This window comes from Ascidiella aspersa, chromosome 4 (genome assembly GCF_963924565.1).
Source record: "Ascidiella aspersa chromosome 4, kaAscAspe10.2, whole genome shotgun sequence".
Lineage (NCBI taxonomy): Eukaryota > Metazoa > Chordata > Ascidiacea > Phlebobranchia > Ascidiidae > Ascidiella > Ascidiella aspersa.
Window position 1 is genome coordinate 16452744 of NC_139450.1, and position 140277 is coordinate 16593020.

General features: G+C 36.5%; 10 protein-coding genes across 13 annotated transcripts; 6 read left to right on the forward strand and 4 right to left on the reverse strand.

Annotated features, from left to right (window-relative positions):
• The first annotated feature begins 2342 nt into the window (after positions 1 to 2342).
• Positions 2343 to 21673, forward strand: LOC146148389 (SUN domain-containing ossification factor-like). Of its 2 annotated transcripts, none has more exons than XM_083386755.1 (21): positions 2343 to 2553; positions 3711 to 4116; positions 9870 to 9953; positions 11942 to 12028; positions 12223 to 12309; positions 12574 to 12637; positions 12802 to 12930; positions 13355 to 13443; positions 13963 to 14091; positions 14506 to 14604; positions 14878 to 15066; positions 15936 to 16088; positions 16312 to 16445; positions 16557 to 16655; positions 16935 to 17120; positions 17310 to 18033; positions 18224 to 18340; positions 18608 to 18735; positions 19152 to 19302; positions 19604 to 19845; positions 20115 to 21673. In XM_083386755.1, exons 1-21 carry the CDS (start codon positions 2501 to 2503, stop codon positions 20623 to 20625), a joined length of 3861 nt encoding a protein of 1286 aa, XP_083242881.1. In that variant the 5' UTR covers positions 2343 to 2500; the 3' UTR covers positions 20626 to 21673. The 2 variants fall into 2 exon arrangements, with proteins under 2 accessions (XP_083242881.1, XP_083242882.1); XM_083386756.1 differs by having other exon boundaries at positions 13358 to 13443.
• Positions 21674 to 30301: 8628 nt separating this feature from the next.
• On the forward strand, positions 30302 to 35033 carry LOC146148390 (protoporphyrinogen oxidase-like). The gene is made up of 8 exons (XM_083387487.1): positions 30302 to 30471; positions 30656 to 30771; positions 31431 to 31583; positions 32342 to 32512; positions 32692 to 32947; positions 33173 to 33506; positions 34255 to 34452; positions 34722 to 35033. The coding sequence occupies exons 1-8, from the start codon at positions 30303 to 30305 to the stop codon at positions 34882 to 34884; spliced, it is 1560 nt and encodes a 519-aa protein (XP_083243613.1). The 5' UTR covers position 30302; the 3' UTR covers positions 34885 to 35033.
• Positions 35034 to 39981: 4948 nt separating this feature from the next.
• LOC146148391 (uncharacterized) lies at positions 39982 to 63240 on the forward strand. 2 transcript variants are annotated; one of them, XM_083387476.1, is made up of 2 exons: positions 39982 to 42210; positions 53079 to 53891. In XM_083387476.1, exons 1-2 carry the CDS (start codon positions 40687 to 40689, stop codon positions 53166 to 53168), a joined length of 1614 nt encoding a protein of 537 aa, XP_083243602.1. In that variant the 5' UTR covers positions 39982 to 40686; the 3' UTR covers positions 53169 to 53891. The 2 variants fall into 2 exon arrangements, with proteins under 2 accessions (XP_083243602.1, XP_083243601.1); XM_083387475.1 differs by lacking the exon at positions 53079 to 53891 and adding an exon at positions 61775 to 63240 and having other exon boundaries at positions 39986 to 42210.
• Positions 63241 to 66626: 3386 nt separating this feature from the next.
• Positions 66627 to 79219, reverse strand: LOC146148392 (uncharacterized). Its single transcript, XM_083388030.1, has 16 exons — positions 79042 to 79219; positions 78875 to 78973; positions 78017 to 78138; positions 77794 to 77940; positions 76145 to 76208; positions 73698 to 73794; positions 72764 to 72818; positions 71459 to 71586; positions 71245 to 71369; positions 70990 to 71020; positions 70863 to 70918; positions 69961 to 70025; positions 69147 to 69768; positions 68829 to 68980; positions 67275 to 67405; positions 66627 to 66889 (listed from the first exon to the last, which is right to left on the reverse strand). Exons 1-16 carry the CDS (start codon positions 79139 to 79141, stop codon positions 66838 to 66840), a joined length of 2046 nt encoding a protein of 681 aa, XP_083244156.1. The 5' UTR covers positions 79142 to 79219; the 3' UTR covers positions 66627 to 66837.
• Positions 79220 to 80024: 805 nt separating this feature from the next.
• Positions 80025 to 90652, forward strand: LOC146148393 (uncharacterized). Its single transcript, XM_083388031.1, has 8 exons — positions 80025 to 80178; positions 84032 to 84126; positions 84199 to 84354; positions 84508 to 84634; positions 85181 to 85390; positions 86026 to 86195; positions 87836 to 87947; positions 88392 to 90652. The coding sequence occupies exons 1-8, from the start codon at positions 80025 to 80027 to the stop codon at positions 90107 to 90109; spliced, it is 2742 nt and encodes a 913-aa protein (XP_083244157.1). The 3' UTR covers positions 90110 to 90652.
• A 79-nt stretch (positions 90653 to 90731) lies between these two features.
• LOC146148394 (dual specificity protein phosphatase 23-like) lies at positions 90732 to 94259 on the reverse strand. Its single transcript, XM_083386976.1, has 4 exons — positions 94102 to 94259; positions 93936 to 94028; positions 93327 to 93526; positions 90732 to 91042 (listed from the first exon to the last, which is right to left on the reverse strand). The coding sequence occupies exons 1-4, from the start codon at positions 94253 to 94255 to the stop codon at positions 90845 to 90847; spliced, it is 645 nt and encodes a 214-aa protein (XP_083243102.1). The 5' UTR covers positions 94256 to 94259; the 3' UTR covers positions 90732 to 90844.
• Positions 94260 to 94504: 245 nt separating this feature from the next.
• Positions 94505 to 95842, reverse strand: LOC146148395 (COP9 signalosome complex subunit 4-like). The gene has a single exon (XM_083386975.1). It carries the CDS (start codon positions 95751 to 95753, stop codon positions 94518 to 94520), a length of 1236 nt encoding a protein of 411 aa, XP_083243101.1. The 5' UTR covers positions 95754 to 95842; the 3' UTR covers positions 94505 to 94517.
• A 328-nt stretch (positions 95843 to 96170) lies between these two features.
• On the forward strand, positions 96171 to 102864 carry LOC146148396 (protein STPG3-like). 2 transcript variants are annotated; one of them, XM_083387706.1, is made up of 10 exons: positions 96171 to 96193; positions 97136 to 97315; positions 97398 to 97495; positions 97565 to 97644; positions 97820 to 97876; positions 97997 to 98055; positions 98300 to 98443; positions 98707 to 98874; positions 101360 to 101515; positions 102155 to 102864. In XM_083387706.1, exons 2-10 carry the CDS (start codon positions 97138 to 97140, stop codon positions 102286 to 102288), a joined length of 1074 nt encoding a protein of 357 aa, XP_083243832.1. In that variant the 5' UTR covers positions 96171 to 96193; positions 97136 to 97137; the 3' UTR covers positions 102289 to 102864. The 2 variants fall into 2 exon arrangements, with proteins under 2 accessions (XP_083243832.1, XP_083243833.1); XM_083387707.1 differs by lacking the exon at positions 96171 to 96193 and adding an exon at positions 96522 to 96697.
• A 1379-nt stretch (positions 102865 to 104243) lies between these two features.
• LOC146148397 (uncharacterized) lies at positions 104244 to 119821 on the reverse strand. The gene is made up of 6 exons (XM_083387743.1): positions 119718 to 119821; positions 114168 to 114278; positions 113971 to 114105; positions 113123 to 113179; positions 109033 to 109089; positions 104244 to 105979 (listed from the first exon to the last, which is right to left on the reverse strand). Exons 1-6 carry the CDS (start codon positions 119767 to 119769, stop codon positions 105945 to 105947), a joined length of 447 nt encoding a protein of 148 aa, XP_083243869.1. The 5' UTR covers positions 119770 to 119821; the 3' UTR covers positions 104244 to 105944.
• Positions 119822 to 128370: 8549 nt separating this feature from the next.
• LOC146148398 (BRCA2 and CDKN1A-interacting protein-like) lies at positions 128371 to 137048 on the forward strand. Its single transcript, XM_083387415.1, has 9 exons — positions 128371 to 128537; positions 129027 to 129082; positions 129155 to 129273; positions 130251 to 130370; positions 130677 to 130822; positions 130911 to 131090; positions 131302 to 131397; positions 131708 to 131845; positions 136528 to 137048. Exons 4-9 carry the CDS (start codon positions 130262 to 130264, stop codon positions 136720 to 136722), a joined length of 864 nt encoding a protein of 287 aa, XP_083243541.1. The 5' UTR covers positions 128371 to 128537; positions 129027 to 129082; positions 129155 to 129273; positions 130251 to 130261; the 3' UTR covers positions 136723 to 137048.
• Positions 137049 to 140277: the final 3229 nt, after the last annotated feature.

Consider the following 140277-nt stretch of genomic DNA (forward strand, 5'->3'; position numbering starts at 1 on the left):
AAAAACAAAAATTCTCTGTGTAAACACAATATGACGAAGTGGCTACTATAAATCCATTGTAACTCGTAACAGAAACACTAAATAACGAAGGATACCGAATGGTACAGAATGGCACCGAACGGAACCCAATAGTATCGAACGGAACCCAATATAACCCATTGTAACACGTAATAGAAACACTAAATACCGAATGGTACCGAATGGTACCGAATGGTACCGAATGGTACCGAATGGTACCGAATGGTACCGAATGGTACCGAATGGTACCGAATGGTACCGAATGGCACCGAACGGAACCCAATAGAACCGAACGGAACCCAATAGAACCCATTGTAAATCGTAATAGTAACACTAAATACCGAATGGTACCGAATGGTACCGAATGGTACCGAATGGTACCGAATGGCACCGAATGCAACCGAATGGCACCGTATTGAACCCAATAAAACCCATTGTAACTCGTAATAGAAACACTAAACACCGAATGGTACAGAATGGCACCGAACGGAACCCAATAGTACCGAACGGAACCCAATATAACCCATTGTAACACGTAATAGAAACACTAAATACCGAATGGTACCGAATGGCACCGAACGGAACCCAATAGAACCGAACGGAACTTCTATTACGAGTTACAATGGGTTCTATTGGGTTCCGTTCGGTTCTATTGGGTTCCGTTCGGTGCCATTCGGTACCTTTCGGTATTTAGTGTTTCTATTACGAGTTACAATGGGTTCTATTGGGTTCAATACGGTACCATTCGGTACCATTCGGTACCATTCGGTACCATTCGGTACCATTCGGTACCATTCGTTACCATTCGGAATTTAGTGTTTCTATTACGAGTTACAATGGGTTCTATTGGGTTCAATACGGTACCATTCGGTACCATTCGGTACCATTCGGTATTTAGTGTTTTTATTACGAGTTACAATGGGTTCTATTGGGTTTAATACGGTACCATTCGGTTCCATTCGGTACCATTCGGTACCATTCGGTATTTAGTGTTTCTATTACGAGTTACAATGGGTTCTATTGGGTTCAATACGGTACCATTCGGTTCCATTCGGTACCATTCGGTATTGAGTGATTCTCCTATGAGTTGTATTGGGTTCCATTGGATTCCATTGGGTTCCACTCGTTACCATTCGATACCATTCGGTACCATTCGGTATTTAGTACGGTAATTCTCCTACGAGTTTCATTGGGTCGAACGAGCTACATTAGGTCCTATTGGAATGTTTTGGGCTCCATTGGAGTCCATTCGGTATTTCGTGTTACAATAGGTTTCATTGGGTTTCATTCGGTACTATGTTCATTGCAACCCTCCTTAGGTCTCATACGTTTCAAAATACTCTCATGCGACAAGATATGCTTCAGTGTAAAATTAAATCAGATTTAGGAGTAAAACAGACGTTTAGTTTGGTTGGCATTCGTTAGCATTCGATCCCATGTGGTACCATTCGGTGCCATTCGGTACCATTCGGTACCATTCGGTACCATTCGGTACCATTCGGTACCATTCGGTACCATTCGGTACCATTCGGTACCATTCGGTACCATTCGGTATTTAGTACCAGCCCTAGGAAAGTAGGCTACCAATATCTACCTGATGTTGATATTTTGATTGATAGCTGATTTATCCCCTAAAGCGAATTTATCCAAGGTTAAGAAAGGCTGATCTAGATCTGGGTGTTTTGATATGATTCTAGGTGAACACACAATAAAACCTAAAAAGCAACAATATCTAAATCCCACCCAAAAATAATTTGCATGGATTTTGGAATAGGATTTTAGACCAGCAGCCAGCTCATTGTAAACCGTTGTTCTTGTTGCCTCAAACGTTTTGAAAAATGCAATTTCGTCTTTACAGATGTTTCTAACTTAAATAACACCCTTAACTTAGACTAACGCCAACTTTAAACATGGTAACACCAACTTTTCAAGAAATCTGGGGAGGCCATGGCCTTACAGTTTTGTAATTGTTTTGATAAATGCCACTTTATCCAGCAATGTGTGCATCTTTCTGTAACCCGAATGTGACATGTCACATCTCGTCTAAAAAGTATGGCAGATATCGAAGAGATCTAGTGGGTGCAAAGCCGAAAAAATGGGGTGATACAGTGTACCCCAATTAGAAACTTTGGATTTTAAAGAGAGGACGACTATTTTGCAGCTTAAAATTGCTTGCCTTTAATAAAGATATTGCTTAAAGTTATTGCTTAAATCTATCTGGCTGTAGTATAGTTACTTCTGATATTTGCATGGCTGTAAATTAAGCCCTGCCGAAAAGTAACTGCGCTTAATGTTTATTTTATATGAAATGCGTAGCTATGGCAACAGCTGAAAGTATAACTTGGTCAAACTTTCTAATCTGGTGTTTGTGGAAACCCTGTATTTAAAAGGCAGTTACTAATATATAGCTTTAATATTATTTTAGAAACAATGACTAAGTTTAAAATCTTCTATACAACATAATCTGTTGAACGATTTGGATATGATCAGTTACTCTCTTTTAATACTTATTTTACTTTATTTTATTCCAACCAGGTAAGGTTACTATATATAATATTTTATTAATAATATTTTAAAAGCTTATAATTCTGTTAAAACATATAATGTTATAAGTTCTATATTGACTATATTTTCATTATTTTTTTGTTAGTAACCTTATATATATTTGTGTGCACTGATGTAGTAAATAGTTTTATTTAATGGCAACAAGAGGAGAGTATTTTTATTCATGGGCCGGGGCATATCAAGAAATTCCAAAAAGGGGGGGGGGGCGAACTTTTAGGGAGAACGGAACCACTTAGTGTGTAATCGTTAGCTTTAGTTGAAATCTAAACCAAGTCCGTGAAATATGTGTTTTTGATTTTGGTATGTTCATATTTCCACTATTAGGACTACGTTAAATTATAAATGTCTTTTACCATCTGCAATACAAAACTAAGATATTTTTCGTAAGATACAAAATGCGTTTGAGGGAAAATAAATTGCGTTACCGTAATCGCCTGCTGATCAAATAGTCTTAAAATATTTTTGTAGAGAATAATTTTGTCGTAACTATTATTACATAAAATGGAAAACTATAAACCATGTACAACTGTTATATCACTTTCTAAAAAAACATTCAAAATTATTTCTACTTATGTAAGGGCTTTGATATTCTTACTATGTCTTACAACTCCAACCATTATGCTCCAACCTCCAAGCATTATGCTCCACTGTGTATTTTGTTTAATGATGTGATTCAGGACCCAATTTCCAAATAATTTCAGCAACTATTAGGCATTTTTCCTTATGATCCGCGATCGCAATAGCATATAAATAATGCTTTAATTAGTTTGGGGTTACTAAAACAAACATTTACAGTTATATCATAAAGACCGTTATTTTTTAAAGCGCAAAGTATTAGACCATTAATAGGCATTCCCTAAAATGTAAATACAAAAAAGAAGTATTGAATGTCAAAATTATTTATCCTGCTCCACATATAAATTCATCTTTTTAGCACACACTTAGTGACATCATTTTTAGCAGAACATTTTGAGCACCCCTGTAAAAAACGAAAGTCTACATTGTTGACTGAACTTATGTATTGGCATTCATTGCAAATTAGTTTTTTAAACCCTTTTTTAGTTTACTGCAATTTTATATCTGGTAAACTCTGTTTTTAATTCAACTTATACTTTTCTACTTTTTAGCCAATCGGACAAGGTAAAACAACTAGTTGATAAAGCATCTTCTTTAAACCCCTTGGACCAAAATTACCCCCATCAATCAAAGGTGCAATCTCCTCCAAAGTCCAAGCAAATTACTTTGCTATCAATTGCAAAAGACCTTTCAAAGAATCAATGCGAAGCTATTGAAATTGATAGTAAAAAACAAGGCCAACTTGCATCCGGAAACCATATAGGTCTAGCTGATGTTAAATCATCTCCCAGCATTTCTGTTGAGCCTGTAAAAGTGGTTTCCCACAACATACAGGCATTAGAATCACATGATCAAACCCTTCAAGATACTATTCATATGCACGAACCTGTTCAAACTCAGGATATTCCGGATTTAGTTGTTCAAATCAACCCTAAAGAAGATGAAGTAAAGCTTGCAGTAAGTTTAGTTGATTATTTTGGTGCCCTGTTACCTCTCTATAACATTGTTTTTTTATGGAATATCTATCTGATCATTATGCATGGTTCACCCATTATGCAAGTCACACCCAGCAAAAACATCTATTGCTTTACGCTAACTCAAAGTAATTTGATTTTTCCTTGTTATAAAATATGTTGATTCTTTGTTATACTGCATGCTTCCAATAGTTAATTTGAATGTCTAAGTGGATTATTTTGTCAACACAAAAAAACAAAAATTATGAATGCAGATCATACTTTGCTAATGCCTTTCTAAATTATAAAAATCATCAAAATACAAATAATCTTTTGCAATCCAATACATTATAGTATGATAATAATATCTTGACAGAGGAGGCATCCTTGCAGACTTCTGTAGTAGTAAATGACAAAAAAATAATGACCTAGCTAATATTAGTAATATCATATCAGAAAATCTTTGAAAGTGCGACCATGTTATAGCCAAACCTGTAAACAAATATAAATTATTTTGGTTTGTGAACTTTGTACTGCAAGTTGGCAACTTTATTTGCATTACAAAACCAAAGTCCATTCTCCATTTACATTTTATTTATCTCTTAAGCAGGACTGTATTTTAATTCAAAACAAAACAAGTCAGTGTTAAGAAAGTGAAAAAAATGCAAAAATAACTATATACAATTATATATATATTTAAAAAGTTAAAACTGCCAATCTATAAAGTTTTTGTTACACCTGTTTCCTGTGTGAGAACCAATTTGAAAAGCATAAACAGTAACAAGGTTTCAAATGGTAAATTGTATTTTATTAGAGTTACTAAAGTGTCCTACTAGTCTTAATTGTATATAATGAAACAATATATTTTTCCATATTTTGAGTTAATCTGTCTTTGTTTCTATCCAACAAACAACAAATCAGATTAGTTCTGCAAAGTTTGAAGAATGGCCTAGTTATTTATTTGTAGGTTGATGATAGCTTGTTTCTAGATATGAGTAAATCACCAACATGAATCATGTTTTTCGGTCAAATTGTCTGCGTTTCTTTTCAAATAGCATATTTGTTACCTGATGTTACAGCGACATAATGCAGTTCTCAAACTTGTATGTAATTTCTATTTAGTATTAGGTAACTTAAAGTTTGTTGACTGCTAGTAAAAATATGAGATTTTGAAATTGTTTGCGCTGGGAGAAATATTTGAAACGGTTGATCTGGTAATATATTGTTTAGTTTAATTGCAATTTGTAAAGTTTCAATCATGTTAGCTTTTTGTATGAATTATTAGCTTATAGTGTATGCTATATTCAGGTATTTGTCTATTTTATACTTAACTGTATGAGTTAAAAACTGTTTTCGGGTATTTTTCACACATTTGTATTTAATAGTGTTAGAAATCGAACACAGCTTTTGTGAGTGATAAGTAATGGAACCATGGCAACAATTATTTTGCTTAGTTTACTGCTAATTTCTTTCTGCTTTTTCTTGAAGGTTGGTTTGTTTGATTGTTACATATTACATTTGTAAATCATAAGTTTGTTAATTGCTTCTTAGGTAGTGTACTTCATATTTACTTTAACTACATTTAGTGCTATGTTTTTCTTGGTTCTTAAATGTATTTTTTTGGAAAATTTTATGAGAAATAAAGTAAACCCCAATGAAGTAATTAGGTAGTAAAAAAAATGTTGTCAAGGTGGCTGTGAACATTTATGTTTCAATAACGAGTAGTACCTCTAAGACTTGATTAATATATCCAGCGTTTCTTAAGCAGTGCGCCATGGAAGGTGGCCAGGTGCGCCGCACAGAATAAAAAACATTACAAAAATTCTGTATTATTTAATTAGAATTAGCAAAATTGAAAGTGAATTCCAGCAACAAGATCAAAATTTGAATAACATCAAAGTTGGAATAAAACACTTGAAATAGGACCAATAGCTAAAAGTCGGAATAAGACCCAAACAGTCAAAATAAAACTTTACCACTTACTCCCTCAATAATCCTACTCTGAACCCAAGTTCTACCAATACCTATTCCCTACCAAGACCCCTATCAAGGGCAAACATTTCGGTGTCAAAACAGTTTCCCCAAACGACACCAGTCCCGATGTCATGGTGACTAGGGTTGCAAAATTCCCGTGAATTTTCAGAGCCGAAACTTTCCATGGAAATTTTGGGAATTAACGGGAATTTTGGGGAATTTTCGGAAACTTTTAAAACAATCTTAGTTTGATATTGAAACAGGAAAATAATGGCCTTATCCTGTTTAGATTAAAAGTACTATGTATAACTAAAATACTTAAGAACATACAAACACATGGTTTAGTTTATTAACTGCAAAAATTAATCATCACTAGGGCCCGCAAAAGTCAATAAAGTCAACATTTTCAATAAAGTCAAAATTTGTAACATTATGGCTTTTAAAAAAGTTTTTGTGTTTTGTGAGAGTAATTTTTGTAAAAAATGTTGTGGAGGCATTGTAAATCAGGAACTGTGACACAATTAAACCATATTAACCCATAAAAGCAAGAAATACTTGGATCAGTGGTAACTTTTATCGCAAATTGTCTATTTTTTTATTTATTGTTACGTATTTATATAATTCTTATAAAACACTTCCTATTCATAAACGTGGTCTTTTCGAAGATCAACAGTTTGAGATTTTAGGAATAGCCTACAGACATTCTGTAATACAAAAAGGCCTAAGCAAGCTAAATCTATCGTCAAAAACATGACGCACTTTTATAATCCATAAAACAATGACTTTTTTGACAAAATATTTCGTTTCGGTCTGAAATTGACAAAATATTATGTTTGGATAACTGGCATCAGTTCAAGGAAGAACTGTTGCCTCTACAAATAAGCAATTTCGTTAAGTCAAAATAAAGACAAAATTGGCCCTAATCATCACCAATCTGTTTTTTTATAAACAAAAACAACACTGATCGGTCTGGGCCAAAATATCCCCAGCTTACGGTAGCTAAATCTTTAACATTTGTTGTTTTGTGAGTTACAAAATCGTTGTACTAGTTGCTGCCGGTTAGCATCTCCACCTGCTCGTCTAGAAATGCTCAAGATAGATTTTTAATATTTTTTTGGTTGATGAAATATTAAACAAAGGTTTTAAACATAATAAATGCCAAATTTGAAAATTCCCAATATTCCCATTATTCCCGGGTCCTTCAAAATTCCTGGGAAGTTTCCAGGAAAGTTTCCAAAATTCACGGAAACTTTCCACCCCTTTACAACCCTAATGGTGACAGTGCCTAATTGCCCCATACCCATTACCTGCGGATTTGGATGTTATTTAGGCGAAAATGTATTGGGTTTTATTATTGCGATGGTCTTATTTATATGTATGATTTAGAGATAGACCCATATATATCGATTTACCAATAATATCGGCTGATATTCCACTCCTACCGATATATCGGTATCAGATAATTTGAGCCAATCTTGTTTGCCGATATTTCGTTATAAAAACATAGTATAGCTTGTTCTGAAAAACAAACAAATTTACTATTTTTTGCCAAAAAAATTCGTTCAGCATCGATCATCCAATGTTAATATGCAAAAAATGGTTAAATAAATATAGGAACGCTAGATAAACTGAAATGCTATTTTGATTTTAATTTTTATTAATTTAATTTATTACCATATCCCAGGTATATAAAAAATCTGTATCGGTATCAAGTATCGGTTGGCAAAAACAAAAAAATATCGGTTATCGGTATCGGTCTGAAAAAGTGTTATCGGTCGATCTCTACATGATTTAACCCTAGCAAAATTGTAATATTCAAATGAAATATTTCAACACTTGAATAGTTTAAAATTGTCAATGAGGAATAAAAATGTTTTTTCATTTTTTCATCCACACTATAAAATTATTTTTTTTTTTAAATATAGTGATTTGGAAAATTATAGTTGAGTTAGGATGTTTAGAGATGATTCTTCAATTAAAAATGGCCACTCAGGTTTATATTTTTAATTAGGGAGCATGTCTGGAAATAAACTTGAGTCACTATTTTCTATCAATAAACACTGAACAATATGACCAACGTTCAAATCAAATAAGACATAAATTTGGTAAGAATAAGACCTAATTTCCAGTATAAGGTATTTACATCCTTTTAAATAACCCCAAACCCTAATAATTTCAACCCTAGTCCCTAACCTAAATTAGAAATCTACCCATTTCCCATGCATAACCCCAAAGAGAGGCAAACAATCCGGTGCCAAAAAAGGGCACCCCAACAGCGCCCTTTAAATCAAGGCGCCCAAATGTCAACACCTAAACGGCTGATATCAAAAACTTGTCCCAAACCATCCCCATGTCCCTACAGTTTTGTGCATTTTTTTCTCCATTTGATCTTATTTTTTATTTCGGATCTTATTTCACTGAATTTAGGATTTCTTTCGACATAACTCTCATTCAGACGATTTTAGATATTATTCTGTCGTAGTTACTACTGCATATTTATTTTTATTATGTTGTGGGTTTTAATGCTATGGTAATATAGAATATTCTGATTTATATATTTTTGCTTTTTGGGTCTTATTGTGTGTTTCCATCCAGCTCTAAATAACATGGTGTGTGTTTTCATAATTTAGAATATTAAAGGCCTATTTTAATCTTTTCTTTCTCTTCGACATATCTATAGAGCTTACCGCACTTTATAGATAATAAAATTAGGAGGCCTATGTAATAAAAAACTTCCTAGCAATCAAAGAGATATTATAAAACACCCAAACAAATTTTCGCTCGGCAGGTGCGCCACCCCGTTTTTAAATGTTTACAAGTGCGCCCAGAGGTACAAAAGGTTAAGAAACACTGCATAAAGCTGTTGTCATTTTTGTATTATTTTGTTGTGTTTTTCCAAAAACCTGTTTAAATGCATAAATTTGCTGAGATAATTGATATCAAAATTACTAAAAAAATCAAGCATTTATTGAATTCCCTTAATTAATATGGTAAACAGAACTCAAAAACGACTCAATCGTCTTTGCAAAATGGCCTTGAACTTCAAATTTATTTTAAACTCGAATATATAAATGACTTGATTTTGTCTTGGGTCATTTGCGCAAATAAATTGAGTAAAATTGATTTCTAAAACTTGATAGGTCAATAAATTTAAGCAAAAAACATTCCAGTGAATTTCATTTTAAATCGTTCAGATTTTATAATTATTGTTAAACAGATGTTGCATTTTTGGAATTCCCTTAGCTAACGTGGTAAACAGAACTCAACAGCGACTTTTGTCTTTGCAAAATGGCCTTGAACTTTAAATTCCTTTGAAACTTGATTATACAAATGACTTGATTTTGTCTTAGGTCATTTACGCAAATAAATTGAATAAAATTGAGGTCTAAAATTGGATATGTTAATAAATTTAATCAAAAAACATTCCAGTGAATTTCATTTTAAATCCTTTAGATTTTATAATTATTGTTAAACAGATATAATTATTTGTTAAACAGATTTTTTAGAGATAATGATAAGGTATAAACTGTTGCTACCAGGCATAGTAATACAACTAAAACGTTATTGCTAATTGTTTTATTTTCGTTTTGTTGCTTGCTTTTTTTTTCTGCTTTTTTCTTTGTGTGTTTTCCGTTTATTTGACAAGCGTTTAGTGTCATTCACCCTGACGAAGGTGGCTTGCATAGGTTGCCGCAACATTGGTCAAGAATTAAAATTACCTGAGGAGCTGTTTTTTTATTTGTATAATAATAAGGTATTTAACAAATTGTCATGTTTTATTAGGCTGATAAAACTTCAAACATTAAAGATGCCACAACCGATGTTTCTTTCAAAAAAGAACCTGCTGTTCCAGATAAAATAGTGCCAGTAAGTATTTTTTGTTGACAAACGTTTTTTTTTTTTTTTTATATTTAAAGAACATGAATTTATACACATTTTATGCAAAGTCTTATTGTATGAGTTAAATACATATTTTGATAAGGAATAGTATTACTAGCTTTTTATAACAAAAAAGGAAATTCTTGTTTATAACAAGAAAAATTTCTTATTCACTTTTAATTTAAAATGTAAAAGAATATTTTGTTTACATTTAAAATTAAAAGTAGTGAAATTTAGCAAAAAATTAATTTTATTTTGCCCATAATTTGTGAAAATATTGCTGTTTAATAAATTACTCTTTAGCAGAAAATTTGCTACTAGATATAATACCAAGTCCATCTGCACAGGCAAGGTAACATTTTTAATAATTTCTAAGCTAGCTGTCAGTTGAATTTTACTCATGTTTATGATTGATTTAGTTTGTGTTGTGCCAGGGAATTCTATTTGGGAAAATGAAATTTATATTTATTTACTTGTTATAAAAAATTGTTGTTTTGAAAGGTGCTATTATGCTATTTTATTGTGGTATCATACTGTCATAGTTTATTTATTTAAATTGCTTAACATGGAAATAAGGAATGCCAGTTTATATGTGTTTCCTGACAATGAGTTTTGCAAAACCATGTTCCATTTTCATCTTTGTTTAATAAATGTGAACAGCTTCCTGTTTTGCGGTGGATAGCTGTTTAGCCCCCCCTTACCATATGCTATCTAAGTGCTATACAGCAGAAGCAACAAGTGAATTAAGAATGTAATTAGCGATACACTATACAAACCAGCAAAGTTAACAGATGACGTTTTGTTCAGTATTATTCAAGGAAATGTTTTTTAGTTGAATGCTTTTGTCATTCAAAGAGCTTTTGGTTTAGGGTAGTCCATAAGTACATAATGAATTTAGTACTTTTAGGTACTGTGTATAGTTTAGCGATTTTAGTAAAGTTCAGGCTGCTATTTATGAAAAAAGTCAGTTGATGTCCTCAGAAGTGTGTGATGAGAAGCAGAGCTTTGCAGGCCACAGTTGCACTCAGCACTTTGCTCTTATTTAACTGCTTTGGCAAAGAGGTTTGTTTTGTCTGACTGTAAATCAGTATTTATTTGCTATACATATAACAACATTCAGAACATAATGGTTGAAGGTTTTACTTAGATGTATTAGAAATAACAAAGCCCATATAAATGTAGTTAACATTTTGAACGTTTCAAATAACTATTTTTGTTCATTTTCAACATGTGATATTTGTAAGGGCTTTGAAAAATTTTTTTTTTTCACAACGACAACTTTTGTTATTAAATAGATCAAACTACATAATTAACCTTATGTTTTTGTACTTACATTATTTAAAATAAACCGTAATATTGCTCCACTTCCTCAGAATATGTCGTCTTTTACTAATATTTCTGGGAATCATTAGTTTTATTTAAGAATGAAGAATAGGCATATTAAAAAAAACAATTTGACAGTTATATTTGATAATTAAAACTGGTATAGTTTTTAAAACTTATTTTCACATATTAGATATTACCCATTTTACAGTATATATATGTATTGAAGGCACACATTGTTTGAGACGTGGGGGTTTCCTGTAGTTCTGTGAGAAAATTTTTCAGATTATCCTTAGAGATTAAAAAATGCTAACCCTTACTTAAAACACTCAATTGTTTAATTATTTCGAAATTAACATTAAAAAAGTCATTTATATAAAAGCTATTTAAAATCAACCTGATATCTCACTTGTCATTTACTAGAAAATGTAAGACAGGAAAATTACATTTTACAGAATAAACTGTTCTTTGCTTTTCTTGCTTAACTGAGAACTTTTGCAACAAGTTTGTTTGTAAAAGGGTTTGGCATCTTATAATCTTATTCAATCCAAGTACCTTCACACAAATTTCTAGTTAAGTTTTACTGAGCTTCTCAATCACCTAACCTGTATTAATAGACATTAAAAGACAGAATGTTTAATTGATGTTCTTAGATAAAAGATTCTACATTGGACATCGATGACAATGATAAACAACATTTATTTAATGAGAACAAAAGTTCAGAACAGTTAAGCAAAGAGGTATTTTTTTAATTTACTGCAACTGTAGCATTATGTTTCTTTTTTGATTATCTGTTGACTGTTTAAATGTACTGCACTGTGTGAAATAATTAGTTGCATCTGATAAAAGCGTCTGAAGAAACCTGTCAATTTCAAATCTATTCTTATGATTTTTTTTTAAAATAGCACATTGTTAACTTTTTTTGCGCTTTCAGACTTTTGAGGACACAGACAGTAATGGCACAGTCACTAATAAACTGCCAACCGAGGAAGAAATAAGTATTCCGGACAAAACACTAACAGTAAGTCTTTATACAAACTGCATTATACAGACATTTTTTTTTGTCAAAAGTATTTTATCTGTAAAATGAATTCCATTTCAGGGCACAAGTTTTTTCAAAAACAGCATTTGTTTTTAAGACTACTAAAATTATGACTTCACATTTTGCTTAGTGACAGCATTCATGAAAATTATAATCTTGTTTTTTTCCCAAGCTAAAATTAACATAAACAGAAATACATAAATGTTTAAAAAATAATTACTTGGATAACTATTTTTTATTCAGACTGAAAGTACTAATTTAAAAGAAGAAACTTCCAATGAAGAATTTAAACTTGGAGAAGAGCAAGGTGTAATGTTTGTTTTGTTTTTAGTTTTTATTTTATGAGCTTATTTTGGTTTTCTTAACCATGTTTTTAATTTGCCCAGCACCAAGAAGATTGACATTTATGCATGTTAAAACTATGTTTTCTGTTGACCAGTGGTAACAATATTTATTTTACCCATTTCGTAGCTGGTAGTTCTGATGAACCTTTAACAGAGACAAAACTTTACAATGTGACTCAAGACCATAATGCAACTGAAGAAGATATTAAACCAGATCCCAAAACTGGGACTATAGAGGACAAGCAATCCTTGGAAGGTTAGTGCTTTTTATTATCCTATACAAGTATTAGAAGGAATTCCAAAAAGTTGCCTCTTAGGCCTACTGTTTAATAGATGATTTAAATTGCTGCCTTAATTCAACAAGTATATATCTATATATATATAAATGTTTACAGAATGCATAATATATCAAAAGTCGACTTTAAATTTAAACTTCTCCAAAATTTAAATAATAAAGAATCTAGTGGTTTACAACTTACTTTGTTTTTAATTTAACTTACATTCAAGTATGACTAAATTAAATGAATAACCTATACTAATATATGTGGGGTACCAATACCATTACTTGCAATGAGGTATTGGCTAAAATCTATTAGTGTCAAACATCCCTACATGTAAACTTCCATTAAGACAATAACTTACAAATTGTGAAATGAGCTATTTAAAGATATTTTGTTCAGCAGAAAAACATTCTGATGAGCATGTTAAACTGGAGGTTGATACAATTCAGTCCTTTGAGGAATGGAAGAAAAAGCAGCTACAAGATAGAGTAAGTTCAATCTATTGGTATTTTTAATTTAGCAGAGCATCAGCTAGCTTGTAAACATATCTGGTATTATTTTATATCAATAAGTTTCTCAGTGGTATAATGTTTCTGCATAAAAAATGTACTACATACTACAAACAATATTAACAATGAAGAAAAATTTAAGATAGGTAAGAAAATGTAGTAGTTAAATTTAAAAAAAAAAAACTTTATATTTTTTTGTAGTTCATATAAAAGATCCTTTTATAAAGGAACCTTTTAGTGAGATAATGTAGAAATATTTACTTGGTAATTGTGCTACTTTTTGAAAAAAAGTATTGGCATTTTTTAATTTTTTTTGTAAAAAAATTCAACACCTCAAAGATACAAGTTCAAAGGTAGTTCATATGCTAGTTGTTCTTCAAATATAAATAGCTCTGTTTCAAGTTAAGAAGTAGTCTAACTTGAGTGACCATGGAGGTTCCTGATCCACCAAAAAAACAATTTTATTTGTCTGCCATTATAACTCAACTGTGATTTTAGGAGGAGGCAGCTGCCAATGTGGAAACAAACGTTACGCCCCAGAGAACAATCAGGACAAAGAAAACACAAGTCAATTATGCGTCCCAAGACTGTGGGGCAAAAATCTTAGCCAAGAATCCAGAGTCAAAGGTAAGTAAATGCAGATAATTATAAATTTGACATTTAATAAACATTACCAATACTGAATGCTTACAGTTCTGGTGGTCTCTGTAAGTCTGTTAAGAATTTATTTATGATCCCTGATGTTTGCGCAATGCGCATGTCTAATCTATTTATGTGGTATTGATTTTTAGAAAAAGCAAGTCATCTAAAAATAAAATATCACGCTCTGGTTCAGTAAAAAAAATCGATTAAATTTATTTAGAACAATAGAGTTTGGCATGTGTTTAATAATATTGGCTGGCAAAACCTAAACATATATGTTTTATATTAAGTGCACTCTCCTATAACAGGTTACTGTCTGTCATCACTGTAAGTGGCAAGTCTCAAGCACTGTGTACCCCACTCCCTTTCAGTGTTTACTCTGTATTTTTCATTTTCTAGCATGTGTCGGCCATTTTAGATGAAAACAAGGATCTGTACATGTTGAACCCTTGCTCGGCCAACATATGGTTTGTTGTGGAGCTTTGTGAACCAATACAGGTGACAAACTTGTAATTCCCCTTAGCATTTCTGTATTTGTTTAAATTGTTTTTTTCTTTTCTTCTTAATTAATTTTTAGTTAGTTTGGTAATTTATTATAATCTGAACCAACTTACAAATGAAAGCATATGTATTAATGGCTCCAATTAACATACTAAAATAACAAACTTTATTTGTTAAAATTATGGTGTAGAAGTGAGTAAACAATACTTTGAGCTACGGGTAACCTGCTATTTAGCAATTACACATTTCCGAATTTACACCACCGTACAGATCCGTCAATTGCAATTGGCCAATCTCGAGCTTTTCTCATCTGCCCCTAAGCTATTTGAGGTATCAATCAGTGAAAGGTATCCTGCCAGAGAGTGGATTCAACTTGGCACCTTCGAAGCAAGAAATGACCGAACGCTGCAAACGTTTGCTCCTAATCGCGAAGATCTGATGTTTGCCAAATATATTAAGGTTTGCTTATGCAGATGTTGTGTTTATTGCACTGAATACCAATTGTCGATCAAAGGTTTTTATATTCAATGTTTTTAACCAAGCAGGTAACTTTCGAAATGTGTAGCTACAGTGCATAACCGCGTTCGCGTTTGACTAACAATATATTTGAGAAACATTTTACACATATAACGGCGAGAAATAAATGTTTTATGTATATAAGCAATAAACACACCAAAAACGTTTTAGTGCAAGTTTTAACGTTTTCTTTAAACAACAAAGATAAAACCCAGTGAAATTTATTCCATATGTACACTGTACAATGTTCCGAGAGATATTTTTATACCGGATATTGCCGATTGTTGACACAATGTGGGCGTACGTGCCCTTTTTAAGTGTCTCTTAAAACATAACAGAAAAGCCTGCTGAATTGCACGTAGCTTGTAATTGAAGCTTCTTCGAGAGTCCTTGACAATCATTACTGCCCAGACACTGTTACACGTTCACCAGTTTATAGTATATTTTTGTTTAATCATTGTGCAAATGCTGCCTGAAACTCTTACCTGCGTTTTCTAGTTAAATATGTTCGTCTAGTTAGCTAAGGGTTGTATCGCAACTAACTTTATAAGCTGGATGTTGTAAGTGTTTGTGTACTTCGATCTCAACTTTGATGTAAAAACCTTTGATTAATGACAAACAAGCACATAAGCAACAACTGAAATCGTGTACCACTTTGAACGAATCAGCATGGCATTACATTTGTTGCACATTTGTGTGTGATAAACGCTAACGATTATTTCGGAAATAAGTGATATCTGTCCTTGGAAGAAGACCTGAAAATGTTAAAAACTACTTTTAATTTGAATAAATCACGAAGTTTTTCTTTTTAGTTTGAAATGAAGAGTCACTTTGGTAGGGAGCATTTTTGCCCGCTGACAATCCTTCGCGTTCTGGGAGTGTCGATGGTGGAAGAATATGAGGAAACTGAAGAAACGAATCAAGATAATCCACTTGCCGAACATATTCAACAAGTTCAACCGAATGTAATTATTTTTGCTTTTTAGTAGTTATTTTCTTTAAACGCACTGCAGCAAACCTCCTGGATCGATCTGACGCCAAGGGGCGTGTTATTGGTAGCACCGAATAATCTTCGGTATTGTAATCATTATTTTCTTATTTACGGTTGTTTCCAAATGACATTGTAATTTTCGGATTAACTTTGTTTTTTATTCGCTGAACTAAATTAATTTCACCTATTTGCCGCAGGATAATTTGGCCTCAAGGAACGAGAATGTGGAAGAAAGCGGCTCTATCGGCAAAATGATCAACATAGTAAAAAATGCAGTGGATAACCTTTTAGGCAACGGTGCCTCTGCTACAGCTGACCAGAATTCAACAAGGTATCGGTTTCGCGCGATATCCTCAACCTCTCATACTATTTCATAAAATGGAAACAATCTGTTAATAAAAACTGGAATCAAACATTTTCATGAAAATGTATATTTAAACAGATCCGCTAATTCAACGGTCGAAATAGGAGACACGAATTCAACGGAGGAAGATACAATTGATCCGAATTGGGAGTCGCCTATCACCTTAGTGACAAACAGGTCTGCGCAACAAAAATGCTATCGTGTAACTGTAACTAACGTAATAATCACTTCGTGACAAACAGGTCTGCGCCCAGTCTCTGTCTTTGCTTTACAGTACCAAAGTTGTAACAATATTATAAGTAATTAATTAATAAAATTTTCAGTTCCTGAAATATATTTTCATGTGTCAAGATGATGTTAAAAATCACCAAGCTCTTTCAACAAGCCAGTTACCTGCCAATATTCCACACCTGACTTTAACTTTTCCTGTGCTAAACAGCCTTTTGTTTATCGCAGATCTGAAGTGGCAAGATCTGGATCCGTACCGGAAGCTCCAATTGTTCGACTGGTCGTCCCGGGCGACGGTCAGGAACTGTTTCAATTGAGGTGGGACCCACCACTAGCTGACTTGTCCTTTCTCGCCAAGTTCTCGCGTGAACACTTCGGCACCAGGATCTGCTGGTTTTTCGAATTCGTCTATCGGTAAGTGTACAAATAAGACCAAATTCTACTAAAGATTAAGATTTCTCTTGAGGACCTCGCCTGAATATTTGAAACATAAAGCCACCAAATTTTAAGTTTTAAGGATCCATATATTTGTCGTTATACTGTATCACGTGTTTTCAATAATTCAAAACTCCCTTTTAACTTATTTATTTATGTGTGTTATAGAGTTTCACTTTTGTCATGCGTCCTGCATCCGCACAGCAATTCAACATCCGCTTCGGCCTTCTTTATCAACTACCCTCCATTAAATAACATCTCGGCATCTACTGAGCAACAGTTGGAGAAAGATTCTCTTAAAAATATCGTCCCTGACACCAAGAAAACCGTGCAGCCCGACATTATAACAGTCGCTCACAAAACCGAAGAGACTCATAACAAACAACAAGTTGCGGAAGACAACTCGCAAAACGTTGAGTCAGAGAAACTTAAACCTGGTGGCATTGCTGCCAAAAAGGCGGATATTTCTATTCACAATTTGCCAGATACAGAAGAAAATTTGGCCGTTAAACCGCAAGACAACGCAGACAATGTCGACAGAGCTCACCCGGGCGGCGTGTTAAAAGCAGAATGTGGCTCCGCGTCTGAAGAAGGTCCTTCGAAACCGGAAACCAAACCGGACGCTGAAGACGACCATAGCAATGAGAAAAAAGACAATGACAACACAGCGCCAACAGAAGATAATAGTGATTCACCGAAACAACAACTCCGAGAAGATAATTTGTTAGATAACCCCGACATCGCCCAGCCCCCCGAGGATGAAATCCCTCCTGTAAACAAAGACACTGAGAAATCAGTGGAGTTGAATCCAACTGTGCACGAGTTAAAAGAGGATGACAATATCCAAGACTCCAAAGGCACATCGCAGGATGTTAAACCACCAATTAACCAAGTAAATTGTTTTTTTCATGCTAGGTTGTATTTTATTACTTGTTTAAATCCGAACAAATATTATTTAAACTTGTTAGTCATAAAAAAAAGTTTGGTGTTTTTATATTGTTTTAACTACTTCGCCACTGTGCCTTTTCTGGTTTTCAAGTAATTCGCCTTGTGGTATTTTGTTTATCTTTTTTTTAACGAAGGAGCTTGTTGACCTACCTCCCACTGCATCACCCCCTGTTGAACAGCCTGCCACAGCAATCCCTCCCTTGGAAGCCAATGACGGGAAAACAATTGAAGAGCAGGACAGCAGCATTGAGGTAACACCCTAGTGTTATTTAAAAACTATAAAATCATCGCGGAAAGCTTTATTTGGTTATCTTAAGAGCAGCATTGTTTTGGAAACAAATAATCCTGTATATTTAATTGTACTGGAAAAAAATACATTAGTAATAAAACCTCCACGTAAATTACCTTGAAAATTAGTTTTTTGTTTCAAGCAACGCATGTATAAATATTTAGTTGTTTTTTAATAAGATATTAGTGTCAACGTAAATTTTTATTTATGAATATTTTTAACAAATTAGGACCAAGTGGTGATAAACCCCGGAACGAACCAGAAGGAGTCGGTTTTAATGCGGCTGAGCAATCGCATTCGTGCTTTGGAGCAAAACATGTCGCTCAGCAGCGATTATTTGGAGGATCTTAGTCAAAGGTACGAAATTACTTTTGGCCACATGCGCATTTTGAAAACTATTAGTGAAACGTTAATGTTTGACTTACGAAGAATTGGTCCGATATCAGGGCGGTACACATAATAGGCTAAAAATAATACCTGATCATTTAAATTACATCTATTTTGCTTTTTCAGCATAGAAACGCCATTCGGTATTGGGCTGGATCGCAGAACTTTTTTTCAAAATTTAGGTTATATATTTCGCAACATAATGCCAAGATTTTATAATATAGAATTTGTTGCAAGATCAGGGTTATTTGTATAGACGAAAGCTTCTTTTTTTGTATAGACGAAAGAACCACTTTCTTTCTTGTTTCCGACAGAAATAAATGGTCGTGTAAACGTAATCTTTTATTCTTGTCCTTAAAAGACTTATCCTATTTCTTCCACCCTAGGTATCGTCGTCAGATGGACGAAATGCAAAAAGCATTCAATCGAACTAAAACCAAGCTGATCGAAGCTTCTAGAAAGGCGGAGGAAAATGAACAGAAACAGACAGAAGCGATTGTGATGGCTCAAAACGAAAATTCCATACTCAGTAAACAGGTTCGCGATGCACTCACTTTTCATCCCGGCTGACGGTTTTTAACTGTAGTACAGTATTCATTTTTTAGGTTTAAAAGAAGTAAAGAGATCACTGTAAGGTTAACCTATAACTATGTGTTTTTCCCTTAAGACTAAAGAATTAAATCAAGATTTTATTTGAGAATTGGCAGTAACGGCGAAATGTATTTTTTTAATTATTTTTTTACGATTTTGATTGAAATCTATAGGTTCGATTGCGGGACACAAAAGTCCGGCGAAAAAACAATGACATCGTTTTCAGTTTTCGTGTTTTTTTTGGCAGGTTGCGGACATGAACGCCTCTATGGCTTATCTCAACCGACAAATGGTGGCGCGTCACCTTTGTCTTATGGCGCTAGAGAGCGTCATACTGATCGTCATCACGGTGTCGTGTTTTGGAGCGCGTCAAATTAAGCTGGCCAGGCGGGTGGAGAGGGCTGAGCGTCTCGTGATGGAGTTGTACGACCAACAGCAAGTGAAGGTCGCTAACGGCCACGCGCTTCTAAACGGAACAGCAACCAAGAGGTAAACTTTAAATTTATTAGCGCGAGCTGCACTAGTCGATTAATTAGGGACTCTTTTAACCGAGACATAAAACGCCGAATAGCGTTTTTAGAGGCTCACACATGCGCGTTTCGCGTTAAAGTTTTAACGATTCCCAAATATTAGAAATGGATTAAAATAGAAATCTAATTTTTATGTTTTTGAGTGCTAAATCTGATTTTCTTCTAGTGCGGCTAGGTGACATTCTAAAAAAAGGTTTGCATTTTAACTAATTCCGATCTCGTCCACAGAAATTCAAACAAAGCTGCTAAAATGCCAAACAATGTCAAGAGTCTAGTTCGCCGCTCTTCGCTCCCGACTGCCGACACCCTTTCAGCTTGCTCATTCCCTTCCCAAGTTTCAAGTAGCACCCAGTCGTCCCCCACACTGCCGAGAAAAAGACCCTCAGCCAAGTCGGTTGGTAACAACGTGCACAAGAAGAGGAACATGAGCTCGCAAACTCAGCACAGCGGCAAGGCACGCAAGGGAAACATGGTCCAGCAGGCGCAGGAAAAGCGCTCCACCTCGTTTTCCGGCCTGCTCACATCCGAGATGATTCATGCGAAGCCCGCTAAGAACGGGGGAACGGAGGCAAAGCACGACAAGGTTGGGACCAAGGGCGGTCGGCAGACACGCGAACTTCCCACCACCGACTCCTTTCCCGGCAAGTTTGCCGCTGTTCCTGGCTGTCGCCTTGACAACGTTCCTTGGCATTCTTCCGCCGCCACCATTTCCAGCGCCCTGTCGGGCAAGGCCAGGTAGATATTGATGGTGCTATGCATTTAGCAATTTCGCTGCAATATTTCTTATGATTCCGTTCCCTGACGAAGTTTCTTGCACCTCTCTCCAATAATTTCTGCACTCGGTTGTAATGGCAGCTGTGTAGTTTATTTTGCTTTGTCTTTTGTTGGCTATGTGTACCTATTAGTAATTATTTACTTAGTTAGTCGGCATAATTAAAGATAATCGTATCACTTGTGGCGCTAGAATACATCATTGGTTAAGGTAATAATTGCATTAAGAACTTTACGTTTACAGTTTTAAGCTGCTCTACTCGTGGTGTTGGCCTGTTTTGTTCCACTCTGTGCGATCAATTTGTCGCTGTTAATTTTTTATTACTTAAAATATTTTCAAAGCTTTGTTAAAAAAATGTTTGTTCAACTTTTTTTGTGATCACCATTTTGTAAAACCTTTTTAACAGGGTAATTTCGTAAATCTAAAGTCATTGACGAACTGCTTTCATTACAGCGTTGTAACAAAGTTAACAGTGTTGTTGATAGAATCTCACCGATATGTTGTTAGCGCATTTTGTTAGTGGTTCAAGGTTCAATATATTATGAAAGTTAGTCCCACGCGAACGTTTATTGTTAGAATTGCACTGTGTATAAGCGTGCTTGGCGCACTGTGCAAAAGTATTAACACGTTGCTGAAAGCTTTGTTAAAACTAAATGTAATGTTTCGACATATATGATGCTGGTATCCCCTATTTATTTAAAAGCTGGTGCTTCGCCAATTATGCCAATTAAAGAAATATTCCGTGACGTAATATTTTGTGTTAAAAAATAATTTTAGGGTGTATTGATTTGGCATCGTTACGGTGCAGCTAAAACCGTTGTAATTTCGTGTGTTGCCGATGGGCATATATTTATTAGTTTTTTCTGCCTTTAATACTGAAACAATTATCTTTTGTAGCACACTTTGTTTTGTTTTTTTCAGCTTTTCTTCACATGTTGCTTTTCCATGTTTTCTTCTTCGCACGTCAATTATATACCACACCTCTTGTCAGCTATTGCAAATAAAGTATTAAGTAGTCCCTAAACTAGCGTGAACTAAGTTTTTTGGTTAATTTTGCTCGAGTTATACTGTCCAAGTCCAGAGTCCGTTGTGCGCTGTACCAATTTCGAGACTGTAAATTGTAGACATAAGTGGCATATATGGTAGAACATTTGCCAACCACACATTGTGTGTTGTTGGATTATACGACACCCGTCGGAGTGGTTTGCAGAGTATATACCTTAATCGACTCCGCAGCCCTGGTCAAAACAGAAAATAAGGTTTTGTGTCTATGTACGTTTAAAAGGCAAAAAAAAAAAAAATGATTTTTAACAGCTGTTGGTATACCAGATGTAAGTTCAAAATTAAGTAGTATATATTGCATTGGCTTTTAAAACGGGTGAGTGGTAATGTTGTAAAACAACGCTTTTTATGTTTTAAAACAATTACTACGTTTGACTTCTATCAATAAAAAGATTATAATAATTCTTCGAGCATGTGCGTTTGCTTAGCGGAAGTTCGCTTTTGTTTCCGATGATTTAGAGTACGACAAAACAAGGTTGAGTTTAAACCTTTAATGTTTATTTAAATTGCTCGCGCAAGACTATATACAATATTGGCAGTGGCGTAGCCAGCCGAAAATTTTGGAGGGGCCAAAAAGTCTGGACTTTAGTTTAGCTTTTGTCATTGTATTAACTCCTGTAACGACACAAAAACAAATGCTGGTAAACCTTTTCGAGCAGCAACTGAATGAGTGTTAAACGCAATACCCAAAACCTTTAAAAGAGCAAAAACTGTCTAAAAATAGTAAAACTACATTAATGTATAGCAAACGTAATATTAACTATATCGTTTGTGACGTAACAATGCATGACAATTAAAGGTGTTGTATGTCTGTGATCGAATGTTACGGTACTGCAAAATGCTAAAAAAACAAATTATTAAGAATAAATTTTTATAAATTTTTTGGGGGGCCATGGCCCCTCAGACCCTCCCCCCTTCCTGGCTACGCCTATGTACCCTATATAGACTATTTTTTGTACTTTAAAGTATATAAACCATAAAATATATCGCGCTGCTGTAAAATATTGTTTTACAGGTTTTCACTGTGACTTTAGGCTAACGCCCCGGCCCTTTCTAAGATGCAATTTGAGCCAAATTCATCTGGTAACCTTTTTGTGCGATAACATATTTGTAATTAAGCGATTGTGTAGTTTGCAACATATCTGTGTAGTTTGCAACATATCCAGTCATCTAAATTACAAGTTTTGTCAAATACGCAAATTTTTCGCGCTTTGTGCGCACCATTTTTTTCCAGCATTATAACACTCAATTTCATTTGCGCACAAGTTCGACGATAGCAGCAAGTTTTTGGAGCTTTTATGTATCTGACGATGCTTTGTGACGTCATTCTAACCATTTCATGCCCCGGCCAAACGAAAATCGTTGATCCGCTTCTGGTACGCATGTAGTCTACTTAATGTGGAATGCCAAATATATGCAAGAACTATTGTGACCCGCGATGCTGTCAACCTTTGGACCACCCTGGGCTACACAATGCAGTTATTTAAAAAATATGGTAATATCTAAAGCTCACTTTTATCATGTAAACAAGGTTAATTTGTTTGTCACCTCTACCATAGGCGTAGCCAGGGGGGGCCTGAGGGGCAATGGCCCCCCCAAAAAATTTATAAATATTTTACTCTTAATAATTTGTTTTGTAGCATTTATGAGCAGTACCACAACATTTGATCACCGGGATGCCACACCTTCAATTGTCATGCACTGTTACGTCACAAACGATGTAGTTAATATAACATTTACTATACATTAATGTACTTTTACTACTTTCAGACAGTTTTTTTTTTGTCGAAACGGTTTGCTAGCATTGTTATGTTCGTTACGGCAGTTAATACAATGGTAAAAGCTAAACAAAACATTCCAACTTTTTGGCCCCCCAAAAAATTTTCGGCGGCTACGCCACTGATAGGGTAGTACTTTTTTGTTTTCTTTTTTTTGTTTTCCAGGCAGGCCTAGGCTTGGACCACCCTGGTCTAGCCAACTATTCTTCGTTATGTCCAGATATTCATTTGAGCAGCGATGTGTTGACGTATTTCACTTGATGCCATTTTAATTAAAATTATATCTTTCACCTGACCACAGTAAGAAAAATTGACTAAATTAGTAGCCAATAATGCATAAGACACAATAACGCAACAATCAACAAATTCACGCCAGGTTTTAAATAGGCTTAGCAGTTTCAGTTACTCTTTAAAATTTGAAATAAACTTCGAAATGAACAGAAACAAGTAATAGGTTAGCATATTCATTTTTCAAAATTGCAATTCGGTTAACATTTACTAGTTAACAAATCAGTACGATTTGCCAAAAATTGGCGAAAAATCCCTAGATCATCAAAATCCCCAGATTTGTCCCTAAAAGGGGCTAAAAGTTCCAATTTGGAATTAAATCCCTAAAAGTGAGAGCACTGGTTGTAACGTTTGTAATTTTGTAAATTGCATTGAGTGTGACGTAACACATCCATTGGAATGTCACAAAAACAAATCGTAAAATAGAAGGCAGCATTATTACAGTTCACATGTAGTAAGCAGACTTGGACAACTAGATTTATTTAAGCTTTTTAAAATTAGATTAGAATTAAAATTAGAGCATTTTAGTTTTTCCAAATTAGATTAGAATTAGAATTAGATCGTTTTGAGTTTTCTCCAATTAGAGTAGAATTAGAATTACCGAATCGCTAAAAAATCAAATTTGAACTAGAATCACATTTAAATTTCTACAACCGATTTAATTTAATCGCAATTTATTCTTATCAGAACGTGAATGGGTAACTAACTATATGCGTGTGCTAATTTTTATGCTTTTTAGACTGTACAAATTGCATACAAGCAGGGAGTCAAACCGGAACTTTACGAGCCGGTTTTGGGTCAATTTTTTTCGAACCGTAACCGAACCTGAACCGTTTTTTAAACGATTTTAAGGAGCCGAACTGGAACTGAGCCGAATAATTTGAAAGAACATGAACCTTAACCGAACTTGTTAATAAAAGCGGTTCGCTCCAGCATGACGTCACAACTTGTATTTTAAAGACTCAAGTTATGCCGTGTTTAAATTTTTATGAAACAAAATTTGAATATTGATTAAAAAACGATGATTTTTTTTATTTTTAAGATATTTGAAAAATGAGTTGCTGTTTTTTTAATACCTCACGTAACTTTAATTGAATGACTTACCATTCAAAGGTTATTCTCTACATTTGTTGAGCCACATTTTTAGATTTAACGCAACTTATATTATATCAAAACCGGAACTTTATGAACCGGTTTTGAAATAACGATAGTCGAACCGGAGCTTAACCGGAACTTTTAAAATGCTCCGAACCGAAACCGGAACTGAACCGTATTCCGAAAAAATCTTTGAACCCGAACCTGAACCGAAAACGGTTCGACTCCCTGCATACAAGTCGTTCCAGCCCATAAAATTTAATTGAAATTCTGTGTTGGAGCTGAGAGACTAAAAATATCGTTGGACAAAGTAGCATTTTTGGTAAAATCCGAATTAGATTAGAACTAGAATTAGAGCACACAAGCAATTCACAAATTAGATTAGAATTAGGCGCTGGTGGTCTAGAATCCTACCACTTTTTTTTTTTTTAGAAATAAGGCTACCCCAAAACTCGACCAGAGTTTCTGTGCTGCCACCTAGTGACAAGTATTTTATAATATAGGGTACGCTAAGAGTTCCGCTAGGCGTCGCACCATGCATATAAGGGTTTCGTTTTGCTTTCGCTGTACAGAAAAAGGTTGGCTCTTTCTGACGGTGTGTTCATCATTAGGGTAGACCCATCACAACGACAACTACACAATTCTAAATTCGGGCAAAAAGCCGAAATATTGTGGTAGGATTGTAGACTTGCGCACGTCAATGCAATTTCGTATGCTAGGCGGCCGTAGATATTCCAGCAAAATTAACCTCAAAGAGTGGACTCCGTGAAGAAAGGCTAATGCCCTAAGCACTCATAGTTACGTTTTAGGAATAGAATAAGGCTACCCAAAGACTCGAACAGAGTTTCTGTGCTGCCACCTAGTGACAAGTATTTTATAATATAGGGTACGCTAAGAGTTCCGCTAGGCGTCGCACCATGCATATAGGGGTTTCATTTTGCTCTCGCTCTACAGAATAGGGATGACTCTTTCTGACGGTGTGTTCATCATTAGGGTAGAGTAGACCCAGCACAACGGCAACTACACAAATCTAAATTCGGGCAAAATGCAAACATAAATGACCGTGAACCTGCAATAAAATACGCCAGGTGTCGCCACTTGCAAGATTAATACCCCCTGTACAAATTTGTGGTAGGATTCTAGACCAGCGCCTTAGTCGCATTTTGCTCCAATTTAATGAATTAGAAAACTAGAATTATCTAGTCCAAGTCTGGTAGTAAGTACTGGATTTTGGTTTATGCTATCATTCGGAACTTGAGATGAAATGTGTCTAGCATTATCGAAAACACAACCACGCATTTCAAGACTTGCTTCGGAGATCTAGCAGGAGAAAACACATTAAAAAATCGGCGCTCTATCGATTTGGTATCTAGAAAGTAATGCTAAAAAACGCTCTACAAGTACCACAACGCATTTTATTTGAGTTAGGATGCGGATTAGCGTTTGGGATTAGGTGGGTCACGAATTATTATTAATAAATATAACAATACTTGACCCACCCACACCCTAACTCAGGGGTGTCCAACTCAAACATGCCGGCGTGCCAATTTTTATCTGATAACTTCTTCCCGTGCCAAAGTTTCGTAACCAAACCAATTCTTTTTAATCATAAAAGCGCTTTTTACCAAAACTAAGAACGTTTATTTAAACTTGAAATAAAAACTGTCTAGTAGAAATGCGCATCACCACATCAAAGTGTCTCTCGGGGAGTTGACTTATGTTTCTTCACACCAAGCTATATAATATTATGTGAATGCTAGCCTCCACACAGTATAATGTTACAAGTAATTGTTGGTTGTCGTGATTGCCGCCGCGATTGTTTTATATTGATTACCAAACAATGGAAATTGGCTGTATAACAAACTTAGTATTTTCTGACAATTGGCTGAATAACAAATTGAGCTTTTTTGGCAATTGGCTAAATAACAATTTTAGTATTTTTTGGGGAGGGCTTGCGTGCCATTTTTTATTAGGTCGCGTGCCACATTTGGCACGCGTGCCTCTTGTTGGACACCCCTGCCCTAACTCAAATAACGTTCGTTGCGGCATGCGGTATTTATAGACCGTTTTCTACGTTACTTTCTACGTACCAAATAAAAGTGATAAACTGGATTAATAAAAAGAACTCATCACAGATATTACACTAGAAAAACGTGAGTGGTCCGCGACTATTTGTAAGCAACAAAAGAGGGCCACGGGTAGAAAACGGTTGAGAACCACTGAATTAGGCTATATCGTCTAATCAGAGTCTACTGTGACAGATGCTATTAACAGTTTTGGCCTGTTGAGAAAAACAAACACATAATCCAGATTTCATGTTTTTGTAACCACTAACATTTACACTTTTCTAAAAAAACACAAACAGTCATAGCCGAAACAACTACTCGCAAAATATTTCAATGGCAAAACCCCGCTCAGACGCGGATTAAAAATTTCTACATGGGTGGAGCAAAGAGATTTTAACCAAAAATGTGATTTAAATAGTTTACGTAACAAAGTGGCGTCACAAAGTTAAGCCAAACGTGACCTCACAAAAGTGGATATACATGTGACGTCTTGGATATAATCTCAATACAAAAGCTAAATTTCAAAAAGTTTATTGATATCGCTTAAGGAGTGATAGCTTTCATTTTGGAGGTCACCATAAGCGGCACGACGCTTTGTAGGTAAACGAGTTTTTTTAAGGGCCAAGACTGGCGGGAACTAATAGGTCGCTCGAAAAACTTGCTTGAAATAAAAAAAAAATAAATTATGAAATTACACCGGGAATTTCCCAATTTAAAAATTTATTGTAGGAAATAAATATAAGGCTCACAATAAGTTTTTGAACTGTTACCCGTCCGCAAATGTTTAGGTTTAGACCTTCAGGAACCCTCTCGGCAACCTTTTCTAAATTTAGTTAAATTTGTTTTTCAAATTGCAGTATGTCTTTTCCATTTTTAAATTCTAAAGGTGCTTTTTGAGAAAAGACAAATTGTTTTAAAAATTTTATTTTATTCTGCATTAAACATTTCGATAAAAACCAAACATCAGCTAATTCAGCTTGTGACATGATGCATAAGCCACTGTAGAAAGAATGGCAAATGCACTTGCGAGTTTTTTTTGTTGTCAAACCAGCAGTAAAAACATGGAAATGCACCTAAGGCCTAAGGGCGCTCTTTCACTATTGTACGTAAAAATTAATAAAAAAAATTTTGGCGCTGGTCTAGAATCCTACCACAACGAAACACCATTTGGGTTAGGGCACAGGTTAGCGTTTGGGTTAAGGTGGGTCAAGTATTATTATTAAATTAGGAATATAATATTACTTGACCCACCCACACCCAAACGCTAACCCGCATCCTAACTCAAATTCTGTGCGTTGATTTTAGAACTGTGGTAGGATTCTAGACCAGCGCCAAAATTTTAAGCGGTATTATTATTTATTTTTTTTGCATAATTTTTCACGTACAATAGTGAAAGAGCGCCGGCCTAAGTACCTGGGCGAAGTTGGCGCGCTGGATTGGTTTTGGGCAATATCTCCAAATGTTGTGACGATGCAAGTTGAAATTTCTACACAATCCTTATATTGCTTACATCTTTCCAGCAATAACACTTTTAGCGAAAAATATTAATATTCAATTTTATTGGAGATATCGCCCAAAACCAATTCAGCGCGCCAACTTTGCCCAGGTGGCCAAAGTCTTATGTAAATTAAACAACCAGGATGCACAAATTTTGTCCTTTGGTGGCTCATTCATAATTATAAAAATGGATCGGTTACGGTAACGTACTTTGAATTTAAAAGTTAAGTAACGGGCCAGTCTGGAAAGTATGGCACATTTCGACGAGATCTCGCGTAGGGTTCCTCTTTTTCCCGGATGTTTTCACTCCTGGGAGACGGGATTGAAAAATGAAAATTCCCGGAAATCCCGGTAATCCTGATGAAATTTTCGTGTCCTAATTACGTCGTTATGATGTTTAAAATTACTTTATATTATCTCCATACATTTAATTAAGCTAATTTATGTTCTGTAGTATCGTTGCTGCAATCTTACAAGAACTACTCGTAATAAAGGCTGCACCCTTATTTGTTTTTAGTTATAAAACAAGCACATGCAGGGCGCATTTTTAATGGTAAAATAAATTTAATTAGGTTTTTTCTGCTGGTAAGCGCAAATGAAGCAACTCAGGCAACGACTTTCCTAGGTTTGGTATTTTTTTTCCTTTATATTAGTCAAAAATGACATTTTTTTGAAGTTTTGCTATGTTGCCAAATAACCGGAAAAAAAATTTCCTGGGATTCGGGATGGTAATTTTGTAGCAAATCCCGGGAATTTCCTGTCGAAACATTTCTGGAGAGCCCCCTAATCTCGCGGGTGAACGGATGAAAAAATCTGTGTGACCGGGTGCAACAAAGGTCAAAAACGTGCACCTCGGGGCACTTTTCAATTTCCGGGTGCACTTCATTTTGCTATGCATTCTGTATTGCATACATTGCACTGTAAGCGTATGGCGCACAAACGTTTTACATATTTTAGATGCAGTTCAGATTTTTTTCAGGGTGCACTTTAAAAAGGTTAAAAAAAACTCACAGGTGCACTTACCATACTTTCCACAGTGGGTAACGGGTTGCCAGGCAAATAGCCTCGAGGTTCCATCAAATCGAAATCTTCCATACTTTTTATCAGGGCTGCGGAGTGAGTTTGAAACAGCTGATTCTGATTCCATCTCCAACCAAATTTGCAGATTTCCGTTGAGATTTCATATAACTTATACACCCACAATAAGTGTTTGGAAAATATTCTATGTATACAACCAACTGTTTTATGCACAATTAGAGTCTTTTCACAACTTAACATCCAATATTAACTAATTTAAAATTTGTAGATATGCAATTAACAAAATAGGGTGTGTACACAAATTGTGTAAAAGTAAATCTCTGGTATGCACCTGGCATAGAAAGAAAACTCATCCTGTGTCCCCAAACATTTTGGTACCTATGTTCTTTAAATTAAATTAAATTATCAATGTTGTATTTTTTCATGATTCAATCCCCTTCATCCCCATCAGTTAATTGTATGGCTTAATAATCCTAAAAAAATCATAAGTACAAGTTACTAATTCAGCTACTGCAATGTCATATGGTAATTTCTCATTAAACCTATTATGTAACATATTGCAATATAAATTAGAATATTTACACTATCTTTCTTGTAAAAAAACTAAACAAAGTAAGTTAGTATCCTAAAAAGATTTTTGATTAAAATTTATTTTAAGAGCTAAATATTTCTGTTGACTTATATAACAGTTTCATTATGTTCCAATAGGGTGCTTGTACATGTATTGGAGATGCTATTTCCTTCCCAAAGTTTTTCTGTATAAAACGTTTCGTAAAAATGTATTTAAATGTATTCCAACATGTTTTCCAGGGTATTCATAATGAAACTTGTTGTGTGTGGTGGAGGTATAGGTGGTTTGTCAGCAGCATATTATGCCAGTACACTACTAGCCAGATGTTCATCAAAGAAGTGTAAAATCATTGTTATTGAAAGAAACAAAAATGTTGGTGGCTGGATGAAAACAAATGTTGAAAGTGCATCACGTTCTGGTTTGTACTTTGTGTTAAACATAATGTTTTAAAAGACAAAAAAGTGTTTCCTGTGTTAACCACAGCTTTAAACATTCTAAAAAAATTAATTTTTGAGTGATATACCAATGACTTTACTAATTTATTTTTTTCATGTTAAAAGATGAATGGCCCTTTGGCTGACCAATTTTAAAACTTAAAACAGATTACTTTGGGCCTGTGAATGAGCTAGGGCCAAGAAGTGTCAGAACTGCTGGCATTGTTGGCAACAACACTTTGCAACTTGTATCAGATCTTGGAATGGAAGACGAAATACTGCCGGTAAGCTTTTTTTGTTCCAATGTTTAATATGTATATTGCTTGTTCAGTTAAAGCAGGGTTCTTAATTTTTTTTACCGTGGACCTCTAAAATTTTTTTAGCTTCGCATGGACCAGTGTAGGCAACAATTTTTTAGAGATGATGTCATACATTTATGTCATAATACAAACAGGCATCAGAAATTTGCTGTTTCCGGCCCAAAAACTGGGAAATGAAATTAAGTCTAAGTATATAGTGAAACAACGTTTTATTTTTAACTATAGCCTACTCTTTTAAAAAATGTAGATTGCTTAAATTTATGCAATAATAGTTCAACTAGACCTTCATGGACCCCCTAAAACTAGTTCAAGTAACCCAAGGGGTCCATGGACCCCAGTTTAAGAACCCAAGGGGTCCATGGACCCCAGTTTAAGCATTTCCAAATAGGCCCTTACATAAATCACTGGACCGGAAAATAATATATAATCCCAAACAAAACAGTTTAAGACTAGTAGTCTATTATCTTTGATCCACACTTCTAACAACTTTTTGTACTGTTACTTGGTTCACTGGTAAAATCTAAATTACTTTCAATTCTTCTAGATTTGACAAGCTTAAACTGCTTTTATTTTAAATTACTGTTTTTATTAATGTCTAAACAAAATCTTGTATCTTGTTATAGATTTTCAGGTCACATTTGGTTGCCAAGAAAAGGCTTATCTTTGTAAACAAACAGCTACATGAGCTGCCAAGCAGTTTCTTATCTGCATGCAAAAGGCAAACTCCATTTTCTCAATCTCTTATGAAAAGTATTATTCCTGGATTGTTTACAAAAGTGCATATGTTTATTTTACAACTTTTTTATCCCTGTGTTCAAGTAACTATTTCTAACTTAATGATCCTAATGATTTTACCAAACATAATTTGAAGCTTAATTATTATTTTAAAAAGTTAGATTAATTTAAATTATTTGTAAGATTTAAAAAACACTGCTGTTATTTTTGTGGTTAAGCTGAAAAACAATTTGCAAATTACAGAAATTACAAAACCTAAAAGTGAGCTCAACAGAAATCTTCATTTGGTGTTCACTTTTATTCCACCTTCTAAAAATTAAGTCAAGCTGATCACATGGCTGCACTTTTCTTTTCTTTGACTTCAAAATAATTCACTTAATTTGCAAATGCTAAAAAAAGTTACCAGTCACAAAAAGTGGTCATTTTAAGTGTTGTGCTTATCTTGACCACCCCTTGTATGTTTTATCAGCTAGTAGATTGAATAAAACTAATTTGGACATTTTATATTGCATTTACACCAGATTTTTAATTATCTTTTGCAGGGGTCACCAAACTACCACCCATTGGTTAAATCCAGCCTATCCAAAATTTTAAAATACAGTACAATTTAATAAAGCTTACTATATGTTTGGATACTAATTTGTTAGGTTTCCTTTGTTTAATAGTAATTAAATCAAAAGGTCAATACAAAATTCAAATCCGGCCTGTGATCTTAAAACCTAACATGTATTCTCACTTTTATCAAAAAAGTTTGGCAAACCCTAATATATTGCAGAAATCTTGATTTTATTATATGCAGGTTCCTTCCAGTTATGAAACAATGCATGAAATAACAAGTGTGCGATTTGGTGATGAAGTGGCTGATTATCTGGTTGATGCTTTTACGAGAGGGGTGTTTGCTGCAGATGTCAGGCAACTCAGTATGAAAGCAGCTTTTCCCCCAGTTTGGAAACAACTTAGACCGAAAAATGTAATTATTTTCAATCCACAATAATTTAATATGGGTGTTTGCCCTTCAGATGTGACACATATGTTTTTTGCTGTTAATTTTATGTTTGCAAGTCATTGTGGAGAATAATTTTTTTGTAAATTTTTTTTAAGGCCTAGGATTAAGTACACTTTAACTGGTATATAGATTTTTTATTAAAGACAGAAATGCCAAGAAGGCCTACCCTAGAAAATGCCAGTGCGTTCAACAAAACCTTACTTGCCGATCCTTTATTAAAACGATCTAAAGAAGAAAAGTGGACTCAGTGGGCTATGAAGCAAGGTTTTTCCCACTTTACCAATCATATGGCAAGTAAATTGCAAGAACAACACAATGTCGAAATTCGTTGCAATTCGGAAGTGCAATCGTTCTCTGTACAAAAGGATGGAATGCTATCAGTGGAAACCATGTCAACAGGTTAGAAAGTTGCTTGATAGATATTCTTTTTGTTGCAACACTTAGACTTTTCTTTTCGCCTCTCCCGTAGTTGTAATAAATCAGTGTAGAAATTAATGTTTATCATTAAATCGTGATTCAATGGAAAAACCATTACTGTTGTAAATTGAAAATATTTTATTTAAAAAAAAAAGAATCGCTTCTCTTACAATTTCACCTGGATAAATTTATCGCCGTTCATTTCAGGTTGCCCGAAAAAAAGTTTAACCATTGACAGCGTCGATCACGTGATCTCCGCTCTCCCATCCCACGCGCTCAGTCGTGTCTTGCGAAAGACAAGCTCGACATCCGCGAAACCGTCAAACGACCCCCTCTCTGATAGCAGCTACCCTTACTTGATGCTCGGGCAAATGCTTAACCACATACGCTGGGTGGACGTGGCAGTTGCAAATCTCGAGTATGAGGGCAGTCCTGCCAACAACCTACCGCGCCTAGGATTCGGTCACCTGGTACCTTCCGTTGAACCGTCAAGAGTGCTCGGTGTTGTTTACGACTCGTGTGCATTTCCCCAACATGACAGGTGCGATATTATATACCTAAATATTACCTGTTTCCAGCCGGCTTGTAGAATCTTACCAGCCTTCTGGTGACAAGTATTTTCAGCTCAAATTCTTAGTTTTTTTTTTGGTCGCATCCATGAAGGTAAATGCTGTGTTCGCCCAATGAATTTATAAACCTTGCCATATTTAGGCGATAAACAAGGGAATAATAAAGCAAAAGCCATCCAACAAAAGTAAAATATTTTGAATAGGCGCAAAAGGAACATAACAGAGATTCGCATATTGCTAGAAAAAACGGTATTCATAGTCTACTCTAATTTAATAGAATTTATACTTTCCCGAGGTTTTATGAGTCACTTAGCGCAACATGACATAGTATGCAAATTATAGTTTAAACAATAAAATAACTTCTTTTCATGGTATGCATTGTGCGTTCGGGCTGAATAGATCAAAGTTTGCCCAGCGTGAATTTATTTCCATTAACGTTGGTAAATAAGAAACAAATATAATATAATATAGGGTAGAGGCCTGGTGCACCCTGGATCCGCCCCTGTCAATATCATACTTGTATTCGTTCTATTTAACTGGGATTGATTCCTATAACGGAATGTTCATATTATACATATACATATCCGTGCTATCAAAAATATATGAGATTGACCACGTGTGAAAACAATCACGAGATTGTCGCGGCACCCCGGTTGAGACTGCACTACTCTAACACTAGAACCTAACCAACTTATGCTGTATTGCTTACCCCTATATTAGACTGGGTTCGCCATCGACTCGACTCACCTGCATGATGGGAGGTTCTTGGTTCCGCGAACTGTTCGGGGACCCCGATTCTGTGCGCCATGAGAGCCTTGAAGAAGCCGCCGTCGAAAGCGTGGCGGAACAGCTGGGGATTTCCCGTCTCCCATCGTCGGTCGCAGTCAACGTACACCGAAAATGCATTCCGACCTACAGGTGGGCGATCACTGTCAAATCTTTGTTAAAATTTGTTTACCGGGCGTAAGCTTTTGGCGGGTCATTGCCCTGTTAATTTATTTATTTACTAGACATTTTGATTTCTTGGATAGCGATATTTTCCGAAAGCATTACAAGAATTCGTTTGTTCTCTAACCGTTTCGATTTTGTTTCTCTCATAAGAAATGAGTACCGCAGCACTGGATAAACATTGCACTTTGAAATATTTAATGTTCAATGTATACAAGTTTAGTGTGTTTATTTCCAAGGGTCGGTCACACAGATCTTGTTGAAAGCTGCGAGGATTTAATCGCTAAACACAAGATTCCAATCTCGCTAGTGGGCGCATCGTACTGGGGAGTCAGCATCAACGATTGCATCTTTAACAGTCGACTGGCAGTCAACAAGTTTTTGGACACTGTTGCGTCATAATTCGTTACCAAGAGGCTTTTTATGTTTTACAACACTGTGCAATTAACAAAACGAGAACTCATGTTATTACTCATAGTATTTATAAATATATATAATATAACATCATAATAATATTGATTAAAGACGCGTAATGTACTGATCGGCATGTATACTTAGTAGCACAATCCTTTTAAATTTTGAACGTTGAGATACATCGGACAACGCTTTCCCGATACATAATAACGTGAGACGATTTAAGGCAATTTTTTTAGTAAGCGGATCTGGTTTCTGTAGCAAAATTGAACAATAAAATCAGCATTTAATACTATTCGGATAAAGAGATAATTTTTCTAATTTAATGGGTTTAAAAAAATACATTTTAGGAAATATAAAATTGTATAAGACGTTTTCGAAAAACTAGTGTAAAATATACACTACGTAATCGAATAAATCTGGCATGTCAAAGGGTTACTAAACAGCCGGGTGCTAAGCTGTATGGAATAAATAAGTCCACTTCCAGTCCCTGCATGATCTTTGCAATAGAAATTATTTCCTAAAAATTGAGTTCAACCAACCCGTTTTTGTCTAATTTACAAAATGCAAATTAGCTTCCAACAAATATAGAACAGTAATGTGAAATAAACCCTGGAAATAAGTATACCGTACCACAGGATCAGCTAGTCCACTGTGTTCGGTCTGAGGATAACAGAAGATACGGCACGCCAGAGAAAAACAAAAAAGTAGAATCGTTAAACCCTGATATTTCAAATTATAACGTGTTAAGTAATAAAAGTAATCCTACATTGTACTGAAGCAGATGCTGGCCAGGGGTGCCCCCGAAAAACTATATTGTTTTACCAACTTTATTTTTACTGCCTTTTTGTTTGCTTTAAGGAAATCTATTCAGCCCAAACACTCCATGCATAGTATGGCACCTTGCGCCGTGTGAACTTATGCACTATAAAGTGCAATTTTTATTCAGATAAACTACAAAAGCTGTTATTTTGAGCAATATGCGAATCTCTTTTACGTACTTAATGCGTCACGTATCATTTTATATTGAAATTTTTCGAATTAAACAAAATAAACATTTTTCTACTGGATTTAGCTGCAATTTAGTATTTTGTTGATTGATAGTTTTGTGACGTAACTTTTTGACGTCATCCTTGAAAATTTCCTTGCCCGACCATACAAAAATCATTGATCCGCGGTGAAAATAAATTTAAACATGACGTCACAAACTTGGCGTAGCAAAATTACATGTAAACTTTATGTCATACAGAAGTAATCTTAAGACCATTAAACATTTCGTTTATTTCTTATATAATTAATATTGGTTAAGTTGCAAAACTGAGTGTGCGATGGGGCGTTTTTGGCCTAAAACGACTTCTTTGAAAAGTACAGTTTTGGGACATGACCAACTGACCCCCTTTATCTCCGACCTTTCTTCATACTGGTCAAATATGTGTTAAAAAAGTATATATCGTTTGTGATGAAATAAGTATTCTATGTAAGCCAGGATGTAGACTTTTTTAATTCTGGAGAAGACCTAAAAGAGAAAGATGTGGATTTCAAATTTCACAGAAAAAACCCAAACAATAAAAATTATTTTGTCAAACCACAGGTTTACGTTAACCACGCTGTGGAAAATTATTGTGTACCATTGGATGTCAAATGGCCGGTATAAAAATGCCCTATAAACGTATAAACGTAAAAATATACAACATTTTTCATGGTTTGTTTATAAATTAAAATCTTTGGACCCTAACTGTCGAAGACAACAAATTTATTACGTAAAGATGCGTTTTGACCTACGACGAAATCATAGCGGTTAAATTGGACTTGTAAAAGTTTAATAGCGCAATTAAGATGGTTGCTGCTCGGCCGTGTAAGTCAAGGCCATGATTAACGCGTTCTTCGTACTCTGGAATTACAAGTAGGCTAGTCTGTAAATCTCAAGTCGGTTTGCAAAACAAGTCTTCAACCAACAGGACCAAAAGTGTACGGTATTCTTGATGAAAAGCCGTTTTGTTTCAAATAAATCATAATCAAAGCATATTTTTTTGCAAATTAAATTTTATTTAAAGCAGAGGTGTCAAATTCAAATCCTACTAAGGGCTGCATGATAAAATTTGAGTGCATGAGCTGGCCGCGTCAACAAAGATGAGCAAACTGATTTATATAGATTTATTCTATCTGTATAATGGCTAATTTATAGTGTTAAAATAAATTAAAGACAGAATACCATAGGCGTGGTTTACTGTTGTGGTTGACTTATGTGAGTGTGTTGTAGGTAAAGGGCAGTCTGAATACCGCATGTTTCACACGCCTACTTATAGTGGTGTAATGACTTAAGTCAATGATTTGAGTTAAGTGTACTTACGTCACTGTTTTCAAATGACATAACTTGACTTGAATCGTTTCTGTACAATGTCGTAACTCGAATAAAGTACCGTATGTTAGACATATCACTTAACTTGGTCTTAAGTCGACTTGTTTACAACTCTAAAACTATAGGCTAAATCGAATTCCTCAACTAAAAAATACTTTTAGGTTTAATTGATGAAAGTTAAATTGTAGGCTAATCCCACAAATAGTGATGCGCGAACAGGTTATAGGCTCAAACTCTTGACAAACAATTGTTTACAAGCCTTGATACTATTGCCTTCCATTAAGCACAGAGTAGGACAACTTATCTATATGCCAAGTAGAAATAAGCCAAATATAAGCTATTTTATTAAAAAACTTTTGCAGTCAATTTTTAACCTAAAAAAATTCGTTTGATTAATGACGTAAAACTTGCAATAAATTACTGAGTAATAAACGTTGTCACCGGATTGATCGGTGTACAAACAATTTATTGTTAGGATATTTTATTTATGGTAGGTTTACTTTGTAACCTTTGATTAGGCCTACTTGTTTTCAGTGGTGCGCGGCTAAAAACACTACTTCAAAAGTTACAAAAATGGGTAAACCAGCTTGATTTAAATTTTATACCCGTGCCAGAATTATAACACCTACCTAGAATAAGCTACAAAGTTTAGTATTTCCGACAAAGAGTGCATTGCGTGAATTTCTAACCGAAGTGTAGGCCGAATTGCGCCATGCTTAAAACGTTTACATACATTTCTATAGCTTTTATTTTTTTACAGGCCTTGAAAATATATATAATAAACAAAAAAAATACTTTTTATGTTACTTCGTATTTTCAGGGCAAAATACACCGGCCATAACTATCGTGGAGCTCTTGGCGAAACAACCACGTGCCTTTGTTTATGTCTGACGTCACAGCAGACGACAACGCCAGCGGAGCGGAAACCAACTTTGTCTTTCGAAGGCCTTTTGCTGCTGTTCATGTCGTTTGCGATTTCATTGCGCCACAGCTTGCGTGGCTTTCCACGTACTCTTTGTTGACTTAGGAGTGCTGTTTATTAAGAGTGCCTGCGTTATGTTCTTACGCTCTCCTCGAACTATATTTACTACAGTTGCTAAGGTTGAAAAACAAAACACAGGCACTGCTGTTAAGCCTAATTGGCTCTTGGGTTGTATTGGGTTGTACCAAAGCATCTCTACCCTTTTGTCAATGAAAATTAAAACATTAATAAATACCAGTAGAGAGCAAAACTTGGAATATTTTGATAGGCTTTAGAACTTATTATTTCATTTTAAACCATGACAAAACAAAGTGACAGTTAAGTGGTATTAAGTCCATGTGTTCGTAGTCGACAACATTACAAATCCCAAGCATATTATTGTGGCTGCGGAAAAACAAAAGTGTATGGCTAAGCATCAGCTATTTTGCTTAATGCCCTTCAGGCGCTGGCGAAGCAATACACGGTCGCAATGGTAGCACCTCATCTGTCTTAAGATTAATGCTGATGCTGGACGAGTCAGTTCGATCGGCGATGGCTCCTGTCACATATGCGCTGCTGACGAAAACGTCGGTGGTGCAATTGTGGTGTTTGAGGCTGATGTCTCGCTGAGTTCGCGTTTTTGTTTGCGCTGCAGCTTATTATAATGCCACATGCTGCCGCGGCGAAGGATAAAGAAGAATTTGCATTTTATTGCGGCTAGTTGTTGTTTCGTCGCTCGGTTGGCGATCCCGTGGGTGCAGGCCTACCGTAGCAATCAAATTTCAAGCGGAAAGTAGGTCACGTTGATGTCGAGTATTTAAAAGGATTGGCAGCAAATGACGAAGCGCAAGCTCGGCATTTATCGAGCAGCTATATCAGGGTTGCAATGGAGGGAGTATCACGTATGTGACAATATATCTCAACGATAAAGCTGTGGGTTTTACTGGTGGTTTTCGTTAGTCGCTAATAACGTCGATTTAATAACGGTAGCTAAACAAAACAAATGCTTATCATGGCATAGAGACCGATTACCAGTTAAAAGGCTGACATTGTTTATTACTGCCTGGCTGAATGATGCAAACGCAATCACAACACAGTTCAGCTTACCTGTAAAGTAGTTTTTATGGAAGAGAATAGTTAAACTACTTTTCAATACTTAAAAGTTTGGTTAATTTTTATTGTCATGTGGTAAGTGTTTTTGTATTGTATTCAACAATAAACATAATAGAGTGATATTATTACGGCTAACTAATGAGGATTGAAGCTTGTTAAAAACAATAAATGACATATGCTTCCTAAGTCGTTTATTTACCATCAGCCTACGTATGATCGACCAGCATTTGCTTTATGTACACAAAGTTTTTAAAATATTTTTTGACGTAGTGATATTGTTGCTGTTCGCAAAAGGACTATTACAAACATATGGTGCCTCGCATGACATATGCTGTCCGTAAGTCCAGAAGCCTTCGATGCCACTATTATCTGTCGTTCTATCGAAAAAGCTCGCACTAACGCATTCAAAGAACCTGCGGGCAAGCTAGTGTGCAGCAATCGGCCAACAGGCATTTATCAGGTGGCCGATAGCAAACTGCCTCGGTGACCAGCTGATCGGGGAACCTTTCTCTCTCTCACCAAAGAGAGATAAAGCGAAAGGCCAAAGAGATAGAAAAGAAAAAAGGCAGCGGATGTGCGTGAGACGAGCCTCTACCCGTCTACCGCCACTTTCGTCATTTATAGTTTTCCCGTCGTAGACGATTCAGTTCAGTCGTGATTAAATGTGCTACAGTAGTGTTATGGTGTACTAGCATCTTTTGGTTGCGCATATATAGCTATATATCTTACATACATTTCAATTTAGTACCGACTAACAACAAATTGTTTTGCCAACCGCTCTGTTTGATAAGAATCAATGCTATTATTTGAGTAAATCTTAAAGGCCAATAGTTTATGTTTGGTAATGAATATTAACAGGTTACGTACGAAGGATTAGTTGTTGAAAGATGATATATACTCTCTGTCTCTGACTGATTTAAGTTAGTTTTTTACGATTCTCGATGGGCACAGCACATCATCAAACGTTTTAGTGTTTACGTTTTTAAGTAATAGGTTACTGCTACGCGGAAATTGGCTTCGTGATGTGTTTTAATTGTTGTCGATCTGACGGCAGGATGTTACAAATGTTTTGACGCAGGGCTTGCGCAGCGGTATACATATATTAGTAAGTTTATTCAGTAGACTTAAGATAACATACATGTATTATTGGTACACTGCTGTCGTTATGTGATCGCAAAGGCTTAGTCTGACGTAGGTTTCCTGTTTATACTCCACACTCTAAACAGGGCATTTATTCTGTTTCCAGCGTATATTGTGTATATGTCATAGTAACCGCCCGCATAAATCTGACATTTAAGCTTTCTCCAAGAATTGCCATTTGAAGCAACACAGCAAAGCACCAACCCACACACGAAGTATGTTAAGCCTAACGAGCGCGAGTACGTCGAGTGCCGAACCGATGTCCGCCGTATATATGAGTTTCGGTGCCCGCGAAAGGATGATCAAGCCGCCGGGGTCGCCGGATTCTGGCATGGGATACGACAGCGAAATGGATAATGAAGAGGAAGTGGCTGTCAACCGACGATTAAGTCAATCGCAAAAATCTTTATCGCATCTTCACGCATCGTCTCCTTCACCCACTCTTGAATGCATTAACTGTCCGGAGATGCAAGATGGCGAGCACGACGTGTTCGACGGAAGCGTGACGAAGGAAAACGAAGAAACGGCTCCCGAAGTGAAGCAGTTGGGCGAGTCAGCCGAAATTTCAACCTACACTTCTACTAACGATAGAAAGATGGCAGAAATCTTGGCCGAGCTCAATAACCTGCCTGATACGAAAATAGAGTTACCTCCACCGTCAATCAGCAGTCAAAAGAAGCTGGCAGCCCGACCTGGCTACATTAAGCGCCCAATGAACGCCTTCATGATCTGGTCACAGATCCAGCGCCGGAAAATCATGGAGGAAACGCCAGACCTCCACAACGCCGAGATCAGTCGCAACCTCGGCAAGCTTTGGCGGGAGCAACCGGAGGACCTTAAAATGCCGTACATGATCGAAGCTGAACGACTCCGCCTGCAACACATGCGCGATCATCCCGACTACAAGTACAAGCCCAAGAAGAAAAACAAAGCTCAAGTGAAAAAGGGGGAGTTTGCTGAAGAATTAAACAGTCTCGTGAAAGCGACGGAGCCCGAGACGGCGGAAAGTCCGTCTCACCGTAAATCCCCCACGTACTCCCAGAAGCGTCCGCGTAAGCGGAAACTTACTTCGTTAACTGCGCGACAATCCAAGAACAACAACAGCGCGGCCACGACGAGCAGCAGCAACAACAACAACGTTTTGATTGAGCCCAACCTCATGTCCAAAGCCATTTTCAATCCAATTCAGGTAGCTCTTACAAGTAACAACATGCAACAAAATGGTGCTATCGTATTTGACAATCCTACAGCAATGACCGTAAAAGTGGAGCCGACGGCGAGCAACACCACGACCCTCACTTCGTCCTCCGCCAGTCGTAAGCGCGCCCGAACGAACTCCGAATCCATTGTCGAGAACCGCAACCAAGCCAACCACGTGGGATTGGTTCGAGGCACGTTAATAAACAACCAGTTCATTTTAGTACCTGGTACTTCGAACGGACCTGTGGATTGTACGAATATTGTTTCGACCTCGCCAACTCGCACCAGCAGGCCTGGGAGCGCTCCCCATCTAATCCCATCCCCTATTACCATACAAAACAATACCACCATACAAGGTTTCGTACCGATTGGCAGGATGACACGCCAGGATAGCAGCATTAGTATAGTCAACGGTGCCATGCAAGTTAACACCATCGCGTCCACCATCAAGACACCAACCACCACCGCAGCTCTAACCACGTGTGACAAACGAACGGAGTTGGAAACATTTGCCAGCGACTGCCTTCAGAATCAGATGAAGGTAAGAATACAAATGTCGATGTTGTTTAATATTTATAAATCCCTTAACTACTGCTCAACGCTATATTAACACACATATGCGTCCAGCCTTATGAGAAAAAAATAGGGCGTAAGGCCAGGTGTGATTCGAACTTTGTCTCAGTTTTATGTAAAAGGGCTAATGCGCGAGTTTCAGCGACATTTAGCGCACGCGGCCTGGTTGGCACCCAAGTTTTTTTAGCCAAGCTTGCATTTAAACAGCTGTCTGTCGCCAACGTTCGGTAATTAGTACTCCTCACTTTCACGTTCTGCAAAGCAGTGATTTATTGTTCGGACAACTTCGGCATGGAACTTTTGGATTTAAAAATACGCCCAAAAATATTGATTATAGAAATCCCTTGTTTATAAATATTTGACTGTGCCGATTTAAGTGCTTCATCACGATAATTTTACTCACTTCAAACTCATTGCATCTCTAATGGGTTCACGGTTCACCACTGCCCGTTACGTATGACAACTATGCTGTTTTTTGTATAGCGCTAATAGGCGATTTTCGGAATATAATATTGCACCTTCGTTTAAGTGGCTTTTTATGTAACAGCAGGTCGTATAAATCGAGTTTGTGGAACCGGTTTATCCCGAAAAGCACTTTTTTATTATAATTGGAAATCTGTTTTCACAATTCAACGCTCCAAGTCCTTTTCGAAAATCCATAATCAGATTAGCATATGCGTATACAACATGCGGCGCACCTATTCAAAATGACCTTAATCCGAAACCGGGTTAATTGTAAGGCTGCTGACATAACGCGAATGTGCAACCATTCAGATGTGATATCGAAAACAACGCTTCTTATTATCATTCTACAGTTACATTGTTTCCCTGTAGATATTTGCATGAAAGCAAATATATTGTTGCTGCGCACAATAATTAGGAATACATTTCAGTCTGTGTTACGTGTTTAGCTCTTACCAATGCAATACTGCTTTGTTTTCGTGAAACTAGAAGGAAGTTGCTTACATGATATGCTGGTTATGTTATTGATAAACGTATTTCACTCATGCCTAAAATGAACATGTTGTGTCACTGTGGCCGTCGTAAGAAAAACAGTTTCGTCGACATCAGAAAGCCATTAACAAATAAACTTAGCTTTAGCTATTTTGGATCAACATTTTAAAACATTACCAATACATACTAACGTACATCCGAGGTCGCCATCTTATTATTTGCTAGATTTATCTTATATTGCGATCAAGTCGTTTGGTACACTCTGCGGTGATTTTTTCATTTTCTAACGATGACGATAAGCAAGCAGTATTTACGGAAGTTTCCAGTTTCGCCGGAGATGAAAGGCAATGATGGCTGTTCTCTGCCCTTCCAGCGAATTGCGTTTGGTCGTGTTAGGTGTCAATCTAAACGGGATGCTGTCCCTGCGATTTGCGGTAGCTGGCAATCAGCTAAGGCCATAAATGGCGACCACAACGCCCTGTGCGGATTTCTCTTACTTGATTGGCCACTGCATTTCATGCTTTTTTCAAATTAAAAAAACGTATTTGGTTGATTGACATACAAATCAATCGCTTCAACAAGGTTGCGGTTTCCGCTTTTACATAAGCCTAAATTTTGCTGCATGTTTGGCGTGACTCGCAATAAATAGGTAAAACTTATGTTTAACCAAGATAAACACTAGCGATTTGCATATAACTTTTGTCGCCGATTGCCGACGTGCACGCCTTCGGCATTTCAACCATATAAATTATTAATTACCGTTTAAGTCAATTTTGGAGATTCCCTGCGTTCAACCGGGAAAGGGGTGAAGTGAAAGTAATGGAATTTTCTGCTTCATCATTGCAAGGGTATTTTTCATTCAGCTAAACACGTTTTGCTGTGAACAATACTTCTGGGAAGTTCTAGGTATTGTTTAAAGTGGCCCGCGTATTCAACACACGCCACATTTTTGTGCAAGATTCACCAGCTTCTGCGCACGGTAAATCATTTTATATGCCTTATTGCTTCACCGAAGTGGACCAGCTCAGCTGTATATTGTGTCGGTGACCTGCTGTTTTAATTTTAAAGATGTGCTATTTTTACCATTTAGGGTCAACTGTCTCGAGTTACCTAACATACGGCCGCTCGTCTAGCTATACGCCATTCGACCCTTTAGTCCTGACACATTGTTTGTACTGCCAATTGTGTCGTCATAGCAGCAGACGCCATTTGGAATGCCTCATAAGTCCAACCATGTATTTCTGAGGAACGTTTTACTCTTTCGACTTGAAATCGTATTAGCCTACTTTGTGTCATTATTTTTTAAATTGTTGGAATTCCGCCACAATTAGGCTGAATCGCGATTGTTTAAAGGGAAATGGCACCATCTTTCTTGCTGCTGACTGTTTGGTTCCTTAGTAGGTCAGTTTAAGATTTCTGCCGCTGGAACGGGCATGTATGTCAAAGTCGCGGGATTTAATTAACTAAATATTTTTACGATCGGCTCATGATGGCTAACCCACCGCACCAGGAATAATTTAGCAACCCAAAGTTTGTCGGCTATTTTTTTCATTAAACACCTACCAAATTTCCAAATTGTGGAAAAACACACTACTTTATTAACAAACACTTTAGTAATAAACATTGTTGTAGTTCGTAGCGAGAACCGACGCGTCAACAAGTTTGCTTTAGAGCAAATTTTAATATTCGCACAGAGACGATTCTCCTTACGTTTTGACGTCACATTCGCTGCTGGAGTACTAGTAAGAGGATCTGGCGAATTCGTGCTACGTATTTCTAAATGCAATCGACAGGTCTACTGAAAAATTACATAAGGAAGTTTACATTTTTGCTGGCAACATCTCCAATCTTAAGGAATTTCTTGTCACATATCAATTGGTGTATATCTAGCCAATAGCTATTTTTCAAGTTGATAATTCTCCTAAAAGACCTAAATGTCCAGTTTTATTAGAAGTTTCAAAACATATTTTTCCGTCGACAGTTTAGTGTTTACAACAAATATAGCCCTACTTGATAAGCAAACACCAGCGTTGACGTTTCGAGTTAGTCAGTCAGCAGTTGTATTCGTGATATGTCTCGGTGAAATACACACGCCTCCTCATTTCTTGTATGCGATCCAAATATCGGAACGCCTAAGCGCGCAGTATATTTTAAATTTTTTTCACCAATCGCTGCCATCATCTGTCCATTGCGTGACTTATTAGCGGTTTCGCTGCGTCTCGTGTATTTCCCTGAATTTGTCCTTGAACCATTCAACTACGAGAGATGGGACGTATTTTCTAGTGCTAGGCCATGCAAACTGGTTCGTGACAGCATCGTCGTTCTAGCCCAATAATAGCCCTGTTTAAGGTTCGGCGAAACACGCTTGTAATTTACTGACTTATGGTTTCAAATATGGCAATTCGTGATCAGCCATAATAGCAAGTTGTAAGACGCGATTACTGTTTAGCCTAAACCTACACGGAGTAAACTGGGCAACGTTCGCACTCATACAGCCGTAGGCCAAGCTGTGTGTTAAGAGCTGCTTCTACGAAATGTTGTTTCCGTATTGTTTTACAGACGTGGGCTTTCCAATAAAGGTTGATATGTCCATAAATTAAAAGGTAAAAAGTGTTTATTAATTCATTTTAAGCTTGTGATTTTTTAATGACGTTACAGTGCGGTACTACTATTTCTGTATATCGACCCTTCTCGAAATCTGAATCGCCCTAAATGTTTTGACCGGACTAACAATCATTATCCAAGAAAGAGTTCATCTGCACTCGTTGTTGGCCAGTTGTTCGTAAAGGTTCAAACTACCGACGTAAACAAAACTGTGCACAGCGCAGCACATGTATGCTTCCCATCATTCACCCGTCGTTCGCAATATATTGATGGGCGAACTCGACGAACGTAAAGAGCAGGGTGAATGCGTGGTAGCCGCAGCGGCGCTTACTATAGATGCAACCAGGTCCTAGCGTTGTAGGCGTCATCCCATGCCCGCGACTTTCCGTAAACGCAAGTACGACCCAAACATGTTTACCGCCGCGCTGCTGCCCGTATCACGTGGTCAACATGGGCAAAAGCACTCACGAGTGTTTTCCACGCGTTTACGAGCAGTCCGCGAGTCCCAAGCAGCCTTGAAAGCCACTGTCAGGTCAACAAGTTCGCGTGCTCCCTCGCTATGTCTCGTTTGTGTTGGTTATATCGAGGTCAAAATTTTTCGATTGCGTTCAACGGTTGTGTGCTACGCAAAGCACTAGTATTAAACGATTCCCAAGTCGCTTTCTTGTAGCTCTATCATGGCAGGGGACGTCCCTCGTGGTGCAACAAACATTGGTGACCCCGCGTTAAGGTTGTCGATCAGTTGCGTGTCTTGTTTTTCTACTTTTCTAAAGATTTGAAAGGACGGCAACTAAAAACTTTTGCCTTATGGGCATTAGTTATCGTTCAAATAATTTTCTGGGCATATGCCATATAAATTTGTATGGTGTCGCTAATCGCTGGAGTTGTTTCGTTCGTACTTGTTGTTATGCAAGATTTGTAGTAGTGACTGATGAGTCATCCAAAAACCAGACAAACAACTTTATTGGATTCTCTCGCCACGAAGTAACCCACACAGCGAGTGCATTGCCCTTTGTTCCATGTTGTTCGCTCACCATAGTTTGTATTTTTGCCGTTGCTGTTTCCTCTCATGCATAACCTTCAGCGAAATTACAAAAAATCGAATGGGCGTTGACACGCACCCGGCATCATTAGCACTGTTCCGTTTTTGGAGGTGATAAAACGCGACACTCAATGGCGACAGCGTTTGTCCAGGATAGGCGGGATAACAGAAACTTAGAAAGCGTTCCAAGCGAATTGAAAACAACCCATCCGATCGATTAGGTGTGAACTTTGACGATGCTTTTTGATGTTCCCCCAAAACACAAACGATGAGTAATCCACATTCAGGACGTCGTTTTTTATGTGTTCGATGGGCAACTACAGTAACGGTCGATCACGCATGACCTTTCCACGCACGTAATGGACTTGTGTATTTCAAGCTGGTCCACTTGTTGCCTACTTTTTAGTGTCACGCCTTGCGTTGGCAAACACTCGAACGTGTTGCGTTAATAAATCTTATGCAAAATAACTCTTCACGTGGCAACATTCCTTAGATTATTACCATTAAAAATCGGATTGTTCGACTTACGTGTATTGAGCACAACTTACATAACTAAAATGAAAGTGGTCAGCGCACATTGTCACTATTATTAAAAACCTCGTTATCGAATCGCCCGATTACACAAAACAATGGTGCCTGGCTCCAGTTGGGCTACACGCAACGCGTTACAAGTCACATAACATTTTAAAAATACATTTGATGCTCCTTGCAGGAAAACTTATTGTTTTATATTTTTTAAACGTTTGAAGCAAACCGTATTGTATTCTACTCGACTCGATGCTTTAAGCTTCGTTCCCAACGCAATCCATAATTTTGTTAGGATTTTCTTTTAGATTTCGCTGCGGTTTCCTAAATGGCGAACTACTGTTTGTACTTTGACTTTGCCCAGAATCTTAATTTTCGTAATGGCGTAAGTTCTCAGTCATCGGAATACGTCATAAACGGAAACGCGTGGCTCGCGTGACGCGCTTCAAGGCGAAATGCAAACTAAACAGCACATAAAACGTGGAATACAATAGTTGAGAAAAAAAGTCGTGATTATCCGCGCTTTAAACGTACCCCGGACAATACTAGTTGCACTGACGTAAATATTTGAAAATCGTTTAATACTTCAATGAGTGTGTTTTTTTTTTAAAGGCTCCGAAACTTCAATGCACAGCAGAATCATTAGATGTATGTTGCACGAACCCATTGTTTTCCATAACAGGAAATCTACCTTCTCCTTCGGTTTTACAATTTCCGCTGACTTGGTTGGATTTTTAAACAGCATCTTCGACAAAATCCATCAAATACGAAGCTGGTATTTTTAGCAGAAACGCTTTTATTCTCCTTATCGTTTACCTCTGAATAGCCGTGGGCACAATAATTTGCGATAAAATTGTCTAGTGATTAGTTGGATTACAACCAGCTCTCGACAATCCGGAGTCCCACTAGTTTTGCATTTTTACAACCTGAAGCAGTCGGTTTCTTCGCTGATTTTTTATTATTATATGATAATGCTTCTGCAGTTAGCGGCACAATATATCATTGTACATACTACATGATTTGCTACTTGCTTGTACCTGGTTGTTTTGTATTATGTTAGTCATATCCTTTTTTTATTACCGTTGAACACAGAGTTGCGCCCAAGTAAGTTTACAATGTATTTGAAAGCGATGTTTGTGTTCGCCAATGATTCTTGGTGTCCTTGATCCAGGGCCCGTTACTCTCGGGCTGCAAACAACCACGGTTTGTTTAGCGGCTCTTACGCGGGCGCCGTGTATATGAGCATCTGGGTGGCAACGTGAGTCAGTTCCCAGTATTGGCGACGGCGCCGAGCTTTACTTGCCTCAGCCCGTTATTCGATCAAGGACCTTTCGCTTTGGAAAGGGTGCCGCGTGACGTTATTCAAGTGCCGCTTATTGTCGATCGAACAATGGCCGGATTGGGAATTTTGCATGGCGACGAACAAATTGGACGGGAGAGCGGCACGGCCCGTTTTATATCTGCTTAAGCGACCTACATTTCCTATCAACTGTGGCCTGGTTTGTTCTCAGAGTGCTAATACGCTTTATACAACGAATTTACAGTAATGGCTTAAAACGTCTTTTACGGTCTGCTGATTAGTACCGCCGCCTGCCAAACGGAGTATCGGTTGTTGCTTAGTCGTTGGGCCTTTTCACTGTTGCTGCGGAGATCTGGCAAGGCCGACGCCCACTTTCGCTGCAATGGTGACGTCATAATCGGCAGCGGCAGGTGCCATATGCCCGTCGCCTGTGGCAACCGCTCGAGTCGAGCGATATCGGCACCTGCCTTTCGGGAGCTTTTAACGCTAAAAGACGTCCAACTCGCGCGTGACGGCGATTTGGCTTCTGGCTCTCTTTTTTGCGATGACGCTGCGACGCGCGTGCCAGGGTATCCAATGCGCGAAACTGCTTTGTCATCGCAAAGCAGCATGACCTCAATAAAATAATTTAATCGGTCGACACCGCTGTTAGCTTAATAAACATCGACGCACCGGGAACGGCTTACGTCCTAACAAACCTTTCAGCTTCTACTTCTCAGCAGACCGCCTTTTTAAGCAGTTAGCCAAGGATGCTCAATTCAAACGCTGAGGGGAATTGTAGGCGATGCTTATTTGCTGGGCACTCACCCGATGGTTTCCTACAGACTGCTGTTCTCGCCGTGCAGTCGCATAGGAGATGCCGCGAAGTTGCTGATTGAAGCCGTTCGACTAGTTCGAATTTGGGTTGACGAGGCTTTCGCGACACTCGCCAAAACATTGCCCTAGCGCCGTCGAGTGATTTCAATAAATGCCGACACTCAACGAAATCCATCATTGCGCGAAGTGCCCCCGTCGCATACTGCGTGATGCTGCCGTAAGACGATTCAGGCAGCAGTGGACGTTTAGGTTTCCGCGCTGCTATTTCCGTTGTCTGGGCCGCTGGATAAAAACCTCGCTTTGCTGCTGCGGTTGAAAGGCGAGTTTCACCTATCCATTGTCGCTGAAGGTGGCATTAAGTTCGTTTATGAGTTCGCTGTAGTCTGCTTAAACACAACCTAAAACGCGCTCATTAAGATCTTTTTCTATGCGGCGTTGCAGGTACATCCACAATTGGAAATTTGAATTCGTTCTTAACTTATCTCTTAAAACAGGTGGTGTCCTAAGACTTTGTGCTTGCTGGTTACATCATGTCGTATGCCCATCTCGTGTTTCTTGTAAAAGTTGTTATACAATTTTCGCTTACCGTGAGAAACGGGACGCACTGGCGGCTGAGCTTCCCCGTGACTTCTTTACAGTTCGAAATATCACCGCAGCCTCTTTAGAGAGCCAGTCGCTCGCTTGTCCTTGTCTGCCTTTTAGACCGTAACACGGCGATTGGGTGCCGACGTCACCTAATTTGGCTCCACAAAATGTTTCCCGGCTTTGGCGCCACCGGTTTACATCAGGATCAGATAACTCTTCACGTGACGTGTTCTGCTGGACAGATAGCGTCGCATGTCATCAAGCTAGCCCTTGTCGAACCTCAGTGGCGTATTTAAACTTTTGGTCTACGTAAATAAACGAACTGTCACAGCCATTTCTCAACAGGTCGCAACTTCCATCGCGTATTTGGTTAGATATGTACGATATAAATAGGCACTCTGGTCGCGACTACCAGTCGGCTTATCTCGACAAGCAATTATAAGTTCGTGTTTCAAAGTGCCGGTAGGCGATCTGTTGAAAAGTGGTATACATCAAACCGCCCAGTCGGAGTGCCGAAGCAATAACTGTTTTAACAGTTTGACATTTGGTTTGAGATTTTAAGCATACCAACATAAAGAGCATAACTGAAATCCCATCGTTTAATTTCACCGTTTTTAAAACAGGGGCGTCGTCAATATTTAATTGCTTTCCTATGATATTATGCTTTTTATGCTTAACGATAGGCCAACAAGGCATGACTATAGGTGTGAGGGAATTATTACTAAACCAGAAATCGATTTGTTAGTTTTGTTAGTGTGTCGTAAGGCTGTTCAGTTAGTTCGTTGCCGGCTTCACTTCGGGAGGATTATATTTCCTGCTTGTGTAGCTTTAAAGGAGCGGCGGATGTGCGCGGCGGTGTTGCCCTGATCGTCACTGCGGCATCTACCCTGTAATTAAAATCGCTTGTGCGGTTTCTTGTGAAAACGTCACTGCCGTGCTCGATTTGAAAGGTTTCCGGGCAATGGGCGTGAATCATCCGAAAAAAGTCTTCCTTGGTCCTGGGTTAAAAGTGAGCCGAGGGCGTTAACCGCATTAAACAGAACAAGTTTGTCGCGTTTTGGTACTCTTATAACGTCCAGCGTGCGCGGTGGTTTTGTGTTTTGATGATTCACTTGCGCGTGATTTCACATAACGCTGATTGTGACGAAGGCCGAAGTGCGTAATATGTAGATTCTAAGTTCATTCATGGACACCAAATGGGAAAATTGTGGGTGTTGCCATTGCGTAAAGTCCAAATATAAAAATAAATCGTTTACAGCACATCACAATAAAAATTCTCGTTATAGCAGATATCAAACTAGTACAACTAGTGGCAGGTACACAGCACACTCTAGTTTTAGCTGTAATTTTAATTTATTTTGAAATACATTTTTCGAACATTTTCTCGAATCGATTTGAATATCCTTTGCGGTATTCAAACTCGTGACGATGCACCCCACGTTTGACTGAGGCATGGCATATAGGGGCGTGACGAACACCAGCCAATAAAATCTGACCCACGCCCATTTGACGTCAGCAACAGTACGCGAGTCGAGCATATTACAGTCTTACAACTGCTAACTCCATCGCTGCTTTATGGCTGAATCATTATACGCCACGCTTATAATCACTCGTCACGAGCGTTTATGTAACTAGACAAATATTTTTAAATAAATGATTCTAAAAATAAACTGCGATATTCCCCTTACACTGGTTATAGGTCCTTTTAAGCTAATCGGTGAAATCGGTTTATATACATTGGAAATGAACGCAGGTCCTTCTTAATGCCTGCATCCTTTTCGAAATCGCCCATAAACCTCACTTCATTACATGTCGATTAAAACACTATCATTGGTTTCACAGGGTTGTGATCAGCTTTAAGCACTTAAAGTACAAAGTCAATTTTGTTGCGTAAACAATTGATAGTTCCATTTAAAGATTTTGAATTTTGTTGCCTATAGACCACCAGTATCAATACACCGATGATTTGTTGTGGTTTAACGTGCGAAGAAAAGTACTTGAGATCGCCCTATACTAGTTTGAACCTTTTTTTATATATACCGTTTTTTATACCGTATTCTGTGCAAGTTATATATGTTAGCATGACAATGACAAGCAAATGTATGACTCAATGATACAAATTCATTGTTTACTGAATCATAAAAGCTCGAGCTTTCCGTTTACTGTAAAAACTATCGTTAATTGGCCCCCCACGCTTCTGGTGCAAGCAAGCGTGTAGCAATTTTCGAAAGCGAGCCAATTTTTCTTGGTGTCGTACAATTCATGTCAATTGCGACACTCAATGATTCATCAGCCCCTCTTTCGCCAATAAAAGGTCGCCTAGGAAATCATTTTCGTCACGCAATGGAACACCTGCGTCCCGACTAAAACCTCTACTTTCGCGTCGTAATGGCAACATAGAATTGAGTTAACTGGATTCGTATCCATTGTTAGGGGGCCTATCCAATGCGCCCCAATGGCCGGTTGTGATTTTGACAAGCTATTGTTGCGCGTGTCTCTGTAGCGCGTGGGTCGCTCATTTACCGTACATGTCGTTCCGCATCGCGGTTATTTCATAATAGCCACCGTTAAGCCATCGACGACGCGCTTGGAGCATGCGCTTCCTGTCTGCGTCCCACCGAAGTCAACCGCAAAATAAGGGTCCTTGGTTGTCCACCAGGTGAAACCGTTCCCCGGCTAGACGAAACCCGACGCCCTAGCACGTGGTCGCCCATAGCCTGATGCAATGTTTCAAATACATGTGCGCACGCGGGCGGCGTGTGTTTTATTTCATGGCCTTTGACACTTTAGCAATTCATGTGTGCGTTTTGATTAAAAGTAAATACATTTATAAAGAAGTTGACCTCCTTTTTTTTCTTTTTTTTATCGACATTCAACATGAAATGTAATTGTGCTCAACTTTTTCTGTTTTGTTTCATGTTCTTCTCTCCCTGCTATACGACGACTCTGTTGACTACATTTTTACATCCTGTTCATCCGGATCGCTTGGCTTTTGGCATGTCACTCACAGGTAAGCCGATTAAACTTCGTAGCACCTTTTATGATCTCGAATCTAGATATTAATTTCGGCCGTCAAGCACATGTAGCGTCTTACGGGTAGCAACGAGACGTACGTAAATGTGTTTGCGGATCAAAAAGTTTATGAACTCGCGCCTTACCTCCGAGCCTACTCGGTTTTAAATAATGGATGAGTCGACCGCACCGCATGGTCCCACACGTGTTTCGTTGGCCCGCGTGGTTGAACAAACGCTCGTGGTTCAGTTTCGCTGCTTTCCTTACGTTTGAAGTCAAGGGCCTCGCCTTCGCTAGGTGACATTTACAGCGTATTGTCGCGCGACATACTATTGTGATTCGTTGTCATAGTCACGCCCGTTTGAAACTCAATGCTCGGGTTTAGGGTGGCATACGTGACGTTCGCGTTTGTACTGCATGCACTTGCACTGCCATCCTCGGCACTTCCGCGCAAAACACGAAGAAACCACCCACCTGTGCAATAAACAAGCGCTCGTCAAAAAACAACCGATGCAACCAATAAGCTATAGAGAAATAGCGATATTGAGGTTGGGTCGTAAATGCGTGCTGGAAAGCTCAAACTAGCTTTGTTGTCACTGCCGCGTTATGATCTCACAGCGCACTGCGCCATATGGCAGGCGCTGCCGATTCCGTTTCTTGCTTTGTAGATTTCCTTATTATCGCGTTCAGTCCATCTGTCGACGCGTATACACGACAGTAGTCAGTAATTCTGCAACCTGTGATCCTATACAAAATTAAATTTAGAAGGTTCACTGTTACTTGTAATTTATTTACGAACGTAGGAAGGTAAAAAAAAAAAAAAAAACTTTTTTGCAATTGTTTATAGTTTATTTTGAAATTTATTTGAATCGCCCTTTCGTTGGTTAGTATTCAGCTATGCCCTATGCAACAGTTGTTAAAATAAGGTGCTGTACCAACCAGACCGCGATTTGTGGTTTTAGTTCAATCCAAAACAACGCTACGTTCAAAAAGCATTTCAACTTGTATTTCAACTATAAAGTAAGTCCGCACTTTCTGGTTATCGCCCCACCCAAGGGCAATTGACAGCTCACACATGGCCTCGTGACGGCAAAGTGGTTTGGGGTTGGTTGACTGAACTTTACACAGTGAAATGAATCAAGCCCGTTGTTACTATTTTTGACAATTCATATCTGCGTCTACTTCTGTGTGTGTTCAGTACTGTTGTTGGTAAAACGTGCGTAAACACCTGACGGTAGCCGTCAAAACAAGAGGCGTGATGAAACATGGGATTTCGTTTGTGTGAAAACCGGGGTATTACCTGATTCTGTTTACCACCTGGATTGGGTGAACAAGAAAGGTTTATCACCTTTACAACCCCAGGCTGGCGTAACCTGGGTATCGGGTCGTGTGTTTTTCCCTTGGTCATTGTCATTTAGTTTCGCAAGTCGTGTTTCGAATCGTTTTTATAGTTATTTGTCGTAACGTGCGTGAGGTCGCGTACAGCATAAAACCACAGAACAACTCTAGGTGACGTAATGACAAGACCCGAGCCGACGCTTTGTCCCGCTGTTGCAAGTGCGAGCAAATATTGTACCACTTTTCACTGGCCTATAGCAAGCCTCTTAACGTTTGCGCAAATACGCTTAGCAGCTGGCCTTTCGATGGCTTACCTGGGAAGGCTTAGTTTTTGGTTCACGTTACGCAACGGGCTATCAATCGTACCTGGAGGCGGTCGTGAATTGGCTTTTACACTGATTAATTATTTTCGGTGGATGGGAAGATCACCGTTACGTAACAATAATCCCAGCCTTACTTGTTTAGACCAACGCAATAAACCTGTCCATGAAATATGCTTATTTTGATCCCTTTAACGCTGAAAGACTTTCGCTTTATTCGTTACGGCCTTCTAAGATAAAAAAAATAGAAGGTACGTGGCTACACTTTCCGTTTAGGAGTTGGCCATTTGCCATTTGCCATTATTTAGACTGTGGTCTATTATAATCCAGTTACGGCCAAATAGGAAGCAAGCTTGAAACCTGTTGGCTCGCCCTGGCTATCGTGCGCAGCGATGCGATCCGTCTGCGCGGAATTGATAGCGCCTAAATTGCGCCAGAGCTTACGACTCGTGCGTAGACTCTGTTTGCAAACAAGACCAGGCTTTCCCGTGGTGCAATCCTTTTTGCAGACCTTGGACCAATCGCTTTGCAGCAATTGGCTCGAGTTCAACCACACTGCGCGTTCGGCCTATTTGTTGGTCAAACTTACGTAACATGTTTTGATTGCGCTATTTTCTGTTTAAGTCAATCTGTTATTCGAACTCGTGTTTAAAAAAAAACATGTGTGTCAGAAATGTTGTTCGACTTAATATAAATGTTTGTAAGGTAACAAGCAGCTCAAAAAAGGTGTGCTTTGGCGTTGCCTTTTTACTAATTCAAGGCTCAATCGCCAAACTTACGAACACCAGTACAAGCTTGGGCCTGTCCGGGTAAGCCAATGCAATGATACGACACACCATCGTTTTCGCATCTTTTGGCAGCAATAGTCCCGGAAAGAGATATTTTATTTGAAAAACAGAGGCATCTGGCAAGACGTGCCCGAACCTGCCCACTGGCGCCACGTTAATCGTCAGTGAGCGTGGCAACCGTTTCCTGGGCTCATATGGCGAAACGTCAACAAGCTGGCCGAGTAGCCAAGTGACTGCATGTCGCAGGCGGTGGCAATCACATTGTAATAAACCACTCGTCACTCACATTAACGGCGTCTGGTACCAGGCGCCGAACACGAAACTATCTCTCTTTATTGCCCCTAAAACAGCGCTTATACGAAGTACTGTTGTCGTATCGGAATGAAACGCTTGGGAGTTTTTTTATCAGTTTGTTACCAAACCGATGTGCGCTCAGCCCTGCAGATGGTGCTTGACGCCTATCAAGTGCTTATTGGTTTCCCTTTGCGAGGTTGTTCAGCTGGTTAAGCCCCATTAAACGAAATGGCCTCGGGTGCAAATCAAGGTATTAACTGGCCAATTGATTTGAACTGCTAAAAACATCGAGTCGCCAACAACATTATTATGTGCAACTTGAGTTGGTACTTTTTCCTCGAACTAATCGAAGGCCAGGTTTAGCTTGCGGCGGTCCTGCTGTGACGTCAAACGGCGAAGAGAAAAAAGGAGGGAGTCTCTGTGACGACACGAGCAAGCAAATTCAAAACAAACACGAAACAGCTGATCTCTCGCCTAAGCCGAAAGCGGCATTGGAGAGAGAGGGCGGCAGAGAAGCTGTGTAACTGCTCAACTGTGCGTGCAAATCACGTCCCTGCAGCATTTCGTGACGGCAATAGATTTTCTCGCCACTCACTTTCCAGAACACCCTTCTAAAATGCACCGTCCAGTAAAAAGATATAGTTACATAAAAAATGGAGCAAACCAATCTGGCTGCAGCAGCAAAGTACTATGTCTGCTGCGCCTAGAGAACCCATTTAATTCGTTAAAGTGCAACGAATCGTGACCGTGACGCCCATCAACAGTTCCATTGCGACAGGGCGTGAAAGCTTTTCCAGCTAAAACCAACTCGGGGTTATCCATGGTTTAACCTTGCACGAGGGAGCGGTAGTTTAAAGGACCAGACGGTGGGACTAATAACTCGCCACTGTCACAGACACCCTATCCAAAGATTGATGGCCTAGCTGAGGTTAACCTTACGAAGTGGTGGACTGTTTTTTTCGATGTTTATTGTGCAGTCTCTCTTACTGAGTCTCGGGTTGTTGGTTATTGGTTAAATAATCTTAGAATTCAATAGGCTTGCCAAAAAAGTGATTTGTTTTGTTCATTGGTGGCAAGAAAATCCATTGCATTGACCGTCATCGCATTGTTTAACGTTAAATATAATGACATTATATTTTGCTAAAGAAGTAAAATTAGCATTTTTTATCATAACAAAACTGTCGGAAACTTGCTAATCATATGCATATTTGCAAATGCATTGCCAAATTTCTGGATGCAGCTAAAGAACTAACTTCCTCATATACCGATACTATCAACCATTCCCGGTACTGTAATTTCATGACGATATTTCCGCATCCGTTTCTGACGTCACTCAATCATTGTGATGTATGCACATATAAACAATAGCAACGGTCGCTCTTTTGCGATGCCCCTCTATTTTCTTTTATCGAGAATGTTTATAGTATAATCCGATTTGCTTGTCTGTTTGTTGTCGCTATATTTACGGGCTTTAACATAACACGTATTCGCAGCGCCAGTATTACTGACAGTGCGCGTTTGTTATGATTTAGCGTTGGTCGAGAGTTATCGCGTCATGGAAACTTATGGCCGAGAGCTTTACCGCAACACTTTATGGTAGGCTGCACAGCAGCAATACAGAGCAACCATCCTCGCAAATAGCTCATCGATGATGTAAATATTGGGCGGCAATTTCGTACTGGAAGTCGTATTGCGTTCAAAATGTTTCTTTGCAATAAAATTCAAAATTTACCTTTTTTTAAAGACAAGGTTAACAAGTCAGCGTTGTGTCGCCAATGAGTCACCATCGTGGCAAAGGGTTTGATTAAGGGCCCTTTTGTTCGCAGCCTTTCCCTCGACTCGTGGGAAACCATTCCCTATGAGACTTTCAAGACAAACAAATGCCGGACAGAAGGACCGCTGAGCACGCGATGCTTTTTGTCAATTCGATTGCTGAATGAAACGATTAATTGCTCGCAAGTCCTTCAAGTAGAGAGCTTAAATTCTTGACTAATTTGGCCTCTTATCCTGTTGGTTGAATACACCATCCCAGCTGACGTGTAATTGGTCTTTCTACCAAAGTTCAGGCACTTGATTGTTTCAATTCCACATTAGTAGGATAACTGGATGTGTTGCAAGGCCACACCGTGAGTCACAAAAGTGCCACTCACTAAGTTTTAAAAGAGAAAGAAAAGAGGTGTCACTGATAATATTGCACTCTACGACGAGAATAAACTTGAACGACTGGTTTTAACCTCAAGACGAAATATTGCTTTATGGTTTATCACAATGGCGTTTGCGAAATTACACTTTTGGAAAGTTTTAGTACGCCGAAATACACTACTTATTCCTTAGCCGCTAGACTTGGGCTTTTGCGCAACGATTGAACCACGATAACGAGAAAGGAAAACCAGCTCTTCAACGTGGCTTTAAGTCAGTCTCATTTGCAGTAAAATATAATAGAACCTATACAGCTACCACCTGTTCATTTTCGATTCACAAAGGTCAGCCTAAAACAGTGATTAAAGACAGGATCTGACGCACCGTACTAAGATGGTTAATGTTTTTTTTTCCTTTAAGCGGGTTCAGATCAACACATGTCAACCTTTCTTGAACTCTAGTGGTAGACTAATTTTACGCGCCATTGCTTCAATTATTATCAGTGATGCAATCAAACTCTTGGTCGACCGGTTTAGATTATCATCCATCAGTGCTATCTTGGTGGCCCATTTTAATTTTCACATGGATATCATACTTTATATCTCTAATGTCTTCATCATCAAAAGACCGCAAGGCCTATCACTACGACGTCTGTTAGCCTCTATATCCACCATTCTGACTTCGTTGGGCGCATTGGAGATAACTGCAAGTGATTTTCGCTGGTGACATTTTGTTCGGTTAGCTTTTGCACCCTGGTCGCACAACCCTAATGCGTTGATTTACTAGATCGTTGGCAGCGTATTGCTTTGTTTTTGCACTTTTTATCGTGTCTAATGGGTTTGGTTTTGTTCTCCCGTTTTTTACTAATCAAAACAAAACATATATAAGCTGCTTATACCTCGTTGCCTATGCTGTGTCGTGGCGCTAAATCGGATCGGATGTTTTTGTTTTGTTTTTTGACGTCTGAGAAATTTACCTGCCATCGGACTACCGGCAAAACGTACGCGGTCTTTTCACCCCTCAAAATCACCATGGTGAGTTAGGGCAGCGAACAGTGTGAACCCTTGAAGAAGTAGTAAACACATTGTGTATTGATGCCCTGTCTTATTAACGTAAACATGGCCGTTGTCGTTTTCACGATTTCACTGAAAACTTAAACACGATCTTTCAAAATTCCGTCATAACACTCACATGATGACTTATGATTTGTTATCAAGTTATAAAAACAATCCCTGCCCCACAAGATCCTGATCATGTTACTGCACTGATTTGTTTTATTGAGTAAGTTACACAAGTGTATCGATATCATTTAAATGTGGCGTACGACGATTTTCAGCTTCTATGTCATCATATACCCTCACTCGATTACTATTGGTCACTCGCCAAGTTTTTTGCTGATGTACAGCTGTTTCTTTCCACTTGTACTCTTAAATTTTTCATGCAGCGAATAGTTTTAAGTTGTTTCGTTTCCAGAGTTTCTTTGTTCTTAAGGTGGTTTTGAAAAAGAGTTTGGAAAATAGGCCAGTGGTATAAAGCTTTTTTGTTGGGGGAGATTCGTTGATTTTCTTGTTTTTATTAAATTATGAACTATCATTATGTTAAGCCTTTCAGTATCAAAAGCCCAAATGTTAAAAACATTCAAGCCGCGACTTGCATTATCAGTGTTGTACATTTGGCAATTAATGATTATATGTTTGTTAGCTAATTCCCACCCTTGTTGATTTCCTGAAAGGTGGCTGCTTTGCCTTGTCCCCAACTCCTAATTACAGTACTGTTTTATATCTCTTTTCGGAAAGAAGGCAATCTAAGCTACTACGCTGTCTCTCGAGCATCCTCTCTCCTCGAGCCCCCTTTTTGCAGTTAACTTGCATTCGCGCTTTCGTGAATATTTAATGAGCGCAATGTCCAGCGGTTCGCCTGCGTTTGGAGCTGCATAATTAATGACGACCAAACACAATTTACATGTGGCGTCGTCGTAAGTTCCAATGCAATTGTCAGAAAGCATAAACCACACAACGCCCCTCCGAAGTAATGGGCAGCCTGTACCCCCTCCTAGCAGAGGCCAGCATGTCGCTACCACCGCGAATAATCGATGTAACGTCGCATATCAACGCCTGCTGTTGTCCCTGTCCAGTCCGCTGCTTTTGACAAAATTTAAACCGATTTTTGCGGTCGTGGTGGGCCGCTGGACTTAATAAGGTCGGTAATGGTTTATAAATTAGTCCGGGTGCATCTTATTTGCAACCTGTCACTTTCCAATAAAACCGTAAAAAAGCAAACTCTGTTCATTTAAGAATAGCAGACAGTTTGATAATTTTACCAACTTGGATAATAGGAAATATATCCACCGCAAATCCGAAAATGCGGTATTTCTCCGCTTGCCCGTTTTCGATAAGGTCAATCTGCCTGACATATATATCCGTGTCCATGGTCCGCAGCGTGTTGCCATTACTCTCTTTCTTAAAATGAACTTGTCGACCCCACGGCTGATCTACTGCTGTCCATGAAAAGGCGCCCCTCAGGTTTTTCGACACGAAATTGGCCGAGCGCCCGTGTTTCGCTTTAACCACAGGCAAGGTCGAACTTCGTGACCCGAATTTCCGCAAGCGTGTATAAATATACGTATGTGGTTAAGCTGAAACTTGTTGCCAAAAAATGGGATGGTACCCTCCACACCCTCAAGCACTTCTGCCCATAAGTTCTATTCATTGCCGCTGAGAAGAAATTAGGGTTTGTGTTATTGGGAAAAAATGGGGCAAGGAGTGTATAAACCTGGACCAACAGATTTTGAAAACGGTAAACGTACAAGTCGGAGACACATTCCAATTTAAAATGTTTAACAAACAACAGCGCCATATGCTTGTCATCCACACTTTGAACTCGTCGCTCTGCGTTGGCCTGTGGGCGCGCTTCGATAAACAAGATTTATTACAGGATCGCGGTTTGTGTGGGCTGTACCATTTAGCTTGCGACAAGATACGGCTAGTCCTTCTACCAAAGTCAGGGTTAAATTTACATCGCGGTTCGTGTCACGTGCTCGTCCAATATGTAACGTGTATTAAATTTAGTTGGAGTGACGGCAAGTTGTTAAACAAATGGTTAATCTGGTTTTATGGCCAACTTTAAGTTGTCTTTGGCAAGACTCGTAATTTCAGGAAGCCCTTATTTACGTTTATAACGCCTAGCAGTGAATTATAGTAAAGGACAGAGACGACGTAATTATAGTGCCCATTAGATGTTTGTGTTATAAAATCAAAGCACAACCATCGCTATCCACCATAGTCAGCAAAGGTTGGCTTCGGTGTTTTTAAATCCAGCTATCGTACTGTCCCGGATTTAATCAATATTCCCGTCCCCGCAACAGCCCTTGGTTTCCTACCCGGGTCGAAGCGAGTTTTCCTGTCCGATTCTCATAGCGAAGTCGCCGACAGGTCGCTCAATTTACATCCATTAGATGCCGAGCGAAAAGCCAGGCGAGGTAAGAGCGGAAATGGCCAGTTTACATTGCCAGCATCTGGGCACGAGTTTTCACTCTCCTCGTCAGTGAAGCGATTGTGACAAACGAAATGCGCCCGCTGTGTTCGTAACCAACCGCGCGTGGACAATAGCGATTACAATGCGCTCGTTGGCTCATGCAATATATGCGTCATGGTATGGCGAATAAACGTCAACATATAGGCTAAGCGAACACATGCTTGACGGTTTATTTAATATAGTACTAGGCTACCGTTAACATTATAACTCATTTTTTAATCGAGCATTTTGGATGCCTTTTATACGTTTTTAATCATTTTCTTGCCATTTTATCTTTGTAGGAGGAGATGAATATCGACCTTAATCAATTCACGCTCGGATGTGGTATCGGTTTGGCCGACCCTTGCCGAAAACAATCTCACTTCGAGTTCTTTGATTCCAACACGGACGAAGTTCGAATGCTCATCGAGAGTTCCGACAACTCGTGGCTTACCGACGACCTCATGCGGTAGAAATGTGATGCATCCCAAACTGGATCGCATCTTTCGCAATGCCATTCCAATTTCGCCGCGAACAACATGTGATTCCAAGCTCTAAATGTCGAAAGGTTGATTTTTCAAGTGCAATTACACCCGTTTCTCGGAATTACAATATTTGGAGGTTGGTCGACGATTTTCACCTCTGGTTATGTCCAACGTTTGTATGTAAAATAATGTGTGTGCTGTTCTTTTCAAAATCTACAGTAAATAGTTTCCTTGTATCGTGTACTTTAAAGTCAGAGGTAGGATCGACGTCACGAGCTAAATTTATTAGCTTACTTATTTGCCCGTGTACTAAAACAGCACGAAATATACGTCGATGGCTTTTGATGTTTGATAGCCACGTGTCTTAACCCTTTTTGTCCGGTACATCTGTTTACCTTTCGCCTTATATCCCACCTGTACCTCACTTTTACCTTTTTCGCGCCCATTGTTTTCACATCCTTCCGCAAAATGTTACCCACAAGCGTCCCTCGTTTCGTCATATACTTTCCCTACTTTAACAACGAAAAAACACGTATTATACAGGGTTTTCTGTTGTCGGAAAACGTAAAGTAATAAAGACTTTGTTGAATCAAAAAAATGCTGTACAGTGTACTGTACATACCCTAATGCTGTGCCCTCTTGCTCTACTGTACGACCCCTGTAATATCTCGACTGGTTTAGATGTGTGTACGCATGTTTATAACCCGTGTATTTACGCTGTCATTACGTGCTGGAGATATTTTGCATTTAAGCCGCAATTAGTACAATGCAATATAGCACGGAACAAAGATTTCTTATCATAGCTAATATTTTTCTTAGGGACTGAACCCGGCGTATTTAAACCTCTACCGTTTATGCAACGTATAATTTCAATTTTTTTTAATTTTCTGCTGCTTTTTAACCGCTAAAAATACAATATCGTTTGAACTCTAGGGCAACATCCAAAATGCACAAAATGCTGTCGTTGTCGGCCTTATTCACGCCGATTTCTCTTTTTATATGAAAACTACATACGTTTCGCAATGCCTGCCTGTTTTACACGGTCACTTCTCTTTGCGCTTTTTTGTAAATATAGTTCTATTCGCTCGATCTCTGCTGGTTGGAGTCGTGACCGCCTCGCTTTACTTTCTTTCTCTTTATTTTTTTTACATTTTTGCTTATTTTATTTCTCCCTCTTGTTGTTTATTTCACCAGCAATGGCGCATCGTACATTATCGTGGCGTGTCATTGCGACAAAAGAATTGAATAAAAAACACTTGTAAAAAAATACAACATTGACATAACTGCATATTTAGTTTACTGACCTTAGTGTGATAGGCTAATAATTAAAATCAATAATTACATTATGGTATAGCTTGTTTAGTGTTTTGTCTTTAGTCTGTCATGATGCTCGCCATACAAAGAAACTCAACGAGAGGAGGGAAACACTTTATGGCAAATCGCTAGAATGGGGATTTTCTCTTGTTAGGTTGTGTGACGTTTAGCCAAAATGTAATGCTTAGCTAATTGTAGTACGCTATATTTTTGATTTATAGCACTTTCGTACCACAGAAAACTTACGTCATTCGTTCATTTTTGTATAAAAAGCGGGAAATAGCCTACTTTATATCACCTGGTTAACGCTGAAAATCAAACGTTTGTTATTCCCCTTCTTAGGCTAAGGTTAGAAAAGACTGAATCTCCTATTAGGCCCATTACACTCGGGCAGTTTTGTCCATGGTCAATTTTCGTACGTATAGACGTAATATTTAAAAATATTGTTAGTTCTGCACGATGTTTTTAACATAAAAACGCTTGTTTTTATACTTGGTAATAACTGAGTAATGCGGAATATATAACTGAGTAATGCGGAAAACAACGCTTTCTGCCTATAGTCCCTGGACCAGCGTTTCTCAAACAATGTGTCTCGAAAAAATCTTATGCTTATGCAAAGTGAAGCGCGGCGAATTTACTGTTGAATAAAATTGAAATTTTTGTTTTGTTAGTTTGTTAAGTTAAAATTCATAACTAAAACTTCCTAAAGGCAATTATTTTGGTGCACTGGTGTAGCAACAGTTTTCTGGAATTGTGTATAATTTACGCGCTTGTGTTACTTTGTTCCATTATTGATTGAATTATTTCTATTCGTATCTGACACAAAATGGGATTGCAATATAAATTCTGATTTCATTTTATTCAAATTGGGGTCGCTTGTTAAAAAAGGTTAAATACCACTTCTCTAGGGTGCCATTTTTAACGCTCGAGGGTGCCGAGTTCATTTTTTGCTCAATTGTTAAGCTTCTTAATACAATTTTTTGTGTACGATAAAAGTGTCAAAAATTAAAAAGTTTTTTCAACCTTGTTGCACAGTTAATGTGCTGTTACAATCTCGTTTATTGTAACGTTGCAGTTAATCACTCAGCAAAAATACGAGCAAGGGTGTCAAGAACTGTTTATAATTTCTGTAGCGTGCCGCAAGTCAAAAAAAGGTTGCGAAACACTGGAATCAAAGAAATATAAGGGACCAACGAACAACAAGCATGTTCCAATTGTTTGGTTATGACTACAATTTTCCGACTACACCATTAAATAAAGCAGTTTACTATCGCTCATCAGTTCGGATCTAGGGGGTGGCAAGGAAGACTAAATTTTGGTATGTGTTAGACCGGTTTGAAAGTCGCAGTACGTCTTATATTATGTAACTTTTTAAAATGGCTGTTTTGCGAAACTAAGTTATATTTGCGCTTTGTTTTCCGTATTTTTAATATGAACATAACATGAAAAATACAACCCTATATAAATGACACTTTTTTCAACTTTAAAGTAAATGAACAATAAAATATATCGCGCTTCTGGAAGGTATTTTACAGATTTTCGCTGTGACTAAAGCTAACGTCCTGACCCTTTCCATGATGCAATTTTAGCAAAATTTATTTAGTTAAAAAACATTCCACGCTTATACAATGCAGTCATCTAAATTAAAAGTTTTGTCAAATACGCAATTTTTTCGCGCTTCGCGCGCACGATTTTGCCACTCTCATTATCACCTGATCTTATTTGCGCACAATGCGACGAGAGCAGCAAGTTTGTGGAGCTTATATAAGTCTTTTGACGTTAAACGAAAAATCATTGATCCGCTCCAGGCACGCATGTAGCACTTTATGTGGCCCGCAAGAGTATGTAAGAAATAGTGTGGCCCGCGATGCTGTCGAGCTTGGACCACCTTGTTTCAAACCATGCAGCTGTTAAAGGTAATGGCTAACAACTTGTTTGCGAAAACATCTCGATATATATGATCAATACGCCACGTCTCCTCTTAAAAATTGTCTGGTAATTTAAACCTAATAAACGCAAAATTCCGCCTTCTCCTGTAACAATTCAAACGAGAACAACAAGTTTCTTAAGGTTACTTTTATGACCTAAATTTGAGATGTCATCTCTAAAAATTTTATACCCCAAACAAAAATGCTGAATCCGCCCCTTACCAGAAAAGGCTTAGATGACGAGATTGGCCAAGTTTGATATAGAGGGTTGAAACCATTGCTTAAAACATTTGATTTTTGTAGTGATTTTGAAGTCAAACAAGTGTTTTGTTCGTAGTTAGACAATCTTGCTGTTTAAAATACCTGAAAAAACTTGCATGCAGGTTGTGATTCAGGGCGATTAGCACACATAATGCCCGAGAATAAAGTCTTTGCCTATGCGGTCTAATAACCCAAAAATAAAGTGTTGTGTTTTTTCAGTCGAACAAAAACTCGCCCCTTAATAATAAGGTATTGAGAATTACTGGCCTAAACTCTCTAGGCTAGGAGTGGACAAACCGAAGCTTGCGAGACGCACGAAGCTATTTACACAGTTTTAATTAAGCGGCTATCACGTCCAGGTTGTGTTTGCGTTGACCTAACACCTGCGTTGTAATGACTTGACTTAAGTACAGATAAGTCACTGTTTTTAAATGACTTGACTGAAGTATTTTAAACAAAATGACTTGACTTCGGTATTTTGAACAAAATGACTTGACTTAAGTCTTTTGTACACATGACTTGGGTTGAAATTAAGTGTTTTCGCTAAGCATTTTTCATTATAATAAAAACCAGGTTATTTATCTTAAGATCTGTACATAAAACAAATTCCTTGCTATACGTTGCATTTTTTTGTTGAGTTATGTTGCTCATAATCGGACGAGTTTATCTGTTTTAATTGTTTAAACTTAAGCTTTAGTCTTTTGACAAGGACTTGCTCTAATCATGACTTGACTTGTTATTTAAACTCATTTCAAAATGATTTGCTTACAACACTGCCTTACCCTGAGGTCATCTTTAAGAATCTACCTACATGCCATTTGCTGATCACTTATTCTATGCAGTAAAAACTTTGCGTAAAAGTTAGCCTGTACAAAGCAAACGGCAATGCTACCGTATTTTCAAACAAGTACTATGGTGTTGCTTAATGCACGAAACTGTGGTGTAATCTGTAGTGAAGGTGGTTGTCCTAAATGGCTATGGCAGAAAACATCTCCTGAAGCCTTGAAGTATAAGCTTGATCCGTTGATTTGTAGTGAAGTTATGCCTGGACTAAAAGCTAAAACAACGACTGCAGAAAATTACTTTCTGTAATCATACAAAGTGAAACAACAAGTTAACTAAAAGTAGAAACGAAAACAAAAACTATTATCTTCTAATAACGCACGTAAAATTTTTAAACGTATACAATTTGCAAAATTTAAACAATAGTATTACACGACGGTAGTGCCCACAAGATAAAAACACCACACACTATCTTGAGAAACTGTAGGGAAACATTGCTGAAAAAATAACAATTGAGAGTGTGATGGTTAATTAACATTAGAAAGTTGAAGGAACAATACGAAAAAAAATCATACACAAGGCACGACTCAGCTGTCACGTGGAGTCAACTTTCTTACGCATCTGCTCCTTTTGTCTATTAAGCGTCCTGCAAAGCGATTCAATTTAAATTTTATCGTTAAAGCTCATTTATTGCTTTTCGTTTTCTTTTTAAAATAGTAGCTTTGTAACAAAGCAAATAACAAGATAAAAAAATAATCTTGAAAATTCATTTTAAAGCCTTATATTTCGAGAAAATCGATATCATGTCATTTGGCTTTGAAATTCATTTTTAAGCTACATTCCAAATCGACGAATAGTGTACCTAAAAATATAATTCATTTACAAAAACGTAGCTAAGCACGAAATTTTTACGCCGAATAAAACATTTATAGGAAGCTATATATTAAACGGAATGTTTGCATATGCCAATTTGGTACAAAAAAACAACCCAGATTAGGTAACTCTACAAAAAATTAATTACATAGACTAACCTGTGCTTATCTTTGAGCATGATTGTGGTTCTATTGTTGAACTTGTAGTTATCTAAAATCATCGACCACTGGCCCTTGCCAAATCGCTTGATTCCCTTGTTTAGGTTTTCTTCTTCCCAATCCGTCCACGGCTAAGAATACCAAAAACAAAATAATTCGTAATGTGTTCTATATTCATAACCCATGGCATTATACAAATTTGTATAACTGTTATGTAACCCTCAGAAGTTGTACAGGCACTTGACTCAAGGAAAGCTTACCAAAATCAGTCGGTCTTTGCCTTGGTATATCATTTTTTTCTTATTAATTATATATTAATTATCGAAATGTACTCCTGGAATAAAAACATAGGTAACCAATCACCTATTTACATAAAGGTGGGTGGGGCTAATTAAGCAGTATGTGAAAAGCCTAGATAAGGATGGCGCATGTTTTCAGTAAAATTGCCAAAATCGTGTTTTGAGTTATGAAAAGTTTAACGCAAGAATGCTTGACTAGCCCAAAATAAGACGGGCAACATTTTGGATTGTTCTAAACTACCTGATAACCAAAAAGTTGTAAATGTATTTCTAAAAATAGGTTGTAACAGGAGTGTAAAAGTGCCATTTGGCTCACTTTAAAAATAAATTACGCCATACAAGCAATCTGAGGTCATTTTCGAAATCCGCAGCACATCCAAAACTCCTTTTATTTTAAACAATTGATGCAGACTTGTTTAATCACAGCTTGCTTCACAATATGCGATTTAGTATGATGGTTATTTTCAAACAAATAAAATGAGTATTTATAAATATGTGGTACATAAGAACAATTCAATAACCAAATAGGTAAGGGTACAAAATATGTCCGCAGGGTGCTAGGTAACTTACATGCACTAGAAACGATTTAGAACGAAAATATTTGAGAAAAATAAGTAGAACTTGTGAAACTCATTAGAAAGTGTGAAAATATTCAAAGTGATAGTTTGGTATAAATTTTATTGAGGCCAACAAATAAAACAGGACACCTTATTAGATCAGCAGAAACCTTAAGAGATGCCTCTAGTGACGTAATTTTGTGACGTCTTTGCCTACAATCAGAATTTGCTTACTTCGTGTAAGTTAATTTGTTTCTGGAGCGCAAATTTTTCACATCAATCAGTTATTCTTTCCTTTCTTTTTCGTGTATCTAAACATTTTAGTCACCACACGGTTCCGGTGTGGAAATGTCTTTTTATTAAGGGCGAATGTCAGCATGGGCTAGTTTTTTTACATTACCTTGCTTGTAGGAAAATCTTGTATAACCCAACTAACGTATAAACTAAGTATCGGTCATGCCTAGTTTAAACCCAGAATTTGCAGGGGTGAAGGGTGAACAGTCAGAAATGGATGATAGCTTGCGAAACAAACTAATCATGTTGTGCTGTTATATACAGACGAGTTTTATCATATCATGAGACAAGGGTGAATGAAATGTGGAGATAGATGCTAGGGATGAAAAAACTAAAAAAGTTTAAGAAGCAATGGGTTAAGTTATATAAATCCTCACATACGGAACGCAACTGTAGAAACTTGCCTTTTTTTTGTGCGTCCGCAACTTCTTGGCCTGGACTGTATCGAAAATGTCTGACGCTTTCTCTCGCGACACAAAATTGTGTTTCGGGTCAGTTTCCCACGTCATCACTTCTCCAGTGCCATCGTCAAGCCAAAGACGTCGTTTCCTTTTTACTGAGAAGCAATAACAAAAACAACAAGGTGAATGAATACTTGGGATGGGAAACTTTAAACAGACTGGAGATGAACAATTACGTCTTTTTTCAGAGGTTTAATGTTTTTCTATCTGAAAACAATTTTTGCTGCTACTTAATCGATTGGTCAACTTTTAGGCGCTTACCATTGTGCTGACCCTCCACCCTTGCGATGCTGTTCCCCCTAGCGGTGTTACGACGCCTCCTCCGGGCAGGCGACATGCTCCCTTCAGGACTTTGCGAGCGAGATTTGGCGGGCGACAAAAGCTCGCAATCCTCCCCCTCGTCGTTCTTATTTTCAGACAACGGAGCCGCTGTTTCGTCAGTGTCTTTTTGCTGGCGCGTTGATCTTGGAATTCCGTGACCGGACGGCACAGCGCTGTTAGCAACGTCACGGTTTGCGCAAGTGGAAGCTCTAGTTGGCGGACTTTTGCCTGGGGCGACTGCAAATCGGGACTGCACACGGGGCTTCGGGACCGAACCGGATTGTCCGTTTAAACGCCGTTGGATAGGCGACGAGGTGTCAACGGCCTTCGTTTTACTGGGCGAGGACGAGACGGTCCGTTCCAGGATTGTGACGTCGACCTGTTCTCGAAGCGTCTGCTTCGAGGCTACGGAATGCGACTGCGATGCGACGTCGTTGACCGTGGTTTCGTGTCTTATTCTCAACGGATCTTCGCGCAGGTCGGACCTCGATTTTGCACGCCCACCAGTCGCGTCAACCTCGCTTTGGGATTCCTGGTCAGAATCGATCTCCGAAATAGAAATCTAAAGATACGAAAAAACAAAGAAAGGCGTGAAAAATTTGGTTTAACATTCAAGTGTTTAATAAATTAAAATATCATATATTAGGTTAATTTATCGCCTATGGTCAATAAGGCACTAAAATACTATATTATCGTGATATCGAGATAAAAAACAGAAATTATATAGTACACAAGTTTGTAGGGTTAAACTGACCATTTCTTCTGTTTCAGCCGATTCTGCTTCATTGGCGGACTCTTCACTTGATGCACCTCCTTCATCTGAAAATTAATATTTCCGTATTGGGATATAATTTATGAAGAAAGACTATATTTAAAAAAAATAAAATTCCGAAGTTACATAAATTCTAGAGAATAATTATTTTAATTTTAATGCAAAAAAACAAATTTATGCAAATAGGCGTACTTACTAATAGTGTTACGTTTAAAATATAGAAACATGCTAGTCTTCGTTGTTTTTTTAACATAATACTTTCACATTTTTTTACAGTCACATTAACTATTATACAAATGGTTGCACAATGCACATGCTGGTCAAACAAAACACTTTACTTTGGAAACTACTTATAACTAACTGACAAGATGTGTGCGCGCTCTACATAGGACGTAAAATGTTTACAAATGTTGTAATAATTCTTTCTACATCACATTTGATAAGCTTTCACAATAACCAAAATACACGGTAATTTACTCTTGCCTGCTGCCTGAGCTTGTTCAAGTAGGCCTAAAAGCAAATCCCGCACTATTACTGGCTCACGGCTCCCTTCATCACAATTCACTTGCTTTTTTAGTGAAATTAGCTTGCTTTTAAACTCGTCAACCGTGGCAGATGATGACGATTTGTTGTGACATTCTTCACGTAAGCCACCTTTATCAACATTCTCCTATTTAATTCGGGTTGCTTAAAGCTGCCCTCTCAACTATACGCTCGAATGGGTCAGTTAAAGCGATCTTTACCTTGCAGCGAAGTTACTTCAACTTATCTTAATTAGCATTAAACTGTTCTTTTATATATACCTCACAATCTTACATTCTACAAAACGCCAAATTGCGTAGTTAATTACGTCAAAAAGTAATTTTTAGAAAAAAAAACTTTACCTGATGCTAATTGCGGTGGGCCCAGATCAGATGTAGTGGATGTAGACGACAAAGAACTGTAGTAAAAAGAATAAATTTTAATAAAGTTTCAAATGAATGTTTATTACGAATTTCAATTAAAGTTTACCTCTTGCGACGAAGACGGATGGTGGGAGTTCCTTTAAAATATTAAAAACGATTAAAATGTAAAACAAAAAAATTCATACTTAAAAACACTTCAAAAATGTGTAAATGCAGAAGCAAAAAATGAATTTTCTCATTTTTTTTTGTTTCTTCGACTACATATATATTTTTTTTTTCAAGACACGAGTAAAGCAAAACCATTATTTACACTTGGCAACATGTTATAATTATATGGTAAAACTAAGAAGTATGCACGAACTTTCTTTTCTTTGCTTTCCTTCATCCCGCACAAAGTGTTGATATGCAATCTTATGTGCAGTACTAAGTATCAGTTCCCCGTCTTCTGCTATGCGAACTATTTTCTGATTGCCCATGTTACGCCATCTAACAAAAAAGCAAATAATCCACTTCAGTTACGATATCAAATATATCATCTTAGTTTGTCACAAAGTCAGGATTTTGCCAGGGTTTACCTGTCCTTGAGGTGCACTGATGTTCTGTAGGCCGGAAATGTGTATTTGTTTAGAATTTGCTTCCACTTTCCAAGGCCCAGAAGAACCACGCCGCGTATGATGCGCACATCTGAGTGGATCGTAAAGGCCTGGAATAACATGAATGTATCATATCATTCATTAGGACTTTAGATACCATGAAAAAAAACACATTATAGAAAATATATATATATATTTTTTTTGTGTTAGCTTGAATATCTACCTAACGGGTCGAAATCCCAACATACTTTGATTAAGCTTTAAAAAACACACGGATGTCGTACAACAAACCTTTCCGAGAAAAATTGATATTGATTTACGCTAAAGCCTACTGTCTTCTTACATTGTGTTTAACCACGCAAAATTTAGGTGAAGTTCCCAAAATATTGCGTTTATTGCAGCAGTATGAACAGTAGTGAGCACTTTTTTTTAAAGGAGATTTTTTTACGTTTAACGCACTTTGGAACCGGGACTACGTATTTGCTTGAATATCACACTATCATGCAAGTTTAAACAAAACTAAAGTTTTGCGTTTGTCAGTAATATAAAGTCGTTTGTTACTTAAAACAGGTGTGACACGCTTAGCCAAGTGTAGTGTGCTATAGTCGAATATCTAGTCGTATTATTCCAAAAACAACAAACAACATTGTAATTTGGTTACATATTAAGTTGTCACAATCCTTTTTAAACAGTCGGCTGTAACATGCGGCTGTCGATTTAGACGCCGTATTACTTTTATTAAAGGGAAGGATTTAGTTAAACCATTCCAGATACAATTAACGTCAGGACTATCATCCCCTTAACTGTTTCACTATGTAGGGTACATTTTCTGCTATGATCGCAAAATGAAAAAAAAAACACCACATGGTGTGAAATTTATTTTTACCGAACGTTTGATGCAAGGTAGTACAGCGTTTTGGCCTAAAAAAACTGTTATGCCATATGAAAATATATAGCACTTTTTATTCCTCTGACGAAGATGTTACTCTATCGGTAACATCACTTTTTGGTTAAATGCCAATTTTCCCAATCATATTTTGGGACTTGTGTCAACGTAATATATACTAGAGATAAAGAACACACAGTATAATGATTGGTTTCATTTTGTATAACCACGCAAAACTTCGATAGATAAGTTACCGCGCTTATTGCAGTTATAATCGATTTACAACGCCGGAGGAACGCCCATAGTCCTTTACTGGATTATACTGGTAAATACTTTATATCGAACCTGGGCAAGGCCGGGTATTTCGTCTAGTTCTAGTACATCATATAAGGGACGCTTACCATTTTCCTTTTTCCATACAAAGGTCGTTGTTCTTTGACAGATTTTTGAAGATTTCTGATATTAAAAAAATGCAAATTATATTAGGCTTGTAACTTAAGATTGACTGTTGAGATGAAATAAAGACGGTAAAATTTGGCTTTAACATATATATTGAAAAATTTTTGTTATTACTTGATTTGAAATACTATTGATTTGAAATACTATTGATTTGAAATAACATTTGGTCTACAGTGTTTTACATAAGAATTAATAAGTAAAATGAGTTGTTATATCAAAATAAACCAAATGGTAAAATGTGGAAAAGTAAAATTGTTTGCAGTTATTGTTATCTGTGTCGGTGTTGGTTAGCAAAACATAAAAGATCAGTTAACCAGTTAGAAAAACGGAGATAGGTGAACAACGGAAGACAATTCTGGCACAGTAATAGCACAAAAAACATGCTTACTATTTTGGCCAGAAGAATTATCCATGAATTAATAACAAATTAAATCAGCAAATTGTGTTTTTTTCAGCAACATAGTCTAGCAAAGCTAGTAATTCAGGTCAGACACTTATATATGTTAAAAGAATATAGATATTACGCCAGTGAAGGAATTATCAGTTTATCTGAATAAACAGCATAACAGTATAAACATTAGGCAAAAGCATTAAAAAATAATATATAAATACTTCAATTTTTTTTTTTGCCTAATAGTTGTACTTTTACAACATCTATGGAAAGTGTGTAACCTGAATCACTAGCTTTGCTAAAACTATTCTGCTGTTACTGATCAGGAATTGAGGTCGACATATTTATCGTGGAAGGGTCAAGGTGATTTCCAATATTACACATTCAGTGCAGACAAGTATTTTTCTTATTTAACAAAAGCAACTATTTCCTTATACAAACCCAATTTTAATAGGCAACATTGGGCCATGCATGGATTATCTTACTGTGTTTTAAAAATCCCCTTCTTAGATGGACGGCTTTTGTCTTCCACAATGAGAACACTTTCGGTATCAGCAGAAGATTCTGGCGATCTCTGTATGTCTGTGTTTTGCAATTGTGTGTTTTAGATGTTGAAATAAATATCATAATAGAAAAGTAGAACAAATAGCAATCATGATTTCTATATCCATGATTGTGCATAAACAAGATGTATCCTTTCTGGCTCCTTTTTGCATGTTTGTTTACTCATTAAAATAAATTATCACACACAAGTAGAAAGGTTAGAAATTCAATATTAAGGTTAGAAATATTGTATATTTAGTGATATAGTTTTACCTTGGTGTTGTTTGTTTTCTTGACATATTTTTATAATTGCTAAAAAATTCATATTTCACTAAATAAACCTGGTTAGCAGTAACTGGTATTTGTGGCCTCCTAAATAGCATCTCACTAAAACGAATAGGGGCATGTGCATCTTGGTTAGTCTGTAATATGTATTTTAACCCAAGTGTTTGATGCAAAGTAATTAATGTAATGTGTATATGTTACTCTGTTGACAGTAGTGTTTAAATATTTTTTAATTAGTATTTCCTGACATTTTTTGGTATTCCTTCTCTATAACATGTATAATTTAAACAGATTGACAAGACTTCTTATTCTTTATAAATTACAATTAAAGAGAACTGATTTTAACAGCTCCTTGAATGTAGCAGATAATTTGTTTGTACAAGTAGTGGTAAGACCCATTGTGTACTGTACAGAGGGAGGAAATGGAAATAAGGCTTTTTGCAGGCAAGCAGAAGAGTCAGTTAATTAAAATGCCATCAAACATGATAAAAGCCTGTTTTTAAATACTTTAAAACTGTATTGAATAACAATGTGATAAAGGCCATATTATGGTTTATAATAAAAAACAAGAAAAAAATAAATCCAAAGAATCTTAAAAAGAAGAGTTAAAAGTGCTTTTTTAGTTTGTTTTTTAGTACCTTGCAGAATGAGGTTGGTCAAACAACACTGACGGCCGAAACTATTTTTTACAACCAAGTTCAATGTTAACAAAAAATAAAACTCTCATTTAGTTAACGAAAATAAAAGTCAGTTTACCAGGATAATATCACTGAATATTCTGAATTAGCCAATTTTGGGGAATATACAGCAGAAAGACATGCTACCAAGATATGACTTATGTATTAATATTAAACAAACATGAAATTAAAACTACCAAATTAAAAAAAAACAAAAAAAACAAGATATGTCCCGAAAATAAATTTTCGGCCCATATAATAACCATTAATGATATCTATAATTTTATTGTGTGAAATTTGTTCAGTTTTTGCTTCCTAATACAGACAATAGCAAGCATATTCTGTCATATTTTGGGGTAAACTAAAACCAGTCAAAGAAGGTAGAACACACTATGGATATGGCTTTTCGTATTAACACAATTAATTACCAAATAATTTGCCTAAAATACAAAATATTAAAAACTATGCAGCCCAGCAGTTAAATTCTGCACCATGTAATCATGACCCCCAACCATAGTGGTTTCAAACCTACTAAAAAAAGATTATGCCAATTTTAAGAAATCTTACTGTATTACTATAACAATAAATTCCATTGAAACAAATCACATGAACTCTGCAACAAGTCTTAATTTAGTTGTGCTCTGTAAGTCTGTACACAAACAACGGTAACACACAACAAGTCTACAATATCTAAAGAATAATAATCTACAAATGCAGAGTATTACAACAACGGCATAATAGAACCAAATACACAACAATAACTGTGACAGAATAAGACCTAGTAAGATCAAGAAAAAGACCCAAACCTGTTTAAATAAGTCCAAAATACGTACATAATAGACAAATTAAAGTTAAACTGTAGGGATAGAGTATGTGAAGCTTGGGGGATACCTGTCAGGCATCTGATGTTTTGCTGTCAACGTTGAGGTACCCTAGTTTGAATGGCACCATTGGGGCACCTCTGTTTTGGCACTATATTGTTTGCCCCTGCCGTTAGGGAATTGCTGGGGTTTCGGTTAATATTATAGGGGGAGTTATTAATAAAGTTAGGGGTGGGGTTTAGTAAAAAGTTATATAGGCTTTGTTCTGGCCATTTACGCTTATTCTGACAGGTTTAAGCCTTTCTCTGAAGTTCTGACAGGTTTAAGCCTTTTCTCTTTATAGGGTATTTTTATTATTTTGGTTGTTGATGTTGTTCTCATTTGGGTCTTATGGCTGGATTTCACAAACAACTGAATTAATAGGCTTAGAAATATTTAGATTCAAAATAATCCAAATATTTCTTGGCAAGCACCACCAATATAAACGCACCCAATGGTGGTTGAGAACCACTGTACTAGCAGATCAAAGTCTCAATTAAATTAGTAGTTTCATTTCATTGTTTTTTTATAAGGTGTGAGTAAATACGAAAATTCAACAATGCTTACTTTTGGCTGCCAATTTCTCTTGACGAACTTTTTCCATGAAAATTCTGTTGAACTCTTCTTTGAACTAAACAAGGAGGATCAAAAGAAAAGAATAGTTTTACAAATATGTAAAACACACATGTGTTTTTTTGTCTAATGTTAAATATATAGGTGACCATATCCTACCAAAAAATATCCAAGCTTGGATTTATGAAGCCATTTTTGTGCAAACCAAGTGTTTTAGGGTTGATCCTGTTTGTGTGTTTGTAAACAACACTTTTTACATAGAAACAATTTAAACATTAGTGGTTCTATTTTACAGACTTAGGGTTGTTATGTAGGTTAGTGTGTATTAGTTGCTTAAAGGTTCAAACAAGGCTAATTTTTTTATTTTGCTTTAATTTGTTTGTCTGTTGTAATGTGAATTGCCTAATAAAATAAGGCCTAATAAATTAAGATTGCGGCGGGCCTTGCTTTATTTACCGTTTTTTTATAGAGAAAATTTTGAGGCTCTTTGGTGCTTGTATTTTCTGCAAATGGCTCTTCCATTGAATACATTTGCCCACCCCTGACATAGACCAATAATTTCAATCGATGTATGGCGAAAATTGCCAATAATTTTAATGTTTTGCGGCTGAAACACTTTATGCACAATCAGCGCACAATACTACTTATACTAACAGAGGAGGATTCTATACGATGACAAAGAGAAAGATACTATATAATATTAAGTACAAGTATATATGCATATTGGAAGACACCTCATATTCAAGCAACATACTACCAAAAGCTTACATCTTTCGCAATGTTATTGCAAAGCACTGGCCTCTAGTGTGCATTGCTGTACCAGCAGATTTCAGTTTTTTGGACTTCCTGGAAGCACCGGACAATCACATTTCATAATTATACATTATAATAGTGCGTCATAAAGCTTTTTCGCAATCTATTACAAAGCAATCAAATTTTGTCATTTCTACTCAAATATCCCACTTCATATTTGGAAGCTAGAAAGCCAAGAAAATTACCTTTCATTTAAGCTAAGTTGCAGAAAAATCGAAGTAGAGTATTTTTCGGTATAACTGATCAAAGTTTTGTCATGCATGACTGATCACAAACAGTCATGTGTGAAACTAGCCACTGGAGGCCTGTAGTGATACAAAAACAAACAACAATATATCTTTTTAGAATCTGCTTACTTTGAAGAACTGATATGCATTGGATTTTTTTAGTTACCACTTAAAACACCTTCATAATGGGTCAAACAAAATTTGCAGTTAAATTTTATGCATGAGCGATCACGAAAAAGCCTAAAAAGGACCAATTTTCATTCGCTGATATCTCAAAAAGTACTAGACCAATTTCGGTAAAATTGGTATCACTTTTCATAGAATTGCACAGAGATTCTACATATAAAATTTTAAAAAAATCTATGACATATGGTGCCACCACTGTACCAGTAGCAATAGAATGACCCATTGTTGTGAAGCAAATAGAATCTATCACCCTGAAACAAGTTGTCTTTAAAAGTATTATTTTAAAAAGTATTATACCAAACAGTGGTTACAGGTAATTGTCAGCAAAATATCCGATTTACAACTAAGAAGTATTGTAATCTTTATAATTCGATTTTAAAAAACATTAAAAAGTAAATAATTTTTAATGATATTTACCCGAGACATGACAGGTACTCTCAGTATTTTCAAATATTCTTTCACCAATGCTTTTGTTGCATTAAAAATACGCAAACTGTGTGACATAGTAATCTCTCCGACTTGAGATGAACTTGCAACAATTTGCGTAAATTCTATCAGTTTAGGCTACAAAAAAATACACTTTAAATTTTAACATTTTAAAGTTAATCTAAATATTGTTTTGTTTTTAAAAAAAACTTACAAGAAATGTTTCATCCAAATACAGTTTCATTGTTTCATCAGTTGTAAGGTCTGTTATCATTTCAATAACTTCACACAACTTTTCTGACACTTTTCTTACTTGTGCAATTTGTATTATTTTTCCTTGTCATAAATAAAACAAAATGTTTGTTGAAATAACATGTAATGCTGGCCAATTAACAAAATATTATATATATACTTGATCTATAAGTGCCAAATAAACACTGGTAGTAAAAAATAAGAAAGGCTTAATAATAAATTACTTATTCTAAAAAGCAAACTTATCAAACTGCATGGGATGCAAACTCAAACAGTTCTGGAAATTATTCAAGCGAGCAGTCTGCTATGCATGTTGGCTAGATGTCACACTTAACAAACACAAAGGCTTAAATTATATATTTGCTAATCACATTGTACATAATAAATTTTTCGCGTATTTCATTTTATCAATGAATTTTAATTGTGTCGTTAAGGGTTTGAAAAACCAAAAATAACTTTTTTTTACACAACATACAGCCATGTGAGTTGGTTGAAAGGCGCACAGCTTCATGAAATGATCAGCAATCAAGGTCTTAATTTTTAACTTATTTTGTAAAATATGTATTTCACAAGTAAAAGGCATCTTTAGTATTTCCATACAAACAACTAGTAAAAAATATTTAAATGTCAAAAAATTAAAACTTTTATTGTTGACAAAATGTATTATGTTGGATGGCAAGATTCTGTTTCGAAAAAAAAACTGAGCTTAGTTAAGTAATATTAATAAGTTAGAGACATGTGGCATGATTTGAAGCTTTAATTATATCTACGCTTGCAGCTAAGGATATTTACAATTTTAGTATTTTTAAAGAAATCTAACCATCTGTTGTTAGCTGATGGACACATTCCTTGGTGCAATAAAGCAGTCCTCTAATGACAGAAGTTGGATCATTGGCATATGTAAGGGTTTTCTTAAGACCTAAGAAAGTAAAAGTTGATTCAACTTATTCTACGGCAAAGATTGTAAATAATTTTATATTTACTTACATGGTTTTTGATCAAAACATTGAAGTTCCTCATTATATTCAAAGTCTATTGTCCATTGGTCAATTGAGCAACTTGATTGCTCTACGCCAGAGTCACTCATAGTTGATGAAATAGTTCCAAACTGGCACTTTTCTTAAATTAAAAACAGAATTTTAGTTAAATATCTAGCAAATGCTGAAAAATAACTGTTATAGTTAGCAAGTTGGCGCTCTTTCACTATTGAACGTAAAAATTAACAAAAATTTTTTTTTCTTCAAATGCCGCTTACCACAACGCATATTGTTTTGGTTAGGGTGCGGGTTAGAGTTTGGTTGAGGGTGGGTCAAGTTATTATTAATAATAAACAAAATATTACTTGACCCACCCTTACCCAAACGCTAACCCGCACCCTAACCCAAACAATATGCGTTGTGGTATGCGGTATTATTTTTTTTTTTTGCATAACCTTTCACGTACAATAGTGAAAGAGCGCCAGCAAGTTTCATTTCAAAATATTTGTATGCATGCCTATACGATTTTATTTAATTTGTTAAGTGTAAATCATGCATTGCATACTCCCGAGATTTTTCACGTGTAAAGATAGAAGAGCTAACTCTATTATAAAATTTGAGTACATTACAAATTTACAAGTGAATTGTTTTGCAGTTTTTTAACTTCGAATTGCAAAGCTTCATGCTTCGCTGGTGAGTTAAGTCAAAGGCTATGTGATTTCTATATAAACAATTGAGTCTTTTGTAACATTCTAGAATAAAACACATACTTAAAGCTGCTTGAGTTTTATTTTTTATATTTTTAATAAATTCAATACACACAAGTAACAATAATGTGCTGCTGTTTGGAAGTAAATAGTTTAATCAAAACCAGTCGACCGTGACAACCTCTTTCCTTGGTTGACGTATTTTATATACAAGTAATCCAAAAGAAAGAATGCTGAAGTTTGTGTGGCGCGAGATTCAAAACGACTATACAAGTACATAGGAAACATGAAAGAACATGCTGCAGAAACATCAGACATGGTGTTTTCATCAATACACCATGGAAAGAGAAAACAAAACGTTCCTGAATATTGCTTTACATGTCTTGATGTTTTTGTTGTGCTTGTGTCAATGGGAACATACCTCGCAGATATCGTTACAGGTGAGCCCTATATACGTTACACGTATGCACTTAACGGTTGCTTTTTATTAGGGCACAATTTTTGGCGTTGGTCTAGAACAGGGGTGGCCAAGCTTTTTGAACCACGGGCCAAATTGTTTTTTATTTTTGACAAGCGGGCCATGTGACTAAATGAAAAGACAATAGTGTTAAGCTACAGTTTATTAGAAAAAATAGTTACATTATTTAACATGTTTCTGAAATTAAATGACATGATAAACAAAACACGGCAATCTGAACAAAGTCCTTAAGCAACATTTTTTGCCAAAGTATCGAAATTTGGGGTTAATTTGGTTGTGGCGATTGTCAGAACAGATTTTAGGTGTAAATCAGACAACTGAGATTTATACTTAGATTTGTTGAAATTCATCAGGCTGAAAGTCTGTTCGCAAATGTATGTTGAGCCAAACAAAACCAACATTCTCTGCGCCATTTTTCAAATTTTTGGGAACCTGGCATCACTTAACGAAGCGTAGAAGTTATTCAGTTTCAGGGCTTCGAATTTGTCTTTTAAAAGGTAGTCACTCTGAAGATCGATCAGTTCCAGTTGTAACTCTGGTGGTGCAGTCGTAGCAACTTGAGACAGGGGAGATAAGACGATTTGAAATGGTATTTTGAGTTCTTCAAAATCAAGAAATCTACGACAGAATTCTTGGTGCAGATTATCCAGTAATTTGCTGTATTTATTCGCATGTTTAGGGGCTTCTTTCATCGTCGCTAGAGTAGGGAAATGCACAAAAGAATTGTTGAAAATCTCTTCTGAGAATAAAGTTAATTAAGATTTGAAAGCCTCAACATTTGTGTACATTTGGTGGGCGAAGAGATATTTTCCTTGCAGTCTTGTGTTCAACTCATTCATATGTGTTAAAATGTCCACAGCAAAAGCAAAATCACAAAGCCTATTTATGTCTTCTAGCTCAGGGAAGTCATCAGTTTTTCCGATTAAATTCAAAAATGAGCTAATGGCATCCTTCAGTTCCCAGACACGTTTACATGCTCTCCCTAGACTTAACCAGCGAACATGAGAATGGTAAAGCAAGTCTTGATGGTCAGAATCTTTTTCCTCAAGAAACTTATAAATTGTCGATGGTGAAGTCCTCTCCCTTTTATGTAATTGATCAGTTGCACCACTGCCTTCACTACATGATTAAGCTGCAATACAGACTTACATAGTGCCCCTTGGTGGATGATGCGGGGTAAAAAAGTTATATCCATCCCAGGGCTTTGCTCTTCCATCTTATCTTTAAGTCTTTTCAGCAGTCCAATATTTTTTCCCGTCAGATTTGGTGATCCATCTGTGGTGACATTTGCAAGTTTGCTCCAAGGTACCTTCAGCCTGTCAATCACATCAGACACTTTAATAAAAAGGTCCTCTCCTCGTGTTTTCCCCTTTAGTGATTCCATGGCTAAGAGTTCTTCTATTATCTCAAAATTGGTATTAATCCCTCTGACAAAAACCAAAAGCTGGGCGGTGTCCTTAACGTCATTACTTTCGTCCAATGCCAAGGAATAAAATATAAATGAATCTGCTTTTCCTTTTAACTCTCTGGTTAAGTGCTCGTCAATTTGTTCTACACGGCGAGTTACTGTTCTTCATGATAAACTAATTTGTTCGTATTTGCTTTTTGCATCTGGACACAAGAGATCTGCTGTCTCTACCATGCACTGCTTAATAAACTCTCCATCAGAGAACGGTTTGCTTGCTTTTGCTATTCTAAAAGCCAGTAAAAAGCTTGCCTTGGTGATTGACTGATGAATGGCTGTTTGCTGGAAAAGAGTATTTTGTTGAATCCGAAAATTTGTTGTTAATCTTTGCGCAGTAGTTTCTCGTTGTTGAGTTGACTGGCCACTAAGATAGTTTGCGTGGTTGGTGTCAAAATGGCGGCGGATGTTGTATTCTTTTAAAACAGTAACTTTATTTTGGCATATAAGACGTACCGCGGTTGATCCGACTTCTGTAAAAAAATATTTTGCTGTCCATTCCTTTTTGAATGTTCTGCGCTCATTATCCACTTTTCGCTTCTTTAATGCACTCATTGAATATCATACAGTGATAATTTAGCTCGTTATCAACAAGTTTAAAAACAAATCTTATTTAGCTTTCACACTGAAACTGTTACGACATGTTAGCATAACTTGATTAATGTGATACTCACAAAGCTTCAAAAACTTTACTAAACGAGCCATTCTTTAAATCTTCAAGTAGGCTAGCTCAGCAGATTAATTTGTTATTAAACAAAGTTTCAACAATTGAACTGTGACGTAACAATGAACCAAATTAACAATAAACCAAATCAACAATAAATGTTTTTTCTGTGGGGTTAATGGATACGGTAATCAAAAAATAGTAATGAATTGGTTTAAGCCAATTGTCAGACGGGCCAGATTATGCTACCCAGCGGGCCGGATTTGGCCCGCGGGCCGTAGTTTGCCCATGTCTGGTCTAGAATCACACAACATTTTCTTCCGGGGGTTCATATTGCTAACATTATTTGCATTTTAATTTATGGTCGCCTAAGATTCCAAACTTTTTTTCCGTAATCCTATGCTAAATCAGAATCCCAAAGGTACTTTCTAATTTAAAAATTACTGCACCACATTCATGTTATGTTATCTGTATAATTCATGTATAAATTCGGCAATCAAACAAAAGTTATTTTCACTTTACAAAGGTGGAACTCCAAACCATAATTAAACTATCCCCCCATATCTATTCTACCTATCTTCTCTAAAATATTTAAAAAACTAATCTATAACAAAATAATAAAATACTAAGAAGATTTATAATTGCTTACAAAATATCAAAATGGATTCATTCAGGCTTAACATTACAATTTTTGCTATCTTACGCTATCTTACAGATAGACAACGATATAATCTTGTAACCAAAAATCAATTTGGATTTTAACATATTGCGATGTTCCCCAGGGGTCCACTTTGGGTCCCATATTATTTCTCAAATACATAAATTATTTGGCACAGGCATCAAAATTTAGCACAGAAGCATTTTGCGGATGACACCTGTTTTTGGCTTGAAAATAAGAATCATGCATTCCTATAAACAAATGTAAAACTTAACAAATTTGATATATGTAATAGAGCAAACAAGCTTTATCTGAATTATAAAAAAACAAAATACATAATTCTTACAAATAACACAGCAATTTCTCAGGGACAATTCTAAGCTTTTACACCGATTCATTTCAATGTAATTAGTTTGATTAGTTCGTATTTCCTAATTTTTTAGTTTTAGCTAAATTATCGAATATTTGTTTTTCGTACTCAAAACTATATATACCATAAGCCCTTTTTCCGTTTTTTTTTTTTATGTTGTTTCATTTTTACATTGACGCAATAGAATTCCTAAACCTTTAGGTGTCAGCTGACTAGATGTTTATTGGATTTTGGATGAGCATCCCATAAAAGTTGTTTAATTAAAGCAAGGGCCATCAAACCGCCATTCGCAGATTTCTCTTTCAGTCTGCGGCATGGCTTCGAAATAAACCTAGATATGATTATTGATACTTTATTAACAGAAATTTTTGTTCCATGCAAAACTATATTGAATATAACTAATTAGGTCAAATAAGGTGAATACAACATTGTATATCCGACCCTCTTATGAAAAAAAGTTTGGTGTCTCTTGATTTAAAAGAGAGACAAAATTGAGAGACTGAAAAAAACACTGCATGGTGAATAGCATGTTTTGTGTTTACCTTAAAATAAATTGGTTATAGACAAAACTTCTATAGCCTACAAAACAAAAAAATATGATAAATTTCTCCAGTTTACTGTACTAGTATCTCTATTTTTTCTTTAAACCTATTTTGTCTAGATATCCTTGTAATGCTTGTTTATTGGAAAATTGATGAAGTCAGCTGGGCTGCTTTGACATTGGTTTTCCTAATTTTGCCAGCAGTGGTAATGCAAGTAAGTTGTTGTAGATGTGATGTTTATTTTTTGAGGTTGCATTTTATCAAAGTTTTCTGTTGCCTATTCTAGATCTTCAGCACAAGGTGGTACATTGCTGATGGCCATAAAGTTGACTGTCCCATGGTGTTTACACATCTTATTTTAATGGGACCACTAAAACGTTACATTAATGTTTTATGTCACGGTTTTAACGCACGGAAATCTAAAAGTATAGAGGACTATCAGGTTTGGACAAATTTCTAATTTTTTCTGATAATGCTATCCATCATGATTTAATGCGAAAAATTAATTGTTAAAAGCATCCTAATTTTCTAATACTTAAAGGCTATTTAAAAATCAGGTAACTTTCAATTTATATTGTATAACTTGTCTGTTTAGAAAATGTATTCAGAACTGAGTGATGTTAGCATGTTACGTTTGTTTGAATGTTTCTTGGAGTCTGCACCACAACTCGTGCTGCAGCTGTACATCATGATTAGAGTGGAAGGAGATCATATTCTGACAGGCAATTAGATATTTTCCAAGCTTTATTAAATTTTAATTGGTGTTTTATTTTTGTGACATCGTTATATTTAAGATTCTTAGTAAATGTAATCTGCCCATTGATTTAACAATAGCTAAAATAAACTTACAACAAATTGTTACCAAAGGTACTTGATGCCTAACTTTTGTAGTACTTATTTTAAATCCCTTTTTTTTTATTTTGACACATTTTAAACATTTTCTGGCATTTTAACCTAAAGTTTAGTCATTAAACTTAATGTAAACCTTTTAGTGTGTGGTACAGTTAGAAAACCTGTTTTGTTGAGTCAAAAAATATTTCTGGTTCATGACTATTAATACTCTCCTACCTCATTAACTAGCTCGTTTAGTGCATTCTTTTTTTATGACAAACAATCCCATAAAAAAACTTCAACTTTTCATTAAAACTTTTTTACAAAATAATACACAGAAAAGTGAAATACCTTGCTGAACTTCATTTAGGTGAAAAACCTATTTATTTTTAATGATTTAGTCATGCAAATGGAATTTGTTTTAAATTTATTGACAGGTATCTCGGCATGCTTTAGCCTTATTTCCCTTTCTTGGGCGATTGTGGCATACACAAAAGCTTTACGAGCAGCTGCAAGTAAGAGAAACCGTGTTTCCTGGAGCGGAATGTTTCTGCAGACACTTTGGAGAGTAGGAATGGTCACCGGAAGAATTGTTGCCATTGTTCTATTTGCCACAGTATTTCAAGAATGGACTTTGCTTATTGTTGGTAAGGTTAATTAGATTTGTTCAACATGATAATCATCTCGTTGAAAACTTTATATGTAGTATGGTGCTTAGCCTCTAAATAGATATGAATAAACACTCTTTTTAATTAATTTGTACTGTTGCCTGTTTCACTACCTCAAATAAATAAAACTTTTAGGTAATGATGTGAAATTGTTTGCAAGAAGTGCTTGCATTTCGCAAGTTTGTCTTAAATTTATTAGCACAGTTTTTCTCAACCTTTTTCAGGCTGTCCGAATTACTCTGCATGACAGCAAAGCGTTGGCAACCAAATTTTTAAATTTAGAAAAAAATTTTGCTGAGAACTGATTTTAACATGGCCATGTGAACTACTGCAGTCTTTAATCAAACCGATCAAACAGCGACCTATAGGTTGATAAACACCGATTTACCGACTCCTTGATAATAAAGTTTGAAACCATGAGCAAGTAACCAATTAACAATTAAACACATTTTTTAAAACCATAAAGTGACATCAAAATAATATAAATTTTCAAGCAAAAAATGACTTATTTAAAGGTTTACATTGGTACACCATAGGCCATCACAGACTAAACCAACTTCAGAGGGGCTAGATCACAGTTGTTGAAAATGTATGTGTGTCTATTTTTCATTCAGGTTTACATTGGCTTCTGATGAGCTCCTGGGTGATGACACAAGACACAGATTTTTGTAATAACTGGTGGGAGGAGAGGTTGTTCAATGCTGTCGTGGGTGTGATATATATTTTCTGCTTTTTCAATATGAAAGAAGGACGATCCAGATGCAGAGCATCGTTTTACTACCTGGTAATTTTTGTCCTTTGCTTTGAACTATAAACCTATAACATTAAAAAATAAAAAATACTAATCTCTGAATAAACAGTACTGTTGAAACTTGGAATTGTCTGGCAAACAAATCGAAAGAAACACAACTTATGATTATTTTAAATATTAAGGATTGGAGAAATGGCTTACAATCTCCTTTATTTGGGTGCCCTTTATTTTGGGTGTCGCCAAAGCTTCGCTGTTATTCTTATGCTAAGTATCTGAGTTGCTGCATAAAAGGTTAAGAAACACTGGGTTAACCCATATAATAACGGAGCATAAACACTTAGGCTTCTATTGAAATGTCGAATCCTAGGGGATTCTAGAACTTTAGGTTTTGAATCTAAACTTCCGAACCCAGAATATTGAATCCTATTATATTTTTATTAATTATTTAACCTCGATTTTGTTCGGGTGAGGGATTAATCTTAATATACCCTACTACAGCACCCACAGTCACAGCAATAAATCATAAAATAATTCGCTAATATGTGTATATTGTAATAAGAAAAATCTCCCAAATGATTAACATTCCTCTCAATTGAAGCAGTTCTGTAAATTAAAGCAGTTGTGTATTACATGTAGAGGCTTTTGACAAAACTTATTTTTGCCAATATAATGAGTACAATGCAACACTACATAATGAACTCTTTTCAGCTCTAGTAATTCGATCTTGTTTTTAAAACATTGTTGTGTGTCTGTTCTACTTTTATTGACTAACGTGATCTGTTATGCAGTCAATTATTGTACTGCAAAGAATTCAACGTTACTATAACCAATTACCATAACCAATACTTGACGATTACGCTATGCATAACCTCGCTAAATATTGGTCGTAAGCTGACCTCAAGTAACCCTGTAGCGCATTTTGTCCAAGGCCAGGATGTTTTACGAGGGAATGTGACTTTTGCAACTTTTTAAGGAAATTGCTCTACATCTGGCATTACATGTTAGTCGTTCGCCCAATAACGCTTGATTGGCACTTAATTATTAGGCGAAGGTTACCGCGAGACGCAAAGTGATTGGTCGCCAAAAAAAACACTGACACTGCACTACCATGTTCCTTTTAAAGCAATCGCTATAAATGTGTCGCCGCAGCGACAGACCTTTATCTAAACTTGCCACTTGCGAAGTAGAATTAGACGCAACTATCGGCGGTAAAACATTGAATTATATCGGTTCCAATTATCCAAAATAAACGGCAGAATTGGATACGAATCCCATTTGAATTCGAATCCATGGATTCTATATTCTACTTTGAATATCCCTGATGACTAAAAAAATTCCTATATTAACAAAATGTTGTTATTGTCCGGGGTCCCAGCATGTTGATTGACCACGCTTCAGTGTCTAGATTGGCTGGTGACGATGGTCGTTCAGGATACTTATAAAATTCCATCAAAATGCTTGTCTTGTTGCTGCTGGTCTTATTTATACTGATACCCGAAACCCTGCATGGTCTTGCGTCACGCTGACTGAGTTAAAAAAAAATATTTTTGTTTTTTATAAAATATACCCTTTGCTGTATTTACAGGGTTGACATAACTCAATAAAGTTTGGGCTACGCCTGGTCTATATCTGGCGGGTCCTAAAATTGAACGTATTTTTGTTAAATATTTCAGGTGATGTTGGCTGAGAATAGCTTCATGATTATTATGTGGTGGCCTTATAGAACTCCTGGACTATGGTACAACATACCAGCCTTATGTGCAGTATGGGGTGGATTTATATTAGGTAAATTGTATTTTTCCTCTGTCATTATGTTTTTGTGCGATAATGATCTTTATTTTACCTGTAAAAGTACTGTGTACACCACAATTAGCTAATAATCCGTTTTCAAGGGAGTAGGTTAGGACTGAAATCAGTTTACTGTGTTATATTTATTGAAAAGAGGTATTTATTTGGCAACACAATATATTCGAGAATATTAAGTGGTGACCAAATTGTGATGCTGTTATTAAATACGACGTTAATTAATGATATCTTTCTAATTGCATAGTTTCGCATATATCAAAAACTTTATTGTTACATTTTAGCTCCCCTATTCATTGAATTTAAATTTTTTTAGCCAAAAAGTGGATATAATAATGACCAAATACGCTCGATAAAAACTGTAACATGTGGTGATTATATTGTACTGTAATTACTGGTTAACAACAATCATTTCCATTCTTTAAGGAATTCTTTCAATGTTGCTGTACTACAAATTCTTCCACCCTGCTAGCGTCAATCGATGTCATTGCTGTTTGGCGTGGTACAAAATGTGCTTTGTTTGTAATTCATTTTTGTGCTGTTCGCGAAGTCACCCAATCAAGTCAAAGTCGCTGCCGTATCACCGAAGTCACAACTCATCAGAAGACAAGCACGACAGCACAGAATCGTCAGAGGAAGAGTTGGATTACAGAGATTTTACCGATCTTCGATGCAGCTACAACACTCCAACCACCATTCACCAAACGTATAAAACAGAAGCCACTACATGCGATAAGCATAAGTTTAATCCCCACCACCGACATTTGTTTCCGGGGACCTCACGAAGTGGCAGCTGTGGCGTGGCGATAGCTGTATTGGGGAACGCTACGGCAGGTTATAAAGTACAATCATTCAAACCATCCCAAAAGCAATTTGTAAAAGACGGAACTCTCAGTAAAGTGTCGATGCCGCGGCCAAGGGCGACTTCAACCCCGGGTGACGACTTGAATATGAAGTACTCTCGTGCACCACTTCGATTGCAATGTGCGTACGATATAAAAGAAAAGTCGGAGATCTCTACCAATGATTGCTCACCAACAAACTTTATTCCAGAAAATAATGATGTTGACACACCACGAACAAAGCTAGCCAAAATGTGTAAAACACCGAATACGCATAAACCTGGATCCCCTAACACCTTGGTAAAAAATTGGGTAAGGAAAAATCAAGACATGTATCTTGGTAAAGAAGGCTGCTACTCTGATAACCCAGATGCGTTGCTCGACCTAAAAGCACCTGATCGCCATGTAAAGATAAAATGCTCTCCAAATCGTTATAATCACCGAAAGACAACAAAATATCCAATAAGAATGAAATCATTCAGCAAAAAGGACCGCTTAAAACCTGTCTCTGGAAAGCAAGGGACGCACAGGAACAGTCATAGTTTTCGTAATTCGGTCCGGGAGGCGTTTGGGTTCCATGTTATCAACGTCGACCGTACACAGCAAGCCGAAGAAGCTTCAGAGCATGGTTGGCCTGAAAGCGAACTCCTTGGCAATAAGTGTGTTATAGACGTTCAACCAAGTCCTAAATTCAAACAACCGAAGAAAACTGACTGCAACAAAATAAGAAGTCGACAGGATCAGCCTCCTGCTCCTAATAACATCCATATATCAAACGAAAAATTGCACGACTGCATCCTTTCAAAGCTAGCAATAGAACCTGAAAAAATAAAGTACTTTGATGAAACTGTTTCAAATGGTTCTGAAAGTGAAACTTCACTAAAAGGTAATGAACTGTTTGTTACTGCTGTGGATCCTTCCGTTTACGACAATCAGCTGAAAGAAAGCGAATCAACTGAAAAGGAAAACAGAATTCCTGCAGACACAGAGGAGAACATGAACAATCAGAATTATTCTATAGATCGTGTGGAGTACCTTCAGAAATATGGAAAAAGTGTTCTGACGAACCTCTCCAAAGATTCACCAGCAAGAAAGAAGTTGGCCTTCAGGCAAAGCAGCCAAGTTCCACCTAATGTTATTAAGAAATCAATTAACAAAAGTATCGAGCCACTTGGCAAAAGTATGGAGGGTGTATTAGAAGATGGCGAGAACTACCGACTTCGGCTCTCCGGGCTAGACAATACTACAGCTTCAAAGCCAAGGAGGATAGCCCTTGGTGCTATTCAGAATAATTTTTATTAAAATTAAAACCCTTTGCTCTTTTAACCTGCACTAGGCTTCTGCAAGAGGTGATCGCTTTCTGCCCCTGTCATATATGCGTGAGTGAAATGTTAAGGAAAGTGTTGTAAGAAAATATCAGTTTAATAAAGTAAACCAACAGTGCCTCACATCATGGTTGGGTAATTATTGTGTTGAATATTTTTTAATTTTTGTTTTATTTTTTAAATTGTCTCACTGTCTTTTTATTATTTTAAATCAGTGGTACTAATTGTTAATTAATCTTTTATTGTATGCATCATGCTTCCTTAATGTGTAATGGGATAACTTTTTTTAATCTTTATTTCTGTATAATATTTGGACTTGTTATTTGCTATATTAGTTATACAATGCTGCACTGCTGTAAATATAATGTTATTAATGTAATCCGTTTTTTTTTCTTAAGTAATAACAATCGTAAGGACACGGTGTAAACCCAGAATAACGTAAGAAGTGCATTTAAATATCATAGTTTTTATATTATGCATCATGCTTGCTTAATGTGTCATTGGATAACCTTTTTTTAAATTTTATTACGACTTGTTTTTCGCTATATTAGTTATACAATGCTGCACAACTGCTGCACAATATAATGTTATTAATGTAATCCGTTTTTTTATTTTTCTGAAAAAGCAATCACAACGTAGGACAGTAATAACAATCGTAATAACACAGTGTAAAACCAGAATAACGCATAGAGTACATTTAAATACCATAGTCTTAGGATCTCTTATCCCTCAAAAAACGATAATACTGTGCAATTGCTTTTTCTTGCTCTGAAGATTCAACCGAATGAGGTCTTAGTTTGCGAATTTCCTGTAGAGCATGGTCGGCAGAAAAGTGCTTTACTTTTACCAGGTAACAGGCAAGCATAGTTCCTGTCCTTCCTTGTCCATCTGTGCAGTGCACAGCTACAGCCTACAGAATTTAGCTGTATGTGTTACATTGTAACAAATAGGCAGTTTATTAAAAATAAACATTTTAAGTTTTGACAAGGTAATACTATCAAAGCCCATACAGAAGACACGGTTCTTAACTGGTGCGCAATGGAAGGCTGCCAGGTGCGCCGGTGGGCAGAAAAAGAAAATATTTCAATACATATTTTTTTGAAATTTTCTATTGTGCTTAGCTCATTAATTCCACCGGTCTTTAAAGGTAAACACAAAATAAGACATATATAAAGCAGCAATATCTAAAACAGAATAATCTATATTGCCATAGTATTAAGACAACCAACATTATAAAGCTAAATTTGCAGTAATAACTGTGGAATAAGATATAACAACATATGAATATGCCATAAAAGGGCCGAAATCAGTCCTAAATTGACAAAATCACACTTAAATTTGAGAGGGTATGGGACTATTGAGGGACACCTTTCTGGCATCAACCGTTTTGTTGTCGATGTTTGTATACGGCAACGCTGTTTTGGCACCTGATTGTTTGCCTCTTCAAGGGGTGGGGTTAGATGAAAGGTTGTATATAGGCCTTAACCATGTATAATTTCAATGTTGATGTTGTAGGAAAAAAATATGCCTAAATCATTTTGCGCTCGCTTCCCTCACCGGTTCGTTGTCACATTTTTAAATGTCTCTAGGTGCGCCCAGAAGTAAAAAAAAAGGTTAAGAAACACTGTACTAGACTCTAATACAACGGTGTCCAACCTGCGGCCGTCGATGAATAATTGTGCGGCCGTTAACACGTATTTTAATATGCATGTGTTGGCGGCCGTGACCGTGCTGGCATGCGTTAATGGTTGATATGCTAAATGCAGATTAGAATTTTTTACGACTTTAGGGATTGTTAAATCAATGAGCTAGGCTCTTTCGCTGCATTCTCAGGGAACAGATTACTTATGTGCGCTAAAAAAACTTTATTTCATTGATTGATTGATGCACAAAGAAATCAGTGTATGACAGGGGTAGGCAACCTACGGCCAGCTGACCGAATCGGCTCGCCAATGTAATTTATCCGGCCCGCGGCTTCTTTGGACAAACTAGACACGAGTCTATTACAAATACTTTTTGACTATTCTAACTAGGCAAGTGCGTAAAATTTTTCGCGCTTCGCGAGAATCATATTTGAACGTTCGGTTCGTTTACGTTTTGAGGCTGTGTATCAGCGCTTCTTTACCGTTGAACAGTGGAGAGCTGACAAGTGGGTTGCGGACAAACGGAAACCGTATTCAAAAATATTGGGCATATAATTTGTTTTCAATTTTTGGCAATGTAATAAAAACTTGCACGAAATTTAAAACAAATGCCAGTATAAAAAAAATGCTGAATTTGGAACTTTGAGGCAGGTCTAAAATTAAACAGGTTTTTTTTTTCATTGCTGGTCATTATATTGGCTATGAGCATTAGAGCAGGGGTGGATCCAGAGAGGGCACCTAACCATGCCCCCTAAAAATATTATTTTTGACAAATTTCATTACAAACGCTATTTTTCGCGCTTTGCGCTCACTTCTTCTATCTGTCTTTATGGTATTTTAGTCCCTTTGAAGTAAATCCGTTAATATCAAAAGTGCTATTTATATCATGGCATATTGCGCTGCATTACAAAGAAAATCCAATTCTTACATAAATGCTTGATTGCTTGTGTTTATAACAATATGCGATTCTTTTATGTGCCTAAGCTCATTTCGATTGAATTAAAAGTTTTGCCCCAATCTTTTCGGGCTTCGCGCGACTAATTTGCATTTAGGTTCCATATTTTCCTACGTTCATTAGACAACAAAATGTCTTTTTAAGATTAATTATGTTATGACGTCACGATTTGACAACTTTTTGAGTCATCCCCCCAAAAAATTTAACTTGCGGCCGTAAGGAAAATAAGATTGTCAATGCGGCCGTCAAGAGCTGAAAGGTTGGACACCCCTGCTCTAGTATATCATATGTTGAGAATGAATGGAGATATTTAAAACATTTAAATTGATATTTACTTTTATATGGGCTTTGGTATTGATACTACAACCTCCGAACATTATGCTCCAACATATGCATGTAGAATTGTGAAATTTATGTCTACAATACATATACAAAGGTAAATGGATATGTTTGCTCAACAAAACCAGTCTTAATCTTACAAAATGAGGATCCATTGTTTAATGTGCTCTTAAAAAATAATCAAGTCATTCTACATTTAAACACAAACTATATCGGTCAAAAAAACAAAGACAGGTACAAAGAATTACCGTAAATACCTCATTTCTGTCATTAGCATCTTCAACAATTTTAACAAATTGTCGAATTTGGTTCACTGTTGGGCCGCAACAATCAGCAATTCTTATTTTTAATCTATTCAGCTTGGGCAATTGCACACTGTCCATTGCACCAGTTGGCCTTTCTTTCATCAGCGACACACAATGACGAATTCCATTTTCATATAAAAATCTATATTGTTCTACAATAAAGGTTGAAATAAATGAACTGACAAATTGGTTTTCAGGTTACTAAACTCTGGCAAAGTACTGAGCTATCAAAAAAAAACTTTTAGCAATCCTGCGATATACAAAATGAGTTAAAAAAGAATACAGAGAACAATAAGCCTACCTTAAAAAGGTTTCAGCCATTCAAGCTAACTTTAGCAAGCAAGAAAAAACCAAGCTTAACTATTACAAAATGAAGTTTATTTCTTAATAAAAGTTTCCCTTACACTTAAAATGGACTGTATTAAAATATAATTGTATAGATTTGTATAAAATATATCCAGTTTTTATTTAAACAATTAGTTAGGATAAACATCTACTAATAAAGACAAAGATGTTGCATTAATGGTAAACATTGACATTTTTTAAACATATTTTACCTACGTGGTTTTGTAGGTGAAGCACAGCCTGCTAACCATCCAAGATCAACCCAGGAGAAGTTGTCTGGTGACTCGGAAGTGCATCTACGCCCATGTGCTTTTATAGAACAATAAAAAGTTTTGGTTTTAGTCACTAATATTGGTACACAAGCACATTAATCTGGGCTTACGAGTTGTAAATGGTCTTGGTACCACTGCTGCTGTGAAAGATTTATGTCTGCTATCGCTCTCATAGAGCTTTCGATAAGGTGATGTCACATCAGTTACCATAAGGCGGTGATGCTGCCTTAATGATGGAAATGCTGTTAAAGCTCTTGCATCCATGCTTTTTTAGGATTTACTGGAATGCAATGTTTACATGAAATAACATAATTCGCCTATTACTCTAATTACACATTGAAAGTTAGAAAAAAAAGGGTTAGGTTGAACATTTAATAATCTGTTGCCTGAAGAAAGCAATTTGTTTATTTTTAATCAATTATTATAGCATAAAATATAATTTAAAAGTCCATAAGACTGAAAAACATTTTGAAATAATAATGACCACTGACACAATTTTCAAAAAGTTACTTAAAATAAATGTATTTTAATTGTGAGAAAATTTCATAATAATTTCATCCAGCTTTTTGGGCGCCCAGTCTGGGTGTACAGCAGTGATTTGATCAACTATGGTATTAACCTCAAGACAAAGTGCTTGAATTTGGTTATCCCATGTGGGCAGAGTTTCTCGCTTTTCAAAGTACACAATTCCATCTATTTGATCAATAGAGCCCTTCATTCTTCCTTCACATATCATTTGTGAAGCTATTTTTTCAGCCATTTCATGAGGAATTTCTAACAGTGCACCCAGTTCTGTAAATCTAATGTTGTTGTACAGCTTACTTGCTGACAACAGATTGTGTTCAGTGATTGCCCGGTTAAGAATGTTTGATCCGTCTGCCGTCACAGCCTTTTGATGGGACATCAGTTGTTTGGAAAATTCCTGAACCTCATCATATTTTATAATGCGATCTAGATACATTTTTTCCAAGATGCTGAAGGCTGGAAGAAGTTGACACCGTTCATCTTTGAATAGTGTAGCAAGCATTCTAGATCTCTGTTGACCAGCTGGAGCCAAAATTGCACAATGAAGTGCTTTCTCCAATGCTTTGGTTCGTTCAGTTTCGTGTATTGCACTTTTGTAAGATAGTTCATTATATCTTTGAGCAGCCTCTATGAACTTGCGACGGTAATCCAGAACCCTTGCATAACACACCTTATAATGTATTTGTAGTTCTTCATTAAAGGTTTCACTTTGTAGCAATGAGGCTCTATTAATATATGCTTCAGCTTGTACGGGGTCTTCATCCTCCAAAAACAACCTTGCTATGGTCAAATAGGTTTCAAGCTTATAATCAAGACTATATTGCTTTTGACCAGACTCAATTGGTATACCTACAAGCATTAGAGCAGCATTCCTCCACTTCTCTTCTTGTTCAAATATATTTGCAAGGTGTTGGCGAATTTGGGCAACCTGTTCTTCAAAGGATATAACCCTTGGTTGAATACGTTCCAGTGCAAACAGGGACACTTCTTTGCAAGACTGATTGTCAATCCCTGTCAGACTTGAACAGAAATCAGTGAGGAGTTGTCTTGAAACCATTTGACTGACATTTTCATTAAGCATTGCATCCATGAATGCCTTCAACCCTTCAATCCTTTCGATGCCTTCCAATTTGAAGCATTTTTTAAGTATTTCTTGGTATCTGTTGGTAAGATCCTTATGTGAACTACTTGCAGCTCTTCCAAGTACATTTAAATCAGCTTTAATGTTGGTTGCCATTATAAAACAGACCAACTTGCAAATACGATGATATAACGACCGTACAACCTGATAATATAAACATCGAGATCAAAATATTCTACAACATATAGTTGTAAAATATCCCAGACAAATTAATGCAAATTCGCAGTGAAAATGTGATAGGATCCGTGCAAAAATATAAAAATGTCCGGTCTAAGACCACAATACATTGGATGCCAACCCAATGTTTTAAAAGTCAAAAGCAATTAAAAAATAGTTTGAACCAAACCCTAACTTTGTTTTAAATTTGTAGCTTACTTGTTTTCTCCGGGACATTTACCCTGTACGTACACCTTTCACGAATAAAATTTGTTATGCTTCAAGTCACGGTTGAACGCCGACGACCCATGGTAACGTTGTGCGAAAAATATAAAATTGATACTTTGCTCTACGCTTGAAAAGCGTCAAACTGCACTTAGGTAAGACGGGCTTTGCTAAATGTGGAAAACAGAGATAATAAACTATTTCTTGGTGAAGGTCTTTTTCAAAAAACACTAACAAAAGCTTTGCTGTATTGCCTATAGCAATAATCTGAGTTGCCTAAAATAGGCTCCACTAATTAAACCAAAATTGGAAATTGGTATAGAGAATATTTTTTTTTCGAAATAAGATAAAAATAGGAGTAGTACTAACAGTTAATCATCAAAAGAAAGTGTACACAAAATTTTCTGAACCCCAGATTGGAAATTTCACGGGAAGATGTTTAGCAGCTTGAAATTGCGTTATTGTAATCAAGTTACTAGCAAAATTTGCACGCTGTTATAAATTAATACTAAAAAGTATTATTAAGCCTTTAGTGTTTCATGCTTTCCAGCTCAAGTTCAACGGATCACAAATTAAAATTCCTTGTCAATCACAACTAATGACAAATTGGCCACTTCTGTATATTAGATAAGTTGTTCCTGGTCTCCATATTGTTACAGGTGCTCACCCTAAAGTTTTTAACGCAAGTTCTGCGTAACTTGAAGTAGCCACTTACACACCTAAGTTCTAAGGTTATGAAATGCAGACTGGAGTTTTAAAACCAAACGTTTAGGAAGCACTATTGGAATATCTTTATTTACCAAAATAGTACAAACTTATGATTAATTATATCAGAAGTTTATGGTGAATGCTTACCCATTGTTATTTTAACAAAATAAATTTAAATCACTGCTAAAGAAAAAGGTTTTCATATATATTTGCAAACAAAGCAGTACAGATGCTTATAAACGTCATTCAATATCATCGGACCCTAAAAGGGTCAACAAAATTGAAGGATGGCATTGTGGTTAAGCATGGATATTTGCTATACTTACCTCATTACATAGTAACTTATTCGTAATTACATAAATATATATATATATATATTATTTGTTTAGAAATGGAACCGCCTCCAGTTATGGATGTTGATATTGACACAGAAGAAAATCGTATTTTAATGCAAGCAATTCAGCAGTCAGGTCTCGCAGATGTGTTTGCAGAAACCCCCTCAGCCCCTTTGCAGCAACAGTTGGAAAATCTTGACGCAGAAATGGTTTCTAGAGATGGTGCAGACAGTGGTAAGGTGTTGTATAATGTATAGCTTTTAAACATAGAATAAAAATCAATCGTAACACTACTTTTTTAACTTAACTTTTTCAGGAATTGATGTAAAACTTGAAAGTCCTTTTCCTAAACCACCTGCAACGGCAGAGCACAGAGTAAAGTCAACTCAAAATATACAATTAATGACTTCTAGAGTAAGTTAAGACAACATGTTAGGATATGGTCTTGTTTATTGCCTTATTATGTTTATTTATTTTTCTAAGGTGGCTGGATACAAACCTAAATCACCATGTTTTCATCCTGATCAAAACTATAAAAGATGGATTTCACCTCAATCAACACGGTTGGGTACCTATCCTATTATCTAATACATAAAAAATTAAATATTTGATTCTAATATGACACAGCAAAACATGGTGAGATAGAAAATCCTCAGTGATGTCTTACATACAAAAGATTTTTTTTAAATAGATAAATTTAATTCCTTGAAGTGTCATGCCTACCATGTTTTTTCACAGCCAACTGGATCCAGGCACACAGCAAAGACTTATGAGAATGGCAACTGTTTCTGCAAGGTATATTACAACTTACATAATATTATGTGATTTTATTTCCATAGATGTAATTCTGTTGTGTATTGACTGCAGTTACTGTTTGAAAACATTTTTGATTTTATTTGTATTACTTATCTTCAGGCGGAGGCCAAGTTCCTTGTTCAGTGATGATCCATTAAAATTACCAGGAAAACTAATCAGTATTTATGCTTTATTTTTTTTTAAATCATTGTATTTAATATTAAAATAAAATTAACAAGTTTAGTAATAATCCTATAACAAAAAAGTGATGTATTTCATTTTGTAATAATGTTTTAAAAACTTAAGAGAATTAATGATTCTAATATATTTGTGGATAACATTGCATAAATGGTAGAGGTATTTCACATTGTCCCTATTATTTAATGTCAAGAAACTGAAATAACACAAGTATTTATACCACAGCATGGCATGAGGCAACGCAAAGTCGCCCACCACTTCGCATTGACATGTCAGGTCCAAGTCCAACAACATATTCACCAAGAAATAAACCTCTTTATGAAACGAATGCCCCAGCATACTCATTTGGACGCAAAGAAGCAGAGAAAGGTACTCTACCTAAATGTTTACTATTTTTCCTTCAATGCAGTTTATTTACGTTAGGTATTTATACATTTGGTCATAATACCGATTTATATTTATAGAACATTTTTTTCCAAAAAATACCGCTTTCAGTTAGGCTATGACCAATGCCACCGATGCGATTTACAGATAACTTTTTTAAAAACCTTTGACTGCTTGATGGACATAAATTATTTTAAATGCAAAAATATTAGCCGTATACAGTTTGTTTTAACAGTTTATTAATGTAGAGGGAAGTGGACAGAAAGCCTGGTCGAAATTATGGTTCAGATCACACAGTCCATTTACCCACAAAACTAACTACGAGCTTCGATGGCCAACTGCCCCTCACTATCAACAAAAGTCAATGCTTGGACCCAAACAAGCATGCAGACCTGGATTTCCCAGTCACAGCATTGGTAAGAAAGTTAAAACCGTTAGTCTAAATTTAAATACACAAAATACGAGTGCAATACGTTAAAAATGATAACTTTAGTTGAATTTTACGGTTACGAAAAAGCTGCGTCCAACGTCAGACCAACCTGTATGTAACCCGTTTAAAATAAAAATTGCTTGCTGGTAAAACCGCTGCAATAAACGCGACATTTTGCCTCAATTTTGTGTGGTTAAGCACACTGTAAGAAGCCATTTAATTGTTCTCGGGAAGGTTTGTTGTACGATACCCACGTATGTTTGGGATACGACCCATGGCGTGTAGTAGCAGTGTTTGTTCGACTTGTGTGATATTCAAGCAAACTCGTAATCTCGGTTCCAAATGGCGTACAACGTAAGAAAAATTTATTTCGTGTTAAAAAGTGAAAATTGTTTACCTTAAAACCGCCGCAATTTACGCGATATTTTTCGTGGGCTAAACATTCTGTAAGAATTAAAAAAGATTTCAACTTTGTGACTATTTAAAAGTGAAAATTGGTACGACGAGTTTAAAGAGTGTTGCGACGACACTCGCTTGAGACGCTCGCTTGTTGATCCGTCTTTCTTTCATCGTAGAGGATAATTTTTTTCCAACTTATCGGCAAATTTACTAATACCGCTTTGTAATTCCACACTGTTTTGAAAACACTGAGTATAAAAGACTTAACTAAGTGATGACTTTTTTTACGATTATCAAAAAGCTGCGTCGAACGTCAAACCCGTAACTCATTTAAAATAAAAATTGCTTACTGTTTAAACTGCGACAATTAACGCAATATTCTGCGCATTATGCCTTAATTTTGCGTGGTTACTGGTTAACCATACTGCAAGAAGTTTTAAAGTTGTGAGTCTTTACCTGGAATGTTGCACAACATGGTACCAGACGTTCGCTAACAATACATTTTATAACATGTGATGTGTTTTTTTGCGTTTGCATGTAGCCTATTCTAAACAACAAAGTCGCTGTTCTTTCCTTGAATGTTTGCCGCTGATTGTGTCTGAAACGGGTTAACTTAATGCTTCCCCACAGTATGACTATCACCTTTTAAGGATAATGTCTATGTGAAAGCTACATTGAATCGACTGGCGTGGTATAAATTATTATCGCGATTATATGAGGAACTGTAAAAAATCAAATTAAATTCTTTGTCTCGTGAGATTAAATTACTCTTTGTGCACGGTTTTGTACAATTTAAAAAATATGTAACCAACAAGCAATGTTGTGTGGTGTTTCTATAAGGCAGTGTTTGTAAACTTTTTTTACTTGGGGTAGCACCTAGAGACATATTAAAACCTGGCGGCGCACCTTGCGAGCGAAGCGAGCGCGAAATTTTTGAGGTGTACCGGTATTTGTTTTAAATTAGTGTCAATTTTCATTATATAGGCTTTATAATTGCAAATCTTTAAAGGATCTTCAGCTTTGACCAAAATTGGAACAACGTTAACTTCGGAACAAAATACAGTTAGGAATAAGGCGTAAATAGGACTAATACCTAAAAGTCGTAATAATGACGAAATCGGAATCTGACCTAAATGGCAAAAATAAGGCCTATACCACCTTTTATCTAACCCTAAACCCCACCCATAACTGTCACTAACTTCCCTGATAATTTCAACCCTAACCCAATTGAAGCCAAAACAGGGGCGAAAAATCCGGGGCCAAAATAGCGGCGCCCAAATGGCGACAACAAACGGCCAATGCCTGACAAATGCCAGACATTCCATACCCTTTCCCTACAGTTTTAGCGTTATTTTGTCTATTAAAGTCTTATTCAGATTAATTTAGGACTTATTTTGACATATTTAGGCCTTATCTAGACTATTTTACATCTTATTCTGTCGTGATTACTGCGAATTTGGCGTTATTATGTCGGTGATCTTAATACTATGGTATTATAGATTATCTAATTAAGATATTGCTACTTTGTAGGTCTTATTACGTTTTCTAATTGGAAGTACTGTGAAATCGATGAGCTAAGTGACATTTATTGATCCAGAATTATTAACAAACGTAAAAAGTTGTAACAGCAATTGCTAAGACTTGCGTGATATTCAAGCAAATGCGTAATCCCAGCACCAAACTGAGTCCTACGTAAAAAAAAAGTTTGAAGTCAAAAATTGCTTGTCCGAGACCGATTTGCGACGTCGCTCGCTTGAGACGGACGCTCATTGATGCGGCTTTCTTTTATGTAAAGAGACTATTTTTCTGTCTGGGAGCTTATCTATTTTACCCTACCGCCCGGCTTCTCGCTTAAGAGGGAGCATTATAAGCGACATTGCTCTGTCTGTCTTTTTAAGACCACATGTCGGTGACCGACCGGCGAACATATGGCGGCGGACAAACTTTGCTATTTATTATAAGAGATATCACGACTTCAGCAGTACTCGCTAGTATAATTCTTAAAAAACACAGGTGCAAAAACTATTTAAATTAAATCAACCTAGCGCTGGATTTGTGTTGTTTATTAACAGGCGTGCGACATAACCTGCAACTAGTGGCCAAAAGCAAAGAAGAAATGCCCGCCTCTAACCAGTACGAACCCGAGCTAGCACAACGCCACGTGACACGACGAGCCCCCGCATTTTCGATGGGTTGCAAGTTGCCTAACAAGATCTGGGTTAAAACCTGTAAGTGATGATAACGTATGCGCTTCTTTTGTCTTTTGTCAGGCGTTATTTACATCCATGAGTGAAACTTTTTCAGTAAAAATGAACACGAGAAACGTACATCAAGACAGGCGTTTAACCGTATTCAACAATACAAGTTTCCTGAAAATATTACTATTTTCTTTTTAACTTTTTTCACGTTTAACCATAAAAATCACAATTTTAATTAAACACAGTTCCCAGGCCACGCGTCTCAATACTACACCTGCTAAAACATAGTCTGTTGTATCCTTATTATCATCGTTATAAAATACAGTTTTAACTTAATAAAAGAACAGGTTAATTGTCGAGTTTTTTTTTCTAAATGTAATTCAAACCTCTGACCTTCCTTTGTAAGGGATTCACATAAATTCACAGAGGGTCTGTAAATAAATCAACCAATTCACGACAGAAATATAAAATAGTTAAAATTTTCGCGCTTTATATGCATCAAATCATACGCGGTTAATTCACTTTCAGCTGCCTTAGATGTTTGCACATGTGTGGTAAAGTGATGGATGTTTCTTTTACAGTTTCGACAAAATCTATTTGCTGTTACTATTGCTACGTTAATAGTTATTTTATGGCTAAACGCCAATAAGTTTGCTTTTCTGTTTGAAGTAAACGTTCCAGCCCCAAACTGTTACAACCCCAAGTCGTCCATTCGATCTGTGCGTCCCACTCATCCCGCTTTTACCATGTGTGTCGAAAGGAGGTTCAAGCGGCACGATATCGGCCCGTTTGCTACATTGTAACACGTAACTTCAAGAAAGCTACTCATCTAACAGCTCGTAAATTTTACATTTCGATTCGTACGTTGTTGTTGCATGTAGCTGTCATATTGTTTATCAATGAAATATTTTTATCTAGTCTTTTTTACTTTATTAGTTGTTTAAAATATGCTTTTTCTACTCACCCACCGGATGAGGATACTTTCGCGCACTTCACATTTATTGGTGATTTGTTAAATTGTCTAAAACGCCATATGCCAAATACTTTTCCGTTCTTTCCTGTTATTGTCAAGTAATGAATGTTTCCTTTGTACAATATGCTCACTACGCTTTGTATGATCCTAACCGTCCCAATAGTTGTCATGCCAAACAGTTGTTATCAGGATATATGTTGTTGCGCTCATTAAGCCACAGATTAATGTGTCCACATGAGTGGAGCGTATTTTATCCTTGTGCCTAATTTACTGTTCCAATTTTCGTATAATATGCATCAGCTGTCTGCCTTTCCGCCACATCGAGATTGCCTTCTGCACTGTGATTTTTGTCCTTCTCGTCATTATGCTAAAATATTTTACATTTCTTTATAATAAACAAATAACTGCAAGGAATAAGTTACATTAGTGCTCGGTGACCCCACAAGTAAAGAAGACCATTTTGTTAACCATATATGTCTTCCCTATTAATAAGGGCGTTGTAGCGCTGTTTCTGTTGGAACAGTTTGAAGAAAAGCTTTAAAGGCTTCACGTCAAAAGTAAATTAAAAAAAAAGTTGTTACTTCTTTCGTTCAGTGAAGTTGCTTGTCATTATTTAATAAAGACTATTTATGCTGTGTATATATTACATATAACCCAGTGGGTCTTAACCAGGGTTCGACGCAGCTGTTTCAAGGGTTCGGCGAGAACGTCCTCTAAAACACTGGTCGGCAACCGCCGGTCCGCGGACCGGTGCCGGTCCGCGAGGAGTTAGTTACCGGTCCGTAGCAGGGTTGCCAGATAAAAATTTTGATTTAAAGAAAAAAACATGAAATAAGTCAAAATTATCTAGTTTTCTATTCAAAACACATTAAACTTCGTTTAAACATACTCCATGGTTGATTAATATAATAAAAATCTCTATTAGCATTAAGCACTCGTGTGGTTCAAAACAAACCAGTGTGCTGTGACCCTATGAATTGCATTGCAAAATGATTCATTATTTTGATGTTCAGGTAGGAAAGTTTTTGAAACAAACGTATACATTTTAATTGGTTCATTGAAAAAAAAGTTATAATACATTACCTTTACTTAACATTTGTTGTTTTTTTAAGGCAGGTCGGCGGAAAAATTTTAGTTTCAAACCGGTCCGCAGGGCCAAAAAGGTTGCCGACCCCTGCTCTAAAACATAAATGCTGTTATTTCAAGCTAAATTTGTATCTCTTTTATGTGCCAAGGTGTCACATACCGTTATAAATTGAAAGTTTGGCCAATTTAACCTATATAAATGCAAATTTATAATTTGATTATGCCCAGTTTCAGCTGCTAAGAGAAAGAAACGAATACTGAGCGAAACTTTGGGGTTCGACGAACGCTTGTAGAATAAAATAGGGGTTCGACAGGTTACCAAAGGTTAAAAACCCCTGATATAATTAACCTTTGAAATCCGCGGGGCACTGGAAGTCCGTGATAAAGCAAAGGGCGCGCACCAACATTTATTTCATCGTTTGACAGCTTGTGAACGGCAATTAGTTAGTGAGTATTGATTGGAATAGCAGAGAACTATTCTACGGTGTTTTAACTATTTTTTTAACGGATTGGGTTCTCCATAATAATTTAACAAGTAAAAGCGTGCGCCAGTATAGGTTAAAATGTTGTAAACTGCTGCTTTACAGTCTAGTATCATTTAACCTTTTTAAAAGTGCAGATAGTGCAATACTTTATAAACAAATTGATTGTCCGAAAACTGGTTCATCATCTGTTTGAAGTAGCCTAAGGCATTAGTGTCTTCTCGTCGTCAACCATACGCTTTATATGTTTTACTGACTACCGGTCGAACACATATCAGTTATTTTTTCAGGTTTATGCAAAACTCATAAAATGATTGGTTGATATTTTTGTCATTTTAAAAAAGCAAACATCTATAACAGGGGTCGGCAATCTCTGGCACGCGTGTCACTTGTGGCACGCAAGATGATTTCTCAGGGCACCCTAATTGATTTAACGCGCACGTTATATAACCTTAAGAAAGTGCAACCATTACATCACTCCCACATCATATTAATATATACTACATCACTAGCGCTAACTAAATAGTTGCACACATTTCCAGTTCGTGTTACAGTGTTTAACTGTTGTATTTAACATTATTTTTTGTGAACTTGTTGGTTACGACTAACCGTCCATAATACGTCACAATGCCCAAAAATTGGCGTGATGTTTACTGCGTTAAAGCAGGGCATTCTACATAAAAAAAATAGGCACGTGAGTTTTGGTGCGACTAAGAAACCAAACTGAAAGCGAAACCGATAGTTAACACTTCTAGGTATCGGCTGAAAAGCGTCGAAGTGTATTCTAAAACTGCGAGCACAGTATTGTATCCTTAACAGTTCTTTTTTTTTCAGCATAGTTAGGGTATTTTTTTTTATAAAATTTTACTTATGGAATTAAGTTTAATGGCGTCCCCCAAAGTACGAAAATTAGATGTCAGAGCATTCTTAAGCAAACGATAAATTGTTAAGGTGGAATAGCATATGGTGGCGTATTTCCATGACCCCTATGAGTGGATTATCATTCTTATTTTAGTTACGTAAATCGGTAAAACGTAGGCTGTAGAGCAGGGATGGCGAACCACAAACACGACCTTAATTCTTACAAAATGCACAGGTGGGGCATATGTTTAACTATATGATTAAATTGCACATTTGGCCGGAGTCGGACTCGGGTTGTTTTAACAGACTCCGGAGCCCTGGTTGCCAGTGCAGAATCAAACATAGAAAAATGATTGGCACGCGAGTTGTTAATATTTTGACATTATTCATAAACTAGCAGACTACATACAAAATGTTGCCGACCCCTGATCTATAATAATACCAAATAAAAACAAAAAGCTGGTTATTTTAGAAAAAGTTGAAATACAACATAAAAATAATTAATTGCAGAAAATGAACAAAGACCTAGTTATCAAAACAGGAAATGGGATAATTGCAAATCACAAGTGAAGTAAGACGGCAAATACAGTTCGATACATTTGTCCAAATCAGAGATAAACAACTATTATAATGCGAAAACGAAGTTAGAGCTGAACGAAATGCGATAACCAAGGCATGGGTGTTTAATTCTGCGAGCTCATTTAATTTCTGCGAGTATACCGTGCTCTAATGAAGATGTAATATAATCAAATAAAATGTCGTTGAATATAACTTAAAACTTTTTAAAAAAATTATAATTGAACGACAATTTCAAAAAAGCTGGTCAACTATAGTTCTTTTTAATTTTATAAACGATTTAAGTGTTTTTTTAATCGATTTTGACTTGAAATTATTTTGACCTAACACATAAACTTTAACAAAATTATTACTCTTTTAAAAAGTACAAAATAATAGCCCTAATTGTTGAATATTTATAATCGTCGATTGTAGTGAATTTATATCACAAGTAAATATATCAATAGAGAAGTAACATTTGTGCGATTTCGGAACGTTTTCATCACGCCGATCCTTCGCCACTTTCCACACCAGAACCTAAACCAAATTGATACGTTATGGTACGCTAAATGTGAAGCCTACATTAAATTTGAGATAAAAGTCATTGGACCTTTACACAACAAGTTTAAAGATTTCTGGGTGACAGTAAGTAAAACAGAAAATCTCCGGTTAATACCTGTAGACAGGGGCGCCCGCAGAAAATTTTTCAGGGTGGGGCAATCAGGGGCGTAACCAGAAAAGCAAAAAGGAGGGTAATAAATTTTCAACTTAGGGAATTCCCCTATTTTTCGTCTGACGTTAATGAATAATGACGTCATAAAACAGTGACAGTATGACGTCATAGAATGGTGATTGCTAGACGTCATAAAAAAAAAACTAATCAGAAACAGCCAAATACGTCCAGCAAAAGCGACCACGTGCGTCGTTTACAATCCTGTCAGGAGCCAGCTGCGAAACCACAGTGTGCAATCGTTAGTTTCAGGCGAAAAAATAAACCAAGACCGTGAAATATGTGTGATTAATTGTGGTAGAATCATACATAATTCGACTATCAGCAGCGCAGTTCTTAAGTTCCACGAACGGAACTAGCGCTAAATACAAGCACGCCTTTCACCACCTGCAATACTAAACGAAGATCGGTTTTCCCGGGTGTTACCGTACCACGTTCAGCGCAACAATTGCGCCGAGCTGTGTACCAAGTCCGCTAAATTACAAGCTGCGGTTGAGGGGAAATAAGTTGTGTCCATTGCACACTTATCTCGTGTTATCAAAATATGCATCAAGAGCATAATTTTGCGTTAACCATCATTACATAAAAGTGGAGACTTTGAAACGCGCACGACAGTCACCATTATACCTCCTTTTAAGAATCTGCTTCAGTTAAACAAATGTCGATGTTACACCAACATCGGATATTAGCGAAGAGACCGAACAGCGAGGAACATACTGCGCCTAACTCGACGTTTTTCAGCGAGAAAAAAAGAAAGAAGGTTTGACTTAGCGTTGTCAGTTATCGAATACACCCTTGCTAGTTAGTCAACCTAAACAAATAACGAAAGAGAAAAACTATCCAGGGTTTACGGTCGACCAAACAAAAGACAAAAAACGGCGTTTTGCGCTCGATTTTGGTTTCGCATTAGATTAAGATGCGTGACCCAATTACTTAAAAAGCACGACGCTTCTAGCAGTTTGTTAAACTATGACAAAAACGAACAAAAAACGATAATATCACTTGCAAAAAAAGGGGGTCATAACTCCCGCCCCCCTGGATACGCCACTGGGGGCGATGTATAATAATGTATAATATTTTTAACCTTCATAAGTGATACATATTACACTTACAAATAATACTAATAATCGCATTTTGAAATTCCAGGAAGGGGCAAGTGCCCCCCCTTGCCCCTCCGTGCGGGCGCCCATGCCTGTAGACTATATAGCTCATTCTCCTAATCTGCTATAGCTTCCTGAGTTGGCCTACACTTAAAGTCTATGACGAACGTGTTTTCTACCCGTAAAAATTATTTAAAAAAATATTTAAAGAATATAACTTATTAAAAAAAAATAACAAACAGCAGTATATCCACGTTATATAAAAAACACAAAGGTACAGAAGAAAGACTATTAAGTTTTCTGAGCACAGAAAACTATTCCAGGAGCTCAACAACAAACATTAAGTAATCGTTTTAAAGTTTATACCTAAATGACACTATTAAAAAGTTCATTAAGCAAGGCATGGCTATTAAGATTGAAAAGATTTTTTAGACAGAATAATGGAGATCTTGTTAAAATATTTTTACAGGATTTTGTGCAATGTGCATTTAACCCGTCGAAGAGTGGTATAAACAGCAAATATGAGGTCTGCGGTATGCTCTGTTAAGACTGACAATAAGTTTGAGCCTACCAAATCCACTACTTTGGTATGCTCCATATGATAAATCCTTATATATAGGTTCATGACCCTAAAATGCACGTAGCCTACTTTATGGATTTACTAGGTCAGTGTTCTCAAACTTTTTAAAAAAAATTTGCAACGGTCCCCCAGCAATTTTTTTAATTGCTCACGGTCCCCTTAAAAATATACACAAATAAACACAAAATAACACGTTGTTTTTAATGGTTTCAATGGGAAGGGTGCACTTCTTTCTTTGCTATCAGCTCAGCTACGTTAACCTCTATCGAATCACTTTATTTGAGTGAAGCAAACACAAACAGTTTTAAAACCGTGACCGTACAGCCTACAGTGTCAGCGCAGCAAGTCCAAGGTGTAAAAACGTAATTCTCACTAGCACAACGCAACACTATGACGTCACAATGAACAATACTGCTTAAAGCGTGCAATAAAATGAACAACTAATCAGCTTGGTTTGGTAAAAGTTGCCGAAAAATTTTATTGCACAAAAAACTATCTTCTTCAGATTTCAGAAGCGTCGTGTTGATTTTTTTTGTGCTTTGCGGTCCCAGCAAAATTGTATCGCGGACAAATTTAGTTATAAACAAACACTCAATACAACTTGCAAAGCGTTTACTATTAGGTGTCAACATAGAAACATTATAAAGTTACTCTTTTAGTTAATTATAGGGCGGTATCGGTACAAAATTTTGCGACCCAATCCAACATATCGGGTGTCGGAATACCACTCAAGTTTCAGACATATCTAATCTTTAAGTGGTCGGTTCAAATTGGCCAACAATCCATTTCTACACAGAAATGACAATGTTGTATTAAGCATAGACCTAACTAGCCTAACCTATGGAAAGCCAATGCCGCAAAAAATAAGTATTTGTTAGGCAAAGGCGCATTCTAACGGTATAACGTTAATTCACATTTCAAATTTTTAAATAAATTAGTACCGTAATATTGCATTTCATTTAGCAACTTATGATTCAAACACTTAGCGATTTACTTCTCTACTTTTTATTTTACACAGCTACTTTGTGATTGTAATGCATACTTTGCAATCTATCTGTCCACTTTGTATTACTAAACAAATTTTATTTACAACTTTCAGGCATGTAATATCAAAATAGTCCGGCTGAAACATAGTAGAGAATAGACTAAGATTAGATTGTCGCACAGCTAACAAGCTTACCAATTCCACTACTTTGGATTCCTCCAGTTGACGATTCCTCGTCTATTGGTTTAAGATCTGAAAACATATGTAATTTAGGAGTCAAGCAGTTGAAAAACTATTTATCCCCATTTTTTAAACTGTAAATTTGATTACGAGTCAGGCTTGGTTTAACTAACAGTTTAACCTGATAGTTGAACTCGTGAACTGTGTTTAAATACCAAAACTAGCTGGTTACACTTTTCGAGCTGGCGGAGAAAAGTTTCATTTTATGCACAAATGCTGCAAACCAGGGCATTTTTTAAACTTGCTGTAAGGCCTACCAGTTTCGACCGAAAGACTTTCTGTAAACAACCCGCCAGCAAATAACTGATTACCCTAATTTGTTTTAGTTTAAACTTTCAATACGGATAATCATTTTACATTACCACTTTCTCATCCTGACTTATAGTTACACGAATAGTTACACGAATAGTTACACAAATCACCCATTTTACTTGTTATCAATAGGTCAGTAGTTTACGGGTTTTCATACTTTTGTTTGAAGCAGATGTGCAACATACGGTTTGTGTCCTGTACAGTTCATCTATAGCAGGGATGACGAACCTTTTCATCGCGAGGGTCACAAACACGACCTTAATCCTTACATAATGCACAACTGCGTCATATATTTAATTATGCTAATTTTATGCGAAACTTTGCTGCTGCATCGTTTTAAGTGTCTGGTTTGGTAATTTAAGGTTTTTGGACAATTTCTAAAATCGGATTCTCACGAATATTCAGCACCTAAAAAGTACAAAATGCTGCAGCATTTTAATGGGATTACAGGAGTTCAGCAGAAATCTTTTGAGTAAATTTTACCAGGGTTTTCAGAATTTTGAGCCTGCGAGCTCTTAATTTCCCTTAAAGGATCGCCACCCTACACGTTTTGCAGCGCTAAACGAAATCCTTTTAGTTGTTTGATTTTCAGCATGGATTTGTGAAAGCAGTTAAAGTAGGCCTACTCGTTACCCCTAAAACACTTTTGCACGACCCACGGATTGGTCAGCCCTGGTTTAAACTTTAAACAGTATAGTGCTATTATCTAACGAAGAATTGTTTTTTATTTATTTATACTTTCCTGAAAATGCTTGACAACATTTTGGTATTTGTAGAGTGACAAGTGGGTCATCAAAAATCTGTGGTGGGTCACTTTATGACCCCCCTCGGGTCATTGGTTCGCCATCCCTGATCTATAGTAGTCCATTTAACTTAAATCGTACGTTGTTATATCTATCGGGATTATTTAGCATTTTGACGTATTACATTACTCACATCAATGAACCACTCTCATTAATTTGTCGCACTAGCAACAAGTTTTGTCTAAAAGACTATTACTATTTCTTGACTATTTCTTGTTCTTATAGAGCAGGGGTCGGCGACCTTTTTCGAGTAGCGGGCCAAAACCAAACTTAGAAAGGTCTCTGCGGGCCGCACAACATATGTTAACTGGGATTTTGTGTTGTTAAACTTTTAAAACAACTTTGAATCAGGCGAGCCTAGTGATTTTGCACTTTAAAAACCTGTTTAATTTTATTTAAGAAGGCAGTAAAGTGTTGGCGCAAAGAGCGAAAATAAAGCGTTTGCTTGGTTTAAAATTGGAGTTTACACGTGTCCATGTATATTACTAATGAAAAGTGTAATAAAACTACTTTGGGGAAAGGCGATAACTTAGTTAATGAAGTTCAGTGGTTGTTAACCTTTTTTAGTCCGGGCACACTTGGCGAGCAAAGCGAGTGCGATTTTTTCGGTATACCGGCAGTTCTTTTAAATTTCTAGCGAGTTTTTATTACATTGTCAACAACAACAATATGGTTAGAAAATATATGTCCAATATTTTTAGATACGTTTTCCGTTTGTCCGCGACGTACTGCCTTCACGGCGCACGATAAAGAAGCGCTGATCGTGTTGAAATACAGCAACAAAACTTAAACAAACCGGACGTAGAAAGATTATTCGCGCGAAATTTGTAGCATTTACGTAGTTAAAATAGTCAAAAAGTATTTGAAACGGACTCGTGTCTAGTTTGTCAAAGAGGCGTCGGGCCGGATGAATTACATTGGCGGGCCATAGGCTGCCGACCCGATACAAAAACGGAGGATGCCAGACAGCTGTAGCACCATACCCTCTCTTTACAATTCAAGGCGTTATTTTGTCCATTTACGCTTTTTCCGATGAATTAGGACTTAATCCGGCAAGTTTAGTTCTTATTCAGATGTTTAGATTTTATTCTGTCGTGGATTACTACAAATTTGGCTTCATTGTATATAGGTTTTCAGGCTGTGCTTTTGTAGATATTCTGCTCCAGATATGTTTTGTATGTTCTGTGCAAATGAAGAGTGTGTTCCCAGTTAACAATACCGACGTTTCTTCTTAGCTTATTTGTATGTTGCATGTTGGTGGTGTCCTATGAAGACAATTTGCAAATTTCCTTTGCGAAATTTAGATAGAATTTCGGGTCGCAAGGTTTAACAAGTTGATATATATTTTCATAAAAAAAATGCACTGGGTCGCTTTGTAAAACGGTTGGGAACCATTGGCATAACTTATCCACCTATAGTACGTGGTTGGAACTAACATAAGATTTTCACCTTTACGATTTATAGCTTGCGTCATTATTGGTTCCGAAATTGCGCACGTCGGACTCGGATAGTCTTACGTAGTCATAGTCGAGTACCGAGTCTAGAGTCAAACACAAAAATATAAACCGACTCTGTCAGATCCAGCGTCCCGGCTCCGACTTTGCAGCCCTGGTCTAAACTTTAAAGTGACCTACATTTAATTCTTTCGTAAGGGGCCATGTTATTTCGAGCAATATGCGAAACTCTTTTAAATGTCTAACTCTATAAGCTATGGCGTCACGTCTTCCCTTAAGCTAAAGTTTTGCCTATTATTAAATTGGATTTAAGGGGCAGTTAGCGTTCGTTATTTCTTCAATTAAGTCACGGCATGATGTTACTTTGTGACGTCACTAAAAATGCATGGCCCTCGCAAACGAAATCCTGGATCCGTCCCGGGTCATCAGTCATCACAGAGTAGCGTGCTTATTTTTTGGTTTTGACAGATAATAGTCCGCCGCAACATTCGATAATTGGGCTTTGTTTGTTTAGAATTGATAATGCTAAACAGACTCCAGCCATCAGACCCAAATTAGAACAACATCAACGTCAGAATATAAACACAATTGGTAATAAGACCATAGGACTTATACCTAATAGTCGCAATAATACCTTAATTGCCAGAATAGTATACAACCTTTTACCTAACCCCGAACCAAACCCCTAACTTAATCACTAACACCCCTAATAATTGTAACCCTAACGGCGTCGTTTAAGTTACGGCGCCCAAAGGTCGATACAAAAACGGAGGATGCCAGACAGCTGTAGCACCATACCCTCTCTTTACAATTCAAGGCGTTATTTTGTCCATTTACGCTTTTTCCGATGAATTAGGACTTAATCCGGCAAGTTTAGTTCTTATTCAGATGTTTAGATGTATTCTGTCGTGGATTACTACAAATTTGGCTTCATTGTATATAGGTTTTCAGGCTGTGCTTTTGTAGATATTCTGCTCCAGATATGTTTTGTATGTTCTGTGCAAATGAAGCTGTCTCACTTTTGTATTTGAACATGGACCACCATGTTGCACACCGACCGGTCTAAAACTGAAATGTTATCAAAGACTGACCTTCAAAAAACAAAATGTTAAGTAATAGAAAAATATTGTCAATATATAATTCAATGAGAACCTTAAGTTGTTTTGCCTCCGCAAGTTACAAAAGTACTTAATTGAACAACTTATAGTTACGTCATAAAAACTTAAAACATTGGCAATGTAAAAGAGTACGAACGACAGGCACAGGACACCTCTTAAAAAGTAAAGCACCAGTAAGACGGACCGCGGCCCCGTGGTTTCCGACCACTGATATAATTGATAACATGTACTCCTGTCTTACATACTATAATCTTTAAATCGTCACCCAAAGTATTAAGAATAGACGAAATGAATCTTTGTGTCAATCTGTCGATACGATAGCTTAGTTTCGATATATCACTGGAACACACAAGCTCACCAAATCCATTGCCGGAGATATCGCTAGTTGAAGATTCCTCATCTATGGGTTTAATATCTGAAAATGAATGCGGTTCAACGATAAAAGAGTTGAAAAATATTTATTTAAATCATATGATATATAAATTCCATTACGACGCCCACTACAATTTGCAAAGAGTTTGTATGTAGTGACAGCACAGAAGACCAACATTAATTTACTTTATTGGTTTATCTTGACAGAGTTGCAAAATTTGGGAATTAAAACACATCTAGAGTTTAATATTACTTACAATAAAGAGTATTGTTGATAAAAGCAATTAAAAAGTGTTGTACAATTAGATAAGTTTAGACCAGTGGTTCTCAAGTAGAAGCACGCGCTCCCCTAGGGAAACACCAAGCAATTCTTAGGAGCGAGCCCTACTTTAATCTGTAAGTTAAGCATAAGCGTGAAATACTTTTCATAAGCGTGAAAATGCATTTGGGTTGATAAAATAGACAAAAAATTATGCACACAATAATTGAGACTGGACATCCTAAAAACTGTTCCAGGATTATTTAAAATATTTTTATTCCTATCTATAAACAAAAGGGGGTCACAATGTAAATTCTGATTACATTTTATTTAAATTGGGGTCGCTTATCAAATAGGTTGGAAACCACTGAGTTAGAGGTTATAAAACACCGAATCTTAAAAAAAGTCTTTGAAATCCCAACCTGTACCGGAAAACACAAACGGAATATTAGGCTGATGCTGAACATCGTAAAGTCTACAAGTTTCATTGCACACTGTATTACATTTTTTGTAATGATTAACGTATATATACATTATACAATTTTTGCCCATTTCTGTGCGTTTTGCATTCTTACGATCTCCGTTAGCACCGCTCCCACTAGCGCCGCTTCCACTAGCACCGCTTCCACTAGCACCGCTGTTACTGTAGTCCGTGCTGATAACGGCAGATCGTCTTCTGGCACTAAAACCTGACTTGACTTCGAATCCATCTATGAAGATTTTTATGTAAATAAACGAATACTATGGTATATGTTAGGAAAGGAAATTTTACCTTCGTAGTCTCTTGCAAGCCATAGCCAACTTCGTTTGGCTGTGCTGCGTTTGGTCAACAAATGAACGCTGGTTTCTTCCTGACTTTGTTCAGTAAAGCCATTGCAAGCGCCTGAAAAGCGAATATATATTGTTTTTTTTTTATAAAAGAAATTTAGCAAAGTTAGGGCAATTTAAAACAGTACATAGGTAGATTATAAAGAAATGCTTTGCTCCAGCTGTATAATTGTTACCACAACGCAACATCTCGGTCAAAAATGCCGCATAACTCAAAATTTGTAAAGAAATTGGAACTATAGCCAACAATATTTTGGCTAACTTTAACTAATAAATTAAAAGTAAGAAAATGTTTTCTGTTTTTAAATATAACAGAACCAGAAAAGTATATGAATAACAGTTATATTCGAATTACAAATTTGCCAAATTAAGCTTAATAAACGTTAACGTTGCACTATACATAGCGCTACATCTGTAAATAGAGATTTCGTAACGTGATGTGTTGTTTCGTTTACGTATAGCCCAGGGTTTCTCAACCGTGGCCCTCGGCCCCCCTTGGGGGCCACGAAGCGGTGATTGGGGGGTCACGGGCATAACTCTCTAGTTAGACATTAGGAAAACCAAAGTGTCACTATTTTTTAAATTTACCAGTTAACTTTATTTTGAGTTTTTTAGTATGACTGTAAACCCTTCTTGTAACGTTTTGTAACCCATTTTTGACACGTGATTTGACTTGTCAGTATAGGGATGTTTAAAGTAGAATATTAGATCATTTTTATTCGTTTTATCGCGGAAAGTTAAGCCTAATTGGTCGTTCGCGACTGGCAAGTTTGGTTAAAGGCCTGTCGCTGTGGCGAAACAATTACTGTGCTGCTTTATTACGTGGCCATGCAGTGCGACGACAGCGTTTTATCGGGCGGCCAATTATTACTTTCCGATACCCTTGCCTAATCATCAAGTGTCCGACAAATGCTGTTAGGGGAGCAACTAGTGTGCAATGCCAGCTGCAACGGTTTCGCAATTTCCTATAAAGGCGTTCAGTTGCAAAAGAAACATTCCATCGTACAACGCATAAAGTACGCTACAGGGTTATTCAAATATGCAAGGTCATTTTTAGGCCAACATTCAAGTAGGCTAATAGCAACGCATTAATAAAAGAAAATCGAGAAATCATTTCGACGAATGTGGCGACATGGCTTGGCTCACTACAAAACAGAGCCGAATATAAAAATAACCAGGTGGCGTCAAAGAACAAGATTTGTAATGACTAACTCAGTTAATTTAAATTAAAATGCCCTATTTGTACAATTTTTAGAAGTAAGTGCATTTATTCATTAATTAATGGCTGTATTTGTTATTAACGTGAAAAAGTAAAACAACTAAATACGTTAAACACAATGCAGGGGGGGGCACGAGGGTCGAGAGCCTTTCGAAGGGGGCCACGAAGCATAAAAGATTGAGAACCACTGGTATAGCCTATTGTAAAACAACGATTGCGCTGGTCATCCCTTGGCTGTCTGCCGCTGATTGTGTGTGAAAATCTTAACTAAACTCTTCCCCACAATAAGAGTAACACGGTATGAGGATACGGTCGTCGGCCGTTTATCGCCTGGTGTGTTGGTATAACTGGACAAGTGTACACATATGTGGAAAATTACAGGGCCGCTACAATATCGCATTAAACTGATAAATGCCCTTAACCTGCGCAACGTTGGTTATTTCGTCTGGTTATTACATAAAATCGAATTTTACCCTTGGTATTTATGTTTTTTAACTTAAAATTCCCGCACAGTGCACAAGGAAGTTCGCACTTTATTTAAAATAAATGAAAAATGTAATAACACGCTTATGTTGTGCTGGCGTGTCATATCTATAGCAACCAACCAGAACACAACAAATAGCAACTAAACTGTTTACATTAGGTGTTCCTAAATTGTTCTGATCGCGCCCCCTTTCTGATAATATGTTTTATAGTCACAAAGCCGATATGCTTTTACTGATATAATCTACATTTCTATAATGATGTAAAAATATAAATTACAGCAGGGGTGGGGAACCTATGGCTTGCGAGCTATATATGGCTCCTTTGATGAAGAAAAGTTGCTCACAGATAAATCTAAGCTATTATTATGGCATGATTTTAATAAAACTGTACACGGCCATGGCCCCTTTTAAACTATATATTTTAATTATTTAAAACACACCGTAGCATTTTTTCCGCGCTTCGCGCGAGTCCTATTTGTCTATATACGTGGCTGTTAGTCCGTTGGTGGACTCTTATTATCTAAAAGGCCCTCTGTTCGTATCATGCCAGACCGTAATTAAAGTTTTGCCAACTTGCTAATGCATTTTGTGGTGTCTAGTATGTACAAATGTAATAAACAGTCCTTTTCAAAACACTAATTTACCAACCTAACTAGATGTTGAACAATATTATATGAAAAGGTTCCCGACCCCTGCACTACAGACAGGATACGGACTAAACAGAGCACAGGCAGTCAGAGGCATAGCTATAGGGGGTTTGCGGTGGGGTACATATGTCCCCGGGCGCCAAGGTACAGGGGCGCCAAAATGGGGCTTTCAAAAGCCAAAATGAGGCTGATTATTATTTAAGTACAATGTTGTATTAAAATTTGAATCGTTTTTTCGTATAAAGTAAGGCATACCGTATTATGTTATTGTGATAGAAAATGTGATTAAACACGGAGGAGGGGGCGCCAATTTTATAGTTTGCCCCCGGGCGCAAAATACTCTGGCTACGCCTCGGGCAGTGCAAAGAGGCGCTTAAAATATAAAACTGGCGATTGATACAGAGTCGCGATGACCGCCAGGATAGCAATAGGAGCGCAAGGTCTGCTAGGTATAAGCTCAACACATGGTGTCGTCCCCCGAGAGTGGCACTAGGCTCTTGGGCTACATGTATTGTGGGCCTAAAAAAAATACATGTATTGTGGGCCTGCCAAAAATTAGCAAAACAGATCTTTTGGGGGATTTGCGTGGGTTAGCTTAAAATATATCTGTCTATGTTATTTGCAACTTTGGTACTCAAAATGAAATTTTAGATCCAACCCACCAGCTTTTTAGTATTCTTTTTTAATCATCGCAGTTTTCCATTTTAATCATCGCAGTTTTCAGTAAATGAATATAAGAATCGGGTAAGTAGGATTTTATCACCGCGGAAAAACTTACATGTCATGCAGAACACAGTGGTTGCAAGTTTTATTTTAGCGTTAAAATGTAAAATGTACCATAGCCATGAGTTTTTATACAACTTTAACAAAAAATAGTCTTTTTTCTGCAAGAGTCCTTCAGTTGATATGCATGAATGACAAAAAAGCAAAATGCATTTTTAATTGTTTCCGATATAATGAATTGTCAAGCCGAAAAGGTCGAGTAGATCGACATCATCTTAATTCAAAGGTTTCGATACGAAATTGTACCATTTTCAGTGAATGTCAAGTTCGTATCGAAACGTCTACTCGACCTTTTTGGTTTTACAATTCATTATTATCAAGCTACATTACAGATCCGTGCATAGCGTAGCCAAGTATTTAGTTTTTTATTTTAAACAAATTAAAGTTCCGTTAAAGAGTTTTATGGTTTGCTTCTACAGGTGACTGACAACAACCTGTTTTCGAGCTGTGACTAAGCTGTTTAAGGACAACACTTTGTGACCTTTTTTTTACAATTTACATTAAGACATGTAGATCCGTTTTTTCATAATGCTTTTTAATTTATGACACAACTATGTGCAAGATTGGAAAAAAGTTAGGCTACAAAACTCTTCAAGTATTAGGATCGAGTTGACTGTAATGGTCTAACACAGTGATTCTCAAACTGTGTTCCACGATACACCAGTTTCCCTTACTACATTCTCTTCCCTTACGTGTGCAGTGAAACTAGTTGTAATTTAATAAAACAGCATTTTAATACTACAAATAGTACTGTAGCTAGGTATGCGAGCCTTGAATGCGCACCTTATATTTGATAAAACTGGTTATGATATGGAGTTTACCTATTGCCTTGCAGTGTATTAACAACAATAATAATCACAGTAGTTTCTGATAATATTGTTTTTTGTAAAATAGTTTTAAGTCCAAGCCAAGTCTTTTTGAATAAATAACAAGTCACAATCGAAATTCGTCAGTTGCGCAAGTCAAGTCCCAGTCAAGTCATAATTGGGGCAAAATCGCGTCCTTGTCATAAAAATAAAACATTAAACTACTAAAATTTTACGATTATGAACAATAACGGAACTAAAATATAAGAAAAACGCAACAAGCAATTTGTTCTATTTGCAAAAATTTGGATAAATAGCTCAATTCTATAAAAAAAAATACTCCAATAAAAGATTTCATTTCAATCCAAGTCATTAGTTCAAAAGACGTAAGTCAAGTCAAGTCACTTGGAAACAGTGAGTTAAGTGCACTTAAGTGTAGTTATTAACTAAATTCATTGCAACACTGTTAAACATATTAATTGAACAAGAAATTCCAATTATTGGGCTAACATGCTCACCTGGAACCTTTCACAGACTTAAATCAGTCCGCGGACTGGTCCTAAGTGTAGTAATCAGAGTAAGAATGTAGTTATTAAAATAAGAATCGTTCCGGCATGATTTAAATCTAATAAATGTAGGGTATACATATAAGACTTCGATCGAAACCCCTTTAGAAACTACATCCGTAGGTGATTTTCTTTACATTATTTTTATTTCATTCACTACTAATTTCTTATTCTTTTTTTGTTTTTCTGGATATATCTTATAGCATCCATGGCCTACGGGAGTATTACCATGAATAAAAAAAAAATTATAAACCTCGCTCCGAAGGGCAACTGTAAAATTGACTGGATAAAGACCGTACGATTAGTCTACATTTTATTACTTTATTGGTTTTAAGAATTTGAATAACGTACCAAGTAAAGCTCTGAGAACTTGGTGTTGAAAAATACTGCTTGGTGTATAGGTTAGACGGGCGAATAACGCGTATATAGGTTAAACTGTTGTTACCAGGCATAATCTTTATCAAAAAATCTCCTCTGATAATAATATTTCTTCTCCAGCGGCTCGGTAACCATTAAGTCTCCTTTTTCAGGGTGAATGACGTCGAAACTTATAGTCACCGTGAAAAAGGTGACTTGGACAATTTGCCGGAACGATGGAGAAGAAATATAATTGCCAGAGAAGTTAAGTTTTTGATTAAGTATACAGGGTAGGTTTGTTCATATAAAAATAATAATTTACAACTTAAGGCGACTAAATGTAACAGTTGCTTATCTAATTATTATCTGTTTTACTGCATACGGGCCAAATGTCTTTCTATGTGTTTTAGTGTAATGCTTCAAACTTCCCTACAGAAAGGTACAAAAAAAATCGAGGAAATTTTTCAGGCAGAGTATGTTTATGCTGCTAAATTTTATTTACCACTTAAAATATCTGCTTTCTGTGTATGTCGATAGATTACAATAATATACACTTTTACAGAATTACAAAAGTGTACTTTTAGTTGCTAAAGAATTTAGAGAAAAAACACTAAGTTGAAATATTGCTTACCTAAAACAGCTAAAGCTACCACGAAGCTTAACATTGCAGATTTCATGTTCATCAAAGACCAACAAACAAATGTTCTACTCTTTTCTATTTATCTATACTTATACTGTAAGTTGGACAAAACTACAAATTAAATTTTAATAAATACATTCAAACAATAGGAAAGGAAAATTCACTGTTCAGTTACAGTTACAAAGGAACTTCAGCTCCAAACTGAGTTTCTGTTTGGCCGCTAGAACGGAAATCATTACAAAGAATGGTACTTGAAGTGCTCAATATACTTGCGAGAACACGATCCGAGATTCACTGAAACACAAGGACGAAAGTGATTTGAATGGAATTGGTTTAAGGAACAACCTTTTAAGAGTACATTTGCTTTATAAAAACCCACACCGGCATACAATAAACAAATTCAAAAAAATATCTACAAAACTATTTCGCAATTTTACCTCATAGCAACCCCAGCATTTGTCTCCAGGAACTGTTTATTTGCCCGCTTCCTTCAAAATCACCAGACACGTTATGGGATTCGTCTTCATCTCCGCTGTGATGGCTGAATGCACGCGTGTTGCTGCTAATTGATTTCACTGACACACAATCTTCCTCGTCCGGATTAAAAAAACACGGCAATCGGGACACAACATCAAAGGAGGAGCTTAAACCTAATAAAACACAAACTATGGTTCTCTAGGAGTTTCATGATTGGAAAATATGAAACCCAATAGAATATTTTTATTTCACGGAGAAGACTAAAACGTGTCACATAGAATATGTCAATTTGGAAAAGTTTCGCCTAACCCTTACTTAAAAAAAACCTTATTTTATATTATCTGAATGTTTGCATGCTGCCACTAAGGCGGCTATAAAATGGTATCGCATACCACTTCCACTTCCACTTCCATTTTCATTTTCATTTTCATTTTGATCTCCTTTCGTATTTCCTAACCGCCCTTCAACGTTTCCACCACTTCCGTCAATCAATTGGTTGCGCCTTGCATATTTTCGATAATCGAGAACATCTCGTTGAGTCCCACTTGATTCACCGATGTCGTAATGTCCAGCGCTACCTTTCTGTGAATCCGCGGGATAAACGTATTTTGCGTTAACCCACTCCGCACTTTGACGGTCCGTTAGCTCTTCCTCCTCCTCGTTGTCGTATATTTCATCCCATTCTTCCGCACTTGATTCGACATAATCCTCGCAATCGTCGATTTCTTTGCACGGGGCATCAGAAAACGATCGAACACCTTATATCAATCGTAACAATACAAGGTTGGTGGCTTTGAGAATTAGCTAGAGATACTTTTATAAAATTTAAGAATGGGAACGTAATTAGTTTTAAATATTGATCTTTTTACTGAGAACTAGATTATAGCGCTGCGAGGTAAGTATTACTTAATTTACACACATTTGAAGAAATAAACCAGATAACGAACTTAAACATCGTGAAATAAGCATCACATACTCGAGTCATCATAGAAACTACAGTCAGCATCGTCGTCTAGCTCACAAGGATCAGAGTCGTACGCACTACCGGAAAAATCCCCAACTGTAAAAAAAGAATAAGTAATTTAAATGCTGCGATATATTTAACTTTGTTGGAATGGTGACGACATTAAAATAAGGCTAATATGGCGACCAAAGTTTGGTGGACATATCCTTCTGCTTTAGGGTTCGAAAATATTTATAACATTCAATAGCTATCTAATAAATTTAGATTTAAGTTTTACTCTACAATATTTGATAGTGTCACATACAGTTTGGCACTATTTTTTTTAATTTGCTAATAATTTAAATGTTGGTCTTTGAAGCATTTAGGCTCGGAGTCTACAGATTATTTTCAGTATGAGAACGGCCATGGCACAATTTCGGTCAAAATTTTATTTAGCGTTAATGAGTTTCGTTACGTACATTTGTTAATTTACTATTTTTGACAAATTTACCGTTTAATCATGGCTAAAAATTCTATACTATATCGGATCAATACAAATACAACCGTGTATCGGACAAGTACCGATACTAACAATTGAAATCGAGTATCAGTTTCGATGTGATATTTTTCCTATAACGAAGCCCTATATTTTTTGGAAAATTTGTTGCCGATCCGATACCAGAGACGTAACCAACTATTATAGCCAAACATGCAAAATTTATCAAATTAAAAGCCTGCAAACGTTATGTTTCCAAGTGGTTCACCATAAGAATGATTTATTATTGGGAAGTTCCTTTCGTTTAACAAAGCTATAAAACATTGGTTAAAAGCGCTCAGTTGACAGTAAACCGTAGCTCACTTTTTTGCCATACTTTGTTTGGGGCTCTAAAATAAATTCTCTATAAAACTGGATCGTGTTGCTCTAGGGGTTAAAAAGCACCATCTGTATAGTTAGTTGACATGGTCACTTAACACCTTTTGCAACTTTAGTAATTTAACTTCAGTAATTTTTTTTTACAAATCTTACAACAGTTATTTACTTTAGAGTGAAATGTACAGTATGTACGATAATTAAAATAATGGGCCAGACGGAAACCTACGACGAGCTGTAATTATGTAAATTTGGCTCTCTGACATGACCTACCTTCCTCCCTCATACTGCGTGCATCACTTTGAGTTGTATAAATCCGATGCCACAATGACGAAACTTTTTCGGGATCCCTTGGGGTTAGCACGTTTATAGGACTGCAACATACTGAAGATAATTCACAAAATTGTATTACCGTTATTACTCGTAGCTTTATTAATTTTTATTTTTTTGTAAGCCTACATGTCACTATTGTAAACAAGTCGTTTTTAAATAAAGTCGTAGTCAAAAACAAAAAAGTCCCGGGTAAGCTATTGGCAAAATAATTTAGGTCCCAGTCGAAGTCATTTTCAATAAATAGAAAAGTCAAATACCAGTCCTGTCATCAAAAAACAAATAAAATACCAGTCCTGTCATCAAAAACCAAATAAAATACAAGTCCTGTCATCAAAAACCAAATAAAATACCAGTCCTGTCATCAAAAACCAAATAAAATACATCTCCTGTCATCAGATAAAAAATACATTGTCGAACAGTATTTGCTATATCTTCTTTAAGTGGTGAACTCATTAAAAATATGCTGGTTCTTGTAAATTTTACCAATTCTTGACTAACTGTTTACTCAAAAATTTTCTAAAACAGTCAGCGATCTGTTTTTAGTTGATAAGTTAAATAAATCAACAGACTATGTTCAAAATTTTTGCATTAACTCGAAAGTATAACTGATTTTTGTTCCGTCGGTTGTCAGCGAAACATTAAAAACTAACGACGCCAAGACTCAATGCGATACTTCTTAATTACAACAACGTTGTTAAATCAATGTATAAGTTAAAATTTTGTCAAAAAAAATTATTGTTTTGTCAGACCATAATCACTCTATTAATAACAATTTAAAAATGAATGAATTTGTTCATCGAAGTTTCCATTCAACACTTACATTGAACAAACAACACCGAAATAACCTCGCCGAACAGTCGGATTAAGGGTACAAAACAATACAAAGGTAATTAAAGCCATATTAGGATACGAGTAGAAACATAGAAGTTTTACCTGAAGCACAAAGTAAAGTCAGCAACACAATTGATATCATTGTAGCCATTGGAACAGGTTCTACTTATTTTACCAACTATAAATTAAAACAAATTCTGCACTAGAACAAAATTCAATAAAGTTAACATAAAAATACACTTTTTATTACTCAGACAATATCCGGAGCTTTAACTTTGACAAAAGTATGCTGAATGTGACACTACCTTTTCTCAAGCTAAACCTTATTGTGGTTGTGCCAACTTTCGTATCGATTAAACACAGTAATTTCTCTTCGATCGTTTCTTAACAGTGGAGTTCCCTCGACAGTTTGCTTGTTTAGAAGTGTTGTCTTGCACCAGCGCTGATTATGCCAATCTCACCACTTCCAGCCTCGAGTTGCTTCCGGCAACCATCTTCTGCAAGTGGCCTTCCCTTTGTAGCATTATGTTAGGTCAAGTGGTCTGATCTAGTTTAGTATTAACAAATTATTTAAACCTTCAAATAAGCAAACAACTTCGAATTTTTAAATGTTAAGCCTCATAGTATCACATCCGTATTGGGCTTTAACAAAGTATTACCTGTGTTTTGTTGCCAACAAACCAATAAGTTATAAACTGGTCACCAAAATCAGCCATTTCATTTATTGTAACAAAATACCTAAATATTAGTAACGCGGGGACAATAACGCGTAACACCTATCCTAAAGCAAATCTCATTTTATGATTTTGCGAAATTGCTTGGTGCACTCTTTTTTGTTTCGTTAGGATTTAAAAACATTGCGGCATACAGATACAGTCCTTCTTTGAAAGCTTCATTCTAAAAGTATACAATAGATAAAGACGACAAAACTCTGATCAAACAGAAACCACAGTCTGTTTACGTCGCCTGTTTTAACGCACCTATGTTCTGCCATTTTAAAGCAGAATTAAAAAAAAATTGGTTACAATCTGCGCGGTGTCGCGGTGTGTTTAGTGTCGTACGTACTGCGCGGATGTAGACCAGTTGTAAGTCGTATGCAGCTAATTGAAAAACATTCAGCCATGAGGCCCGGATCGAGGTATTTTGTTTGGGTGGCAATAAACTTAATATTAGAGAAGATGTCACAATATTACATCATCACGTAACGTCTCAAATTAACGTCAAAACGCGACTTCACGAAGTTACGTCTAAACGTAACGGCATGAAAAAATAACCCTAATACCACTACGCCATTCGTTTAGTTTGTTAACGTTTTGGGTTGAAGAAGTATTACTTTTAATCAACGCCCTTGGGTTAGGACATAATTAAGACGAAATGTTGCATTTACTAAGTAAGAATTGGCAAAAATACAGTTTGGAGGGGCGTACCTATCTGAATTCACCCCTGTATGAGTCTGTCCCCCTAGGGTCCTTTAAGGAGGGGCGTACCTATCTGAATCCACCCCAGTTTTCAACCCTTACTGTCCACAAGCGCGCCGAGGTGAGTGAAAATCTAAAACAAAACGTGGGATCAGCTTAGCGCGAAGAAAAGTGTGTCTCGGTTTTAGTTTAGCTAAAATATACAGATACCTTTAAAGCAGTGGTGGGATTCAGCCGGTTCGCACCGGTTCTATAGCACGAAGTTTTATGAGATCAGCGAACCGGTTAGCATTACTGGTTACTGTCAATGGATTTTAGCATCTTAGCTGATACACAGATATTTAAGATCAAGTTGTTCGCGTGATGTTTTTCAAAATGTGAAATAATCAAGTTTGCACGTAAAAAAAAGTTAAAGTCGTGTCTGAAAATTTAAAAAAATTATGATCCACTTTTTCTAAAACGCTCCGGACAAAAATCGGTCTGAAACATAAAAAAGTAAACCATAAATAAACACAAAAATAAAGTTTCGGCCTATATAATAGTGATAGCAACAGCAAGTGCAAACCGAATATTTGAAAAAGAAGATACCTCCTCGCCCTAATGCACATTAATGACGACAATGACTTCGAATGGTAGCAAAACAGTATAGACTTTCTTGTCTCAGTCAAAATCAGTCACTATAGGTTAGTTTATAAAAGAGAAATATATTTCACCTATCGTTTTTTAGAGACTGATGATGCCGTGATTGGCGAAATATATTTCTCTTTTATAAACTAACCTATAGTGACTGATTTTGACTGAAACAAGAAAGTCTATACTGTTTTGCAACAGAATCGAGTGATCTTTCGTTTTATCCGACTTTCTGAAACTCAACGATGGATCATGTTCAAAATATACTTTACTATTCTATGCTTTGTTGTGATTTTGAAAGCACGTGGCATTTTTATTTTCTGGAAACTGCAACAGGCTTGCAAGATTGTTTTTTTTTATGCCAAGAAAAAACTTCTTAAATCTTTTGTTGACAAAGTTGGCTCAGAAAATTCTAAAGCAGCGCACATTGTTGTTCTAAAACTTTTTAAGATCTGTAGGGTTTATCCCTATTAGACTTCAGGGTGACCTGTTGAACACCACAGTGTTGTAATGACTTAAGTCACTGTTTTTAAATTACTTGACTTGACTTAAGTCATTTGGGCAAAACGACTTGACTTGGGTTGAAATAAAGCATTTCTTCAAGTATTTTTTTTTAAATTGAGCTATATGTCCAAATTTTTGCACAAAAAACAAATTGCTTGCTATATGTTCCGTTTTCCTTATTTTTTAGTTCAGTTATTGTTCATAATCATGCGAGTTTAACAATTCTAATAGTTTAACATTTTATTTTTATGACAAGGAGATGATTTGAAGTTGACTTGCTTTAATTATGACTTGACTTGGGCAACCGATGACTTGGACTGTGACTTGACTTGTTAATTATTCGAAAAGACTTGACTGGGACTTAAGTCATTTGAAAATGACTTGTTTACAACACCGAACACCAAGAAGCATTGTCATGTACTGTGGGCTATTTTTTTTAAATATTGCATTAAAAGCGTTCGAGGGATTAAAGCAGTTATACTCAACGATTTGTGTAACGTCATAAAAAAATTAATTGTAGGAAAACGTTCTCGATTTCAATCCTATTAAATACAGCAGTTTTAAGTATTTAATTTCCCAACATGTTGCTCAGTGTTAGGATGATTTAAGTTATTGATAGTTTTAATAGACTTGGAAATTTGTGGAAGAGGCTATCCACCGGGACACTGAAGTACTTTAAATCATACTAACGCAGTTTCTTAACGTTTTTTAGTTGGGGGGGCACGTAGATACGTATGAAAACGTGGCGGCGCACCTTACGACCGAAAAGAGCGCGAATTTTTTTAGGTGTACCGCTATTTTTCTTAAATTGCCTGCAATTTATTAATATATAGATTTTATAGTTGCATATCTTTAAAGGGACTCCAGCCTTTAAGACTAAAAACGTTAATTTGTCCATTTAAGTCTTATTCCGATTAATTTTGGACTGTGAATATGGCGTTATTATGTCGGTGGTCTTAAAAGGCCTACTATGGTAGTCCATTATAGATTAATTATCTATTTGATTTAGATATTGTTGCTTTGTAGGTCTTATTGCGTTTTGTACTTGAAAGGCTTGTGGAATCAATGAACTGAGCTTACTAGGAAAGTAAAAAATATATAGTTTATATAATAGGACCTACATTATTTTTTTTCTTTTGCTCGCGGCTCACTTGGCAACCTTCCATGGCGCATTAGTGCGCCGTGGCGCACCGGTTTAGAAACGCTGCACTAAAGGTTGCAAGAGTGATCCAGTTAAATAGCCTATAGGCACCTCCTAAGGCTATTTACCCGGCTCAAATCAATAAATAATCATGTATAGGTGCAAGTGTAAAAGAGAGATCCGGCCAAGTAGCCACTTCCAAATTCTATTCTACAAAGATAGAAAAGAATTACCTTATAGCAATGAAACATACTGCAAGAAGCTATATTTTTTTCTTGAATCAAACTTTGAATTTTGTTCTGTGACTTGACCCAAATAGTTTTCTTATTATAGAAGAATAAGCCTGAAGTGCAAATTAGAAAGTACGATTCCCGGTAACTTAATATTATGATCCCGATTGGAAAGTAAAGCCTGGAGATAAATCCCCCACGCAGTTTTATTGCTCAGCTGCGGTCATAGCCGCCTTTCATGCAAATTGCAAAATCACATTAAATGCAGTGAGCCGTGAAAAACGCTTGATTGCACAAAACTTTTGTCGCGCTAACAGTTTTCAGTATAGTACTCCATTTTCAGCTGTGCAAGTTTTACAAATAATGTTATTACAGCGCGAAAATTTGGGCGGAAATGTTGTTACAGCCGCACAATTTCAAGCGAAAAAAAAAATCGCCTCCCCTGTGCAAAATCCAAAGTTTCCAATCTGGGTATGATATATAGGTAAAGCCAAAACTAATGTTTTACACCACACAGACATGGGAGTCCATGAAACATCGCAGGTACAGTTTGGTGCTACTCAAAACGAATAAAAACTTTAGTAAATTTACATAAACATTGAATTGTATAATATAAAACTCTGGTTTATTATTACTACTGACTCCACCCAAACCCCAATCCAAAAGTTATGTGATGTATGCCAGGCAAAAAATAAATACTTATATAAGTAAAGAGATGACATTTGTTTATGTAATGTTATAAGGGGCACAAAAACTAGAACTACATGTATAATCCTGATTGGGTATGTGAGTCACCTGTTTTAAAGATGATTAATTGCTAAACCTGTGGACAGTAGTGTGAAAACTGAAGCATGGATATTCCGGTATCAAACTCCAGTTTGTTTTACACGACCAAAACGCTTAGGCGTCTAGGTACACCAAACATAAAAAGCGCTCCTCAGAGGTTAGCATGTGGAAAAGTTAGAGCAATTTCTTATTTTTGGGGTGTGCAGGTTGGTATGGTAAGTAACTTGCTAGTGCACTTGCTATATGTTTACACATGGATATATACAGGTAAATAAAATAGGTTGTTTAGCTGGGTCTGTCATACTAAATTATGTTCGAAAACGTATAGGGTAACCAATTTGAGTGTTAAAACATTTTAATTATGACATTAAGTAAGTATACTTGGCTAAGTGATACTTGTAAGTTGTTGAAACCAGCCTAAAATGGCCCTAATCACTGTAAAATACTTAACTTTGAGATTCTATTACAGTAGTTCAAAAATTGTTTTTGTGTGTCATAGATTTGATAATTCACTGTTTGCTAAAAAAATGCTTTAACCAATGAATGCTTTGCAATGCCCCAAGCAAAATTGAAAGCAAAAGTTCAAATTCCAAGTGCATCCAAAAAAAAGGGTGCCCCCAAAAAGTCTAACTTGAAGCGAAAAGCAGGTATTAAAAAATTTAATGCATGATTTCTTTTTTTCGACATTCCATGATTCCCAACACTAAGGCCCCTACATAGACTTTCCAACACAAGCCCCTGATAGTTAATCAAAGCATGTGGATTCATTTTAAAAGTAGTAATATGATAAAAGTTATTGATTTAGGATGATTTTGTTCTTTTTACAGTCTTAAAGCCATGTCTAATATCTTAAAATCTTCCATAAGCAGCCTTAAAAAAAATCATTTATTATTCTGAACTTCGTAAAATAGATAATTTTGTTAACTTTTTTGTGGCAGCTGAAATACTAGGCACAAGAATAACTGAGCATTGAATTGACAAAAGTATAAATAAAACTAAATTTTTCAATATTAGAAGAAAAAGCTCAAAACCAATCTTAATAAATCTCACCATGGCAACAATTATATTGGCCAATGGGTTCAGAAGCACTGAACACAATTTACCTACACAGCAGTAATCCTGTGATAATATTTTAGGAAGAGTAATTGCACCTAAGAAAGCAAAACTGGTGGCAAGTAACAAACTAAACAAGGTAAAATGTATTTTGACTTTGTTTTTTACATATGAATGTTATATATGGATAAATATTATTTTTATTTGGAAGGCTGTCACTCAAAGCATTAATAAGAAAATTGAGAAAGAGGTGTTCTTGCAAGCTGGAAAACACAACACCACTTTGAACTTGATTGAAAAAAAACAGAAGGAAAGCAGCAGACAGACTAAGTGAGTAGGCTAACTCAACAATTTATGATCACTTTAAGAGGTCCTTACTGCGGCTTTGATAACCATATGTTGCTCTTGCTTATCATTTGAGAAGCTCAAAAAAGGATTCTAAAATTACATGATTGACTTTTGCAAAATACCTAACATTTTCACTGTACGTAAATCAATTCACCTTAAAACATAATTAATCTTACTTACTTGTTTTACTGTTAAGCGGCAAATAAGTATTATTTCATACATGCTGTGCATGATGTGATACAATAATTCATAAACTCTCCAGTAAATATTCTATTGTGTGCAATCAAACTACTGTACAGTACAATATCAAAACAACTTTTTAGAGTCCACAGTTTTCAGACAAAAAACAAGATGTTTTATGGTTCTACAGTAGATGAAAAGAGAATTTAAAATAAAAATAGATCTTGTTGCCTTCTTTGTTGGTATTAATTATTTAGTCTATTAAACTGCTTGTTGTTTTTGACTCTCTTTAAACCCAACTGTTTAAATTTGGCTCAGATAATAATGATCTGAAATGATTTACAGATGTTTCCACTAGTTTTTTTTAAATACGATTTTATAGTCAATCAAATTAAACATGAGAAACTTACACCAAGGAACTCGTTTTGGCCATTTGCATTGGATTTAGTATATTACTTCTTAAAGTTTTTTAACTTTTTTTGAACCTGTGTTGTATTCAACCGCAAAGGGTCATATTTTTCTAATTTGTTTTTTGTCTATAAATATATATACGGGTAATAGATTTAAAAATAATGCATTGCTTTTACTGCTGCATCGGTTTATGTGTTATTTTTTAACAAAGCTTAAGGGTTGAGATGAATGAGCAATGCGAGTTAAAGCTAATTCAATAAAGGTCAACTGTACAATACTGCATTGTTGCTCAAACGTTTTCAGTCATTAATTATATTAAGTTTCATGACTTTATTGTGTTGTGGACACTACATTTTTTGATTTTGTAGAAAAACTTAAAATGACAGACAATAAAGTCTCCAGACCTGGTGATGATGACTCAAGCAGTGATAATCAACAAGAAGAAATGCTGATAGAAGATGGTGAAGAAATCAATATTGAATTTGAAGGTACTTACAAAAGTTACTGCAAATTTTATAAATGCATAAAGAAAGTTTTTTTATTGCTTTGTAGAAATAATTTTACCATTTTTTTAAAGGTTTATACTTTGCCATGAATTATTGCCCACTACCAATAATATAATTGGACTCCAGCCATAAGGCGGAAATTAGAACAACATTAACGTCTGGGCAGTTCAAAATAGGACTAAATACTAATAGTCATAAAAATTTATCAATCGTTCCCATATAATTAATGCTGCACAAAATCTTAGTAGGATATGTTGCTTAAAATAATATATTATAATAAATGTTCAGGTTTTCCCTTGTCTGACCGTGATAGTGATGGAATTCGACAACTTCTTGTACAACAGTTTGCTTCTGAGCAAAGTGTATCAATCCCGAAACTGACAGATGCTTTAATAAGACAAAACTTTGTTGGAACTATTCTAAAACAAAGCGAGGTTTGAAAAAACATAGTTGACTGCCAACATTATCTATTTAATGTACTACATGGATTTCACAATTATTGTTTTTGCTATGTTATTTAAGATGCCCTCAATTGAACTTGGAAGTGACACAAGTTCTGACATGGATGATGTGTTTGCTTTGGTGACATGTTACTCTTTGACCCGACATAAGAATGAGGTTGCTTCGACTATACAACAGTATCTAACTAATAAATGCAAAAGTAGTTCTGCTTCTGCCAAGACGAAAGAAGAAATGCTTAATGTACGTTTTAGGCCAATTTGATTTGTAAACTTATGCTCTTTTTGTAAGTTTGGGTTAGTTGTTGTGTGGTGCTTAGATAATTGTAGAAACACATGCAGACAAACAAATGCTTGAATTTAAAGTTATTAACTTTTCACCTCGCTTGGGCGTGACAACGTTCAGCACAAATCATCACACTTATTGTGTTTCACATATGCACCTTTATTCACAGCTCATCAAAAGCAGTGCCAATGAAGAAGATCCTCAAAAGTGCTTAACTTGCCTTGGATTAATCTTAAATGAAAGATATGTCAATGTTCCGCCGCAGGTACCATCGTTTATGGTTTGCTTTAATTCGTAAACGGTGCTGAGACATGATAATTAATTTGTGCTATGACTTTAAGTTAAGATCCCAATAAACTAGTGATAAATTGGAACAAAGTTTCGCAACCTTTCACCTTTATCTTTATCGTTCACTTTTGCACGGATAATTTGCATATATGTAACCCAGTTGGGAAATAATGTATTTTGTCACTTTTTGTGAAATTACTGTAGATCGAATTGCGACCGTTTAGTATGTCCCGATTTAAAACCACACTTTTACTAAACGTTTCAAGAAGTGCTTTTTTTCTACCCAGGCATCACTTCCAATGTTCAACAAACTTGTTGATGAGCTCATTGAAGCCCGGAAGAAGAAGCACCGACCACGTTTCGACTTTACTCACTACGTGATGCTGACAAAGACGTTAGGATTTTCCGGTGCATTATTAGGCTCGGTATGTGATTTGTCTTGAACACATTACCTAATAGCGGCACACGTTATGACTGAATAATTATTCGTCCACTAGAGCAGTGGTTCTCAACCGCCGGTCCGCGTCTACTTTCCTGCCGGTCCGCAAATATATTAAAATTTGATATCTCAATTGCAAAATTCAAGATGTTGAAGGCTTATCCATCAAATTTAGAATTCGCCAGCACCGTAATTTGCAGCATTGTGGCGTAAATAGAGTTAATCATATTCTTTGGACTTCATTGTACCTACGTCACAATGCTGCAACTGTTTAAAAGTAGGCTACAACTCGTTTAAGTCTTAAACTTTAAGACCAGTTGTATGTGAAAGCTAAGAAGTACTTTAGCTATACTATTGCGTAATTAAATTTTGGGTTGATTTTGTTTCTTGAAGGTCTACCGGTCCGCAAAATTTGTTTTGAAATTTGACCTGTCCGTATGCTGAAAAAGTTGAGAACCACTGCAGCGTTGTATTCTCAATGTACTTGAACGCACTAAAGTAGGAAGTCAGGTATAATCTAACGTGAAAAACAATTGAGTAGGACAGCATTTTTGCACGTCGTTGCGTTATTCTTGCCAGTTTTTGTTTCGTTTGACAGCCGCGCATTTTATAGAAAATGTGTTCAGACTTTTGTTCAGCAAATCTGACTCGAGCAAACGCGCAAAACTTCAGCCGCGCAAACTTCTGTATGAAACTAAATTACCTAAAAATGAGTAATACTGCTAAAATATAAATATGGACTTTAACAACCTTTACTATTTACGAGAAGTATATTATAATTATAGAAACGTTAGTATGGCTCCTGTAAAACTGACGTCACATTTATTCACTCATCACTCGTGAATGACCGAAAATGTGTCACCTTAAATCAGGCCTACATAACTAAAATGTACAAGGACCACAACAAGCACAAAAAAATTGCCGGGCCGCATACTGAAGTTGCATAACATTTTTTAACGCTAGTTTATAAGACGTATATAATATAATGCATCATATAGAATCCCCTGCAAAACGCTAAAAACGCACAGTTCTGCGTTTTGGTCACGCATCAGTGGACAACAGTCACGTGTATAGTGACGTCAAATTAGGCAATATCGAGTAATATTGCATATTAAATGCTACACTATCAAACTTTTTAAATATTTAGCTGCGCCCGCACACCAAACAAAAATTGCTCAGTGCTTCCAAGTATTCTATGAACGCTGTAAACCTGTAAGTTTATTATAATGTCGCAACTTACAACGTTCGGTAGCCTGGTGGTTTATTTTCAGCCGCGCAAGTTGAAGTCGAAATTTTATTTTCAGCCGCGCATTTTTTCAGCTGCAAAACATCTCCCCCGCGCAATATCCAAAGTTTCCAATCTGGTGCTGTCCAGAGAATAAAGAGCTAATTGTGATTAAATGAGCCCAAGGCGCCGGAAATTTGACGTTTTACATTATTTTATTATTTTGATTTTGCGGTTTTTAGTAGAGATCGACCGATATTTTTTTGTTTTGACCGACACCCGATTTTTTACAATTTTGACCAATACCCGATACCGATTTTTTTATAAACCTGGTACATGTTTGAAACTTGAATTAATTGAAAATAAAATCCAAATAACGTTTTAGTTTATATACCTATATTAATTATTAAACTACAATTTTGCATAATGCCTTGACATGATGCTAAAACCCAATTTAAAAAAAAAATGGGTAAGTTGTTTGTTGTACAGGAAAAATTAAATCATATTTTCGTAATAATATATCGGCAAAAGTATCGGCTTACATTCACTGATCCAATATTTCTGTAGAAGCCAAATATCTCTAGTTTTAACCTACGGTCTTCCTGAAATATTTTAGAACTGTTTTTTAGGGTTTTTTTAAGACCCAAAATAGGGCGAATAGTCATAATAACGTGTAATTTGAAATAAGTCCTAAACTAATTTGGAAAAAGTCGTAAAAAACCCAAACCCATCCTAATAACAGGGGCAAAGAACCCAATGCCAAAACAGCAGCGCCCCAACTAGGGCGCTGAAACGTCGACACCAAAACAAGCCAGACAGATGACCCTCGAACTTCCCATACCCTTTTCCTAAAGTTTCAGGCGTTATTTTGCCCATTTAGGCCGTATTCCGATGAATTTAAGACTTTCCAGCAGGTTTACGTCTTTTTGAAATGATTTTAGATCGTATGCTGTCGCTACTATTAATGGATATTTGGCTTTGTTATGTCGTTGGTCTCGATATTATGGAACTGTAGATTATTCTGCTTTAGATATTGTTGCTTTGTAGGTCCTATTGTCTGAGGGGCTTTTACTAGCATATTCGAAAAAATGACCTTACCATTATGCTTTGTACTTTTTTTTTTCGGAGAACTAGCCAAGATTCATTTCACCAAAGTCAAATGCCAATATTAGATATAATCTCCCTTTCCACTTAGGTGTAGAGTTTTAAAAATAATTGCTGTATATATATATTTATATATTTTTGTATATTTTATACTCCTGGAACCTCTAGGAACGTTGCGGTACATCTGGCATTCTCACGCGGCACACCGGTTGCGGAGCATTATTTGTTTTCTAGCGTTATAGTATGACGTCATATTGCGTGTAGCCTATTTAAAATCCTGTTTGACCCGGCCCGCCACAACATGTTAAGTTTCTCATGCGGTCCGCAGTTAAAAATAATTGCCCACCCCTGCCCTAGAAGGATATACTGTACGCAAATATGTGGTCTTATAACGGAGTGTTGCTCTTCCAGCAGAATATATAATAGATCGACGTTTCGACGTGCTATACAGAACGTCTTCATCAGGATACTGACGTTACAATGTGGTCTTATGTGCTGGGAATCTTGAACCACCCTGATCGTGGCCCGCGACACACAAATACGCATGCGCTTAAAAGTGGTTTATGGCCCATTAAAAAAATGCGTTTATCGAACATTGTCTTATCGCCATTACTATTATAAATAAAAGCACTAAAATAAGTTGCAACATTAAAAAAAAATTGCAGTTAAATTTGGCATTTCGTCGGTGAGCATTTTTTTACTCTGTATAGGATTTACAGAATCGTTTTATTGATCATTTCTGATTAGTGAACACCGGAGAACTATTTTTGGATTGACAGCACTTCTTTTGAGGCAAATTAACAAAGAGTGATTGAAAAAGAAAATATTTCAAAAACATTGTTGAATCACATTGAAATACTTGTATTTTAATTAAAATTACCCCCCAAAATAATAGTTACCAATAGATAACGCAAATTTTTGGGATGTTAGAGCATGGTTTTGCTCGTCTTTTTGACACTTTTTCTGTGTAACCACGCTCTGTTGGAATCAGACACACTGTAAAATGCAATTTCTGCCAATTAATTTAGTTAATGCATTTTTTGCGCTTGGCGTAAACTTTTTACGTTCATGTGGTGCAGGCAAAGAGTCAAAATACCTACCAACATTTGCACTAACCTTTTGGTAAATGCCTTCATGCTAAAAAATGTGTTTTTTATGTGTCCAATGCGTCACGTCTCTAAATTATAAGTTTTGATGATTCAAACTGATAGACGCACTTTTGTCGCGTCTCATGCGATTAGGCTCAACTTATCTTCAAATGCATCTTTGCGCACTAAGGTAGCTGTAAAACTGCAGGTTTGTTAAGAGTAGTTGTATGTAACTCTGTGACGCCATAACTGAAAATTTGTTATGCCTCTCAAACAAAAATCCTGTTACGCAAATTTGTGCCTTCCATATAAAAGGTTGCAAGCCCCTGAACTACAGTACTCAAAGAGTTTACAAAATAAACAACTGCTCTTTCAGAAGTGTAAAAACACTGCATTTCACTGTATTTTATATCGATTATTCAAATGCCATGCTACTGTAGGTTAAAAGCCTTAAAAACTGGTACGAAATCCTGAAAAAACATTTTCGGTATTTCAGGACTGAAACATATATTGTCTTTCAGAAAGAAACCGTGTCACTTGTTTACTTCATTTTTTGTCTAGTATAAAAACGAGAATCTATTTTACCTAAAGCCTAAAAAAGGGGTTCTTTAACTGGGGTCCGTGAATCCCCGTGTTTATGTGGATTAACTTGGGAGGTTCATGTTGGATTGTTGGCCCAAATAAAGTTTTGTGTTTCATTTTCTTATTGACGCAAGAGTTAGTCCGAAAGCACTAGGTTTCTAAGTCTACTTGTTTGACTTCTCTGTAAATTTTCATGCCAATGCTGGTCCACACCTCCCAAAAAAAAGTTTTAAGAACTTATCCAGTAGATTTACATCTTCTGTGCTTGAAAACTCTAAGCCTCTAACAAAGCATAGTAAATGTTATATTTTATGTGATATTTTATTATGCATTGTCTAAAAAATTGGCCCTACATCACATGCTGAATCATGTAAGGATTTTATACAAATTTCACATTGCAATATTCAGCGCCATGGAAACTCGTCTTCGGTATATTACTTAGTAGTTTGGTATCGTTATGTTTCAGTAATGCCAGACGGTATAAACGTTCAAGGTAACAAAATATTTCGAGGTTGCTTGTCCTGCTGCATCCTGAAAAAACAAACTTGTTTTGACATATGAGCATTTCGAATTAGCAAGCTACAAGTGCAAACTTTAAAAGCATAAAAAATTAATGTTAACAATTAAAATATGATATTATTCCATTTCCATAGATTATTTTTTTCGAAGGCAAACGACGGAGGTGGCGCAGCTGTCTTCCAAAACGCCGAGGATGAACTGTTTGCCGACGAAGCTCTCTTTCACTTCGACTACCGAGTGATGTCATCGAGTGACGACGTCACTTGCAGTACGCGAAGGGCTCTGGTTCTGAATGGTGACGGGTTCAGGCGCGCAATGTCGAAGCTGCGTGAACACTTGGCCTAATATTTCGCTTTTTAGTGTTGTAGGTTGTATTGCGGGTCATTTTTACGCTATCTTTGTTTCGCAAAATAAACACGACTTTGCGAAAACAACGTACAACTTAGACTGATTTGTGACTCGGTGAGCGAGACACACGGACTGCTTAAAGAAGCTCAACGGCGGCCTCTATTCGTGTTGCAAATTGGCCTACTTGTTTCAAAAATTGTGTTGCTTGCATTTATTCTTTGAGATTAGTTAGTGCGAGGTATGTTTTACTATTCTTATATATTCTTCCAAACAAAAATTTAATAAAAAATTGCATCTTTTCCATATTCGTAACTTATCATGAAATGTTTCAGCTAATAATTTAGTTCATACCTTTGTGAACGGATAAACCTTGTATGGTTGTTTTCTTCGATTAAGCTTAGTTTGAAACAGTTTTGTTTTATTTGCAACCTAAGCAGTTGGTTGCTGTTATAAAAATAACATAAAGTTATGTGGCTCGTGAACTGATAGTTTGCTTTGCTGCAATCTAGCAATATCACTTCAATTTTTGTTTATTGTAATTAACAAAACTTCGTAAATGATCCTTTGTGATGTCATAACTACCGTAGCTGAACAAAGGTGTACATTTCGTAAAGTCAGTATATATGCCAGGGGTGGGCAAATGTATTCAATCAAAGAGCCATTTGCAAATAATACAAGTACTAGAGAGCCACAAAAATATTTCAATACAAAAACGGTAAAAAATGCAAGTTCAGCAATAATAACAGAGTTTGTAATATAACAAAACAACACGAACAATATTTATTAATATCAGTCTTCTGTTTAATTTGCTATTCTCTGAAACCTTAGAAATGAAATTGCGTTGACTTGCGGTTAACTAACTCTTCGGATCCTCTGTTTAGTGTTACGTCATAAACGAAGTGCTGGCCTAAATAAACAAAAGAAAAAGAGAGAAACGTTCATTAACGGTATCTTGTTAGCTTTCTTGACAACTTTTTTGGAATTACGATTGGACTAGAAGAGCCACAAAAACATGCCGAAGAGCCGCATGTGACTCGCGAGCCGCAGTTTGCCCACCTCTGATATATGCCATAGGCCCAGCGGAACCTGGTGATCTTTTGAAACAAGATAACGTACTATTTAAATCAATGTGTCGTGCACGAGCAATTTGTTGTGTGGCCAATGCGAAAAGCCTCCTGAATATACAGTTTAGCGCCAATTCAACCAATTAAACTAAAAAATTGTTCGCGCTTCGCGCGACCAACATCACGCTTTACTATATTCAAGTTGTCTAAGACTCTAAGTGATATCTAAATGAAAATTCCGAATTGCTTTTTGTAAGGGGGCAAAAGGCATTTGAAAAGGGAGGTGCGGCTGAAAAAAGGTTAAAAAACACTGCCATAGGCTATGTATAATTTGCCAGCAATAAGCCTAAGAATCGCTATTTAAACACATTGGCCGGCAAGATAAAAAAAATGTTTTTGGCCCGCGATGAAAAGAAGTTGGACCACGCTGGTATAGGATATAGGTTAAGTTTAGTTTAGTGTGCCTATGGAACATATTTGTACGTTTGTCCTTTAATCCTTCCCGTAAAGATACGAATTGATTTTTTACGCTTTGTGGTCGTCAAAGCAAATTTTTTCACAAATGTCCCCTGCGTAGATCAATTTGTCATCTTTGCCTTGACGGTTTATCCCGATTGCAAAGCCATTTTGTCGTTCACCTGCTGCCGTGCCTCCCCATGTTATCGCGGTTTTCTTGACGAGAATGGTTCGATTTAGACGTCTGAAGAGCGCAACTGCTCGATTTGAGTGCGCTCTTTCGAAAGCATAGCGATGTTTTAAATTAAAGAATAAAGTAATATCACGCAAAGCATGAATTTAAAATTGGAGTTAAATTAACACAACAATTAAATTTTGCTTACGTGTCCGAACTATGTACATCTCCATCTCCATAAATAAACCGGTCAAAAAAGTGAATTATCCATAAAACTTTCGGCTTTAAAATTTTTATGACTATTAGTCAGTTTAATTCAAAGTACTGTTTTAAAAGATTGTATGTACTGCTAAAAAAATGTACTCTTATAGGCTATACATACCGTAACAGCCACTGGTGAAAGGTATAAACTTACGTTTTTAACATTAGCCGTGTGAGAAATAAAAACTACTTTACAGCACAATTTTCAGATGCCCTTTAGAACTCATTAATACATTGGTACGTTAATACTACCCGCTTAAACATCAAATTTGTGTTGTTGTAGATGTAGACTAATGATAACTCGAAATTTTATTGTTTTGTCTTCAGAGGATTTTATAGAAGTATAAGTATCTTCAACTTAAAAGAAGTGCAAAGTGGAAAAAAAGTTGTTCCCTTTCGGTAGTTATCGCGCTTTACACTGCCGACAATAATTCAATATCATAAGGAGTTATGTGGTTTATAGTGTCTTGTGAGCTCATGTATTTTGTCGGCTCGGTTTCTATTTTACTATTTTGTCAAGTCTTTTTCGCGTTCCAACTATCACCAAAATGTAAAAAAACAACTTTAGGGCATAGAGTTAGAGCAGTTGAATCAGTTAAAAAAACGATACCATCAGTTAGAAAAACGATACAAGATTAATATAGGTAGGCTACTGATTTCAATTACGTATAGTCCGTCAACAGCTTTTTTCGCCTCCTTACAAGTTTAGCTGAGCACTGCCCACAAAGCGGCAAAAACTTTGATCGGCGAAAACGAGTGAAGCTATTATGTTCAGTGGTGTTTTAGATAGGAATTTTCTATGCGACTGATACAATCTCTAGTTTTTGTGAACTTTAGAAAAGTCGCCAGAACATGAATTACCGATGCGTATAGTAAAAGTGTGTTTCTCGATTAGTTGTAAACCTGACAGGAAATTATTCCAACTTCTTAAGTTGTGGAAACCCAAGCAAAAATAAAGAGTTAGCAGCAATTATCCTGTTTGGCAACTGTATTACATAAGAAAAACATTATATTTTTAAAGCTTCTAGGAGTTTTGTTGCACTTCATGTTTTTAGCCATCCAGAAACTATGGGCCTACAGAACTTTAAAATTACCGTATGTTGCAGGAGCGGGTGTATATTTGTGAGGGGAGAGGCTTGAACTTCTTAATACATATTTACAAAGCTACGTCATAACGTTACGTCATAATATAAATAGCTTGAAAAAAATACTCGTTCTGGGTCGAACTTATGCGAAAATGTAGGCTACCACTAAAATTCAAAGGTTTTCGATAACTGCAGCAAAACGATCTCGCAAATCGCAAAAAAATGTTATTTAAATTAAATGAACAAAGCATTTCATTTAGAAGGAGACGTAACGCTGAGCACACGGTTCATATTCGCACATTACTCGATATAATGGCATTTATGTTAAACTTTCAAGCTCCCCATGTTATACTATATGACAGAATTTACATGATTTTGGCATATCAAAGTTATATAGTTGTAAATTATACGCATTATTGTAGGCTATGGCGAAACTGTAATTGTCTAGGCGTCGTTAGTCATGTTATATTTATATATGTTTTGTTGTTGTGATTTGTTTGATTATTATTCC

Excerpts from the sequence above, each read along its gene's own strand:
- LOC146148389 (XM_083386755.1), top strand. The coding sequence starts at position 2,501 with ATGATCAGTTACTCTCTTTTAATACTTATTTTACTTTATTTTATTCCA. Across the intron at positions 9,954-11,941 it reads TTCCAGATAAAATAGTGCCA|ATAAAAGATTCTACATTGGA; the intron begins GTAAGTATTTTT and ends TGATGTTCTTAG. Across the intron at positions 12,931-13,354 it reads GGACAAGCAATCCTTGGAAG|CAGAAAAACATTCTGATGAG; the intron begins GTTAGTGCTTTT and ends TATTTTGTTCAG.
- LOC146148390 (XM_083387487.1), top strand. The coding sequence starts at position 30,303 with ATGAAACTTGTTGTGTGTGGTGGAGGTATAGGTGGTTTGTCAGCAGCA. Across the intron at positions 32,513-32,691 it reads AACAACTTAGACCGAAAAAT|ACAGAAATGCCAAGAAGGCC; the intron begins GTAATTATTTTC and ends TTTTTATTAAAG. Across the intron at positions 32,948-33,172 it reads AGTGGAAACCATGTCAACAG|GTTGCCCGAAAAAAAGTTTA; the intron begins GTTAGAAAGTTG and ends CGTTCATTTCAG.
- LOC146148391 (XM_083387475.1), top strand. The coding sequence starts at position 40,687 with ATGTTAAGCCTAACGAGCGCGAGTACGTCGAGTGCCGAACCGATGTCC. Across the intron at positions 42,211-61,774 it reads GCCTTCAGAATCAGATGAAG|GAGGAGATGAATATCGACCT; the intron begins GTAAGAATACAA and ends TTATCTTTGTAG.
- LOC146148392 (XM_083388030.1), bottom strand. The coding sequence starts at position 79,141 with ATGAGTGACTCTGGCGTAGAGCAATCAAGTTGCTCAATTGACCAATGG. Across the intron at positions 72,819-73,697 it reads AAGGGGATTTTTAAAACACA|AAATCTTCAAAAATCTGTCA; the intron begins GTAAGATAATCC and ends TTTTAATATCAG. Across the intron at positions 71,370-71,458 it reads TCAGTGCACCTCAAGGACAG|ATGGCGTAACATGGGCAATC; the intron begins GTAAACCCTGGC and ends CTTTTTTGTTAG.
- LOC146148393 (XM_083388031.1), top strand. The coding sequence starts at position 80,025 with ATGAAAGAACATGCTGCAGAAACATCAGACATGGTGTTTTCATCAATA. Across the intron at positions 84,355-84,507 it reads AAAGTATAGAGGACTATCAG|AAAATGTATTCAGAACTGAG; the intron begins GTTTGGACAAAT and ends TTGTCTGTTTAG. Across the intron at positions 86,196-87,835 it reads GAGCATCGTTTTACTACCTG|GTGATGTTGGCTGAGAATAG; the intron begins GTAATTTTTGTC and ends TAAATATTTCAG.
- LOC146148394 (XM_083386976.1), bottom strand. The coding sequence starts at position 94,255 with ATGGATGCAAGAGCTTTAACAGCATTTCCATCATTAAGGCAGCATCAC. Across the intron at positions 94,029-94,101 it reads ACCAAGACCATTTACAACTC|CACATGGGCGTAGATGCACT; the intron begins GTAAGCCCAGAT and ends GTTCTATAAAAG. Across the intron at positions 91,043-93,326 it reads ATGCTAATGACAGAAATGAG|GCTGTAGCTGTGCACTGCAC; the intron begins GTATTTACGGTA and ends TAAATTCTGTAG.
- LOC146148395 (XM_083386975.1), bottom strand. The coding sequence starts at position 95,753 with ATGGCAACCAACATTAAAGCTGATTTAAATGTACTTGGAAGAGCTGCA.
- LOC146148396 (XM_083387706.1), top strand. The coding sequence starts at position 97,138 with ATGGAACCGCCTCCAGTTATGGATGTTGATATTGACACAGAAGAAAAT. Across the intron at positions 98,444-98,706 it reads ACGCAAAGAAGCAGAGAAAG|AGGGAAGTGGACAGAAAGCC; the intron begins GTACTCTACCTA and ends TTATTAATGTAG. Across the intron at positions 101,516-102,154 it reads CAAGATCTGGGTTAAAACCT|TAAACGTTCCAGCCCCAAAC; the intron begins GTAAGTGATGAT and ends TTCTGTTTGAAG.
- LOC146148397 (XM_083387743.1), bottom strand. The coding sequence starts at position 119,769 with ATGAACATGAAATCTGCAATGTTAAGCTTCGTGGTAGCTTTAGCTGTT. Across the intron at positions 114,106-114,167 it reads GCTTGCAAGAGACTACGAAG|ATGGATTCGAAGTCAAGTCA; the intron begins GTAAAATTTCCT and ends AAATCTTCATAG. Across the intron at positions 109,090-113,122 it reads TATCTCCGGCAATGGATTTG|ATCTTAAACCAATAGACGAG; the intron begins GTGAGCTTGTGT and ends ATATGTTTTCAG.
- LOC146148398 (XM_083387415.1), top strand. The coding sequence starts at position 130,262 with ATGACAGACAATAAAGTCTCCAGACCTGGTGATGATGACTCAAGCAGT. Across the intron at positions 130,823-130,910 it reads CTATTCTAAAACAAAGCGAG|ATGCCCTCAATTGAACTTGG; the intron begins GTTTGAAAAAAC and ends ATGTTATTTAAG. Across the intron at positions 131,398-131,707 it reads ATGTCAATGTTCCGCCGCAG|GCATCACTTCCAATGTTCAA; the intron begins GTACCATCGTTT and ends TTTTCTACCCAG.